The sequence below is a fragment of the Dendrobates tinctorius genome, unplaced genomic scaffold (genome assembly GCF_039654945.1).
Source record: "Dendrobates tinctorius isolate UK_male_01 unplaced genomic scaffold, ASM3965494v1 ptg000065l, whole genome shotgun sequence".
Lineage (NCBI taxonomy): Eukaryota > Metazoa > Chordata > Amphibia > Anura > Dendrobatidae > Dendrobates > Dendrobates tinctorius.
Window position 1 is genome coordinate 30,515,802 of NW_027361733.1, and position 144,179 is coordinate 30,659,980.

At 43.0% G+C, this 144,179-nt stretch overlaps 1 protein-coding gene across 3 annotated transcripts; it reads left to right on the forward strand.

Moving 5' to 3' along the window:
* Window positions 1-24,982: 24,982 nt before the first annotated feature.
* MYT1 (myelin transcription factor 1) lies at window positions 24,983-119,917 on the forward strand. Of its 3 annotated transcripts, XM_073580869.1 has the most exons (25): window positions 24,983-25,566; window positions 27,572-27,677; window positions 48,754-48,854; window positions 54,688-54,739; window positions 57,906-57,939; window positions 59,346-59,408; window positions 59,539-59,795; window positions 61,414-62,247; window positions 64,820-64,954; window positions 65,658-65,748; window positions 65,837-65,947; window positions 68,484-68,698; window positions 73,835-74,040; window positions 74,305-74,574; window positions 75,749-75,903; window positions 76,583-76,684; window positions 78,587-78,649; window positions 78,765-78,833; window positions 83,610-83,672; window positions 88,015-88,098; window positions 97,816-98,037; window positions 98,155-98,246; window positions 108,340-108,443; window positions 111,752-111,895; window positions 117,110-119,917. In XM_073580869.1, exons 4-25 carry the CDS (start codon window positions 54,688-54,690, stop codon window positions 117,248-117,250), a joined length of 3,507 nt encoding a protein of 1,168 aa, XP_073436970.1. In that variant the 5' UTR covers window positions 24,983-25,566; window positions 27,572-27,677; window positions 48,754-48,854; the 3' UTR covers window positions 117,251-119,917. The 3 variants fall into 3 exon arrangements, with proteins under 3 accessions (XP_073436970.1, XP_073436969.1, XP_073436971.1); XM_073580868.1 differs by lacking the exon at window positions 27,572-27,677 and having other exon boundaries at window positions 24,984-25,566; XM_073580870.1 differs by lacking the exons at window positions 27,572-27,677; window positions 78,765-78,833 and having other exon boundaries at window positions 24,990-25,566.
* Window positions 119,918-144,179: the final 24,262 nt, after the last annotated feature.

The following is a 144,179-nucleotide window of genomic DNA, read 5'->3' on the forward strand; positions in this document are numbered from 1 at the left end:
TAATTCTGCATGACCAGAAGTATGGGAAAAAGTAGTGGAAACATGATGGGAAATGTAGTTCTCTGCGGTTCTCTCTAGCAGTATCACGCAGGATTGGCTCCACTTTGGAAAGTGTCGCCGGACAGCAGAACACCCACAATGTAAGAAGCTGCGATGATGACTTGGCTGTGTTCTCAGCGTGCTCTGCCTTGTCAAGCCCATTTTTCATGGTGTGAGCTTTAAAACTCGCTTGCAGCAGATTGCATTAAAACCTTTAAAGTGGCTGAGATTCCTGTGATAGGCGAGGGAGTGACTTGATTCACAGACCACTACTCCACACACCATCTGCTGCAGTTATCACTTGCCCCATCCTCCATTCATAATGCCTGTATTTCCCCAGGGCCCAGATCAGTCATAGATTGTCCCTCTAATTTATATTGTTAGCAAGAGGCTCAGACCGGATCGCTTCATGTAAGCTCTGGTCTACAAGCCGTGGTGACCTCCGGACAGTGAAAAAAAACTCATGCAGGAATGAGGTCCAGAATGTTACAAATCTTAACGCAGAGTTATCCATCCTTCAGTCATCTTAGACTAATGACTCAGAACAGTTTTGTGCCTTAAAATATAAATAAGAATTTATTGGAAATCTTCTTTTTATGTCTCTGCTGCTTTATTAATTCAGTCATGTGCTCATCTAATCCGCACATGACTGTATCAATAAAGTTGTTAAAGCCAAACACCATAGAGTATAAAAAAAAAGCAACTTTGTTGAAAACATGACATAACCAAAAACAGTAGAGTCAAAAATTCATGTAAAAAACTACACTCAAAAACGCAATGAAAAAAAAAAAGTAACCTAATTTACTTAATAGATGCAGAAATTGTGCAGAAAATCTGCAATATCAAAACTTACCAAAAGCTCAACGTGAGAACATAGCCTTAAAGGAGTTGTCCAGGCTTGAGGTACAAGTCTGTAGTCACTGTATGTGACTGTAGACTTGTGGATCCTCACATCTACGGCACTGGGCGTGGGCAGTCATATGGCCGCAAGTATGCAGTTTGCATACTTTCGGTCACATTCCGACTAGACATGTCTGGCCTCGCACAATTTACTTGCATTGAGTGAGGCAGCGCACGTCTAGTCGGTATGTGACCGCGTGTATGCATATCACATATTTGTGGTCACACGAGCGCCGCTTATGGTGTGAATCCTCACAGCGTGCACTGCGTGCGACGTGAGGATTCACAAGTCTGTAGTCAGATAAAGTGACTGCAGACTTGTATCTAAACTATCTTAAACATTGCTCACTTGCCGTAATCCCTAAATAAGCCCAATTATTGACTCAAAATTTAAGCCATCAGTGTGCAGTCAAAGCCAGAAATAAATTCAGTGACGATTGTTATATGAAAGTTATCCCTCTCTCCGCACACTCACATTGGCTGGATAGCAAATGGAACAGAAATCAATCCTCTTACCGCTGTATACAGTTCCATACACCACGCTAGGTTGTGGATATCTTCCATTTGTCTACATAAGGACTAGCATGTAAGAAAAGGTACTAATTTCTGTGTCACATCTTATTAGTGGCCACATCACCCAGAACGTCCAAACCATTGATGCCAAGAACAAGAGGAATTAAGGGAGAGAGGGCTTATCAGACCTCCACCAACTTAGTATCCCACCCCAGACAGGCCCACTGCCCTATTATCTCCCGATCGTCTCTTCAACCCCATTCCTGCTGAGCCAAATGACTGTGTTCTCCATTCTTGCATTAATAGCTCAGCTTTGTTCCAATCAGCCATTACTTCAGCCACCTGTCTCCCCCTACAAAAACTTTCTTTTCTGCCTTTTTTTTTCCTCCCTATTTTACAAGAACAGGCGAGCAATCTGCAGAAATTGTTAGTTGCTCTCTTTACCGCGAACTGTAAGAGTGAACATTTACAAGAAAGCATTGAATGGCACACAAGTATTTAGAAAAAAACAAAACCGTTTTCTCTTAATTATATCACAGTCTGTGTTCTTGGTTTCACCAAATTCAGCAATTTCATGTAATTTTCTGTAATTCCCTAATTTTTTTTGCGATAAACCGATCACTAAAAGAGACACAAATAAATGGATAAAAGTAAAAATAATAATAAATATATACAGACGTCACAAAGGAGTGAACACTTTCAGCTTCATAGAGGAAAGTTTCCTTTGGATGAAACAATCTCACATTCAGTTACATGAAGCTTTTTCCACACTGTTACTATTCAGTTACCATACATATTTCTTATTAATCCAAATGAATAAAAAGTTGTAAAATAACAATAAAAATAAATAATGCATCAAACTTTTTCCTTTTTGGGGGGGATTTAATGCAGTAAAGAAAACAGAAGCAATTGGTTATTAAGGCGCTGATTTAACAACATCTGTTCAAGGAAGATATTGGCCTCTTAAATTAGTAATAAGCTCGATAAATGGGACAAGTTTTCTCCCTTTCAATGGTACCAAGTTGAAGTCTTTGTTCCATACATTCCACGGTAACCCAGCCCCCCATCTCACTCCATATGGGAGGCTGGTGAAAGTGGTTCTCACAGAATTTTAGCCAGTTCACCCCAGCTGTGATCGAGATTTGGCAATGCATCCATCTGCCCTCTCAATTCAAAGGCCAAGCCCGACTGCTGCTTTTGATTCTCACCCCATAGATATATTTTCATTTTGCTTTTTTTTTCTTTCTTTTTACCCCTTACTGCCATCCATTACTGCAGCGTGGGACTGCACTCACTATTCTGATCTTTGACATGTTTCTGTCAATAGTTCTACTGGTTATTGTGAATGTACAGTTCTTCTTTGAAAAGTTTTTGCCCTCTTAATGTCTTCTACAATTTTGGTTCTTTTTTCAACTTGATAAGCTCAGATAACATATCTTATTGTATCTTGCAAAATTCTTACCAATAGTCCCAAGATAGTGTTTTTGTTTCTTTATATATGTATATTTGCACCGAATCCTCATTATATAAATATTCACTTTTGGACACTTCATCACAGGATTAACCTGGGAGACACAATAGCAATTGGAAGAAATCCTCCTATGCATCCAATTATTGCTACCGCCATATATCATAGCAGAGTCGGACTGGGTTGGCAAAGGGCCACCTGTAACATTGATTCTTGGGGTCCACTGTTCAATAACTTGACCCTAGTACACAAATTTACTTTTGCTTCTATGTAATATTAATTTGACTAGCTTGTTTAATGAGTGATTTGATTATACCTTTTCCTGCAAATTGTGAACCAATTGTTATAGCATTGCTCATCAGCACTACTTTACAGCGGCCTACCGGAGGATTTTCCTGCTCCCCTGTGGGCCAGTCCGAGCCTGCATATACGGTCTCCTAGTTAAAGAGGCTTAGGTTTGCTCTAGTAAAAATAACCCATATAGAAGGAGTGCACAGGAAAAAGTGTAGAAATTTATCTTTGGGAGAAAAAGACCGAGAAGATACACCTACAAAAATCCTGGCAAATCCAAAAATTAAACGTCTAATATACAATCAAAGACAATTGAGCAATAAGGAAAAAAACTCATTAAAAACATTCAAAAAAATCTCCATTTTTGCATATGATAGAGCTAAAACCTGAACATGAATTCCCAATTTTAAGTCCAAAACAATGGACTTTTAAGTAAGTGAATCCCCATACTAATCTAAAACATCCAATGAATATAACATTAGATAATCATAGAATTTACATAAGTACCTATAAATTGGGTGGAGTACAGGTTAAGAACATATTAAGGAGGGGAAACAAAGGTCCTAATGGTGTATTTGGCTCCATCAATTGTCTAAAGGTAATGGGATTTGCTTTTGTAAACCTATCAATAACAATATCTGGATATTTGGTGCTGCCATTCAGCTCATGTCTTTCACAGGCAGGCTCAGATTTCTGATTTTTGGTGGTGTCCTGATGAGGTAGTAGGTGTCCCACCATTATTTCAGCTTTCATATGTATTATGAATGCATATGCACTTTACTGTGAATGATTAAAAATAGGGAAAAATACTAATACAGGGATATACATTTTTGTGTTTATTTCACCCCTACTATATTCAGCATTGCATGTAATCAAAGACTTTATCTCTTTGCATGTACAATACAGCAAAGCTCCATCAAAGACATGTTCATCCAAAAAAATCATGGTTGCCCAACAACTATGAGAAATCTCAAAGCTCGGGTTTAGTGGGTATTTTCTTATGATGTGGAGTTTTCTTTCTTTAAACATGGATATAAAAGTTTACATTTGCAGGAAATATTAGATCAGAGGAAGCATTGGAAATTGTTTAGAGGGGATGTGAGAAGATCAGCTAGCCTACGTCTCCATTCAATTCATGAGACAGAGAACCATTTCATAAGATATTGTTCTTCAGGTTGACGAATATCAAGGTGTGGAATAATGATGAAGGTCCTACACATGTTAATTCTCTTTCTCTCATCCTAGAAAAATATTGGCTTCAGCATCAAAGTCAAAAGAATATACAGGAACAGGCAGGTCAGCGCAATCAGTATGGTCACTTCAACCAGGTATGCCTTGATTACATGATTGGTAAAGAAGATCACTCTACTGTAAAATGATAGGATATACAAATGAAGCGGCAATAAGCGCAAACGCTCAGTTATTTAGATATAACTTGTATCAGGCAGCAACCCCATATTTAGAATCGTTAGGACCCAAACCAACATGACTTTTCACCTGGTTATCGATTCATAAGTCTTGTGTGTTTGAGGAAAAGCGGTGGTCAGACATCTCTGATACAGATTTTCTGATCAACACAGGATCAGGATCAGCATAGGTTAAATCAGCGCAGATGAGCTATTAACTTTATTCTGCAGGTCAGTGTGGTTACAGCAATACCAGATTATTAAAGTTATTATTTAATTAATTTGATAAATTTTAAACTTAAAAAACTAAAGCTATTTTGTAATATCCATAACTTTTCTTATTTTTCAATGAATGGAGCTTTGGAGTTCTTGTTTTATTGCATTGTGCCATTTTGCAAGTTCTTACAACTTTTTGATCAATTTTTATTTCTTATTTTTTAAACCAAAATAATAAAAAAAGGTAATTATGGAATTCACCGTATGGAATAAATAATGATATTTGGAGAGAATTGCCCTGTAATTAAACTTCCTTCAGCCTATTCCAGACTGTGGATAATCCAGGCGTTCATACACATGTCCTAACATTTCCTAATTGGAACATGTGCCTTCTGTAATCCAGGAAAGCAAACATTGATTAAATTCTCGTGACAGTCTACAAAAAAAGATTCAAACAATATATCTAATGTGAGATTCAGCTGAAACAGGACAGAGGTCCTCTGAGACTATTACCGTGCATCTGCTGAGTGTCTCCAGTAATGACATCTCTGGCCTGTGTCACGTCCCCGCACCCCTACAGCTGCCATTCAACTTTTCCTATTCATCTGTCAGAAGTTTCTGCTCACAAAACAGATTGTGTGATATGAGCAGCAAGACGGGACCGTGCGGATCTGTGTACAGAGGCGACGACAGGATATTTATATCTAATAATGGACCCTGGAGGACGGCATCTCACATCTGCTGGTGAAGGGAATCTACAAGACCTTCTCTGGAAACTGCCACCTCATGGAGCAGGTGTGGAGCCTCCTAATGTACAACAACCTGTTACTGCTCAGCATTTCCAGGCCCAGGCGTGTTGCTGCTACCAATGTGCCCTCTCCAGATGGAAAATGTTCACTGTTGCAGCAATAAAGCCAACTGTAGAAGCAAAGACTTAACCCCAGTCAGATTTTCATTCCCAAATTTATCCAATGGCTTGTTCATTATCCTTCAAAAAACTCCATCTGACCAGAATCAAACTAACTGGCAGATTTCCACAAGTCAGATATCAGCTTCCACCGCAGATATATCAAGAAGAGCATCAGGTTTTCAGACAGCTTAAGGCCTCATGTACACGTTGAGTATTTGGTCAGTTTTTTACCTCAGTATTTGTAAGCCAAAACCAGGAGAGTAACAATCGGAGGAAAAGTATAATAGAAACACGTCACCACTTCTGTATTTTTCACCTTACAAATACTGAGGTAAAATACTGACCAAATATTCAACGTGTGCATGTGACCTTACCCAAGTATCTCGTAAAAGCATAAGACAGACTTCTACCTAGAAAAATTCAGGTTTCATCCTTCACATCTCTCTCACACCACTGTATTTATCGGATGAGTGCTGTCTGATTTATTGTCGGATAGCACTTGGACCAATGTTATTCAATGGGACAGTGTTACCGATTTTTTGGGAAAAAACATCACAGCTGCGATTGCATTCCAAAATCGGAAGACACTCACCCATTAATGTCTGTGGGTGCATGAAAACCATCAGACTGCACACAGTCGACATCCAAGTGATTTCTGCTGACTCTCACAAAGGAGAAGATGGAGAAATTTAGTTCTCCTTCTTCTCACCTGTGCTACGATTCTCACATCTGAGAGAATTGGATCTCGCTATGCTAACACGTTCATCAAGCTAGGATCAGAGTTTGATCTGAGTGTCATTACCATAATCGACCCCAATCTCCTGGAGAGAATGTATACTGTTGTGACCCCAGCCTGAGTCTTTCACTTCCCTTAAAGTCATCCTCACAAAAGCTGATGAGGTTTACATCCATACTGCTGTATGCAGTGAACCGATGTAGTTGTATGGGCTGTGTGGTGTCTCAGTGGTTGGCGCTGTTGCTTTTACGGCACTCAGGCCCTTGGTTCAAATCTCCAGGATCAACTTCCCCATGGAGGTTGTATATTATCCTGGTGCTTCCTCTCACCCTCCAAAGTCATACTGATGGCAGAGCCCTGTAAGGGATAGTGATGACAATATCTGTGGTGTTCCACAGAGTCAATGTAATAAATAAGATGTCACAGTGATGGCAAGTAACATATAGCAGAAATAAATTAGTCACTGGCTCTATCTGGACTCATAAAATGGCCCTTTTAATTTAAAGGGAAACTGTCATGTGAAAAACCACTATTAATCTGCCGATATGGGATTAGCCTGCAATTTACTAGTGTTCAGAGGTCATGCAGCCGTCATACTAAAAGCACGCCTGCTGGGAGGAAACATATTCCTCCAGCTTTCAGTCACAGAGGCACGGCTTCAGTCACCTTTCAGTACATAGTGAGCAACAGCTGCAACTGTGCCCCAGGCACTGACTGACAGCCAGTACATCAGTACGAAGTCGGCTGTCAGTCAACGCCGAGGTGTGGCTACAGATGCTATTCACTATGTACTAAGTGTTGAATAACGCCTATGACTGAAAGCCAGAGGCAGGCGGGAGGAATAACGTTCATTTTTCTCCCAGTAGTTGGGCTTTTAGAACAGCAGCCACATGGCTTCAGAATGCTATTAGCCTGCAGATTAACCCCATATCTGTGGTTTAATTGCTTTTTTTTACATGACAGGTTCCCTTTAGGGATTATACAACCATTCTGACATGGATTTTCAAAGTCAGTACACCAGACTCATGACATGTAAGAGATCTATGTAATGATGTATGCAGTTTGTACTGTGAAATCTGGTGACAGATCTGCTTTAAGTTGTCAACAACAGATTTTTGTTGGTTTGAGTAAATTCCCTGCTGACTACTTCTTGTAAGTAAAATTACATTAAAGGAAAGCTTCAGTTTAAAAGGAATCTGTCACTCCTTTTTTCGAATATGAGCTGCCGGCACCGCCATCAGGGGCTTATCTACAGCATTCTGTAATGCAGAGCAGTGCGCCTGCGCAGGAGGCACGACAGGAAGGAAAGAAGAGGACGGCATCGTATGAAGATGGGAGGCGCCAGACCGGACAGCGACACCCATCGGACCCCCCCCCGATGAGTATAATATAACTCATTTTTCTTATCTTTCAGGTTACATCGGTGGCTTATCTACAGCACTGCAGAATGCTGTAGATAAGCCCCTGATGGCGGTGCCGGCAGCTCATATTCGAAAAAAGGGGTGACAGATTCCCTTTGAGAACCTTCAGAGCATCACTACAGATCTCAGGTTCTTCCATTAGTAAAGTGGTATTTGGTTTTATGGATTTCTCAGAGTTGAATGGCGAGGTTTGACCTGTAACCAATAATTTGAGTTATTGAGGCATAGCCACTGATAGCGCAGAGATGCAACCACCATATTTTTTACTTTTTGTAAATGTTGTAAATTCTGATTTTCAGATATAGATTTCTTCTAGTTGATGAAAGTTGTTCAGTGATTTGATCCTTTTGGACCAGCTATTTTTTCTGACTCCCCCAATAAATATACAAATCATGAAAGTGTTCAGAATAGACAAAAAGTAGAATTTCAAGTTGCCTGATTCACCTTTTTCCTGGTCTTATCTGAGTCGGGAGATGCAGACACATAAGGGTATGTGCACAGGACGCCTTTTAAATAGTGATGACGAACGTACTTGGATAAGGTGTTATTCGAGCATGCTTGGGTACTAACCGAGTGACTTCGCATGCTCGATAAATATGGTATGTTTGAGTCCATGCAGCTGCATGTATCGTGGCTGTTAGACACCATCAACACATGCAAGGATTTTTGTCTACAGATAACATGTTGTATTATGATAGCTTTAAATAATATCTAGAACGTTTTGTCTGATTGAGGAAACTTTTAACCAAATAGGATTGTGCAAAGTAGAAAACTCCCTAGCCAACATCGTAACATCTGGTGTGGGTGTATATATACAGTGGAGGAAAGTATTTGATACACTGCCGATTTTGCAAGTTTTCCCACCTACAAAGATTGGAGAGGTCTGTAATATTTATTGTAGGTACACTTCAAATGTGAGAGACAATCTAAAAATAAGAACTAGAAAATCACATTGTATGATTTTTTACATAATTAATTTGCATTTTATTGCATGAAGTAAGTATTTGATACAGTAAAAAACAGAACTTAATATTTGGTACAGAAACCTTTGTTTGCAGTTCCACAGGTCAGACGTTTCCTGTAATTCTTGAAGTTCTTGAAGTTTGCACGCACTGCAGCAGGGATTTTGGCCCATTCCTTGATGCAGATCTTCAGATTTTTCAGGTTTCTGGGCTGTCGCTGGGTGACATGGAGTTTCAGCGTCCTCCAAAGATTTTCTATTGGGTTCAGCTCTGGAGACTGGATAGGCCACTCCAGGACTTTGAAATGCTTCTCACGGAGCCACTCCTTAGCTGCACTGGCTGTGTATTTCATTTCCTTGTCATGCTGGAAGACCCAGCCACGGCCCATCTTTAATGGTTTTATTGAGGGAAGGAGGTTGTTGGCCAAAATCTCACGATACATGACCCTATCCATCCTCCCTTCAATATGGTGCAGTCATCCTGTTTCCTATGCAGAAAAGAACCCCCCAAAAGTATGATGCTCCACCACCATGCTTCACAGTTTTGACGATTTCCTTGGGGTTATACTCACCCTTCTTCCTTGAAACACGGCAAGTGGAGTTGATGCCAAAAAGTTCTATTTTGGTCTCATCTGACCACATGATCTTCTCCCATGCCTCTTCTAGATCATCCAGATGGTCATTCATGAACTTCAAATGGACCTGGACATGTGCTGGCGTGAGCAGAGGAACCATGTGTGCTCTGAAGGATTTTAATCCATGACAGCGTAGTGTGTCACTAACGGTAATGTTTGAGACTGTTATCCTAGCATACTTCAGGTCATTGACAAGGTCCTCCCATATACTTCTGGGCTGATTCCAGATCTTTCTCAGACTCATCCTTACCCCATGAGGCAAGATCTTGCATGGAGCCGCAGACCGAGAAATATTGATGGTCATGTGTTTCTTCCATTTTCTAATAATTGTGCCAAAAGTTGTTGCCTTGTCACCAATAGCTTGTCTATTGTCCTATAGCCCGTCACAGCCATGTGCAGGACTACAATTTTGTCCCTGGTGTCCTTAGACAGCTCTTTGGTCTTGGCAATGGTGTGATTGATTGAGTTCAGGGTCAGCTCGAGGTTTTCGTGGGCCCCGTGGCAAAAGAGTGGGCCCCTTTAACACATACCATGATTCATGATGCACAGATAAGAATTATAGGTATAGTACAATGCCAAAGATTTCACTTCTTACATTACATGAGTGATATCTATTGTAAATTTTACAATAGCTCAGAAGCGCCCAAATCCTCGCCATGCACAGTGCGTGCTCTGGAAGGATTTAAAAGTCTGCAGTCACACAGCATAACTGAAGACTTTTCATTTTAGATTAGACAGTGTAGTCCTCCATACAGTATTATGGGCACCACATAGTTCTCTATACAGTATTATGGGCACCACATAGTCCTCCATACAGTATTATGGGCACCACATAGTCCTCTGTACAGTATTATGGGCACCACATAGTCCTCCATACAGTATTATGGGCACCACATAGTCCTCCATGCAGTATTATGGGCTCCACGTAGTCCTCCATACAGTATTATGGGCCCCATATATTGCTTCATACAGTATAATGGGCACCACATAGTCCTCAGTTCAGTATTATGAACACCACATAATCCTTCATACAGTATAATATGCCCCATATATTGCTCTATACAGTATAACTGGCAACACATAGTGCTCCATACAGTATAATGGGCCCTTATATTGCACCATAGAGTATTATGTGTCTCATATATTGCTCCATACAGTATTATGGGCCACATATATTGCTCCACACAGTATAATGGGCCCATGTGTTGCTCCATACAGTATACTGAACCCCATATAATGCTCCATACAGAATAATGGACCCCATACATTGCTCCATGCAAAATAATGGGCTCCATATAATGCTGTATACAGCATAATGGACCCCATATAATTCTCCACAAAGTATAATGGGCCCCATATAATGCTCCATACAATATAATGGCCTCATATATTGTTCCACACAGTATATAATGGACCCATATAGTGTTCCATACAGTATATAATGACCCCATATATTGCTCCATACAGTATTATGGGCCCCATATATTGCTCCATGCGGTAGTATGGGCCCCATATAATGCAACATACAGAATAATGGGTCCCGTATATTGTTCCATACAGAATAATGGTCCCCATATATTTCTCCATACAGTATGAGCGCCATATATTTCTCCATACAGTATAATGGGTCACATATATTGCTCCATGCTGTATTATAGGCCCCAAATAATGCTCCATACAGAATAATGGGCCCTATATAATGCTCCATATAAAAAACTGGGCCCCATATAATGCTCCATACAGTACAATGGGTCATATATTGTAAGGCTGGCGGAATGCACCAAATAATAAAATAATAATGAGGTGCGTTCGCAGCCTGAGGTCCACCGTGCAGAGATGTTAAACTGCAGCTCGGTAATGGCAGACACAGGCTGGTGGTATAGCAAATCCACATGGGTTAACTTCAACCAGTGAACTAGAAGGTGAACCCTGTTACTTCAAAGGGCCGCATTACCGCAAAATGAACACTAGGGTTTGGTCACAGGAGCCTACCCCAAAGACACGGGGTTAGAGTCCGTCTAGACCCCCTAGTGTTCGGCACTGCAACAGCAGTGCCTAGGAGGCCCAACTAAAGATAAGCACTAGGTGTGCATATAGCGCGGTCCAGGCAGACGCCACCAACCACCCTAATCTTGGGGCAGGAAGGCGCACTATTTTGCACACGGCACCGCTCTGATGGACGTTGCTGTAGACACAGTACAAACGTGCCTTGTTCTGGATGGCACTATATGGCGCTAAGTGTGGTGCTATGACATGATAGCACAGTGGCTCTAGACTATGTCAATAGTAGGCGCTGACCCTAACTCTAAATCCCTAAAACATGCGTATCCAATGGAGGGGAGTTATAATACATCAGTCACCAGATACATGCATCCATCATCACACACACAACTAACCATAAGAGTCTATACTAGCGCATAGCCGAGCGGCCATGCAAACCTTTTATAGCAGAGTCCTTCCGGGACCTTCCTGATCGTCCAATCCGAGCTGGAGAAGGACCTGAGCATGTGACCTCCGATCTCCAATGAGAGATCGTCCCACGGGCATGCTCAGTGGACCAAAAGGAGGACTTAGTCCCTGGAGTAGCTCGCTGCTGACCAGCATGCGTTGCTATAGCTGAACCAGAGGTGGCAGCAGCAACCAAACCCACAGTGCTAGTCTGAGCAGAGCGCCGGGATCGACGAGTCTGCTGAGCAGCTTCCTCTGTGGCCTGAGAGGAATGGGAGACTGCTGAAGGCAATGCTCTGGATTTCTGCTGTGCAGCGACAGGAACCTGACGCCTAACATTTATAATGCTCTATACAGTATAATGTCCCCATATATTGTTCCATACAGTATAATGGGCTCCTTATAGTGCTCAATACAGTATATAATGGCCCCATATTATGTTCCATGCAGTTTAATTGGCACATATATTGCTCCATACAGTATAATGGGCCCCATATATTACTACATACAGAATAATAGGCCCCATATATTGCTCTATACAGAATACTGGGCCCCATATATTGTTCCATACATTATAGTGGGCCTCATATATTGCTCCATACAGTATAATGGGCCCCATATAATGCTCCATACATAAAAAAATAATCAAATACTTTGCAGCGTCTTCTGACCCCCTGCACTGATCGTCACAGAGGGCGTGCTGTAGTGATGTCATTGTGCCCTCTGCCCTGACACATCACAGAGAGTCAGAAAAAACCAGAGCAGCGTAGAACATGGAGAGGTGAGTATTTGAGTGGGGACCGATGCTAGCGTTGGAACCGGGCTCCCCAGACACACGGGCCCTATAGCGTGCAAGTGTCTACAATGATGAGTGGGCCACCCTCGTTTGTCCAGGGCCCTGACATTGCCTGGTTGCGCTGAGTGGTGATGCCAGCCCTGATTGAATGTGTCGCCAGGTGTCTTTTATACAGGTGACAAGTTCAAACAGGTGCAACTAATACAGGTAATGAGTGCAGAGTAGGAGGACTTCTTAAAGACACGTTAACAGGTCTGTGAGAGCCAGAATTCTCGCTGGTTGGTAGGTGATCAAATACTTATTTTGTGCAATAAAATGCAATGTCATTATTTAAAAATCATACAATGTGATTTTCTGTTTTGTATTTTTAAATTCTGTTTCTCACAGTTGATGTGTACCTATGATAAAAATTACAGACCTCTCCATTCTTTGCAGGTGGGAAAAATTGGAAAATCGACAGTGTATCAAATACTTATTTTTCCCACTGTGCATATGTATACAATATACACTGCTCAAAAAAATAAAGGGAACATTAAAATACCACATCCTAGATGTCACTGAATGAAATATTCCAGCTATAAATCTTTATTAATTATATAGTGGGAAGCATTGAGAATGATAAAACATAAAAATGATCAATGTAAATCAAAACTAATATTCCATGGAGGTCTGGATTTGGAATGATACTCAAAATCAAAGTGGAAAATCAAATTACAGGCTGATCCAACTTCAGTGGAAATGCCTCAAGACAAGGAAATGATGCTCAGTAGTGTGTGTGGCCTCCACATGCCTGTACGACCTCCTTTCAATGCCTGGGCATGGTCCTGATGAGGCAGCGGATGTTCTCCTGAGGGATCTCCTCCCAGACCTGGATTATGGCAACAGACAACTCCTGGACAGTCTGTGGTGCAATTTGGCGTTGGTGGATGGAACGAGTCATAATGTCCCAGATGTGCTTGATTGGATTCACGTCTGGGGAAAGGGCAGGCCAGTCCATAGCATCAATGCCTTCATCATGCAGGAACTGCTGACACACTTCAGCCACATGAGGTTTAGCATTGTCATGCATCAGAAGGAATCCAGAGCCCAGTGCACCTGCATGTGGTTTCAAAATGGGTCTGAGGATCTCATCCTGGTACCTAATGCAGCCCGGGTACCTCTGGCTAGCACATGGAGGGCTGTGGTGCCCTTCAAAGAAATGCCTCCTCACACCATTACTGACCCACTGCCAAACTAGTCATGCTGGAGGATGTTACAGGCAGCAAAACATTCTCTGCGGTGTCTCCAGACTCTGTCATCTCTATCACAAGTGCTCAGTGTGAACCTGCTCTCATCTGTGAAGAGCACAGGGTGTCAATGTCAAATCTACCACTGTGTTCTCTGACAAATGCCAATCGTCCTGCAATGTGAGCACAACCCCCACCTGTGGATGTTGGGCACTCAGACCATCCTCATGGAGTCAGTTTCTAACCGTTTGTGCAGACACGTGCACATTTGTGGTCTGCTGGATGTCATTGTGCAGGGTTCTGGCAGTGCTCCTTCTGTTCCTCCTTGCACAAAGGCTGAGGTAGCGGACCTGCTGCTGGGTTGTTGCCCTCCTATGGCCCCCTCCACGTCTTCTGGTGTACTGGCCTGTCTCCTGGTAGTGCCTCCAGCCACTGGACACTACGCTGACAGACACAGCAAACCTTCTTGCCACAGCTCACATTGATGTGCCATCCTGGATGAGCTGCACTACCTGAGCCACTTGAGTGGGTTGTAGAGTCTGTCTCATGCTACCACGAGTGTGTAAGCACAATCAACATTCAAAAGTGACCAAAACATCAGCCAGAAAGCATTGGTACTGAGATGTGGTCTGTGGTCCCCACCTGCAGAACCACTCCTTTATTGAGTGTGTCTTGATAATTGCCAATAATTTCCATCTGTTGTCTATTCCATTTGCACAACAGCATGTGAAATTGATTGTCAATCAGTGTTGCTTCCTAAGTGGACAGTTTGATTTCACAGAAGTTTGATTTACTTGGAGTTATATTCTGTTGTTTAAGTGTTCCCTTTATTTTTTTGAGCAGTGTATATATATATACATAATGTCAGGAAGAGCTGTCCATAAACCTGTGGACAAGTTCGGTCTGTGAAGTAATGGGCTTAGGAACTAAGTTGATGCCATCCGCAGCTGGGGTCTGGGTGTAATATACAGCCAGGTTCATACCGCAGTGGTCAGGATCAGAAATAAATCTGATCTCAGTCATTTAACTCGTAGATGCCGCAATGAATAGCAACCACAGGGGCTAATAGGTGTTTGGCCAAGAAAAAAATATTATGCAATCAATCAAGCAATTTAATGCTTTAATGGGACAAAAAATAATGAAAATGTAAATGTCATATGTACAGCAAAATGGTGTAATTAAAAAATATATCTCTGACCCCAAAAAGCAAGCTGTCTTATATGGGTACATTGACAAGATAAAAAAAAGAGAAGCTGAAAAACTGAAAAAAATGTAGTTTCATAGGGACCAAAAATGCCAGTGAGGAGTGTAAGACCGGGGGCAGCATCCCGCAGGTACAGGGGTCCAACTTCCCCATTGATCTTAGATTGTCTATCATCTTAGAACAATGTCTCGGTTACTGCAACACAAACCTGAAGGAACTCAGCTGGCCTAGCCATTATGATTTCTGACCTGACATTACTGATATCCGGCATAATAATATTTTTTTGATTATAATTTATAACATTTATCTGATGGATTTTTAGGATGTTAAAACTTTTTACTTGGTATTCTTCTCTATAAGTATTCTGTAATCGTCAAAATTTAAAGGGAATCTGTTGGCAGGTTTTTGCTTTGTTATCTGATGACAGTATGTATTAGGTGTTAAAACACAGATTTCAGTGATGGCTCTCTTATCAAGCTCCGTGTTTTGTTTGCTTGCAATCATTGTTTTAGCACCAGGAGCCTATCATCACTATGACTAGCTGGTCATGTTCCTCGTAACACGCCCCCTCTTGTGATAGGCAGCTCACTCCAGCCTGGTGTGGGCGGGATTACCTTCCTCAGCTCTGCTCCATTGCTAAATCTAAAAACTCTGATTATGTGAGAACGGCTGCACCCAGTAATCTAAGTGATATATTGTTGGATTCAGTTTCTCTTTGCCTACATCAGGCTGCTTTCAGATGAGGTAGCAAAAACCAGCTGACATATTCCCTTTAATGTGCATTTAGATGGGTCAAAATCAGTAAACTAAGGTTCGTGAAAAGAAACATGATTGGATTGTTTATGCCGACATAAAAATCATCGTGAGGGACTGTTCCCTTGACCAATTTCTTCACATCTGCTCCGATTATTCTGATCAGACTTTGATCAGAGTTTAATCAGAGTGGCATCAGTTTTTCCTGGATGTGGGGACAAAAAGAAACCTTCACCTTTTCCATTCTGTCAGTCTGTGAAAATAGGTCCCTACTTGGATGTCACCAGAGTGCGGTCTCATTTTTTCACAGATCCATAGACTTGCCTTGCCAGTTTTGATCCAACACTGATGTCTCCAATTTTTTTACTCGGATCACTCGGTTCGAGGAATAAATTGGACATGTGGACAACCCCATATCATAAGTATGAGTGCTATCAGTAAAAACCACAGATAGCACTCCTACGAGAAAACCATATTGCCGATAACCAATGCTGTATGGGGAACCAAACGATTGGGTTGATGATTGTTCTGTTGCCATTAGTACTTGTCAATCTGTGTAAGTAAGCCAGTAAACAAATGCCAATCAACTTCATTATGCTTATAGAGTACCATCATCACTGTCCCCATTGGGGCTCGCAATCTAAATTCCTCATCAGTATGTTTTTGGAGTGTGGGAGGAAACTGGATTACCCAAAGGAAACCCACCAAACATGTAAAGAACATACAAATGCTTTGAAGATGTTGTCCTTGGTGGGATTTGAACCCAGGACCACAGCAATGCAAAGCCACCGTGCTGCCCTTGTATGTAGTTGATTGCCAACCATTAACAGGCCAATCTGAACCAGTAAAAAAGCATCTTAATCAATGCATTTACAAAACATTAAATCAAAAAAATATTGAAAAGTCCTAACATTTACGACCAGCTTTAAAAAACAATAATAGCTGTCAATTGAAGGTTGATCATCACATATTGGAGTCACTTTTCTACAAACTTTCCTGCATGATATGGTGGTCTGGTCATGTTCTCCCAGGAAGGGGGGAGAATAGGGGGGCTTCTAACAAGCAGTTACTATTGAATAGTCCTTGGAAGGAGGGAGAGGGAGTAATAGAAACAGCAGCAGCTTGTCATTGTCCTCCTGGTCTACAGCAATTGTATGTGTATACATAGGTTGGATTGGCTGCCAGCACAGGCTATTGTTGTGTAATTATCCTGGGCCGGCTGTGATTGGAGCGGACAGGGCCTGGGCTAGGCTCCTGGGCACATAAGCTTTTGGTACTTGCTGCAACTTTTCAGGAATGAAGTAACTTCTGACTTGAGCTGTGGAGCCTGGGATAAAGAGAACAGTCAAGATGACGTTGTGTGAAACTTTTCTAGGTTAGTCAATTCTTTGCAAACTTTTGTGCGTCTACTTGTGAGAGCTTCAGGGACACGAGGCTTGACCTCATCAAGTTTGTACTTTGTGGCCGACCAGGTCTTGGTGTGGACCATGGGCTTTATCTGCAGGTATTGTCTGCTTTCTATAGCTCTAAATTGGTGTTTCATATAGGCATTGCCTAGGGTTACAGTGTTAATGTGTATCACAGGTATGCAGTATTCTAACCTGTATCTTAAGTACTGATAACAGTGTGCATCCTGGAAATGTATGCTATCCTTTATTCTTATATATATATATATATATATATATATATATATATATATATACACACACACATGTGTATCTGTTATTTGTGGAGTGAGACTATATAACGTATTTGTGCAGTAAGATGTCTTATATATTTATATGAGTGTGTGTATATATATATCCATATATATATATTTGATTTTTTTCATATTCTAGAGTTCGGTCATAAAAAGAACTTTGAATTTTACTTTTTGACTTATAAAAAGAAACTTTTAGTAACTTTTCTGAGCTGTTTTGTGTTGCTATGTGTAGGAGCAGGACACAAAGAACAGAACAGCCGGGCTGAATGGCAGCCAAGCGATACTACACAGCGTACTTACTTACGCAGCTTTACAATTTGCCTAGCGTTTAAAAAAAAAAAAAAGTTGAATGCAAATCTGTCGTCCCATTGAGAAAGAAAACTTTAGACTTGTACTTTCTTTCCAGACAAAGCAATTGTATGTCCTGAGGGGTGGGATATAGGGAGGGGGAGGGGTGTCATTATGACAATGTTAGCCTGAGGCCTTATTAAAACTTTTTTTTTTGTTTCCTCCATCTGCCAGGGGTCTCCCCTTGCTGGTATATTATCCAGCCCTTCAGCTGTTCTATATACAATATTAATGCAGACCCATTTGAATTCATCAAATACAACGGCATTAATTGTAGTCTGCGGTATTAAGGACGTCCATCTGCATAGGAGCATGGAATAAGGGGTAGGGAAATCTTCACCCAGCTGCTAACCGGGGAGACTGCTGCCAATTAGACAAAGTGTAGTCTGAAGTTGGCTGCATTTTAGGGTCTTTCTTTACGTTTTTTTCTACAATCTCAAGTCGTCGAGTCTATTCAGAAAATGCTGTCTCAGCTTTGCAATCAGTGGATCGCAATAATTTAGACTGATTGCATCCACTAGCGCAGTATTTGTATTTTTAGCAAAGTAACACTTTTAATACTTTAACATTTTATTTTTGATACCCAAGAAGAAGCCTATAACTAGACAGACGCATGAAAAGACAGAGAAAACATCTAAACGCCCAAATAGACGTGTATACTCAGAAATCTGCAGACTTACACATGTGTAACATAAAAACACATTTGTGTGTGTACACACAAACATCATGTATGCACACAAGCATCATGTACACACACAAACATGTACAAACACAAACATCATGTACACACACCTCGGTAAAAACACTAAATTGTATGTATGCAAACAACATCATATAGGTATCCACAAACATAAAAATATCTAAACACACATATATAGACTTCTTCACAAATATATGCATATTTACACAGGCATATTTACACAAAGCACATACATCTCCTCCCTCATTTCTGTCTATCGGCCTAGCCGATCGCTGCGCTCTGCAAACGACTTTCGACTAACCTCTGCACTAATCCGTACCTCCCACTCCCGACTCCAAGACTTCTCCCGTGCTGCTCCTATCCTCTGGAATGCTCTACCCCAAGAAATTAGAACTATCCACAATTTGCAGTTTTAGGCGCTCTCTCAAAACACATTTATTCAGAGCGGCCTATCACGTTCACTAAGCAGTCATTTTATGTGCAAGTGTGAGTATGTAGCCCATTCACTATCTCTGACCCCCGAGATGGCTGGACCTTCATTGTAAATACACAATTGTAAATACACACCTGTGCTTTGTATCTCCCCCACCTCATTGTAGATTATAAGCTCCCACGAGCAGGGTCGTCTTATTTCGCTTTAATTACTGTATTGTTAACGTTGTTACTTATGACTTGTGTTTTGAAACTGTTAAACTGTAAAGCGCTGCGGAATATGTTGGCGCTATATAAATAATATTATTATTATTACATATACAAACACATGAATGTACATGCACAGACACCCACAAGCATGCACACACACTATCTGATATGTACACAGTCATACACTTAGATAGCTACACACATACAAATACATCTGTACATCCAGGGAGAGACTTTGGCACACACATCTATGTATATGTAAAGTTTCCCTACCAGCAGCTCCCTCACACACAGACATGGATACACACCTCTGGGTCCCTGGAGGATAATAATGTGTACACAGCCCGATGGGACCGTCCGGACAGCAGGGCGGGGTGAGGAGCCGGGAGCTGTCCGGAGCCGGTGGTGCTGAACGCAGAGGCCTCCACCGCCCTGGAGTGACATGCTGGGATTAGTTGTACTTTATTTGTCCTGATCTTCCCAGTAACATGATTGTATTTATTATTGTTATTATTTCCATAATCTGTACAGCTCAGTCATACATCGGCTTGTGTGGAGGCTTTGATGGACGTGGCATAGAAGGCCGTCCTGTGGGTGCTGCAGGGTCACTGCTGTCTTACTGCCACTTCCACCATTGCAGCGTTTTCTGTGCGTCTTCTAGTCTTCTTGGCTGTAATGTCAGTCATTCATATAGTGACAGGTAGGGAAGTCACTCCGGACAGGTGACAATAGAGGGGCACTAGAATAAGGTCTGACCCTGAGGACCAGCAATGCTCAGCCGGAGATGGGGAGGAAAACTCCAGTAAGGTCCTCTGACTTGTAGTATTAATATATAATACTATTCTATTACTAATATAAAATACAGTGTGAGAGTCCTGTGTGTGAGTGTACTGTGTGTGAGTGTACTGTGTGTGAGTGTGATGTGTAATGTGTGAGTGTACTGTGTGTGAGTGTGATGTATAATGTGTGAGTGTACTGTGTGTGAGTGTGATGTATAATGTGTGAGTGTACTTTGTGTGTGAGTGTGATGTGTAATGTGTGAGTGTACTGTGTGTGAGTGTGATGTATAATGTGTGAGTGTACTGTGTGTGAGTGTGATGTATAATGTGTGAGTGTTCTGTGTGTGAGTGTACTGTGTGTGAGTGTGATGTGTAATGTGTGAGTGTACTGTGTGTGAGTGTGATGTATAATGTGTGAGTGTACTGTGTGTGAGTGTGATGTATAATGTGTGAGTGTACTTTGTGTGTGAGTGTGATGTGTAATGTGTGTGTAATGTGTGAGTGTGATGTATAATGTGTGAGTGTACTGTGTGTGAGTGTGATGTATAATGTGTGAGTGTACTGTGTGTGAGTGTGATGTATAATGTGTGAGTGTTCTGTGTGTGAGTGTGATGTATAATGTGTGAGTGTACTGTGTGTGAGTGTGATGTATAATGTGTGAGTGTACTGTGTGTGAGTGTGATGTGCAATGTGTGTGTAATGTGTGAGTGTGATGTATAATGTGTGAGTGTACTGTGTGTGAGTGTGATGTATAATGTGTGAGTGTACTGTGTGTGAGTGTGATGTATAATGTGTGAGTGTACTGTGTGTGAGTGTGATGTATAATGTGTGAGTGTACTGTGTGTGAGTGTGATGTGCAATGTGTGTGTAATGTGTGAGTGTGATGTGTAATGTGTGAGTGTACTGTGTGTGAGTGTGATGTATAATGTGTGAGTGTACTGTGTGTGAGTGTGATGTATAATGTGTGAGTGTACTGTGTGTGAGTGTGATGTATAATGTGTGAGTGTACTGTGTGTGAGTGTGATGTGCAATGTGTGTGTAATGTGTGAGTGTGATGTATAATGTGTGAGTGTACTGTGTGTGAGTGTGATGTATAATGTGTGAGTGTACTGTGTGTGAGTGTGATGTATAATGTGTGAGTGTACTGTGTGTGAGTGTGATGTATAATGTGTGAGTGTACTGTGTGTGAGTGTGATGTGCAATGTGTGTGTAATGTGTGAGTGTGATGTGTAATGTGTGAGTGTACTGTGTGTGAGTGTGATGTATAATGTGTGAGTGTACTGTGTGTGAGTGTGATGTATAATGTGTGAGTGTACTGTGTGTGAGTGTGATGTGCAATGTGTGTGTAATGTGTGAGTGTGATGTATAATGTGTGAGTGTACTGTGTGTGAGTGTGATGTATAATGTGTGAGTGTACTGTGTGTGAGTGTGATGTGTAATGTGTGTGTAATGTGTGAGTGTGATGTATAATGTGTGAGTGTACTGTGTGTGAGTGTGATGTATAATGTGTGAGTGTACTGTGTGTGAGTGTGATGTATAATGTGTGAGTGTACTGTGTGTGAGTGTGATGTATAATGTGTGAGTGTACTGTGTGTGAGTGTGATGTATAATGTGTGAGTGTACTGTGTGTGAGTGTGATGTGCAATGTGTGTGTAATGTGTGAGTGTGATGTATAATGTGTGAGTGTACTGTGTGTGAGTGTGATGTATAATGTGTGAGTGTACTGTGTGTGAGTGTGATGTATAATGTGTGAGTGTACTGTGTGTGAGTGTGATGTATAATGTGTGAGTGTACTGTGTGTGAGTGTGATGTATAATGTGTGAGTGTACTGTTTGTGAGTGTGATGTGCAATGTGTGTGTAATGTGTGAGTGTGATGTATAATGTGTGAGTGTACTGTGTGTGAGTGTGATGTATAATGTGTGAGTGTACTGTGTGTGAGTGTGATGTATAATGTGTGAGTGTACTGTGTGTGAGTGTGATGTATAATGTGTGAGTGTACCGTGTGTGAGTGTGATGTGCAATGTGTGTGTAATGTGTGAGTGTGATGTATAATGTGTGAGTGTACTGTGTGTGAGTGTGATGTATAATGTGTGAGTGTACTGTGTGTGAGTGTGATGTGCAATGTGTGTGTAATGTGTGAGTGTGATGTATAATGTGTGAGTGTACTGTGTGTGAGTGTGATGTATAATGTGTGAGTGTACTGTGTGTGAGTGTGATGTATAATGTGTGAGTGTACTGTGTGTGAGTGTGATGTATAATGTGTGAGTGTACTGTGTGTGAGTGTGATGTGCAATGTGTGTGTAATGTGTGAGTGTACTGTGTGTGAGTGTGATGTGTGAGTGTACTGTTTGTGAGTGTGATGTGCAATGTGTGTGTAATGTGTGAGTGTGATGTATAATGTGTGAGTGTACTGTGTGTGAGTGTGATGTATAATGTGTGAGTGTACTGTGTGTGAGTGTGATGTATAATGTGTGAGTGTACTGTGTGTGAGTGTGATGTATAATGTGTGAGTGTACTGTGTGTGAGTGTGATGTATAATGTGTGAGTGTACTGTGTGTGAGTGTGATGTGCAATGTGTGTGTAATGTGTGAGTGTGATGTATAATGTGTGAGTGTACTGTGTGTGAGTGTGATGTATAATGTGTGAGTGTACTGTGTGTGAGTGTGATGTATAATGTGTGAGTGTACTGTGTGTGAGTGTGATGTATAATGTGTGAGTGTACTGTGTGTGAGTGTGATGTGCAATGTGTGTGTAATGTGTGAGTGTACTGTGTGTGAGTGTGATGTGTGAGTGTACTGTGTGTGAGTGTAATGTGTGACTGTACTGTGTGTGAGTGTAATGTGTGAGTGTAATGTGTGTGAGTGTGATGTATAATGTGTGAGTGTGATGTATAATGTGTGAGTGTCCTTTGGGTGATGTGTGAGTGTAATGTGTGACTGTAATGTGTGTGTGAAGTGTAATGAGAGAGTGAGTTAACAGTGTGTGCTATGTGGAGTGTGAATGCACTGTCTGTTTACTGTGTGTGGGGGGGCGGGGTCTAGAAAACCACATAGAAGAGCTCCGTGTCACATCCGTATGCATACATGTGCGTGTTATGGGAGTACGTGCCCTCACTCGGATGAGCAGGTGAAGGCCACTGCCTCTGTGGTCACGTCCGTGGGCTGTGCGCTTTCTGAATGAATCTGCTTGTATTGCTCCATTCTGGCATCGGTTGCTGTGTGATATTTTGTGGTTTCCCCCCATGAGGGCAGAGTGGGCTGTCAGCTTCTGATCTGTGCAGGAATCCTGCTGCATTGGCTTTTTATTGCTTAGAAATGACTGAAGTGAAGTGCAGCAGACAGGACTGTGGTAGGGATGGTGGCAGGATGGGGGCAGGGTAGTGGCAGGATGGTGGCTGGGTAGTGGCAGGATGGTGGAAGGGTAGTGGCAGGGTAATGGCAGGATGGCGGCAGGGTAGTGGCAGGATGGTGGCATTGTAGTGGCAGGATGGTGGCTGGGTAGTGGCAGGATGGTGGCAGGGTAATGGCAGGATGGCGACAGGGTATTGGCAGGATGGCGGCAGGGTAGTGGCAGGATGGTGGCTGGGTAGTGGCAGGGTAATGGCAGGATGGCGGCAGGGTAATGGCAGGATGGTGGCTGGGTAGTGGCAGGATGGTGGCTGGGTAGTGGCAGGATGGTGGAAGGGTAGTGGCAGGATGGTGGCATTGTAGTGGCCGGATGGTGGCAGGGTAGTGGCAGGATGGTGGCAGGGTAGTGGCAGGATGGTGGCAGGGTAGTGGCAGGATAATGGCAGGATGGTGGAAGGGTAGTGGCAGGGTAGTGGCAGGATGGTGGCATTGTAGTGGCCGGATGGTGGCAGGGTAGTGGCAGGGTAGTGGCAGGATGGTGGCAGGGTAGTGGCAGGATAGTGGCAGGATCGTGGCAGGGTAGTGGCAGGATGGTGGCAGGGTAGTGGCAGGGTAGTGGCAGGATGGTGGCAGGGTAGTGGCAGGATGGTGGCAGGGTAGTGGCAGGATAGTGGCAGGATGGTGGCAGGGTAGTGGCAGGATGGTGGCAGGGTAGTGGCAGGATAATGGCAGGATGGTGGCTGGGTAGTGGCAGGATGGTGGCTGGGTAGTGGCAGGGTAATGGCAGGGTAGTGGCAGGATGGTGGCATTGTAGTGGCAGGATGGTGGCAGGGTAGTGGCAGGATAATGGCAGGATGGTGGAAGGGTAGTGGCAGGGTAGTGGCAGGATGATGGCATTGTAGTGGCCGGATCGTGGCAGGGTAGTGGCTGGGTAGTGGCAGGATGGTGGCTGGGTAGTGGCAGGATGGTGGAAGGGTAGTGGCAGGATGGTGGCAGGGTAGTGGCAGGATAATGGCAGGATGGTGGAAGGGTAGTGGCAGGGTAGTGGCAGGATGGTGGCATTGTAGTGGCAGGGTAGTGGCAGGATGGTGGCAGGGTAGTGGCAGGGTAGTGGCAGGATGGTGGCAGGGTAGTGGCAGGATAGTGGCAGGATGGTGGCAGGGTAGTGGCAGGATAATGGCAGGATGGTGGCTGGGTAGTGGCAGGATGGTGGCAGGGTAGTGGCAGGATAATGGCAGGATGGTGGCAGAGTTGGGGCAGGGTCGTGGCAGGATTTCTGTACCCAGTCCCTGGCAGTGATCGCAAAGACTTGGTTAAGGACCATTGTGTGATTGTGTGTTGGAAAGTCCTCAGCACAGGCTGCTCTCCATCCCTGGAGTAATGTTAGCTGCAGGGGTGTGGTCATCAAGGAGTTAAATGCTCCATTTTCTGGCCGCTGGTGACATGTGTAGTTGTTTACTGTGCTGCTCGGGCTGTAAGGAGCTGGGAGAGGAGGCTGTGGGGTCATCGAGGAGCATTGCAAAGTTGTACGTTGATGCCAAGGGGGGAGGTGACCTGTGCCCACCGGCGTGGACCCCCAGAACAACTTTGGCTTAGCTGTGTGCACACAAGGCATCTATCATCTGCTGGGTCTTTTCTATTAGAAATTATTGGACTGTACCAAAAGCTGTCATGGCATAGGGGTGGTGGCACTGACAGTTGTAATATGCACGCCCCCCCCCCTGTGCGCCCTCCCCAGTGAAGAAGCTCCAGGATCGTGCATATTAATTATTAATCAGCTCGGATGAGCCGGGCACCTTCTGCTGACTGGAGCCCCGGCAATCATAGGTTGCTGTGCAGAGCTGGGCCTGCCCACCGTCTCCCCGGAGGAAGTGAGCTGCTCCATCTTTATTTGATGCTGTACTGTAAATTTCCTTCACCTCGGAGAGTAAACAGATACATTGGCGAGGCTGGAGTTCTGGAGACCCCCACCCTGTGTGAGCCGGGGCCATAAAGGAATGAGCCCCCAGCCTGCAGAAGTGCTCAGGGCAAGGGAGCCACAAACAGCCTGAGATCCGAGTCCGGACTGCTCTCCATCACAGCCCAATAGCCATGACTGCTCCCCATGATGTCATTGTGATGAAGGTAAGTCCCATCGTGTTGTGTGCTGCGCCCGATCAGCTGCAGCCTGTCAGCACCATGGACAGCTCCTGGCTGCTGCTGCTGCTGCTGTCCACCTCCTCTGTGACCTAGGAGCCTGTTATTTCTGGAGGGGAGCCCCCTCCACACCCCTCTGGAAGGACTTCAGGAAACTCTGTGGATGAGTTGCTGAATGTTGTCTTGGGGCCCTGACTGTGTCCAATCCTGATGTAACTAATGACAAACAACACAAATGGAGAGAGACAAAGCCTCCACCCCATCCTTCCTCAGCTCTCAGATACATGGTCCATTATGTCCCCTCACCTCCCATCTGGTGGAGGTTACAGGACCCACAGTTAGGTAGTCTCCTGTGGAAAGTTTATGTAACATGTAGCCATCTCCTGCCTGAGAGCTGGGGATGTGGAAGTGACACATTGTTATAGTGGGGAACACGAAAGTTGTGAAATAATCGATGGTCCTGAGAGAAGTTGGGTGGTATTTCTATTTATTGTGCATTTTGGGTTGTGGCTCTTTTGTGCTGTGGATATGTCGTGGAGGCTAATATTTCTTACAAAATGAAGTGTTTCTGCCTCCAGCAGTTGTGGTGTTTAGCTACGAGAGCGCCTGCGTGTTGTCATTTGTGTGATCTCCCCCTAGTACAATATCTGACATCCATTGTCAAGACCACCCCCACCCCCAGCTCATAGTTAAATCTGCATAGAGCTACAAAATCCTTTTCAGACCAGTTTCCTGCTTCAAATTCATTTTTTCCTCTCCCTACTGGATCATCTGCTTCCATTATCAGCTTGCTCCATATGGTCACTTTAATTAATGGCAAACAAAGAACCTGGAATCCGGGAATCCGAGGTTTGCACTCTGAGCCTTCTATGCTGTCATAGAAACCAAAGCTGGGAGCTGCCTCCCTGCCCCATGATGCTTTGTATCCTGTGATTATTGTGGGATGAGAGGCAAGCACTACAAGCAACAAGGCCACCATTTCCCTGCGTGCCTGTGTGTGTGTGTGGAAAGGACACAATGGCTTGTCCCCTGCAGCACTACAGCCCATTAAGTTCCACAGACTATATAACAATGTGGCGGTCATCTACATGATTGTACGACGTGATGTCACACAGCAGGATTATAGGTTATGTCCTGTGGAACGAGAAGTTCTGCATTTACATCTGCAGTCGTTATAGTATACAAGTGCACCGTACCAAGGGATGATTCCAAGGAAACTCCTTATCAATGACTCCTTTGTGCTACTTTTATAGTTCATGTAACTTTTTACACAAAATGTCTTATGTGAATGTTTTTGTCTGCTTGTTGGAACAAAAATACTATTTATAAAGCTCTATGTACAAACATATATTACACACACACACACATTACACACACACAATATACATATACGCACACATTACACACACAGTAAACACAATATAAATACACGCACATATGCACACAATTACACACACACATTACACACACACAGTACACACAATATACATACTCGCACATATGCACACATTACACACACACATTACACACACACACACAGTACACACAATATACATACTCGCACATATGCACACATTACACACACACATTACAACTACACACATATACACAATATACATACACGCACATATGCATACAATACACACACATTACACACACATATGCACACTTTACACACACATTACAAGTACACACATTATATACACACATTTCCCAGATATACACACATTACACATACATATGTTACACACACACTACATACAGATATGAATATTACACACACATTACACAAACAAACACATATTGCATACTCACACTCATTCCACAAATACATATATTACACACACACATTACACACACACATTATACATAATTATCTGTGCTACTACTTTTTAATGCTTTTCTAGCTGATCACTCTCTGTCTTGTCATTTGGATCTTTGTTTTATTCTAAGATCATTGTATAAAACTAAAAGTCCACATCTTTATTGCCAGAACTAATAAGAAAGTTTCATCCCATGAAGGAGCGAGGAGATGTAACACAGAATTTGTGAGCTTCGGCAGCAGTGCTCAGTGTTCCATTGGCTTCGCATAGTATCAAGTCTGTAACATTTCTTCTTTATCTTTCATGTGGGGTATTCCATAAATGCTGCGTATGAATTATCCATGCCACACTGCCCAGGGCAAAAGAAGGGTCCTGTCACCCTCCCACCTACACATACAGAGCCCCAGGCTAAGCCTTTAACTTTGCCTGACCAATCAGAGCACCTCCCTTGGGAGCACTGGATCACAGCTTTATAGGGATTGCAAACCTCATTAAAATACTATAAACTATTTAGCCATATTGTCAGTGGATTCCCACATCACATACTAGGAGTCCTTAATACCTGGAATATTCTAACGTATTTATTGCCTTCCATTATCCTTTCTTTGTGTCAGAAGAAGCAAGGTACAAGGCTATTCCTCTAGTTCCCCATTGACATTGCTGAATGACTTGATTTTTTTTAAGTTCTAGCTTAATATCTCATAGACTTTTATGATTAGGGTTTTGATATACAATAAAAAATTATATTTCATGATCGTGTTAGCCAGAAAAATCTGTGTAAATACTTTTATGCCCCCAAAAATGACAAAAGTATTCTAGGAGTGATCCGTTTATTGGCTAACCTTAGCAATGATACTTGCAGGCTTTCAGGTCACAGAGGCTCCTTCGTCAGGCAGGTTTACAAATGAAAGACTGAGAAAGGAGAGCAACATATAGGAGACATTTGTGCATGAGGTGATTGTGCAAAGTTGTAAAATTATCACTCATTGCCATTAATTGGCTTTTTCGTCTCCATTCACATGAGTAGAAGTGATTCAGTTCTATTTTGCATTTATCTGATGTATCACACTTCATATCAATGATGATGACATCGAAGATTGGTCTAGGCCACAAAAATGCTCTTGTTCTTGTATGTGGGTAAAAACTCCACCCTGATTCTTTATTGAATGGTTTTCCATTAATCCTCTGGGATTCACTGCATTCTGCCATTCTTGAAGGAAATATAGATCTTATTCAAGAGCCTAGAGTGTAAAAACAGCAACTTTTCTCTTCTTTACTTTCAGAAGTCATCAATGTTTCTTTCTCTAACCTTTTTATCTTAAAGAGAGCTTGTCAGTACAATTTTGCTTGTTAAAGTAAAGGCATGGCCATAATGGAGCTGTTATATAGACCAAATAGATGCCTTTAGTGAAGAAATCTGCATAATGCCTTTGAAGTTTGGGTGCAATAAGCTTTCGGTGTATAGAGGTGGGACTATAGGTCCTGCCCCTGATGTCTATATGTGCCTTCTATCTGAACGTTTGCTCTGGTGCCATCCACTCCTCGGGCACTGCTTGCGCACAGATGTGTTTAGTAGAATGTTGCCAGTGATGGCGCATTCACAGGTTTAAATTTTAGCTGGTCATGGAACCAATCTGCCGATGCACCGCCACTGGCTCCATTTTACTGAAGACATCCAGAAGGTCAATCTGCGCATGCGCCGCCCGCGGAGAGGGCATCAAGAGCTTTCAAACAGGAGGCAGACAAAAAATCTAGAGACAGGCGGTGGGGCCGCAGCAGGATCCAAAGACCCTGCCCACAGTCCCACTCCTATGCATTGAAAGCTTATTACACCCAGACTTCATATGCTGATTAAAGAACAATCACCATGCAGTGTTCTTCACTAAAGGTATCTATTTAATCTGCATAACAGCGCCATTATGGCCATGCCTTTACTTTAATATGCAAAGTTGTGCCGACAAGTTCTCTTTAATAAGTTTTATGAGAAGATTCTTGCGAGATGTATTCCAGCTTCTTTCATGCCTGTAAGTTACGTCCTCTTGTCCCATTACTGACCCACAGGAACACTTGTTTGATGGGTTGATGTTTCATATATGTGGACATTTCTATTTTGCGGAAAACACAGCATGCGCCATATGTGACATGTTTATTTCTAGAAGCGACCTATTCTTAATAACTACTAAGCAGTGGAAACGGACGAAATATATGAGACTTCGAAGAATATGAGCTCAGTGTGAAGTAATCATTCTTTCAGCTTGTTCATATCGGTAATATATAACGGAGTACATGAAAACTCTAAAGCACCGCTGTGGGTTAAGTGTCTTTCTTTGGAGCTCTACTTGTGTCTTCATTATGTTGGCGTAAAGGACAAATGCCTGACAATCTCAATCTCCCTTTGTTGCTTGATACATTCATAAGCTTTTTATAGTTGTTCCAGGCTCTGCTTTCCATTGTTTTACAAATGAACTCGCCAGGAGCTGATTTTCACAGCTCATCACTCGAAGCGAGGTTACAGGGGGCTGGGAGGTGGCTTGTAGGACCAGGTGACTTTTCACCAGACGTTTCAGGCTAGCCATAATTACTGGGAATTAAACAGCTGAGACTTCATCAGAGACCAATAAACTGAAAGGAGCAAAAGAAGAAGAAGAAGAAGAAGAAGGCTGGAATTTTCAGAGAAGGAACAATCTTTTGATGGAGCCATGAGGCTTGAGCCTCCATGGAAAGGAGAAGCCATTGATATCAGTTCAATGAAAGCATTACTTCTAGAAGAAAAATAAAAAGGAGTCTTTCACGCTTAACCATTTCATGACATTGATCTGGAAAGAAATATTTCTAGTAGCTCCAAGAGTGACTCATTGAGATGTTGGCTCTAAGTTCTGGCCATGTTTTATTCTTCTGGGTATGATATTCTTAGAAGATATTAGCTATGTGTCTGACTTTCGATGATAAGTAATACATTCCAGGAACCTATCATTGGTCATACTCTAATATAGGAATGGGATTTAGAAGTATTATTCATCATTTATGCCTTTTTGGCCACTTACATTTGTGCCGTCAGTGAGTCAGCAGCAATGACCCCCACCGATGCATCATGTACTGTTCTGTAATGTAGGATGCGGATGTATCATCTATTATTCTGGCATTGACACAATTTTAGGAACATTAAATTGATACTGGCATTATAAAGAGATGACTGCAAACTGTATTGGAAACACTGAGCTAAAAAAATGGAATTAACTATCATTGTCATATTGTTAATATGGCAAATCTTATGATGTTCTGGCTTTGGCCGGTTTACCAAATATCAGTTGTGTCCGGCCTCTTGTTTCAGGCCTTTGCTAAAGTGATTTTAGAGAGCACTTCTTGTACCAGTCATGTCAAAAAATGGTGCATGTGTTTTGATCGAGCTCTTGGACCAAAACTGATGGCTAGATGCTTGGGTTTGATTGCATGGGAATGTGCAGGACCAGTTGTGGCATCAGTTTCTTCAGCAAACTACCACAAAATAGAGACAATAACAGAAGATGCACTATAATGGAGAAGTCACAGTACCTGAGGTGCGAATGCAGAAATTAAGAATCCTCAATGATACAAAATGAAGGTTTTTATTACACCAACATGTTTTGGCATCGGACAGGTCCATTTTTCAAGGTTAAAAAAACAATGTCACATTCACTACCAGCACAGTACCTAGGATGCACATGCGGAAATGAAGACTCCTCGACGATACAAAATTAAAATTTTTATTACACCAATGCGTTTCAGTACCGGACGGACGCCTGGTTTAAGGTTATTAAAAACAAATTTCACATTTATTTTCTACCATCGAGGATTCTTCATTCCCGCAAGAGCAGGTCAGGTACCGTGTCCTCTCCACGAAAGTGAATTGCTGTCTCATGCAATTTTTTTACCAGCCGTGGATTCTAAAGCTCATATAGGTGTTGTGCCCCTACACGATCCTCCCAGGTGAGCACCACATCGCTCTTACCCTCTCTCGTTTCTCTTGCGGTATCTCTTTTGCGCTCTCTCTATTGTGCGTTTCTGTCTCAACCAGACCTCAGCAAATACAGTGGATGGTCAAAACTATGTGAATGAGGCCTTTATAGAGGAAGGTCCATCTTTGTCCTACTATATACGGTAGCTATAAAGAGTTGTTGGGCAGAGTTAAACTTCAGCTCCCCGCATGCTAGGCCAACCGCAATAATCACATCTACGCCGTATATCCCATTATTATCATTGGTGACGGACAAGGACCTTTAGCGCTAAGAGCTTTATGGTGAAAACAGAGCTGAATCAGCTACATTGCATTTTCCGGATTGAGCACCGAAGAACTTTCCTTCCTGCTAGAAATTTCTGCCAAGCAACGGTTTGCTCGAAAAAAAAAATCAATTTTCCTTCTTCGTCATTTCAGTTCAGCCATTTAATGCTGGTTTGAAAAGGAAAAAAAAAAACCAAATGACTTCTGTGTTACTAGATAGGGGTGAATTAGTCCAAGATGCTTTTGAATTATTGCTGGAAGTCACGTGGTGATCAGAGGTAGCTGAGTCTGCAGAATCCCGCCCCTCGCTCAGCGCACACACTCTCCGCTTTACACATCTTCCATGATTAACCCCTTTTTTTCTTTTGATCCCTTCACTGTAATTTATTTAAAAGCCAGCATTTACGGGATCAACAGCCCCCTCTCCTGCCTCAATTGCCATTACATTTATAATCAGCTTGTCCAGATTGTGCAATGAACACAGCTGCTTCTCATTTCCTACTTGTTTTTTTGGCCTTCCGGACCCGTTGTAAGAAAGAATAAAACCTGTGCCCCTGAACGAAAGGCGCTTCTTATGTTTGGTACAACTGTGTATTTCAGCAGATCTTGGAGGAAACAGTGACTGATGTGAAGAACAGTTTGGAAGTTGGAAGAACAGGTTTTATCATCAAGGCTGAGTATTTCTGGAGAGGCTTGTGCCGATCTTGGTGATAATCATGTGATTGTTGGGACTACTTTTCAAAGATTTTTTTTGTGTTTTTAAATTGCAGACTGATTTTTTAAAAATGTTTCTCATCCTGATCAATCTCAAGCAGGTTGTATAATGCTCTTTCATAGTCCTGTCTGGTCATAAAATCCAAAAATGACAGGAAAAGGCCGCCAATCAGAGGGTGAGGTGGGTTGCCATAATGGCCCGTTATTCGTTGAGTGGACAATTCTTGCCACTTCTGGTGCGTGTAGACACGAGCAGGAAAAATAAACCAGTGGAGACCTACTACATCTCACAACAGGAGTTGCAGTGGGGGTGGAGGGTTCACAAATTTTTCTTTTTAAACCAGTATAATTTCTATTTAAAAAAAAACTATTCAATGGACAACCCCTTTAACTGCAGCTCAAATTGTTGGATCCCAATGTTTTTTGGTACATCTACTCACCTTGGATGAAATTGTACGGCCAAAAGGGCTGTCTGGCCTATGGGTTGACTGACAATTATCGTTTTCTTCCAGAGCTTCAGCTTTATAACTGATGTGTGTATATCAGATCTCTCTAGAAAAGCGCATACCGCATAAAAACAACGTAAATGAACCTGCCCCGTGCACCGTATCTCCTCCCATAAAATATTTAAACCACATTAATGTCTAGAGAGTCCCCACATTGAATATCATTTCCATATCATTCCCAATGTATATTTAATATATCAAGCATTCGCTCTGCCTATGGCTGTATACTCATCATTTTTCATATGCACACATGTCACGGCCGCCGTGTTGAAGTGATCAAATCTTAATGATATAATTTTAATGTTAGGGAGTGGGGGATACAGACATTGTCTTATTCAATAAAGACCCAACTATGGCTGAATTCCCTTTTAGTAAACTCAGACTCGTGAAAATTGTATCAAAAGAGACACAGAAACCCCCCCAAAAAACACAAACTCTTCTAAGTTACGTAATTGGAGAGGAAAAAGTACTGATGCCTCCAAACGTCTGAGAATACTATACCTGGGAAGGAATATAGATAAGTGTCCACTCGATCCCGACAAGTCATATTTTTGGCCGGAATGAAACTTCTTCTTATGTTGGGCACATTATAAGAAGACCCTGCTCATAGGACAAGAATAAGAAGAACTACAGAAATTTTAGGGGATCACAATATAAAACAGTAACTTAGAATTGTTGACATTAGTAAAGAGCACATTGTTGTATCCTTCACAGCTAGGCTGTATTTCCATACATATATGTCACGATGGTTGTATAAATTATCATAACTATGATATCTACTTACATGATGGCCTACCCTTTATGTGATACTCACGTAGCAGCTTAGAGGTTAAAATCATATAATATTAACATGATCCTCTTATGACTTGTACTTTATAAGGAAAACCTGTCACATGCATCCGATCTGTGGACAGCATGGTTTGGAGAAGGAGAAGCTGAGAACAATGGTTGGTCTAACTCTGTGACTGCTATATCTCTGCATTTTTAGTCATAGAGGGAAGACTGTCAATCACTACGTACGGCCGCCCACTAGACTTATGCATACAAACACCAAGGATTTCAATGATTAACATGAAAGTCTTACTGAAAGTTTTCCCACTAAAATGTCTATCAATCTGATCAGCTCCTCCTGCTCTAGAACATCCGGCCGGCAGATCAGAGACCATTTTCAATATGACTGATTCCCTTTAAAGGGTCACTACATTTTTTGCATGAAGTGCTATATACTGATATCATACACACCTAAGGATCTGAAGGTTCCCAAGGATGGAAATCCATGAAATGGTGATCACAGAAAGAGAAAGTTTCTGGACTTCCCTGACTGAGCACTGAAAATGTTAAGCAGAGACTTTGGTTTAGAGTCTCTTAGAACTGTACGACAAATATATATAGACAGTCTCCAGGAGAGAGAGATGACATTTTATCCAGAAAGTGACAGCAGAAAGGACAGACACATTATAATCTACTCTGGATAGACCTGCCTTATACATCTGTCATTTGTGGGATTAGCAAAACTCTGAAATTGTATGACAGGTCAGTGTCCTGGTTTATGGCCGCAGGGCATGGCACACAAATCATTTTCTATTTAATTTACCTTTTACTTGTTGTTACGCTAGAAGCAGCTAACATTCGAGGGCTGCGGACTGTGAGCGCATCTACAATTACACTGTGCTGGGGAACTGTCAATCTAGAATTAGAAATGAGGATCAAAGTATACATATATATAGTGTGTGTGTGTCCATAGTGAGCAAATGCAGTGTCAAAATAAAAAATGTACTGTAGTGTATAAAATATAAAAGAGGACTCATTGCCAAAGCGCCACCATCCCACCGTCTGCTGCGTTCATCATTCTTCATGTACTCACTGATATGTACAGAACTCAGGTGCAGCCCTAATCATGGATGTGACCATGCTGGGGATTGGGTTATTTTTGAGTCAGTTAATTAAGAACTAGTCTAACTATTAGGCCAGGGTAACATGAATATTCGGTCCCATTATGCTAATCACTCTGTGATCAGAGTTTATCAGAGGTTGATCAGAGTGGGATCCAATTTTTCTCCAAGGTGGAGAGCAAAAAAAACCCCAAAAAAGTGTCTCCACCTTCTCTATACTGTCAGTCCGTGAAAATTGGACCGCTCTCCGATTTCTTCCACTGAGCTATATAGTTATATGGGAGCAGGCGTGGACTGCCCCAGAGGAGAACAGGAGAATCCTCCGGTGGGCCCCTGTGCAAGAGTGGCATTATATACTTGAATCACTGTGTACAGACTAAGGCAGCATCTTATTCATTTAAGTTCATTGTTCTATAAATTTGTGATTGAGGATATTGTCACATTTGCATGTAGATGAAAAGTAGGGCTCTGGAGTTGGTTACTGGTGGGCCCTTGGCATCCTAGTCTACCATTAGATGAGAGAGTGCCATCTGAATCTCAGAGGCAAATCACGTCTGTTGCTATCTTTTCCTTGGACCAACTCGGTCCATGGAATAACATAGGGATGAGTGTTATCCGTCAAAACTATGGATGGCACTTGTCCAAGTTATACGGTGGTCTGCATGAGTCCTTAATGAAAGTTCTGGGTGTAAAAAGTAGATGTAAAGGAGTTCTGTACTTGTGGTGCTCTAACTTTCTACTGCCTTAGGGTATTTTACAGAAGTCTTATTAATGAAGAACTATGGGGCAATGACAATTACCAAATATCTTCCCAATGTGCCCACCGGAGGGCTAGAAAATATCCATCCACATGTGCTCCTTCTATTCAGCATAGACGAGCTTGGTTGAATGATGCTCTTCCTCTTCTTTTTACATAGGAAAGAAAGGAAGAAGAGCAGAAAGAACATGTCCACATTTCAACATCCCTTGTATCCATCTTGCCCTAAATCCGATTTATTAAAAAGTCAGTGCATCCTGGTTCATACACTCCCCTTTAAATACTGTAAGAGTTCTAGATATATGGCACACATATAATGAAACTTCTGATGACTGCAATAAAGCCTTCCTATTACTTACGTCTTCATGCGGCACCGCTGCCGTTTATGGAGCTGCACCAATGGTTATTAATAAAACCAACACAAATATTAAAAACACAGCTGGTCCATTACCTAGAAATAAAACCGGACGGACCGCTCTCCCCTCTACAGCAACCCCATAACTAACGCACAGAAGGCAATGCAGCCCAAAGCTTATTCCCATGGACGGTAGGATTCATAAAAAATAATTATTGCTGCCATCTACGCTTAGCCCTCCGTGCGCTCACTCAGAAGGAGGAAAAAAAAGGGATAAAACATTGGAGGAGGGTAAAATGACTGCACGCTTTTATTTGCATTTTTAGGAAAATTCTTCGTGCAGCCAGCTGGGGTGAAAGGTCAACATTTGCATATAAATGGAAAAGGATGGGGGCACGCAATGCCAGGGAGCGGAGTGTGTATGATTTTCACAGCAGTGCGCCTGTGTTTGGAAGATTAAAGTACACAGCTTGCATTTGGTTATTACTAAATGTGAAAAGGGTTCAGATGCTAAATCAGAGACAAAGTAATGAAGGAGAGTGCTAGGGGAGAAAAAATAACTAAACAGTGGCAGTAAAAGGTCTGATAATAACCCATGATGTGGTGGTGCTGCTGGTAAAGGGAGGGGGGTTATCCTTCCATCTGAAGAGTGGGCAGGTACGCCGCGATACAACTGCATCTGATAATCAAATGATTGCTTCTCTTGTATCTGTGTGCATGTCATTACCAATCTGGCCTGCACATAACTCTTCATAGGAAAAGCAGCTCGGCCCGATGGCTTAGGCTCATTTAACACCAAGCTATAAGAAGACAGAATATTTATAGGCAAGTTTAAGGACTTCACACCAATATGGAAGATTTTCATCTGTCAAAAACAATTGTTTAGTTGCAGGTTATCATCAGGAATTTGTTATTAGTCTCACTGGTCCCAATGGCCACTATCGGCCTGTCCACTACTTAACTAATTTCTCCACCTTATTGCAGCATTGGTGCATTAAATCTTTCGGTCCATAGTTCATTTTAACTAAGTGTTAAAAGTGTCCTTCAGTGTCTTGTTCGCTGTCTCCACTTCCTCTTCCTCTCGCTGTCGGGGTACCTCAGGGCTCAGTCCCTGGCCCCCTTCTCTTCTCTCTATGCGGCCCCAATTGGACAGACTATCAGCAGATTTGGCTTTCAGTACCATCTTTATGCTGATGACACACTGACGAAAAGTCTTTTGTACCGATCAAGAAAAGTGTGAGACTAATATTACCCAACATATTACCCAATATTACACAACTATACACGTCATCCCCCGACCTTACCCCCGCTGTACCACAGAACGCTAGTGACTGTCTGTCCGCAGTCTCCAACATCATGTCCGCTCTCTATCTGAAACTCAACCTCTCCAAAACTGAACTTCTGCTCCCGCTGTCTACTAACCTCCCTAAATCTGACATTTCCCTCTCCGTGGGTGGCACCATAATAACACCCCGGCAGCAGGCTCGCTGTCAGGGTATTATGTTTGACACCAATCTCTCATTCACCTCCCATATACAATCTCTTGCCGCTTACACCTAAAGAACATCTCTAGAATCCGCCCGTTTCTCACCATGGAAACAACAAAAACCCTCACTGTAGCATTGATCCACTCCCGCCTGGATTACTGCAACGCTCTATTAATTGGCCTCCCCGTTACTCGACTATCCCCTCTCCAGTCCATACTTAATGCAGCAGCCAGGGTCATCTATCTGGCTAATCGGTACTCGGACACGTCCGCTCTTCGCCAGCCCTTACATTGGCTGCCCATTCATTATTGGATCCAATTCAAAGTACTTGTTCTCACCCACAAAGCTCTACACAGTGCGGCACCCCCTTACATCTCCTCCCTTATTTCTGTCTATCGGCCTAACCGACTGCTGTGCTCTGCAAATGACTATCGACTAACCTCTGCACTAATCCGTACGTCCCACTCCCGACTCCAAGACTTCTCTCGCTCTGTGCCAATCCTCTGGAATGCTCTACCCCAAGAAATTAGGACTATCCACAATTTGCATAGTTTCAGGCGCTCCCTCAAAACACATTTGTTCAGAGCGGCCTATCACGTTCACTAATCAAAGTCATTCTATGTGTAAGTGTGCGTGTGTAACCCATTCACTATCTCCATCCAACCCTCACTCCCTCAAGATGGCTGGACCATTATTGTAAATACATCATTGTAAACACACACCTGTACTTTGTATCTCCCACACCTCATTGTAGATTATAAGCTCTCACAAGCAGGGTTGTTTTATTTTGCTTTAATTATTGTACTGTCAATGTTGTTACTTATGACTTGTGTTTTGAAACTGTTAAACTGTAAAGCGCTGCGGAATATGTTGGCTATATATAAATAAAGATTATTATTATTATTATTATTAATAGGTGCAGATACCATACGTACTAGTGAAGGGCCCTGCACAGGTTCGGACGGGCCCACCGAAGAGCACGTGAATCCTCCGGTGGGCCCCCCACTCTATAACAATAGTAGTTGGTACCATACATGGGATTCATTATGTACAGACATAGCATTGGCTTATTAAATCTTTCTGTCCATAGTTCATTTTAATAGGTGCAGATACCATACGTACTAGTGAAAGAGCCTGCACAGGTTCGGACTGGCCCACTGGAGAGCACGTGAATCCTCCGGTGGGCCCAAACTTCTCTATAAGGCCTGAGTCACACTAGCGAAAAAATCGGACGAATGCAATGCGATAAAAAATCACATTGCATTCGTCCCAATGTTATTCTATGGTGCTGCTCCCATCATCCGATTTTTTGTCGGAACGTTTCCTCGGACAGAGACAATCGCAGCATGCTGCGATTGTCACCGATTTTCGGATCGGACTCGCCAATACAAGTCTATGGGGGCGAGAAAAAATCGGATTACAAACAGACCACAAGTGTGACTTGCGATAAAATCACAAGACTTCTCCAGGTCAACAGGAAAGAGCATCAGGCATTGGCATTGGAAGTCAATTTGATGCTTAGATGCGAATAAAATCGGTTCATCGCCGGAAATTCGGATGACAGACGGATCCCTGGACAAGAAACCATTGTGCGATTTCGTACCGTAAAAATCGGACTGATTTTTTAATCGTTGTGTGTGACTCCAGCCTTAGAGTAGTAGTTGGTACCATATATTGGATTCACTATGTACAGACAAAGGCAGCATTTATTTAACAACTGGTCAGTTTATTATAAAGAAGCAGAGGTAAATTTGTGAACGGGGGCAATATAAGTCAGATATTACTATAACGTCAACGTTACTGGTGGGCCCTTGGCATCACCGTCCAATACCGGTCCGGTACATTGTATCATGATGTCTGTTGCTAATTGTATGAGTCGTATGTGAGAGGAGGAGGTAATTATTTTTTACCACCTGCTCCTGCTGAGTCACTACCGCCCCAAAGTAACTCCCTCTTCATAGAAAAAAAAAGTGACATTTTCTGCTCCGTGCGACGAATAAACATAAAACAGATGCAAACGTTGCCAATGAAGCAGCAAAAAGGATGTAGGTAGAAATGAGAATATTTCTTTAGGACGCTGTAGATGTACAGGTGATAGAAAAGGTTCCGCGCTCATCGTGTTTGCTCTTCATTAGTTCTATGAAAGTTGACCTTACCTAATGTTTCATCAGACTTGTTCGTTAGGCATCTTGTTTTTGTTTCCACCCTGTGTGGGGATGACAGATGGACAGGTGATTCTCCGGAGAACTGGGGCAAAGGCAGGTAAGGAAGGTGTGGTCACAGATTGGAAGTTTCTTTGTCATCACAGAAGTAAGTGCTTTCCCCTTGTCACCTTTACTTTGTCATCAGGGGACAGATGGATGGTTAATGCCTGTGGTCTGTTCCCTGGTAACAGAGGCATAAAGTGACAGGAGATAAAGACCACTTGACCCACCTGCCTGCTCCTCAATTCCCAACCTGCTGTCAGAGGCCGCTCTGCTCCTGCTGTCCCATCCTCCCTCCCCTCTGAGCAGATAACATATTTCTTGTGCCATGTATTCCCAGTGACAATAAAAGAGAGACATTTACAGGCTGAGTACACACCCGAAGGTGACCTGTTATTTATTTTCATTACAACATAAACTTCTTCTCCGTCACTTAAAAAAAAGGGAAAATCTTCTGAAATTCCTATCGTTTTAATAGATTCTGTCCACAAAACTTGGTTTCTTCAGATGACTCAATTAGATGTGGCTCTGGACTAATGCAGTGTGGTACCACGCTTTGTTTACATTTTATGTTTTTATAGAATTATTATTGTTTTCTTGTGTAAAGGTTGAGACAAAAAAAAGTACAAATAAATAATATATAAATATATATTTGAAAGAATATATTTTATTTTTGTTTTAACCTTTACACCAGAAAATAATATATATATATACATACATTTGAGTTATTTTTTGCAGTAGGGGGCTGATATCAGTATCCAACTTCAATCTAAATAAAATAAATGCATAAAAAATACAATAACAATAATAGATAAAATCAACTATATTTCCCAAAATGAGGAGGAAAATGTGGAAATAATAGGAAATAATACCTTTATCCCAATCTATCGGCCTACCATAGGCAGAGTAAGCTAATCGTCAGTCTATACATTTACTAGAGACTTGGGCCTTTGCTGACGCACAACTGGTGCATGGTTCCTTGGTCGCCTTCATAGGTGTGCACAGGGCGATAGCCTACAGAGCAGCGCAGGGTCACGATAAAGACCAAATTGCAGCTTAATGTTGTCTAAGAAAACTGGAGGCCATTAAAACGAGCCATCAATAATATCCTATTTTAATTAAATCTAACTGCTTTGTACGTTTCTTTTTACAACCCAACCACAACACACATCTGCTCGCTGGCCGCATGCGATGGTGACATAGATCAGGCCGTCAGTGATTTGTATATTTCTATTGCCCCCATTCTGCTGAGATCAGCAGCATTTAAAGGGAAATGTTCTTATTTCTCTGGATCAGATGCGAAGAGCGGCCTCTGGAAGGACATTTCTTCTTTTTTTTACATAATATGGAGAAAGCTCTTTTTTTCACTCTCTCCCCCCATCTGCATGCTAACAATGCATTTTCTACCTAATTTGCCTGCAGGCCACAAATATCAGCGAAGATGTGGGTAGAGGTATACGGAGTAATAATTTATTGTTACAATGCGCTAGATTGTAAAGCGCCCCCTCCTATTGGTGCTTTTACGCCTTCCTGCATCAATTTTTTCTCTTCTTTTTTTTTTACTGCATGCAGAATAATAATAGAACAAGCAAGTGTGGAAAATATATTCCAGGGGAAGGATGGATGTGCGCACACCAAGAGTGACTGAGAAAATCTATTTCTGCACTTTGATGATTAATATTATGGCCTCTCGAGGTTTGATTTGCTCCTGCATAAAGCACACATTGATGCATGACTTCAGCAGTTAGCTGAAAAGGCTAAATTGATACACTGTTCTTTTAGTACTGATCTGGGCCTATTGTATCTCATGAATGTCAGGGCACTAAAGAGCAACGCACAATAGTTGTACATTCAGGTGGTCCACCATCCCCCCAAAGCACAAAGTGAGAGCTGCTGTAAAGTTGTATCGGTCATGTCAAGGGATTATTGCTGTACATACAGTATGATGCCGGATACTATACAACATATATATGCAGTATATGCCTTCCATCTCAGTGCAACAGAAAAGCTAAGCGATTGCCCATAGTGTGCACACTGCCTTAATGTAAAAAAGCCTTTCAAAAATCAGAGTTGAGGTATAATTGGTTACTGTAAGCTAGAGCTCTATCTATCTATCTATCTATCTATCTATCTATCTATCTATCTATCTATCTATCTCTAAATCTATCTATCTAATATCTATCTATATCTATCTATCTATCTATCTATTATGTATCTCATATCTCTCATCTATCTATCTATCTATCTCTATATCTATGTAATATCTATCTATCTCTATATCTATCTATCTATGTAATATCTATCTATATCTATCTATCTATCTAATATGTATCTCATATCTCTCATCTATCTATCTATCTATCTATCTCTATATCTATCTATGTAATATCTATCTATCTCTATATCTATCTATCTATCTATGTAATATCTATCTATCTCTATATCTATTTATGTAATATCTATCTATATCTATCTATATCTATCTAATATGTATCTCATATCTCTCATCTATCTATCTATCTCTCTATTTAGCTATGATTTATCGACCATAACCTGTATACTGTATTTCTATTTTTTACATGCAATCTTTCGAAGGTCTTTTTACACTTGCACAGAGACTATTATTACGCATTGAGCTGAATGTAACGTCCTTTCTCTGCACCTAATTCCCGCAGGTCAAATGAAAGGAGATATGTTTTATGTAACTGAATATCTGCATCTTGCTTTACGTTGCCAGATGATTTCTGCCACTTTCTTTTAACTCTATATACGCCGTATATGTGAGGTGCTCTGCGTCTCTGTGCAGGGAGACCCAGACGATCCTATTATGACAAAAATGAACTGTGGATTTATGGCTAGCCGTCTTACTGAACTATGGACCGTCCATATAGTATTGGACTTTGAACATTTTAAATGGATATCTGGTCCTAGATATGATGTGAATATGATATAAACATTTGGGCCTTCAGCTGATTTGCTCTGTAAAGGCCCCCAAACACATAAGAAGGTGGGCCAATGAGCAGTCGTTCATTGGTGTTTAAAAAAAAGAAAGCTTCTCAGGCTGCATTGGCTGTGTGCGATGATACGGCCAGTGCTTATGAACGATAATGAACGTTTGGCTGTCCACCATTGGTTAGTATGGTCGTTGTTTTAGGCAACATTTCTCTGATGTACATGGTGGCCTTAAAGAGAATTTGAAAGCAGATTTTTGCCATGTCATCTGACAGTAGCCTAATGTAGTGGCAGGGAACCTGATTCCAGGGATGTATTACTGGGCTACTTGCTGTGGTTTTGATAAAATCTTTGCTTTATCTTTTGCAGATCTAGCAGTGCCCAGCTGTGTATAACCTCGCCCACACCACTGATTGGCAGATTCCTGTGTACACTGCATAATGTCATCAATCTGCCAATTAGTGGTGAGGGCAGGGTTACACAGATTAGCTGGACTGCCTGGCAGGTGTCACCTAGTTCCACAGTGATAATCTTCTGCTGATAAAACACTGGTTGTAGTGAAACTACAGCAAGCAGCTGAGCAAGTGATACGTCCCAGGAATCGGACTCTCTGCCCAGGCATAATGCTGCTCTCAGATTAAATAGCAAAAGCTGCTGACAGATTCCCTTTAAGAAGCAATGCCATGGGGTAATCAGTTTTAAATAAAATGTATCTGTGAAGATTTGGATAGCCTTCCAGTAGGAGAAGGCTGGCAGTGATGGTGCGGGTCTTCTATTTGCTAGGGCTGACTGTATTGCCTGGAATATTATAGAAAAAAGGTGGCCTGTCTACTCATACTTGGTGTATATATCACAGTATCATGGAAAACATTGCAGCGACCAGTCAAATAGCTGTCCTGTGCATTTCGGTGTCCAGGCTTAGGCAATAACTGAGCCAAGATATGTAGGACAGCTGTGTCTCTATTCTAGCGGCTGCATGCACATTGCAGAGTTTGAAATGTGAAGTTTTAAGCCGTGGAAAGATTCTTCTGCTGGACCACATTTCTACCGTGGCTCAGTGGTTAACACTGTTGTTTTGCAGCGCTGAGGTCCTGGGTTGAAATCCCACCAAGCACAACATCTGCAAGGAGTTTGTATGTTCTCCCCGTGTTTGTGTGGGTTTCCTCCGGGTTCTCCGGTTTCCTCCCACATTCCAAAGACATACTGATAGGGAATCTGGATTGTGAGCCCCACTGGGGACAGAGATGATGATGTCTGTAAAGCGCTGTGTAGAAAATGAAAGCAAATATATTTTCTCTTACCTGTATGACTGCTTTAGGGATAGCGTTTTAAGACAGACTAAATACTTTACATGCGATGACACTAACCTTGTTTGAGGCTGGAACGGGCGCTTGGCTACATCGGGAGTGGAATTATTTCTCAGGGAGTTCTTCATTGTGATTATCGTGTGGGATATAGTGGAATTAAATCTGGCATAGCCTTACATTTAAGATATATCAGTCAGTGAAAACCAACCCTGCTTATGAGCGATCGCACTTTTGTATTTCCTCTGATACATATATCAGTGACTGCAGCTAAATCCCACAGGAGATTGCCACACTCGGATGCACAGTATGAACAAGGGTATGTGCACACGTTGTGGATTCCTGTGCGGATTTTTCCGTGCGGAATCTGCAGAATCCACAGGTAAAATGACCTGCGTTTTACCTGCGGATTTCCCTTGGATTTCCCCTGCGTTTTTACACCTGTGGATTCCTAAAATGGAATAGGTGTAAAAACACTGCGGAATCCGCACAGAGAATTGACATGCTGTGGGAAAATAAACCGCTGCGTTTCCACGCGGAATTTTCCGCAGCATGTGCACAGCGGTTTTTTGCTTTCCATTGGATAACATGATACTGTACACCGCATGGAAAACTGCTGCAGATCCGCAGGGCCAAATCTGCTGCGATCCACAGCCAAATCCGCAATGTGTGTACATACCCTAAGGCTCCACAGCAGATGAAGGATGTAAACATTACTACTAATTTCTATGAGTAGGAACAAGTCATTGTAAATATTTCATTCACACTTCCTCCCACCCACCCGCAGGCTGATGAACAATACTGTTATCTGCAGGATTCAGTTTTATGATCAATTCATCTTCTCGCTCGGGAGAGATTTATCCCACAGTGTAATGTGGAGAAGGAAAGAGCAGTGAAGGCGACGTGGACGCCTTATTTTAGGATGCTGCTTGGAAAGTCACTGATTTTAGGGCTAGATTAAAAGCTTATTCCTAGCTCCATCCAGGCCCTGACCACAGGACATGTTGCGATGGAAGATGCACCACTTCTGTAAATTCCATAGACATGAATGGGAGATATAGAATCAGCGTAGCTCAGCTAATCTCCCGAGGTCAGGGTCCAGACAATGTTATCCCTGTCTCAGTCGTGAAAGGCTAAGATGGGAATAACCATTTAAGTGCACATTTAAAAAAATAAAATATGTATTTCTTGGTATTTCTTGTAGGCAGCTAAAAACCTTTTGTGGGATCACCAAAGATATTTTATTTCTTCCTACTTAAATGCATATATTTGTCGCTAAAAATCATTTTTTTTACTTGAACTTCATTATAATATTTGCCTTCACTAGCCTCTGTCTATTGCTGGCTGCAGAATGAGTTAACAGAGAATCTGCCAGTGAGTTAATTCTGAGGATTCAATGGGAATTATCTGAGCATGCTTGTGTGCTACCTGAGTGACTTCAACGTGCTCGAAAAATATATTCGAGTCCTCGCGGCTGCATGTCGCATGACTGTTTGACAGCCGCAACACATGCATGGATTGCCTGTTTGTTAGGCACTCCGTGCATGTGTTGCGGCTGTTGAATAGCCATGAGACATGCAGCCGCGGGGACACTTGGTTAGCACCCAAGCATGCTCGGATAACGGCTGATTCAAGCACGATCGCTCATCTCTAGAAACTGGCTATGTGCACACAACGTCTTTTTCAGGCTGATTCCATCCAAGGACCACCTGAAAAAGTGCTGCAAAAAAAAAAAATGGACATAACGCACGACAATGTGAAAGCGACCCTGCTGTGCACACATTTAGTATATTGTTACTTCTTTGTACCGTTTCAGGGTTCAGAAACCCAGGAGTGGTTCATCTGTATAAGAGAAGGTGCAGACAAAAGACACCAGTAGCAGTGTTGCCTTAAAAACAAGCACTAAAACGTCGGCAGAGTTGAAGCGACTTTGACATGAAAACTCTGGCCGCTCCACTGTCGAAGTACAGATGCCATGTGCACGTATCCACTGAGCAGAAACTGTCCAAACCCCCAAAACTCATCAAATACGTCTTGCTATGAAAGCTTCTGCTTTCTGCAGGTTCTGATCAGTTTCTGCTACAAAAACGCTAAAAAAAAAATTGTGCGTGCACTGCACATACCCATGGGCCAGGTTCATCCAGAAAGGCGCTGTTCCTGCTGGTCTCGAAGAAGGGGCGTGCTGGAGTCAGAGTACATTATTTCATTAAGAGGTTAATGAATCATGCACCACAAATCTTATTCCAGTCCTTAATCCGCAGCGCGTCATAAATTGGCAAAATTGCTGTGAAAACGCCAAAAGTTGCAAATTATTTGAGCAGCTCCACATTGTGCCCAAAATTCTGACTTTTCAAAATGATTTACAACGAATCACTTTGATGAATCAGGAATATAGTCTGTAAACATAGTGACATGTGAGGAGCGAATGTGCTCTCGAGTTTGCATCGGGTGCTCGGGTACACACCGAGTATTGTGGCGACTCGAGCGACATGTTCAAGTTCACGACGCGCATGTTTCGCGGCTGTTAGGAAGCCCCCAAAAAAAACCATACGGGGATTGCCTGCACACATGGGCAATCTTACATGTTTTTGGCTGTCTAACAGCCACAAAACATATGGGTCTGGGGACTCGAACATTTGGTTTGAACACCCGCGATACTCGGTGCTAACTCTGCATAGGAGCTGTATACACCAACTGTAGAACCACTTAGAACCACTATCTCGTGAGAGTCTCTCGCATGGAAACCTGGCACTGCTGCCGGAATTCGGACCGGAGCGTGCGGCGGCATAGAAATACATGTAGCAGCACGCTCCGGTCTGAGTGCTGGCGGCAGTGCCGGGTTTTCATGTGAGAGTCTCTCGCAAGTGAGTATGAGCCTTTAGGCAGTTTGTTTTAATATTTAGGAAGTATTGAAGTATTAACAACATCTGCTCAGAGTTTGTATGTTCTCCCCGTGTTTGCGTGGGTTTCCTCCGGGAACTCCGGTTTCCTCCCACATTCCAAAGACATACTGATAGGGAATTTAGATTGTGAGCCGCATCGGGGACAGTGATGATAATGTGTGCAAACTGTAAAGCGCTGCGGAATATGTTAGCGCTATATAAAAGTAAAGATTATTATTATTAAAGGTGTCATATGAATATCACCCTACACTGTGAGTCCAATCCTGTACCAATATATGTAAAATATTAGTCAGAATTTTCCTTACGACTGTGAGTATTTTTTACTACTCATCCAGCTCTATGTGAGTATCCCAGGCGCTGTATAACATACAGGCGAAGAAGAGTCGGAGACGAGTCAATGTTTGATACTGGGATAAGGATTTGTAGCCGCTGATACGTTTCCGACTGGCATTAGCTGAGAGTTGCCAGCGCCCGTCACGCGGAAGAGCTGTCAATCATGGGCACTTTCCGTTTGTCACATTTAGTATGTAAAACCTACAACATTCCCCGTCCTGGGTGACTGGCGTGTTGTGATATCTCATCACCCAACAAAACACTTGATGTTGGGAGAACAGTGAGAGGAGGAGAGCGGCTGGCAGGCACTCAGGGACCGGAGAGAAGAGAATACCATTTTTACTGCAGGCAAGATTCATTACAGCGAATGCAGAAGAGGGGGTGAAGAGCAGAATAATAGCGGAGCGCCCTCCCCGCCCCCAGCTGCACTATGATCCATCAGGTCTTTTAAATGCAGCTGGGGAAAGATTTGTGTGCAAGAAAATCACTGTGCATAACTCAGTATTCAGTATGAGCAACCCCCAACCACCGCGCTGATGTCACTTTACAGCATTATTCTGTCCTTTTAGCCTTTATAAATAACTCCCAGCGTATGAGGAGGGCTGATGTGTACAGCGCGCGCTCTCACACCTGACTCTGCTCCATTTTGTAATGGAAACATAGAAGATTGATGGCTGGAGGAGAGCACGTGCTCCTTGTCGTCCGCCATCACTCCTGCTATTGTGGGGATATTAGATTATGAGCATCCTAACCGCTTGCTATATGTGCCAGAAAATTAAAGAGTCACCGTCGTTTTAATAGTACATGTGAAAATAAGACACTTTGTAATATATCTTTTTGGAGAAATCTGCTTCTTTCTTTTCCGGGACTGATCATTCAATTCTCAAAATTCTCGATTCAAGGGTAAAATCTCTCTTCAATGAATACAGAGTTTCCGATTATTGAGATAGGAGGTGACAGTTGGTGCTCATGAAGTTCTATGGAGACCTGGAACAGTCGTAACAGGAGAACTAACAGTTTCTTTGTAACTTGCAGTAGAATGTCTGTAGCTCCCCCTTTCCATAGAAAAGCACCACCTGTCCTCTCCTATCTCGCCAATGGGGAAATCTGTCTTTACTGAATACAGATTTTACTCATGATTTGAGAGAGAAAGGTTAATCTAGGAGTAAAAAGAAGCCGATTATTCTGATGAGATATATTACAAAGTTGCTTATTTGTACGTATACTATTGATTTATTAAATAAAAAAGTTATATGATGGTTACTCAAACGGGTGTTCACATTTCAGGCAGTCATGGTATATAACCATGAGCTAGATGTAGGTCCTATCATTAGGACAGACACCTTGAGAAAATGGCTCTGTCAGGTGTTGTCAGGAATGGACAGGTGACTGCATAGACGTGGCTCTCTCTAATCACCTCTATGGGAGTTATGAAAATAGCCAAGTAAGCCAAGAAGTGAATAGAGGGAGCCATGTTAGCGCAGACACCTCTCCATTTCCGGCAGAGCAGGACCTGGCCCTTTTCTCAAGATACGTGCAGATCTAATATCGATCAGACATTTATGGCATATATTATGTCTGTACATTAAATGTCCAAAATGGGATTATACTTTTAACTTGCAATAAACACAGATAATAAAATGATAGTTCACCACATTCTAACTTTTCCATTCCTTGGTTTCTTCAGAAAATGAGTTCCGAGGCGAGCTGCTGAACCAAAGGTGGACCCGTGGCGAGAAGATTAACAGCTGTCACACAAAACAAAGATTAACCAGCAGAAACTCCAAGGTAAGAGCGACATATCGGCCCTAGCTTACTACTAGGGAAAGATTGGGATTAATGAAAGACAAGAGTTCCAGCGACATGTGGCATAAAATGTGACCTGGCATCTGCAGTGGCAAAACAATCCGAATGCTCCCGGATGGAAAATGCCCCAAACAAACTATCAGAGACCCTAACAGAAACAGACGGAGACATTGCCATGTGGGGGAATGCAGATATTACTTGTATTGATTGCTACCATGATCTCAACCATTATTAGCAAGGTTAGTCCTTTCAATATAGCTACCACTTCTCAATGCAAAACCTTTAGAACAACCTTACCAAGATGTGTATCATCCAGGTAAAAGAAGTACATAAATCAATTAAAAAATTAATTATTAAAATAGAAAGATGCTGAATGAAATAAAAGGGAACTTATGCCAAGATATGCATTGTTTCTAGTAGCAGTTCATAGCACTAGAATCACATGTCGTTCAGACAAGCTGGAGAGATTAAACCTTTATTACTGCTAATGCCTGCATGCTACCGTAGCATCCTCTCCCTTATGCTCAACACAAAAGGACCTGACAAGCAATGGAGGTCTGAGTAACAACGCTCACAATAAGGTGCCATCTGCCAATTATAAAGTGCACTTGCAATCTAATAGTAAACAAATTACCAAAGGGTTCAATGTCACATAACTGCTACCTGTCAGAGATGAATTGCTTTGCATATGATGGCGTCCCTCTGCCCCGACGCGCGTTTCGCTCTGCTTCTTCGGGAGGCATGTTAGAGCAGGTGGCGTCCAGGTTTAAATATCAAAACTGGCCAATAAGGAGCGGGAGTGTGCGGAAAAGTGTTTGTCAGCGCCACAGAACTAATCGGCGCATGCGCCCGCTCACCGGGCCCACTTCATGAATAATGTTCACAGCACTCTGATCACATGGAAGTCTGTGCGTCGCCACACCCCTTGGGTCATGATGAAGTCACATCCTCCTGTATCTTTTACCTGGATGATACACATCCTTGGTAAGGTTGTTCTCATTATCTCAACCAGCAAACTCTGTCCTGAGGCTGATATAATAAAGTGTACACAGTATGTGGGAAATATTTTGATTAAGTCAAGCAAGTGCAGTGGGTGTACCGGGGCTGTGCTGTATGTTCGGGGGCTGAGCAGTATATGTACAGGGGGGCTATGCAGTATGTCTACGGGGCTGTGCAGTATGTGTAAGGGGGCTGTGCAGTATGTGTATGAGGGCTATGGCTCAGATGTGCAGCAGTTACATGTTAATAAATGTGCACACATTCTCACACTTGGAGAGAGCAGCAATCCTTTGTGCTGGCTGATCAGGATGTAACTCCTGTTTATTTGTCTACTCAAGTCAGAGCTAACAATGGCCTAGCTGTCAGGGGTATTTAAATCAAGCAGCAGGGAGGACACCCCCAGAGGGAATACAGTCAAAACAAGCCAGGGTTACAGCTGTCAGATACGTGGTGCCACGAGATTTAAAACAAAAAAATCTACAAAATTGGTGAATAGAAATAAATCGCTGTAGAGGGAAAAATTAGGTATAACAACAGATGCTTGGATACATAAAACTAGCAGTATCTATCTATCCCATATCTATCCCATATCTATCTATCTATCTATCTATCTATCTATCTATCTATCCATATCTATCTATCTATCTGTCTATCCCATATCTATCTATCTATCTATCTGTCTATCTATCTATCTATCTATCCCATATCTATCTATCTATCTATCTATCCCATATCTATCCCATATCTATCTATCCCATATCTATCTATCTATCCCATATCTATCTAATATATATCTATCCCATATCTATCTATCTAATATCAATCTATTTATCTATCCAATATCTATCCCATATCTATCTATCTATCTATCTATCTATCTATCCCATGTCTATCTATCTATCTATCTATCTATCTATCTATCTATCTAATATGTATATATCCCATATCTATCTATCTAATATCTATCTATCCCATATCTATCTATCTAGCTATCTTGTCCTCAAGATGAAAGCAGCACACCAAAAGAAATCCAGCCAAAGTGCTATTTATTAGCCCATCTGACTAGTTGCCCATACAGCGACGTTTCGGTCCTAGCACTTTGACTGGATTTCTTTTGGTGTGCTGCTTTCATCTTGAGGACTATTTTTGAGGCTTGGTATATGTCTGGAAGGCTTGCACCCGCATTGTCTGTTCAATTTTTGTGCTGCTTTTTCCCTTTTTCCACATATCTATCTATCTATCTATCTATCTATCTATCTATCTATCTATCTATCTATCTATCTATCTAATATCTATCTAGTTATCCCATATTTATCTATCTATCTATCTAATATCTATCTATCCAATATCTATCTATCTGTCTATCCCATATCTATCCCATATCTATCTATCTCTCTACTATGAGTGTCGCCCATAATTTCTAAAGAGTCAAGCCTTTATAATATGGGAGAACTCCAGACCGGACATTGAGGAGTTTGGAGAGCTGGGTGACAACCCTTGTGGTAAGATAAAGGCTAGGGCTACATGGCGACTTTGGCCATGAGAGTTGTCACATGACTGGTTTGCTCAGTGCGTCCTCTACATCGCAAGTGAATGGGATTGCATTGCGGCACCTACATTACCGCAGCAAGCAAGTCCCATAGGTGTTACAATCCCATTCACTTCTGTAGTGCCGCGATGTAGCAGCAGAACTAAGCGAACGTCTGCCACACGACGGCTTTCGAGGCCAATGTCGCCATGCAGCCCTAGCCTAATGGCAGCTACACGGGTAGTCTCTCTCAACTTTCTCAGAAATGCGTATAACCATGATATGGATCAATAGAATTTTTATCAACTGTACGTAACAGGAAAACACAAGGGGATATATAAACCAGGAATTTCTGTTTATTTTAGAACGAAAATGTTCTTTAGCCATAACAGTTATTCATGTAATGAATGCCACAATCCCCTGTATTCAGATATGTCATAATTAGACCAGTTGTAGCCAAAGTAGGCAATTGCCCAAGGCCACAATCTCTGTGGTGACGGCAGAATGCGTCCTCCCAGGCTGAAATTAATGACTAATGAACTGAGCGGCTCAGGAATAATTAAATTAGATGGGGGGAGACTTACAGAGGTGACTGATCCTTGCCCATGGACCACCAAGCTATCATGGATCACATTCAGGTTATAATTGTCTGTAATGACCCAACGTCTCGTTAATCTATATCCTAGACACGGGGGATGTGAGCCTTTTACATCATCCCACCCAGTAAAATGTCTACTCATAGCAAGCGCCTAGGATGTAGAGCAGTGGATACGGCTATGCTACGCAGCGCATACACAATAATTAGAAAGCAGATTTCTCCAAAGGCTTTTTTTCTTGAGGAAATAGAAGAGCCTAGTGAGCATCCAAGTAGAATAAATTGGATGGAAAGTGTTCTGCTCTGCAAACACATACAAAGCAGAACTTCAGTGCCCGTGCCCCGGAGAGAGCAAAATGGAGACTACGCAACATGCATCCTCTCTCAGAGGGAATTTAGATATCATGCATTTGTCAGGGGGTTAGTCGGGAGGCTGTTTGATCCAATAAGAAAATGTCATGCTGTCACAGTGACGGGCTTGGCTAAAAGTCTTTCTAAGGCCACGGTCACACCTTCAGTGTTTGGTCAGTATTTTACCTCAGTATGTGTAAGCTAAAACCAGGAGTGGGTGATAAATCCAGAAGTGGTGACGTGTTTCTATTATACTTTTCCTCTGATTGTTCCTCTCCTGGTTTTGGCTTACAAATTCTGAGGTAAAATACTGCCAAATACTGAAGGTGTGAACAATCAGTCGTGTCACATATGGCTCCTCGTAGTCATTACAAGATGTCCATGAGTATATCCTGGGCCTGACCAAAAAACAGGAAAACCCAGAGCGAAAAACAAAATGGCGCTAACACTTCGGCTACCACTACACGCCACTATTCCTCAATAGGAGAGTCAAACAGTTTTCACCCCATCTTTTCTTACACTGAAGAATGGCATTGCAACAAAGAGGTATTCTGGACGACGTAAGATACTACTAATCCATGGATATTTGGTAACTATTAGATGGAACGCATCCCACTGCTGAGACTGAGTGTAAGAGATCGCTCACACTGCCGTCCGTATATTCTCTTAAACTCTATCAAGAGTTTGATCCGAGTATCACCTTAGTGTGATCCGATTCTCTCACATGAGAGAATTGCAGCACAGGTTCGGAGAAGATGGAGAACATAATTTCTCCGTCTTCTCCATTGTCTGCGTCCACATAAGTCGGACTGCACTCAGATGACATCCGATGTTTCACACGCACCCGTAAACTTGTATGGGTGCGCGTAATCCTATTATTGGATCCACTCGCAGCATGCTAAAATGGATTTCTCATGCTCAATTGGCATGAGAAAAAAATTGCAGATCTGCACTGACACCTTAGTATAACTTTAGGCAGAGTGTTATCCGCTAAAACTTCGGATTGCACTCGGCCGTGTTATATTATAAAAATGAGAGCCGTGTTCTTCCATTCACCACCGGCTCAAGACTGTGGACAGGAGGAGATGAATGGAGAGGCAGGTAACGCATGTGCTCGAATATCCTTGTCAGTGCCATGGACTTCTATAGAGCAGGCGGTCACAGGGGAGACTGCAGGGCACAAGTCCCACATTCTGGCAAAACGTGAGAGTCCCAGCGTCGATATCCACAACGATATAATAGTTATCGCCGAAGTAGTGGAAAGGTGAAAACATGCTAAGGGTATGTGCACACGTTGCGGATTCATGTGCGGATCTTTCTGCGCAGAATCTGCAGAATTTACCTGCGGATTTATAGTGGATTTTGTGTGGATTTCCCCTGCGTTTTTACACCTGCTGATTCCTATAATGGAATGGGTGTAAAAACGCTGAGGAATCCGCACAAAGAACTGACATGCTGCGGAAAATAAACCACTGTGTTTCTGCGCGGAATTTTCAGCAGCATGTGCACAGCGGTTTTTGTTTTCCATAGGATAACATGGTACTGCACACCACATTGAGAACTGCTGTGGATCCGCAGGGCCAAATCCGCTCCAGATCCGCACACGAATCCGCAACATGTGCACATACCCTTACACTGCAATACCCCTTTAAAGGGAATCTGTCAACAAGTTTTTGCTCCCCATTTGGGAGCAGCATAAGGTAGAGACAGAGAAACGGATTCCAGCGATGAGTCACTTATTGGGCAACTTGTGGCAGTTTTGATAAAATCATTGTTTTCTCTGCTGCAAATCTAGCAGATCTCTGAGTGCCAAGCTCTGCATAACCCTGCCCACTGATTGGCAGCTTTCTGCTTATGCACAGTGACAGCTGCCAATCAGTGGTGGGGGCAGGGTTATACAGAGCTCATGAATATGGAGGACTATATGGCAGCAGGTTTACTAGTCCTCTGATAGCACAACGATTTTATGAAAACTACAGCAAACAGCCCAGTAAGTGACACATCACTGGAACAAGGGTCTCTGTCTCTACATCATGCTGCTCTCGTATTAGATGGCAAAAACCTGATGACAGATTCCCTTTAACCCTGGCTGCTCACAATTGTGGTTGCTATGCCTATGGAAATTGAGATGTCCACACCACTTATGTGTGAGGAATAGTTAAACCCTGCACTCGTGCCTTAATACATTGGCAGCTGCATCCCATGTCGGCCGCGCAGCCCTTTGTATGTCATCATGATTCTCTGAGCGCTATCTCTGACAAATGACTGCAGAGCATAATAGATATTACCGTTCAGTATTACAAGGGTTCTTTACCATTGCCTTGAAATGTCTTTTCCTTCAGATGAATGTAGAAAATGATGACAAAAGGACCCGCACGCGATCCAAAATCCGAGGTAAGATCTTGCCCATTCCTTGTTCCATTATCTCCATGACATCACACACCAGCGGGTTCATTCACAAAATACGCCAACACTAATTTCTAATTAACATTATCTATGTGAACTTTAGAAAGCTCTTAATTACTTACAAATGTACAGAGTGGAGGCAGCTGAGAGAGCAGTGTAGGAGAGGGGTCTCTGGGGGCCGCCACTGACAGCGTAACTAGTGTGAGATACAGGGACACACACATGCTGCCGCTGTGAGAAGAACAGAGGAATCAGATCTGCTCGAATCTCATCAAGGAGGCAGGAAGGCATCTACATTGTTACCGGGGTATCAAAGCCTCAGGTAGTCTTCACATCTCATCAAGATGGAGGAAAATGGATGGGATTATTTCTTTCTTGGTAGAATTCTCTCACTGGAGAACATCTATTGGGGAAGCCTCTAGCCTTCTCATAAACTTTTGGGGCCACAATAGTTTTGACCTAATGTATATTACAAATTTAGTGTATACCTAACCACCTTTAAAGGAGTGTTCACATGACTGATCTTCCGCCTTCCGGATTCATGCTTACTGGAGGCCGGTGCCTTCATGAAGACTGATATTTCTCATGAAGATTGATATTTCAGACCAGCAGCGTGGTCGCTCCGAAGGCCGGAATTGTACGTCCTTCCACACTGCAAACAGCGGTAGCTTTGCCTCTGTACCATCGGAGGCACACAGAGTGAAAGATTCGGGCAGGATCCAGTTTTCCAGAAAGTTTTCACAGCACTGACTACAAACTTTGAAGCTAAGAACTTGCAAGTGCACTCTTCATGCCTAAGAGACCGGCCGCCTCTGATTTATACAAGTGTATCAGCTCAGTACAAATCATTGGTTCTCCTGTTGCATCTTGGAGGTGCCCCGGAAAAAAGCAAAACCTTAGTCTGGTATTAGGTAACATGAAACCTCACTAAAACAATGAAAAACTGGAAACCTGACTCGGCATCCTGACTCACCTACTTTTATTCCATCACTAGCTGAAGAGCCTGGCGTTGCCCGGTCATAGTAACTAGCTACGGTTAGTTATAACAAATTATAATGAATATATCTATATCTATAAAGCTGAGTGCATAGCCCCGCCCACTCCGCACAGCCACACTGATTATAATATCCCACATCATCCCGTCCGCCAGAGCCACCGGACTACTACCCCTAATATCCCACATCATCCCGTCAGCCAGAGCTACCAGACTACTACCCCTAATATTCCACATCATCCCATCAGCCAGAGGCACCGGACTACTACCCCTAATATCCCACACCATCCCGTCAGCCAGAGCCACCGGACTACTACCCCTAATATCCCACATCATCCCGTCCGCCAGAGCCACCAGACTACTACCCCTAATATTCCACATCATCCCATCAGCCAGAGGCACCGGACTACTACCCCTAATATCCCACACCATCCCGTCAGCCAGAGGCACCGGACTACTACCCCTAATATCCCACACCATCCCGTCAGCCTGGGATCAGAACCAGAGCGCTGAATGGAACGGTCCTAACTTCCATACTGGGGATCCCTTTAAGAGAGGCCTGGTTTCAGAATCAGAGCACTGAGTGGAATTGCCCTAACTTCCATACCAATGATCCCTTTAAGAGGGGCCTGGGGTCGGAACCAGAGCGCTGAGTGGAATTGCCTAACTTCCATACCATTGATCCCTTTAAAAGAGACTGGGTTCAGCACCAGAGCGCTGAGTGGAATTGCCCTGACTTCCATACCAATGATCCCTTTAATAGAATCCTGGGGTCAGAATCAGAGCGCTGAGGGATTTGCCCTAACTTCCATACAGGAGATCCCTTTAACAGAGCCTGGGGTCAGAACCAGAACGCTGAGTGGAACTGCCCTAACTTCTATACTGGGGATCCCTTTAAGAGAGGCCTGGGGTCGGAAACAAAGCGCTGGATGGATTTGCCCTGACTTCCATACAAATGATCCCTTTAATAGAAGCCTGGGATCAGAATCAGAGCGCTGAGGGATTTGCCCTGACTTCCATACCAGAGATCCTTTAAGAGGGAAGATGTGCCTATGGGATGGAGGATATGTGATGGGTATATGGGCACGGGAGGAGGGGTTTCATTTCTGTCATGTGCTCTCTGCTCCTTTCTGGGGGGCAGACAATGGCTGGGAGCTTATGTTCCCGGGGATGCTAGATTTCTCCCACGCGGTCAGCGTCTGCTGAGGTGTTGTGGAGTGGGAAAATTGTTGCTCATAGCAACCAATCACAGCTCAGCTTCTTTTAAACAGCTCTTGGGAAATGAAAGATGCTTAGTGACTGGTTGGTGATACACACATAGATTCAATTTTATATATATAGATATTAAAAAAATATTAAAGGAAGGAGCAAGTATATTTAAAAACAACGGGATATTCCGATGCGTTTTGAACCTATATTATATCCTAGGCTGGCAACCTGAGCAACAAGCAGCAAACTATAGAATTAAAAATTCCTCTCAATTTCCACTTAGAGATGCCATTATGTGCACAGTGTAGTTGGGTGGCTTAGTTTGGTGCATTGTGGTTACCGCTCCTGCTGAAACCCTGCATAGAGACCCTTGCAAGTGGTAGTACATGGGTGCTCCACAGTATGTTCTCACCTCAATAATGTCAAGTTAGAGCTGCGTCACCTTCTTTGATAAGACAAAACCCTTCAGCTCAATCATTCACTAGCACCAAAGTAAGGTAGGACACAAGTAAACGACATGCTCCGTATGTCACCAGCTGATGCCAAATCTATTGATGCAGAGACCAATATTGATTAAGTCAAGGACAGGAAAAAGTAATCCAAATAATAAATAACTTTTATTGCAAAAATGATTAAAAGTAAAAAAAAAAGGTTAATTGTCCCAACACAGAGGACACAATTGACACGCGTTTGTCGGTGAACCAAAGGAAAAAAACTGGAAGTAATAATCCAGGTATGTAGGAGAGATGAGATAAAACTTAAACAATTCACTATGGAAATAAGAATGGCATGCCAGGGGAAATTGTACTGAAGTAGAAAGTCAATCAATATAAGGAAATCATAGTCTGCATCCTTACAACCAAGGTGACAGCGGCTCACCCACTAAACACACCCGACGTCCTTTCATGAATGTAACCGCCTAACTCCTTTTTATCTTTGATCTGTGTTCAGGTATTCCAGTCGAGATTGTCGGACAGGAAGTGAGGTAAGTCCTCAAAACCCGAATGACATCCTCTTCCAAGTCCCGTTCTATTTCCTACAGCTTCACAACCCACGTGTAAGGTTTCCGGCTGTGACCGCCCATGCTCATCTTGCTTTGTAATGAATTGTCTTTGGGCTGTGAAGGTTTTGCAATCATAGTAACTTCATGGCAGCTTTAAAAGATAAAAAGTAGCGCAATGAAAAATTGCACAATTAGGCGACGTAATTATTATCAGGGTTTTCCGTTCTCATCTTCCTCTTCCATACAGCTACATTTAGACTTCACTGAATCTGTAGGCTCTGTTCTCATAAATAGGAGTTCAGACGGTAATTGGCAGCCTCCACCGTGTTGCCAACATGTGTACTTAAAGATAAAATTATATATTAGCAGAGAGAGGATATTTTTTCTGTGTTTTTTTTTTTATAGCCATAATGTCCCTGCTTCTCACACGTACTGCCCATACTCCCATCACAAGCAATTATCCCGCTCCCTTTACAGCCTATCATAATGAACTGCCCAGTGTGATTGATATCTGCGGTCTTGCAAATACTGATGCCATTTGATTATGTCGAGACGTTGAGGCTCTTAGCAACAATGACACCACCCCGCGGTTTTGCCATCATAGATCAGAACCACGGACAGCAAGGATGGCACTGTGCATTGTCACGTACATCATTTTGCTTCGATTTTTTTTAGAAAGAAAAAGTGGTTCCAGCTCCTGATAAAATGTGATAAAAACTAGATTCCATATTAATCCCAGAAAAAAAACGCTACGTGTTTCGAACGCACTCTGGCATCCTTTGTCTGATCCATGATGCCTATAAACCCAATACAGGTACAGATATGGATACCATAATATATTTGTACTCAACATGGATTTTATAGGCGTCATGGAATATGTCGTAATTCAGCTCAGACAAAAGATGTCGGAATGCGTTTCGAAACGCATAGTTTATTAGGAGCTGGAACCACTTTTTCTTTTGGATTTTTCTCGTTTGGTCAAAACAGAGTCCCGTGTCCCTGCACTTCATGAGCCGTATGTGGCGATCTGGCTACAACCTTCCATTTATGAGTTACATCATCTCCACGTCTTGGACCTCTGGGCTCCAGCTGTGATCCTCAAACCTGTGTCACCACCGTTCTATAAAGGTTTCCTTCCTCGAAGTCACAGAGTTAATGTAGAAAGTAAAGGTGCCTTACTTTGTGCCGTGCACATACAAATCTTTAATTAAGCATACGCTATAAAACTATAATGAAGCACTCAATTAATTAAGGGAGGTGAAGTGTTTCATTAGGTATGAAGCACTTGGAGGCCAGGTTATGTGGTTCATCATCCGAGTGAGATGAGGAGAAATTGAGACACAAGCAGCAGGCGATATAGTAATAGTGGTTTTCTCTCTCATTTCAAGCTGTCCCACCCCAGGCTGTATTGGCTCAGGACACATCAGTGGAAAGTATGCAAGACACAGAAGGTAATTTTGGTGAAATCCTTGAATGTTCCTCTAGCAGACATTAAGTCTCCATCACTGCTCTTCCATTAGGAGGAGTGATCGGTGAATATAAATTATGGAGAATTTTATATTTCCTGTTGTCTTTTTACAGTTTACAGAACTGCCCTTTGGCTCGAAAGCGCAAGGTGCAAGATACAGAGACCGAACACCCAGCATCGAAGAGGAAGTCACATCCTCTGAAACTGGCTCTGGATGAGGGCTACAATATGGACAGTGATGGTAGCGAGGACACAGAGATCATAGATGAGGAGTCTGGCTCTGAGGACTCTGATGGGACATTGGTGGAGACCGAAGAAGAATCTGAAAACCCTGAAATGAAAGAGTCTCCAAGCCCAGAACCTAGAGAAGGTATTTCATCCCCACCTAATAAGAATATGGAGACATTGAATCCAGTTCTGGATAATATTGAGCTGAGTGCTATATAAATTTTCACTCCATCCATTCCATTATGCCAGATACCCTATTATAAGCCCCTGGATCAGTGTTTGCAGCAAGCATTCTCTTTTAGTGAATTTATCCTGACCCAAAGTAAAACATATTTTAAAAGGTTAAAAATATTATTACAATGGGGAATTTTTTAGTGATTTATTGTTACATTTTCATGTAAAAATTTAAAGGTAACGTGTCACCATTTTTTCCCATATAAAGTAGGGCCAGCACCTGTAAGCTTTCACGTGCAATGCTGTTCCCTGACCCCTCTGCAGATCACAAAAAAAGACCTTTTACTATACTCACAGACAGCACGGTCCGATCCAATCGACGTCGCTGGTCTTGATCCAGTTCCATCTCTCTTCTTGCGATGCCGCCTTCCTTCTTGCTTCGGGTGGATGACGCGTCTTACGTTATCCATGGTGTCCTTCATTGAGCACATGTGCTGACGTAGTTATCTCTGCAACTCAAAAAAGATAGCCACCTCCATAACCATGTACAGAAAATAAATAAAATCATTTGCAATAAAAAAATATACAATAAATATAGAAAGTAAAAGAACAAAAACAGTCATAAAAAGAGGAATCTTAATATGTGACATTTATTGGTAAAAAAAAGTGATACATTTGGGATTTCATGCTACCTTGTTGTCACTAATCTTTGATATTGCTAATCAAGGTTTTATTTCAGTTAAAGATTAACTGAATGTTTAGCATTTTTTTTATATTTGAATGCCCTCTTAATAGCAAGCAAAATAGTGGGGATTTGGGTCCTGAGTTCTCACCGATCACTCAAAAAACTCTCTGAGGGGTGTGCAGCTCCTGCCTGAACGCACATACTGACCAGGGCACCAATTCAATACAAAGCATAAGCGATCTATCCATGCTTTATATTGAATCCGTACTCCTCTATACGTGTTTGCTCAGACAGGAGCTGTGCACCCCTATAACCTGAACTGTGCATCTCAGTGGGAGAATGGAGGGGGGTGGGAGGAATCGGAAGGGGTCTTAAGACTTAGACCTCCGCCAATCTGCTTACAATTAAAGGGCACTGAAATATCAAAAAAGTGATAAAGGCTTAGTTACTCTTTAAAGGAAAACTGACACTCATTTCAGGCTGCCCAAAACATGGGCAGCATGAAAAGCAGCCGGACTGCACAGTTGCAGCCAGGTATGTTTTTCTCTGAAGTGCTCCAGTGTTTCTGAGGAAGCACAGTTTGAAATTCCGCATCTCGCACTACTCCAGTTAATTGACAGGTTTCCTCTATATGTGTACATAAGGAGAGACCTGTCAATCACCAAAAAAGGGAGGTGAGAATCTGGCCAGGGATTGCATCGGACTTATCTCATCTCTCCTGATGGTCCCTTGTCGAGCATTCAAGCTATGTTTTTCTCTGAAACCTACCGCAGTTTGAGCAGCATGCTTTGAGTTTCCTTTAAGCTTTCTAGTAACATAATTATTTATATTTCACAGAATAATAACTCTAGGCAGAAAGAAGATAAACTTTTTTTTTCCACTTCTCTTTCTTTGGTCGCAGGTGAAACCTCTCCTGCTAAAACAACTTATGAAGAACGTCCAACGAGCGACGAGACCCCCACAAAAGCCACATACAGCAGCTATCAAGAAATCATTGCCAATTCTCTATTAAACTTGGGCCAAATAGCAAAACAAACATTGGTTTCAGAGGGACATTTACCAGAAAGTGAACTGGAGACCCCTAAATCAAGCTCTGGTTTAGTACAGATAGTTCAACCGGAAGTAGAGGAAGCAGCGGTGGAAGAGGAGTGCGACAAGGAGATCATCATACAGACAGAAGATGCTGAAGAAGTCATTGAAGTCACCAGTGAGCCCAGCAGCGAGTCTTGTCTTGAACCCCGAGATGACATACATTGTGATGAGACTTGCAAGAAGGATATGGATGATGAAGATGACGATGAAGAGGATGATGATGATGATGTTGATGAAGACGATGAAGACGATGATGACCTGGATGATGATGAAGAAGCAGAAGAACACTCTTCTGAAATGATGAGCCAAGATGCCCCTCACACTTCTCAGGACTCCCCCAAAATCCACTGTGAAGGACAATTTAGCCCAAAACCAGAATATTCAGTCATTGTGGAAGTCAGGTCAGATGATGATAAGGATGATGATAGCCATTCTCAAAAATCGGCTGTAACAGATGAATCAGAAATGTACGACATGATGACGCGGGGAAACCTTGGCCTTCTAGAACAAGCGATCGCCTTGAAGGCTGAACAAGTGAAAGTCGTCCGGGAACAGAGCAGGACCACACCAGACACCATCAAGAATTACCAAACTGAAGAGAAGCAGAATCGGTCGATAGACACAATGAGGAAAAGCTTTTATGGTAAATAACATTACTATAGCATTTTTTCTTACAAATATACTCTGTGCCATTCCTCTGTTATTCCTCGTGGAAACGTATAAATAACAACAGATTGTTACCATTCCTCTTGTCAAAAGGGTGTGTCCTTACACACCTCTGACACAGTCCAATCAGCGGTGACAATGCCAGACTGTGAAGGGTCACACCTATTGACAAGGGAAATGGGAAATGGTTGCACCCAGTTGTCAAGTTATATATAAATTTCCAGGAGAAATAACAGAGGAACTGCACGAAACACAATCCTAAAAATACATGCTTCAGCAGTGCCATAGAAAAGAGGACCTTTAACCAAATTTTTCATGTTGAACTGAACACACAATGTAATAATGGCTGTCAAGCGGAATAAAATGGTTTTCTTTTTTATTTCACCTCACCGTTATGGAGATATTAGCAGTCAAATGCATGGCACCCAATTAGTTAACTTTAATTAAGTCCAAGTGGGTGTTATTAGATAGTATTCAGTAGGGGCGTGTACTTTTTCCTCTTCTATGACGCTGACCAATCAAAAGCAGGCAGCAACATAGAAATGCAGAAGGACACATGACCTGAGTCCACAGGTCCTGCCAGGTGGAGTGCGCAGCCTAATGTTAACTGGAGTGCAATGGAGAGGTGAAATAAAAAAAACAAACAAATCTTTTTATTCCGTTCTGCAGCCACTATAATATCGCAAGGTTTCCTTCAGCTAGTTGTGACAACTTCTGAACTTTTTGATCATGAAAAAGACAGTAGTTGTCACTACATTAAGATTAATATGTGGTGGAAATCATGAAAAGTTTAGAAAAATGTAAAATTGCTGCAAGTATAAAGAAAGGAAGCTGAAGCAGAAACGATATTTTTTTGGCTTAAGAGACTTAAATCTAGCAATGAATATCAAATTCGGTCTAGAAAGTCTGTAAAATTATAATTGAACGCTTTACTCCAAGCGGAACAGCTTGGAAACAACACTGCAAAAAAAATATGTCCTAGAAAATCATATTTCCTATCTGTAGATGTTAACACATTTTTGCAAAAAAGGGAAAAAAAATGTACATTGCGTATTTCTGCAGATTGAAGTTCATTATGCCGTTGCCAAGGGTGATAAGCAAAATTTTCTGCTTCATAAGCAATTTACAAGCTAGTTCTCCCTCTCCACTTCCTCTCCTTTATCCAACTGAAAGCTTTAAGAATATGACTCTCCCAGCAGTGTTGCCACGGTGTAAAATAATCTCTTTGTGGCCGTCTGCTGGTTTACCGGAAACAGATTAGCCAAACGTGAAAGGGAAAACGATCTCACCCATTGATTCCCTGTGTCATTTTCAGCTTTGTCCTGAAATTTTTTCTATATCTCAGTGCAGCAAATTTAGTATTTGACTCCTTGTCGGAAGGTGGGAGGGGACAGTTTTGCTGAAGCGGAAGGAATATAACTTTTTTTAAATAAAAAAAGATCATAAGTTATTTTATTAGTAAGATCTCAGCCACGAAAGGGAAAAGTCATACAGAACTTTACCTTTTTCCTTCACCTTAACAATGTGGAGTTTGTGAAAAACAAAAAGGAAATGATTGATATTGTTACTTTTTTCATTAAAAGTAGTAAAATGTGTAATAGAAACACTTACCATCACTACATTAAAAGCAATCTGTCACCAGGTTTTGCTATGTAATCTGACAGCAGCAAGATGTAGGGGCAGAGACCCTGATTCCAGCGATGTATCACTTACTAGGCTATTTCAATAAAATCAGTGTTTTATCACCAGGAAATTTTCACTACATGACTAGGTGCCTTGTGCCTCCTGGTGCTTTCTGCACATAGACCGTATAAATAGAAAGCCGACAATCAGGAGTGTGGGCGGGATTACACAGGGCTCAGCATTCTGAGCAGTGCTAGATCTGCAGCAGAGAAAACTGTGATTTTTATCACTACTGCTGCGCCCAGTAAACTAAGTAACAAATTACAGGAATTGAGATCTCTGTCCCTACATCATAATGATGTCAGATTTCATATCAAAAACCCGTTGATAGATTCCCTTTAAATGGAGCAGTAACATACAGGCATTTAATTAAAAATGGAAAATGAGATGTGATTGTCCTAGCGATTATACTACAATATTATTAATAAAAAACAAGTAAAGACATAACAAAAAACCGTGTTACTAAAGCACGATTTAATGTACATGTGGATATTTAGAAGTCTGAAAAAACTGTAAACAGCTGCTTGGAGGATCCAGGACAAAAAAAAATGTTTTTATAAGGACTAATTACCCTGTCTCACTGGGAATAGGCAGTTTGTGCATTTATAGTCACAGGGCACACTGAGACTTTGCAGTGACAGATGGTTAATTCATATATAGATTCGGTTTATTTGCTGTTTTATATACAAGACCATATAATCTTTCATCCGTCAAGCTGTCTGATCCTGACCCAACAGTCAGGAGCAAGACCCAAAATGTATGTAGAAAGAGCATTCAAGTGGCAGAGCTGGGGGAAGGATTCTAACAGTAAAGAAAATAGCCAGAAAATAAGGTAATCATTTATTTATTGTAATTTCTATTATAAGATGCAGCAAGACCTGAAAAAAGAGAGATTAAATGTCCAACGCCTGGCTGTGATGGTACCGGACATGTAACGGGACTATACCCTCATCACAGAAGCCTCTCAGGATGCCCACACAAGGACAGGATCCCTCCGGAGAGTAAGACACATCCTTATTTTCCTAAATCCCATTGCTGTCTGTTATGTGGTCTACTTCATAGAATCATAGAATGTTAGAGTTGGAAAGGACCTCCAGGGTCATCGTGTCCAACCCCTTGCTCTATGTAGGAGTCACTAAACCATTGAAGGAGAACTCACCACACCACCTCTCGTGACAGCCTGTTCCACTTATTGATCAACCTCACTCTCACTATCAAAAAATTAATATTTAATATGTGTTTCCTCCCATTCAATTTCATTCCATTACTTCTTCTGTTTCCATGTGGAAATGAGAATAAGGATGATCCCTATACACTATGACATCCCTTCAGATATTTGTAGACAGCTATTGAGTCTCCTCTTAGCTTTCTTTTTTGTAAGCTAAACATTCCCAGATTCTTTAACCCTTCCTCGTAGGACATACTTTGCAGTCTGCTCACCATCCTGGTAGCTCTTCTCTGAACTTGTTTCAGTTCTACTTTCCCCCTTCTGCTCAATGTTTTTTGTATGGGTAGCTAAGATAGTGTAGAAAGGTAGTGACAACTCTATGGACACGTTTCTGACTTATGTGAACAATGGTTTTCACATTCAAAGCACAATTCACTTTATAAAGGATAGTGTATAAGAAATAATTAATGATTATTATTAATCACAATCAATTAATCTTGAATAGTTAATCTTATTATTTCATTTCATTTTTACAGTTCTGGCCATGCACGAGAATGTACTCAAGTGTCCAACGCCCGGCTGCACAGGACAGGGCCACGTGAACAGCAATAGAAACACACATAGGAGGTAGTGGACCATTTCTAGAGGCTCCGAAATGCATTCTCATTCTGAAACATATCATTTTAGTTTACTTTTTTTTTTCATTGGTTTGTAGTTTATCTGGGTGCCCCATTGCTGCAGCTGAAAAATTGGCCAGATCCCATGAGAAGCAGCAACAGCCTGGAGATCTCACCAAAAATAATACAAACTCAGACAGGATACTCAGGTAAGACCAGACATTGCACAAGCTTTAATAGGGCATCCCAAAGTGCATGTCAAGTAGCCACACCAAAGGTTTATTGGTTTTATCTTTAACTTTCCCTTTGAAAATTGAGTAGCTGAGTATGGAGATGTTACGTGTTACCAATCCTGAGAAGTAAAGCTGGGCATATACATTAAATGGCTGGTGGTCAAACAACGCTTTGGCTGATTGTTTGGCCCACATAAATATCAAAAAACTCTCCCATACAAAGGCGCACTGCGTTGCCCAAGCACTCCTGTGTTTTCAATGCGATTGGCAGATCGAAATCAGCTATGCGCAATTGACATCTCTCCCAACCAATGATCAGCTGGAGCCCCCATACACATTAGACTGTCAGGCAAACCCATCGATATTGGCAAGCTCAGTCGACATTAGTCTAATGTGTATGGCGGCCTTAAGACAGAAATCACAATCCCTGCTCTAGAGATATAGGAGGGTTACAAGAGGCTGATATACAGTGGCGATTAAAAGGATAACAATGTTTTAAACTTTTGACTTTCAGGCTTGTCTCACCATCCACTACTGCTTAGATCGTGTGACTACCATCATCTTGGCTATCTCATACATAAATTTGGCTTGCAACTATTTAGCATATTATTAGTTATGCAGATTCTTGTCATGTCATTGCATTGTTACTGCTTTGCTCCTGTTGGTGGACAAATCTTTTTCTTCCTGAGTACTTCAAATTACAACCTGTTCTCACATTCCTTAATAGCTCAGTGTGTTATTAGGTTGATTCCCAAGTGAAAGGTCACTGGTTAGAATCGAGGAGCAGCCATGAAGATTTCCCAAGAAAAGAGAAACAGCATCATCCAACTCAACAATAGTGGTCTCTTGGCCAAGAAAATTGCCAAACTGCATCATTGGAGTGCCATGACAGTTGGAAGAATAGAAAATTAGGTCCAGCCATCCATTCAGAAGCCAAAAGTTGGACGTCCAGGCAAAATATTGGAGTCAACAACTCGGCTCATCCCATGGTCTATCAGTTCTGGAGCGACAAACACATCAGTCGTGGTGGCTCGTATGCTTCATAATAGAGAGATCACAGATGTTGATGCATGCACCGTGCGGCGACATTACACAAGTCTGGAATGGTGGCCTGAAAATAGGTGAAGAAACCTCAACTTCAATATTATCATAAGAAGTGTCGGTTTTGCAAGCAAATAGGAAAAGTGGACATTTAAAGATTTGAGACGGGTGATTTGGAGTGATGAGACGAAAGTCAATAGGCTAGGGTCTGATGAGTGCAAATGTGTTTGAAAGAAACGAGAGTAAAAGGGGCTAACAGATTGAGAAATTGAAGGAACAATCAAAATCGGTGGAGGATGCCTGATGATATATGGTTGTTTCACAGTGAAAGGCATTGGCTACTTGATCAGTTTCATTGGTGGTCTCAATGCTGAGCTATATGTGAGTATCCTACATGATGAGTTACTTCATATACTCAAGTACTATGGGTATGAAAAAGACAACATAGTGTTCCAACAGGACAATATCACGAAACATATGTTGAGATTGGTGAAGAAATGGTTCAAAGACAATGAAGTAGCGGTGCTGGATTGGCTCCCACAGTCCTCAGACCTCAAACCAATCAAACACTTGTAGGTAGAGTTGAAGAAAAAACTGTATACATACCCAAATGAGTCAACCAGTATGCACCAACTTTGGGAATGTGTAGAAGAGACCCGAGATAACATTTCGGTTGACACATGTTTGAATCTGATCGAGAGCATGTCCAGAAGGATTCAGGCAGTGTTGAAAGTCAAAGGTGGATTTACAGGTGGATTTACAAAATACTATCAAAAGAGTAAAAAATAAAATTTAGATCATTAGGAGCAAAACAGTAACAATGCAGTGATATGACAAGAGTCTGCAGAACTAATATGCTAAATAGTTGCAAGTCAAATTTAGGTAATGAGATTAGCCAAGATGATTGTCTATAGAATTATAGCAGTGTCAAGTTCAAAGCAGAATTGGATGGTGAGATATGGAGCCTGACAGTCAAAAGTTCAAAACATTGTTACCCTTTTGCTCTTCACTTTTACCTGGCTTTTATGTCTAACGGGAGGGACTAATGTATTGTTGTATTTATGGGGGGACCCAACTTTCAAGGCACAACTGTACCTAAAATAAAAATTTAAAGGCCCTGATACATTTTAGACTGAAGATAGACGAGCACATAGCTGCAGGACCAGCCGAAAGTCTAATATGTATGAAGGCCTCACGACTTTGCGACAGATTATGTCGGGGGAGAGAAAGATCCAGCCAGTTGAAATTCAGCGGCTCAAAATTTTGCTCTCCCCAAGATATGCCGCTGCCAGAGTAGTCTGGCAGAGTCTCTCTCATGGAGGACACAGAAGCTCTCGGTCTGATCAGGCATTCCAGAGTATAGAAGAGAAACATTTATGTATTGTGTATGGAGGCATAAGCTAGCCATAGCTCTGCTATATTTATAATCCTCAAACCTGCTTGCCGTTGACTGATTATACTCTATTCCTAGGCCCATGTGCTTTGTGAAGCAGCTGGAGATTCCCCAGTATGGCAGCTATAGGCCTAACATGGTTCCTGCAACGCCAAGAGCCAATTTAGCCAAGGAACTGGAGAAATACTCCAAGGTTACCTTTGATTATGCAAGTTTTGATGCTCAGGTTTTCGGCAAACGCTTGCTTGCCCCAAAGATTCAGACAAGCGAAACCTCACCCAAAGCCTTTAAATGTAAGTATGAGTTATCATATTGCACATCGGCAACATGTTAGTATATCTTGTTACATTATACGGTGACATATAGGCAGAATGACTGTACACGGGGGGGTTCAGAAATTATATTTGTCAGCACAAACATATATAAATATATACAGTACAGACCTAAAGTTTGGACACACCTTCTCATTCGAAGAGTTTTCTTTATTTTCATGACTATGAAAATTGTAGATTCACTCTGAAGGCATCAAAACTATGAATTAACACATGTGGAATTATATAATTAACAAAAAAGTGTGAAACAACTGAAAATACTGTATGTATTATATTCTAGGTTCTTCAAAGTAGCCACCTTTTGCTTTGATTACTGCTTTGCACACTAAAGAAGACTCTTTGAATGAGAAGGTGTGTCCAAACTTTTGGTCTGTACTGTATATATATATATACACACACATATACCGTATATACTCGTGTATAAGCCGACCCCCCTAATTTTGCCACAAAAAACTGGGAAAACTTATTGACTCGTGTATAAGCCAAGGGTGGAATTCATAGACTATGCCCCCATATGCTTCTCCATAGACTATGCCCCCATATGCTTCTCCATAGATTATGCCCCCATATGCTTCTCCATAGATTATGCCCCCATATGCTTCTCCATAGATTATGCCCCCATATGCAGCTCCATAGACTATGCCCCCATATGCTTCTCCATAGACTATGCCCCCATATGCAGCTCCATAGATTATGCCACCATATGCTTCTCCATAGATTATGCCCCCATATGCAGCTCCATAGATTATGCCCCCATATGTTGCTCCATAGTTTATGCCCCCATATGCTGCCCCATAGACTATGCCCCCATATGCAGCTCCATAGATTATGCCCCCATATGTTGCTCCATAGTTTATGCCACCATATGCTGCCCCATAGACTATGCCCCCATATGCAGCTCCATAGATTATGCCCCCATATGCAGCTCCATAGATTATGCCCCCATATGCTTCTCCATAATTTATTCCCCCCATATGCTGCCCCTTAGAATATGCCCCATATGCTGCTCTGTTATGAATGAGTCACCGTGGAAGGCAAAAACAGAAATGCTAGCTAAGTCCAGAAAACCAGAGAAGTTGGCAGCTATCGGATTGCAGACCCCTGAACCTATCAACAACAACTAGCAGTAGCCGTGGGGGGTTCCTACAATGCCCTAGACCCCTCGATCACAGCCGGAGAACTGCCTAGCCTAAAGACAGAAAGGGAAATCTAAACTGCCCCAGAGCAGACCCCAAAGCAATAGGCAGCCCCCAACATATAATGACAGTGAAGCAAGAAGAAAAAACACTAACACAGCTAGAAAGATAGACTGAGCAAATGATGGGGCCCAAGCTAACTAGATAGGACAGGATAGGAAAGCTGCTGTCTGCAATCCGCGAAAAACCCTATCAAAATAAGAGCCAACAGACTGACAGGGAAAAAGGCCCTGAAGACGCTAGGCTTCAAAAAGACTATGTCAGTACTCAGGTATTTTCTGAAGACAGAGCTAAAAGACACAAAAGAATTCAGCTCACCCCAGCAGGGAATGGCAGAATCCAGAAAAGCAAGGCAAAATAAAACCAAAACACAAATGCAAAAAGCAAGGCAGAAAACTTAGCTTTTGAGGAGCAGGAATCAGACTGGTCTCCTAGAATTCCACAGAGAAATCACCAGCGAGGCAGAAGGGCGTCGGCTGCCTTATATCCAGTCAGAGATCCCCGTTGCCCAGTCATCCTCTCCCAGCTCAGGTGCTTGGTAATCAGCCTCACTACCTTCCTTCACCAGAAGAGGGAATTCATCAGACCTCAATGGTGAAGGGAAAATGAACTCATAACACTGCTCCATAGAATATGCCCCCATATGCTGCAAAAAAAAAAAAAAAGCCATACTCACCTCTCCTGGGTCCATTGCCGCTGTCTGCCGCTTCTTGTGTCAGTGACTGCTGTTCAGCCAGCAGAGGGACGGCGCGCACTAACAACATCACCACACCCTCTGCTGCCTAAATGTCACTGACACAGGATGCAGCAGAGACAGCGGTGAGCAGTGATGGACCGGGGGACAGGTGAATATCGCTATACTCACCCATCCTGCTGCGGTCTCTGCAGCCTTGCTTCTCCACGGTCTCCCTTCCTGTCTTCAGCGGTCATGTGGTACCACTCATTACACTCATGAATATGCGCATATTCATGAGTGGTAATGAGCGGTACCACGTGACCGCTGAAGACAGGAAGGGAGAGACCCTGGAGATGCGAGGCTGCAGAGACCGCGGCAGGACAGGTAAGTATGATCTCTGACACCCCCGCTCCCCCTCCCCCGCCGAACCCCAGGTATATGACCTGTGTATGAGCTGAGAGGGGGACTTTCAGCCCAAAGAAATGGGCTGAAAATCTCGGCTTATACACAAGTATATACGGTATATATATATATATTGTAGGAATCTGTACTCACTTGGCTGCGGTTGAGGTAGGCACAAGAAGCAGTATTGTTGACGGGCCAAGCAAGTTTATTAATACTGCATAAACCGCTCTGGATAGCCAAAATAAACGAACTGCCTTTTCCTGCACAAAGTGAAAAGCAAACAGAAAAATAAAGTCTATATAGCACTGCGGGTCCGCCCGCTCAGGTCAGTGTCTTTAGCACACACACTGGAGATTTCCACACCTCTAGCCACAGACACTGAATGAGAGATTCAGCCTCCATTTTATCCGCCAAGCGCCCTTAGGGTTGGGATATGTGAGCAGTCATTCCCACCCATCTCTTATGACCGCTTGTAAAACCCGACCTGCAGCTAATAGCCGCGATGCCACATATCTCCCCTCAAGGACTCGACCGGCGGCCATCTTATAATATGTACACATTGGAAACAATGGAGTAGCGTTTATGGCAACTAGAAAAAAGAAGATGACTCAAGGACTTATATTTGCTGGGAAAATGTAGTCTAGTAATAAGTTTATATCAAACAAAGATTAAAAAAGAAATGAAATGTTGGAAGCTCCATTTAGGGGGAACGAGGTAAAGCGGTGTAATCTGCAATCAGGATCTGTTGCTGGAGCTCAGCAAAGAATATGAGGAGGTTTAGGAAAACTGCGTGTAGATCTCAGGAGCCTCGAGAGGGCTTTCCCTCATAACTAATCCTACTTTCCAAGATCCTTGTGTAATCCTGACACAGCTGCTCAGTAAAAAAAAACGTTCATGCCTCAGAGACGACTCCGCTATAGCGGCACAATGGGACTTACTTCTTTATTGCTGAACCCACACGGCACACAGAATGATGACGTTGGCTACAGGCCAAATTGGAGAAGTGGCGCTGACAGCTTGGGTTAGGACTGACGGAAAAGTCATTTGTTTCACAGCAAAAATAATTCTCCCGCTGAATAAGATCGCCTCATTTGCAATATTTGCAGAGCATTTTTCTGGGTAATTGTACTGACAAAATAAATTCCTGCAAAGCAGCGAGGACGACGAACCGTCCCGGCACCGCTCTTCTCCTCTAATTCACCGACTGAAAATCCATCTGAGCGGGAAAGATTTATTAAATGTAAAACTTCATGGAGGAGGGGGAAGCAAATTGGAGATGAATCTTCCCACTGGTTAAATTTCCCAGAGGAGATTTAAAGTAGATGCGTAGCAGCCGTGGTAGCTCATAATGCAATTCATTAGGTATTTGTAGGAGTTTCTTAGTGGAGGATATATTATATTTAGTGAACTGGTTCATGGTGTGAAATTTAATGCCAAAAAAATAATATTGCACTTTTCTTAGCGAGGGGAAAGCAGCACAGGCGGGCCTGGGTCACATGGTCATTATATAATTCATATGTGTTCAAAGGGCAAATGATGCTATAAAACAAGATAAATACTTAAAGGATTTGTACGCTTTTGTGCAAAAAAAAAAAAAGATTTTTACATATGGTAGTAGTTACATTTAATTAGTTTCTTTTGCAATCTTCATTACTTCATTTCATACCTGTTGCTATGCCGTTTTCAGAATGTTGTATTATGGGAGCGTCTCTCCCAGTAAAATAGGCTGGAGGGCTGCTGACTTCATTAGCACAACTTAAATCTTATTTCCTCTTCATGTGATTTTCTCCTCATCTACAGTCTGTTTTCTACTTTCTCCCCTGCCCAGATACAGTAGTGATAATATATGTACAAGCCCCTTTACCTCCACGCTGCTATCTCTAACACCGAAAGAAGAGAGGGGGGGAGCAGAGGCATCAGTACCAGAAGCTCTGACCCATTAGTAACATTTACTCAGATTACTCAGTTAGATAAAGCATTTACAGACACCATACAGCAGCAGAATGGTAGCATTTTATTAATGGGATGAAACTGAATGGGAGGAGACACAGATTAGATATTAGAAAAAACTTTTTGACAGTTAGAGTGATCAATGAGTGGAACAAGCTGCCACGAGAAGTGGCGAGTTCTCCTTCAATAGAAGTCTTCAAACAGAGGCTGGACAGACATCTGACTGGGATGATTTAGTGAATCCTGCTTTGAGCAGGGGGTTGGACCAGATGGCCCAGGAGGTCCCTTCCAACTCTACGATTCTATGATTCTAATGAGGACTATTTAGAAAATTGAATAAATACATTGTTTGCTAACAAAAACTTTTCAACTATCCACAGGATAAATGTTAATTTATAGACCCATGATGGTCCAACTTCTGGGTCCCACAATAAACAGCAGAATGTGTCTTTTTATCCCCAACTGAATGGAGTGGCAGTGCTCACACCCGATCATCTCTTCATTCATTCCTTATGAGACTGTTTAGCACTGTGCTCAGCTTTTTCAGGTAGCCCCGTAAAAATTTATAGAGCTAGGGTCGGCCATGCTCATTGCTGTTCAATAAAAGTGTCCATGTCTGCTTATCACTGTGGGCCCCAGCAGTCGGACCCCAAAAGATCTATCCAGCAGACAGGTGATGACTTATTTCCACCTATCAATTATTCCTTGATGTGTGCATTTAAGAAGCAAATGGGATAAAAATCTGTGGAAAAGAGTATAAAGTTTTCAAAGAAGTTGGACTCCACTCTCTGCAAGTTAACTTGCCCTTGGCACTTTTTTTTGACTGTTTACTATGCTTTCTAATATGGTTACTTGTATATTCTTACACAGCTAAACCATTTCCAAAGGCCTCATCCCCAAGTCACAGTCCATCCAGCAGCTATGTTAAAAGCACTTCATCTTCATCCTCTGGCTTTGATTACACCCATGATGCCGAGGCGGCACACATGGCAGCAACAGCCATCTTGAATCTTTCCACTCGATGCTGGGAGATGCCGGAGAATCTCAGTACAAAGCAGCAGGACCTGCCATGTAAAGTGAGTACCGGCTTTATCAGTTGATTTACCTTTGACATTATATGAATTACTTAAACTGTTCAATCTGAAGCTCTGATTTACTTTTTGTCTTAGAAGATTTTGTGCATATCCAGCATTATTTCATAAGGTCCACAAAACTAGTTTCTGGGGATCTTACACTTTCAAAAGTTCATCCACTGAAATCGTTCTTCCATATTATCTTCATTAACAACTGTTGTGTGTGAAAACTAACACAATGTCTTCCGCCCTCGTCTCCTCTTGCAGTCTATGGACATTGAAGTAGATGAAAATGGCACTTTGGACTTGAGTATGAACAAACATCGGAAAAGGGAGAACACTTTCCCCAGCAGCAGCAGTTGCAGCAGTAGTCCAAGCATGAAATCTCCAGACCAGTCCCAACGCCAAAATTGCACCAGTGCCACAAGTAGCACTATGACTTCACCCCAGTCCAGCCAGACTTCTCGGCAAGATGATTGGGATGGACCCATTGACTATACCAAGCCAAATCGCCAACGTGAAGAGGAGCCTGAAGAAGTAAGTTGTTCTTGAACGAGGAGACAAATGAGTATTTTGCTGAAGGGTTACATGTTGATATTCTGTAACTTTCAGGAAGGAATAATAGTAAAGTAAACTGGTAACTTATATGTTCGTGCACCAAGAACAAAAGTATTTTTGCATTTTTGTCTGAAGGTGGCTGTACACCTCCAATAGCTTTCAGATGAACACTAATTTCACCGAAAGGTATTCCAACCAACTTCCTCATACTCATGCATGCACAGTTTGGCTGAGCATGCGTTTTCAGTAAGGACAGAGGACGGAGTCACCGGCACACACCTCTCATGGCAGGTTCTCTCTCTCTCAAGAGAAAATGGATTGAGTGTTGAAATTGAACAACCCCCATCCTTCTTTCTCTTTGACACAACCTGTCAGGGAAAGTCTGGAGGCCTCCATGTACATGGTCCAATAATTTGTATGGACACCTTTAGACTAATGATGCAGAGATAATCTTGGTTGTGGCTTTCTGAAGGTCCTGACAATCTTAAATGAGTTTTACTGGAAGGGAACAATATTATACAATTTGTGAATAGTATAAAAGCAAAATGTAATCCTCTCCATGTTGTCTTTTCCTATGCCATGTCTCACTTCATAGTGTGTCTCTCTCCACAGCATGTCTTTCTAAGCGTGTCTCTTCCTATAGCGCAGTGTTTCTCAACTCCAGTCCTCATGACCCACCAACAGCTCTAGTTTTCAGGATATCCTTAGTATCGCACAATTGATAATTTCATCATCTGCTCAACAATTAATTCCATCACATATGAAATACTAAGAAAATCCTCAGAACATGATGGTCTTGAGGACTGGAGTTGAGAAACACTGCTATAGCGTGTCTCATATCATAGCGTGTCTCACTCCATAGCATGTCACTCTCCAAATTGTCTATTTCCATAGCGTATCTCTCACCAGAGCTTGTCTCTCTCTATAGTGTCTCTAACTATAGGATGCCTGTCACCATAGTGTGTCTACCTCCATACTTTCTTATGCCTTACTCCATGACGTGTCTCTCTCCATATTGTCTCACTCCATACTGTGTGTCTCCATAGCATGTCTCTCTCCATAAATTCCATTCTAGGTTCCATAATATCTTTTATGCATTAATAGGTATTCTTTAAGAATTAAAATGAAAACTAAATTCTACTCTTCTTCATAGTCTGAACCTGCGGGAGCTTCTTTTGCTTCATCAGAAGCCGACGAGCAAGAGATGCAGGAGGAGAACTTTGAAGACCGTAAATACCCCGGAGACGTGACGCTCAGCAATTTCAAACTTAAGTTTCTCTCCAAGGACAGCAAGAAAGAGCTGCTGACGTAAGTAAAATGGAATATAACGTGAATTATTAAGTTAGGGCAGACACAATAGCTTAGTTTTAGCGCCAGACACATTTTAGAAGGTAGGGAAATCTGTACCATTTGTGAAAGGACCCAGTTATTACATGCCATACTCTTGTTGGGAGGGCAGGTACGTGGGTGTACAGGCAACACTGGCGTTTCACTCATCCTCTAAGGTGCGCTTGTGTAACAGTTGTGTACATTAGTAGATTAGGTGACATCTAGATGCCAACTAGTTCCTGCAGTTCACTGTACAGTTATATACAGTAATTGGGGCTACAGTGTGATGTTTTTGCTTTCTACGATTACCATGGCACGACACATGGGCTCCAGGCTGGAGAGCGGAGCAGAGAAAATATCCTTTCTCCAGCCTCGAACCTCAAAAAGGTAAGTCAGTGTCTTTGTTTCGCTAAGAGATGCATAAAGGGTCCCCATTTTGCCCAGATGTACCCCTGCATTAAAGTGTGCCCATTGCCTACGCACTGTGTTGGCAGTCATTTTGTGTACTGAATCAATATCTCATACTCTTTGCAATCCCACAAATGTTATTTCAGTCTACAAAGTCACTGCTTCCGCACTGTGCAGACAGTGGGCACATTTTAAGTCTGGCAGAACATGGCCCTCCCGTTGGACTTACTTGAAACCAATATTTTCTCAGATATTTTGCTGCACAACGGGATATTCGGCCAATACGTGATGGGGGGTGCGCAAGTCCAAAAGGGGGCGATGGAGGAAAAAAAGCAGGAACCCTCCTGAATGAGTAAGTTCTACATTAAGCCTTTGCTTAGCATACCAAAGAAAGTAGCAATGGTGGGAATGTATTTTCAGACCAAGAGAAATGCTGGTTTTTGATGGAAAGCTTGATGTGTATAATATTGCTCAGATAATTGTGGTCCAATCTAATAGCTGTTCCTAAAGGTGGCAGAAACTTTTGATTTGTTGATACGTTCCCTCGAAATGTATAAATTGTAGTACTCCTCGAAACAGGTTTCTTGTTTGTTAGCCCTTTTATAGTCCTGCTAGATTTAAGTGCCAGGAGATAGAGAAAAAGAAATCTGAAAAATGAATGAAACATGAATATAGAAAAGGAGGGTCATATTAATAAAATCATATTTCCAGCCCGAGCCCAATGGAGCTCAAAACTTTTTTGCATCTTTACTCCAAATTCTCAAGTGAAGGTGAAAAGCCCTAATATTAATCTTATAGGTTAGGTTATAGGAACACAATGCTTGGGGAAAAAAAAATCACAAGCTGTACTCTACAGTCTTGATGTAATGATGTAATTAAGCGATCACTTTTATCTTCATTTGGTACAATTTTATTAAAAAGGACACTTTCGGCATTTGTACTTCACATGTTCCCAGGTTTCTTTGTGGATTATTGCTGTTTCTGCCTGCAACTTCTTTTTTTCAAGAGAATATAAAAGCTGATAAAATTCTAGGACTTTAGTTATCCTGTAGGCATGTCACAGTTTCGGGCCTGTGTGCGCTCTCCTGAGCAGCTGCAGAAAGTAGAAGAACTGTTCCTAGGGACATCCTACTACTTGAATAGGTAGTCTGAGTTCTTATTCCTTGAACGCCGCCTGCCTTGCCCTCCCCCCATGAGTAGACTACAGACATCTTTAGGTGTTTGTCGGTCTCATCTTGCCCTCATGGGCTGGGTACCAGCGTTCATAGCCTTGTACTCTAGTGTTGTGTACGTCTTGTAATTTCGGTGTCACATTTTGGTTTGCTTGGAGAAGAGCGTGCAATGATCGAGTGGCTCTAAGTATGTAGCTCTGATCTACTTTTGCAGAGATTGTGTCTGCATCTTGATCGCTAGAAAAAAAATCTTTGTGGGAAATTTTGGGCAAAAGAAACAAAGTGGTAGAGTACAGTTTAGTGGAAAAATAATGAATGGCAATTGGCAATCAATGGTCCTTGTCGGCTGTGTGACCTAGATAGATGCGTAGGAAGGTTTCAGTTACAACCAAGGAAATGATTAGGTATTCCAGGCTGCTCGTATTACACTTCTCCTCTTCTGTCTTGATATTGTACCCCTGCCCACTAGAAAGCAGGGAAGACATGGAAGATATGACACTAACAACCATATCTTGCAATCTCGCACTTACATAAATAATATGCAGGTCTCGGGATCTTATTTTTTTGCCATTTGGAAAGGTATAATACATGTCCAGAATGCACTGAAATTGGCCCACAGTGGGATTAGCCAACCTATTGGAAATTTTTTTGCATGGATAGGACTTCCCATAAAACAAATGGATGACTTCTAGTGATGAGAGCAAGTGCTCATTACTCGAGTTTGCCTAGGGTGCTAGGGTATGCACCGAGTATCGCAGGTGTTCCAGTGACATGTTAAAGTCCCCATGCCCGCATGTTTTGTGGCTGTGTAATAGCTGCAAAACAGTGCCGCAGGGACTTGAACATGTCACTCCAGCACCAGCGATACTTGGTGCATACTCAAGAAACTCAAGTATCGAGCATTTGCGCTCATCACTAATCACTACCAATGGGGCTGATGAGACATTTGCATTGGCAATTAAATACACAAATGTAAAAGAAGCATCTCTGATATGCTGTATGCATACATGGCACAGAACATTACATTTGTTTGCTGTGACCTCCTGTGCTTTCTAGTAACATGACATTTTCTCTGCACGCAGCTGCCCTACGCCGGGATGTGATGGAAGTGGACATATTACTGGAAATTATGCCTCTCACCGCAGGTTAGACTTCTCTTGACTGCTCCTTTGTGCTTTGGCTTGCAGGCTGTTTAGTACTATCCCGCACACCTCTTTTTTTTATTTTGGCTTATCCAGTTATCTATCTGTTCTCTTTCAGTCTTTCTGGTTGCCCTCTTGCTGACAAGAGTCTCAGAAACCTCATGGCTGCACACTCTGCTGATCTCAAGTATGTTTGCGCTGAGCTAAACTGCTACTCCTGGCTTTTCTTCTCTCCCTTCTGCTTGTCAAAATCTGCTGAGGCTGATCAAAAGCTGTAGTCGGTCATTAGAACCAGGGTGGAAAAAAAATGTAACGAGAAGACGTTACATATTGATCACTACTAGTGTCTGTCATTTGAGCTCTAAGCAGATTTTGCTTCTTCAGGGCTAATTGCTGCACCCCTCGCCCACCCTGCTTTCCTTATTTGCTACAGAATGGATGTCAAGTGTATATTAAGCCATGTGTAAACTATTGCAAGCTAGTTCAGAGCATGTCACATCTTACTGCCCCCCGCTGGCTGCTTTTAGCACTGCACGCCTGACAATTGCATTAGAGAAGAGCTGTCGCAGAGATTCTTGTTCCTTGATCTTCTCATCATCCTTCATGTTATCATTTCATATCAAAGCAGAACTGCACATCACGTAAAATTTGGGGGGAATTAATGACTGACTCTGCACCTTCAATGTGTTCATTATTACCTCGATATAAAGCCCAATTGTTGAATAAGGCATCATTAAATTCATAGATCCTGTTCTCATGTACACAGAGAACAGCTCCCAAAAATGATGAGCATGCAAAAGGTGTCAACTTAAAACAGATACCCGGGTTCCCTGCCAGGCTTTGACACAGATATGTGACCACTGCAGCCAATCACTTGAGGCAGCAGACAACACATGTCCATGTTGAAATGTCATGAGTGAAGGCCAGGATACAGGAGATCCTTTTAAAGGGGTAATTCGGGACTTTTTTAAAAAATGTTCCCTAGGGAGGTGCACTTATGGGCAGGTAATTACTAACTACCTGTCTGTGCTGCCCTGCGACAATCTCTCCTGGGTCAGAGCGATCACAGACCGCTCCTGCCAGCGATTCTCCTGCTTCCTGTGAAGCCACGTCAACAGAGCAGTTCATCCTCTTCTGCTCTGTCGACGGGGCATCACTGCCGACGTCATGCTAATTGACAGCCGGCTCAGCCTAACGCAGAGGGGAGCCGGCTGTCAGTCAGCGTGACGTCGGCAGTGACGCCCAGTTGACAGAGCAGAGCAGGAGAGAAGGAACTGCTCTGTTGACGTGACGTCACAGGAAGCAGGAGAATTGACTCCATGAGCTGTCTATGACCGCTCTGAGCCAGGAGAGATCAACGTAGGGCAGAACAGGCAGGTCGTTAGTAACTACCTGCTGATAAGTGCTTAGTCCCATACCAAAAATAAAATCTGGATAACCCGTTTAACCATTGTACAATTTTACATTCTGCAGCTTTTTGGATTACTTTGTGTTTCAGTTTATCACCACTATCAAAATCCATGTTTGCTCAGAAGAAACATGTATGGTTAATTCCTGTACACAGCTTAGGCTATGTGCCCACAATCAGGAAATAGCAGCGTTTTGGACGCATCGTATTTTCGCTGCGTCCAAAACGCTGCGTTCTAATCACGCAAATAAATCCGCATGTGTTCAGTGAACCATGCGGATTTACCGCATCTAATGAATGGTTATGGGTGAGACTACGCAGCATCTCTACTGCAGATAATTAATATACTGTGGCTCGTAAACCCACACCGCGGGTGATTTTATGCAGCGGTAAATAGAAGCACAGTGGGCATGGGATTTTTATAAATTCCATCCACTCTGCTTGTAATGTAGAATGCAGCATTTTGGATGCAGCGAACGTGAGCTGCATCCAAAACGCTGCTCTTCATGATCGTGGGCATGTACCCTAATACATCTCACAGCTGGGGGTTTGTTACAAGTGAAACCTCTTCATGTGAACAGCAAGGTGGATTTCTCATAGCAATGAATAGGAAAAAAAATTCCTAACATTCTTAGGCTACGTTCCCACAAGGACTTTTGGGTGAGTTTTTTTACTTAGCATATGCTCAAAAAAATGCAAGTAACCTATTTTACTTAATGGGTGCAGAAATGGTGCAGAAAATCTGCAACATCAAAAACTCTCCAAAAACTCATTTTGGGAACGTAGCATTAGGATATGTGTACACAATGTCTTTTTCAGGCTGGTCCACACCGAAACCCGCCTTAAAAAGCGCTTTAAAAAATATTAAAAAGCATGACCATAAGCATTTCTATGTAAAAACAACTTGACGTTCATACTTTTTGAGTCTCTTTTAACTGATTCAAACCTGAAAGTCATAACATGGTTAAAAGAAGTGACTCGACCATTCTTCAGGTGTCTTCAAGCCGCTCACTAAGTTATACATAAAAGTAAAAAAACAACAACAAAAAAAAAACGCCATCAGCAAAAAGATATCAAAGGCGCCAAAAGCACCGCTGGTGTTTTCCTGAAGTGTCTTCTGCTTGAAAAACTCAGTGGGTATTCTGGCATCTAAAACATGTTGTATACACATGCCCTCAAGGCTGGTTTCACATGTCAGTGGCTCCGGTACATGTAGTGACAGTTTCCTCAATTACCGGAGACACTGACACACATATACACATTAACATGAATGGTTCTCTGTACATGTCAGCGTGTTTTCACGAACACACGCTCCGTGTGCAAAACATGGAGACATGTCAGTGTTTGTGGGAGTGTGTGGTCCGCAAAACGTGCTGAACACGGCACACGGGGAACAGTTCACACTGTCCTCCGTGTTCACGGACGGCCGCCGAGGAAGAAGCGCTACTGTAAGCCGCTGATCCCCGGCGGCTGGGCGGCTGGTGCTGAACGCGGCTGTCATTCTTCTCTCCTGCTTTGCCGGCAACAGTGAGCAGGAGAGAAAGAATGAATGAAAACCTGACGTGGGGTCCCCCTCTCTTTGTGAACCAACCTGGCAAAACTCACAGCTGGGGGCTGCTATTCCCAGGTTGGTAGGGGCCATTGATCTTGGCTCCCACAGCCTAAAAACACCATCCCCCAGCTGCCCAGAAAAGGCACATCAATTAGATGTGCCTATTCAGGAGCTTTGTGGGGTTCTTACCACTTGCCCTGTAGCTGTGGCAAGTGGGGTCATAAGGGTTAATGTCACCTTGCTATTGTAAGGTGACATTAAGCCCTGGCTTAGTAATGGAGAGGTGTCAATAAGAAACCTATCCATTACTAATCCTAGAGTTATTCAAGGGTTAAATAAACACACACACAATAAGAACAAAGTATTTTAATCAAAGAATACACTACACACAGTGTTTAAAGCTTTATTATACTCCTAATTCCATATTGATGCCATTGTTGTCCTGTAAAAAATTATAGAATAATAAACCAACAATATCCATACCTGTCCGGCGATCAGTCACGTCCCATGGCGTAATCCATCTCAGGGGTTAATCAGTTTACAGCCGGAGTGCTGCTAATAGAGCCGCACCGGCTGTAAACTACTGGGGAAGGAAGAGGAAGCAGCACGCCCAGGTTCTGTGACGTCACCGCTAGTCAATGAGCCTGGGCGCGCTGCTTCCATTCATTCCCCAGTAGTTTACAATCGGAGCGGTCACATTAGCAGCGCTCCGCCTGTAAACTGATTAACCCCCCGAGATGGACTTACAGTAGTGCTTCTTCCCTGGCGGCCGTCCGTGCGGTCCGGATGCGGCACACAGTTGCCACACGTGTGCCACACGGATGTACCACGTATCCACATGGACACACGGACACAGATAGCTCCTGTACCGTTTTTTCCGGTACCGGAATTATCTGGACATGTGAGACTGCCCTAAAGCGGTTTCTGGGGAGAATTTTGGAGCAGATACTCTCTAAAAACTCCTCCAAAGACTTGTTTGTGAACATAGCCTTTAGGGTATGTTCAATCTAAGTTATTTTTAAAGGAATTTTAAGCAGATTTGCACCAAAATCCAGATCTAATTCAGATTTAGACGTCTGTGAAACATGGTATGAGTGTGTACCACAATGCACAGATTGCCCGCAAGTCTCATGACCAAAACTCAGCTGCCTTATATAGGTCTATGAGGCTGCTGAGTTAAAGTAAGGAGACCAGCTCGTGTTCCGTGCACTGTAGGTCTGTACTCGGACCATGTTTCATGGATGTCTGAATTTGGGCTTCTGTATGATTGTTAAAAAAACATGCACTCATCGTTTAATAACCTGGACCTGATGAATTTTATCTGCTCTGATACATTGCAGTTAACTATCAGTACAGGAGAAATATTTGTGCTAACAATGTCTTTATAAAGCTCATAGGTGATTATCTAGCTGGATACAATAATGACAGAGCCTCAGCTGTGCGACTTGTAAGTTCTGCGCTTAAAAAGTTGCAGAACATTTCATCATACGATTAAACTCCTACTGGAAAATTCTGGTAAGGGTATATACACACAATGCCTTTTAGATGCTGGCATATCCGCTTAGCTTTGCGAACAGAAAATGACGGCAGTGGTGTTGCGATTTACAGTGGTTTTGTCTCCTGAATAATGGTCAAGTCACTTCTTTGTATCTTTGGACAAGTGAAGCTGTTAAAAGGAGCACAGAATCCTGAACATCTACACAGCATATGCAGTGCACATGTCCATTCTTTTTAATGTTTCCTTAGCGCTTTTTCAGGGGGTTATGGAGTGTTTCCACCTGAAAAAGACATTTTGTGCATATACCCTAAACGAAAGGGATCTGACACAAGATCCATAAAAATTATATAATGATATCATTACATGTGCCTAACAATTATTTCTTAATTTAATTGAACCCTTCTTTTCACTCATCTGTTTGGACGCTCATCCGGGACAGAAGTTAAACTGCGCATCACTATGATGTCTTTTCCAATTTTGATGTCTTCTCTCTTCTTCTGTACAGGTGCCCTACCCCAGGATGTGATGGCTCCGGACACATTACAGGGAATTATGCGTCTCATCGGAGGTAAGAGCTTATGGGAATTAATTATTAGGTTTTTTATAGCTTGTATTGCATTTCTAGGGCCCATCCTGACTTAAGCCCGAAAGTCACACAGGGCTACATCTTTCCATGAGTTGCATCACGGTCTTTGAATATGAAGTGTGTTTTAAAATGCTGCTAAAATACATAAAAGGGAATGCATTTATTACTTATTGGATATTTATAGGCAGGAAATATTAGACTAGAAGCTAAAAAATAATAAGTACCGTTCACATGCTACCTATTTTCCATACAGATTTTAATCTGCAGCAAAATCTTTGACGAATCTACATGTAAGTTTTCACGTATAAATCTAATTTAGAAACCAAGCTTAATTTAAAGAATTATATAAAACTAGATGGTGGCCTGATTCTAACGCATTCTAGAATATGTATGTAGTTTATTTAAAGGGAATCTGTCATCCCATTTTTGCCCCATAAGCTGGGGCCACAGCCATCAGGGGCTTATCTTCAGCATTCTGTAATGCTGTAGATAAGCCCTCGATGAAACCTGAAAAATAAGAAAAACAAGTTAGATTATACTCACCGGGGGGCTGGGGCGGTGGGTGTCTCGGTCCGGTCCGGCGCCACCTATCTTCATACGATGATGTCTTCCTCCTTGCTCCATTACAGAATGCTGTAGATAATCCCCTGATGGCGGTGGCTGCAGCTGATAGGCCAAAAATGGGGTGACAGATCCCCTTTAAATTCCGCGCCAATATTGCTGATTGCGGCAAATCCGTGCGGCAGGAGATGACCCGGGACAACCGTCGGGAGATCCCCGGCTAGCGCCGCAGATTTCCCGACGGTTTCGGTGGTGTGTGTTGTTCGAATTCCGCGTGAATTCGCCGCCGGACTGCGCCTGTCACTGATTGGTCGCGCCCGGCCAGGCGCAACCAATCAGCGATGCGGGATTTCCATTACAAACAGACAGACAGACAGAATTAGACAATTATATAGTAGATTAGTTGTTGAAAAACCTCTTTTTGGAAATCTTTCCAGTGAAATTGGTCCCTGCACTCTCCAAGGTGCAAAGCCATCATTCTGACCAGCAGCTTATTTGCAGCATCAATGGTAAATTGTATCAGACATGCTACAATTCCTTCTCACTTTTTCACCGTTAGGCTTGTTTCACAGTCTGAATAAGGACCAGTCACAAGTCTCCTGCCCTAACTGGACAGTCTTATATAAATAAGCCTATGAGGCAGTCAAGTTTGGGTTTGGAGTCCCAAGGCTGCTCTGCAGCTTGTACTTGGACCATGAAACACAGATGTGTGAAATCATCCATATTCAGTGAAAAATTACTTCCACATATTATAAATAAATCAGTGCAATTAAATATAAGTTAATTACGACCTTTTGATTTGTTGCACATTTACCAAATAAAAGAACAGATATCATTTGGTTTGGTCACTATAAGTGCACTGGTTAGAGCCGGCCCACAGCTATTCATTTATTCCTCTCATCGAATTTGAGAAGAACATACATGGAATAGGACCTTAAAATGGATGCAGTTTGTTTCAATGGTATTCCTTTTTATTTAGAAAAATATCGTTCATCGGCCTGGCTGGTCAGGAAACCAATACATGCAATATTCCTCTATTTGATCCTAACACCTATCATCATCCCATCTGTAACTTTCTGATGGGACAATGGACATGGTGGATTGAAACAATGGGTTACACGGCTGACATTTTTTATCCATCCATTGTACTTTGGATGACGATGTTGAACATGAAGGACAGAAATAATTGAATATGTCAGCTGATGGAAAAACTGTGAGTTTAGAGGCTGTTCACATACTGTATGTCTGACCCTATGGTTTCTGTTTCCTCTAACATAGTTGTAAAGTGGTTCTGTCTGTGATTGCCTGGCAGATTTAATTAGGGCTTTAATGGACTGACTTTTTACAAACTACTGGGACTATCAGGTCTGGCCTTTACCCTTTTACCCCTTTACAAGGATGTGGACTTACACAGGACCCCTAAGTTGAATCCTTCCTATGAGTAGCTGGTGGCTGGTAGAGAAGGCTGGCAGTAAAGGTCAGGTCCCCAGGTCAGAACCAGGAGGTACAAAATTGTCGGTCAGATGAATAATCGGTAAACGGGGTGAAATCAGAAATAGAAGAAACCCAAAAAGGACAAAAGTGGATTAAAGAAGAGTGGTCCAGATAAAGGAATACTTATCACTGACAGTCAGAGACTGACTTCTGGGGTTTAAATAGGGAGGAGCCCTATCAGAGAGCTAATTATATCTGATAACTAGTATCCTGCAAGAAGACAAGCGAACTGAATAGGGACAACCAGTCCCAACAATCCTAAAGTTTAGCATTCAGACGCTACCATCACCCAGCAGCATTTTCAGTATTAATGTCTAGCGACCAAGGCAGACATAGAAGTAGCATGTTCTGACACCAATGTGACAATAGTTAAAAAATTGTATTGATGACAAAACTGATTCAATAGCTTCCCATGGGGTCATTATGACCAGAGGCATAATATAGAAGGCTGAACATCTGAACTAGTTGAGTAAAGAAACTTTGCTGTAGACACCAGACAGGTGCGAAAACTGCACAAAGTTGCCATCTGAAGTAACACTGTGAAATAATGCTGGGAAAAATTATATATGTGAATGCACCCCTACTGGTGTTACTCAATGGTTGAAAATCTGTGTGTCCATGTTCTAAAATATGCAACAAACTTAGAGGACCTTTCACCAGTTTGAGCATGTTAAACTGGCCATACCCTGGATTAGTGCAGGGGTGGGGAACCTTGCGATGACTTTTTATCCAGCTCCCGGGCAGATTCCGAGTAACCACAGTGCGTGAGCCGTCAGCTATATTTTGATGTCTGCCAGCCCTTTAGTCTCTTCTTGCTCTGTGCACATGCAGGCAGCGTTCGCTACTGATAGCTGAGGCGCATTCAATGAAAGATTATGTCCTGACACACCAGTGCCAGCGTCAGGGCAATTTTTGGGTGGAGTTAGCGCACAATTTGTACGGCCCCGAAGGATGGTATAAATATCCAAATGGCACTTAGCAGAAAAAAGGTTCCCCACCCATTGAAAAGTGGTTGCAGAGCTGAATAAAATGTAGCTTTTATTTTTTTATTTCACCTCTTTGTTACGAAGATGTTAGCTTGTAAAGCTCAAGTTATAATTTATGTTATAGTTCAACTGAGTGTTTCCAGAGCTTTGTCTCTGGGGCATGTACTTTTTCACTTGTATGAGGTTGATCAATCATAAGTAGGCAGTATCATGCAGGGGGAAAAAACACACCCTCCTCTCCGTACTGATCTCTGCTGCCACTGTGTAACGATAAAACAGAGCTAAGTTATGTATCATTAGGCCGGGATCACACATGCGAGAAACTCAGACGAGTCTCGGATGTTAATACCCGGCACTGCCACCGGCACTCAGACAGGAGCGTGCGGCTGCATGTATTTCTATGCTCTATGCTCCCAAGTGCCGGCGGCAGTGCCAGGTATTAACATTCGAGACTCGTCCGAGTTTCTTGCATGTGTGATCCTGGCCTTAGAGACACTTCCAGATCTACTCTCACAGTGCTGTCAGTTTTCACCTTCCCCCCACACTGACTGCCATAAGTAACATCTGGAAGTGTTTGCAATGATACATAATTCAGCTTTGCTGTATCTCTACACATTAGTTGCTTAGATCAGCGAGGAAAGGAGGCCATGCTCTTTTTTTTCTCCTGCAAGATGCTTGCTGCACATGACTGGTCAACCAAATGCAGGGGAGAGAATACACGTCCCCAGTAACAAATCTCTGGTAACACCCAGTTGGATTCATCTTAAATTATAACCTAAGCTTTAAAAGCCAATATCTTTACAACGGAGAGGAGAAATTAAGAAAATAAAAACTATGTTTTACTCAGCTCTGCAGTCACTATTCCATGATGTGGCCAGTTTAAGATGCTCAAACTGGTGAAAGGTCCTCAGTAATCCAGAGAAAGTTTTTTGGTTATTTTTTATAAACATAATGATCATCATTTTCAACTTTATCTCTATATTCTCCTGTTTAGGTTACACATTTGTCATGTAGTATATGAAGAGATCAAATTTTCCCTGTAACGTCTCTATGAATTGATGTTCCTAGAAATATAATATTTCCCAGCGTAATTGTTTTCGGTAGAGCCATGTGTATAATTGCCTCAGGAGACGTGGCAGTGCCTCAATCTCTGGGTTTGTTTGCCATCACGCTATAATATAGCTTTGCAGAGGCCAATCAGGTGAACAATCTGGGAATAGGTTGTACTGTGTATTAGAGCTGAGCATATGGCAGTAATTACATCCTCTTCTATGAATTTATAGCTTGTCAGGCTGTCCTCGTGCCAAGAAAAGCGGAATGAAAGTTACACCCACTAAGGATGACAAGGACGACCCAGAGCTAATGAAGTGAGTAGAAGACAAGCACGTGATGAGATGAATATGAGAATCTGAAAAAAAACCACGTACAATGTTAGTAACTGGAAAGTGCATGTAATTGCTTTATGCACACGTTATTGAGAGGCCCCGGAGTCTGAGCTTGCATCTAACACATCACAACAAATCAGTTCCCTTAGAGGACAGCATAAAACGCAAAGTAACAAGCCAAAATGGTGCCTACTTACAAAACTTCACCAGCAGTGCTCATGTACCAGTAGTGACCCATTCTGGTTACCCTAGCAGGGCCATCATGTATACAGATAGCCACTACTTATTATTCTTTGGTTGACATCAGGCTCTGGTTACACTGTGTTTGAGTAAATGTAGCCATTTGCATAACAGTTTCCTTTTGGCTTCCATAGGGCCGGTATACTTTGCTGCACTTTTTTTTCTTCTTAGAAAAGAGTAATTGATTATACTCTTTATACGGAGCCATTTGGTGGTATACATTTGTTTTACAGTTGGAGTTGTGCGCTTATACAGAGGTATACATTGGAGCCTATTATGGGAGGTATATGTCAGGCAACACTTCCAACATAGACAAGTGATGGAAGGGTCAGACTTAGTGTGAACTTTCCCTGAGACTGACAACTGCAAATCAGCCTGACAACTTTGGGCTTGATTCTAAATTCATTATTACCGTTTGACAAATGAAAAAAAAAAAGTTCTTTTTGCATAGGAGACATCAGATGATCAATTATCAGCAAATGGAATGGAAGTTTACTGGTACCTACTCTTTTTACTAGCAAGATTATTTTCCCACATACAGAGCATATCAGCCAAAAGCAAAAATAATTGGTGATGCACACTTTAGTGGGTAATCAATGTCATTCAAGTAGAAAACTAGAAAAATGGCACTCACCAAATTCTTGCAAAATACATTTCTTTAATTGATTAAACCAACATTATACCAACATGCCAGCAGGCAGGACAACGACCGTTTCACGATGTCAACCGGTAGACCCGTAAAAGCACTTTGACAGCATGAAAATTGTTGTTGTCCTGCATAAACTCCCTGCTCGTTCCCTGCCTGCTGGCATGTTTGTATCCCCCCCTTCACAACCTTTGATGCCACATAGGCGTCATGAAAAGTCGTGCCAGAAAGACCCATGACGCCTATGCGGCGTCATGAAAAGATCTCCCTCCTGCGGGTCGGGTGAGCGGGTTCAATGAAAGTTCACACGACCCGCCGGTACAGGGGGACCTAGACTTGACCCCAGGGTGGGTGGCTTCACCCCCTCGGGGATACGATCACTCCCAGTGACCTTTTTGTCACCCCCCTCGCATCTGATTGGAGCTAGCGTCCATGTGACACTAGCCCTCCAATCAGATGTGGAGGGGCGGAGTAAAATCATGGCTGCCTCGTTCCTCAACTTCATCCCATCCGTGGAAGCTGAGGAACGAGGTGCCAGACTGCCGCCCTGACCTGTGATCACCGCCGCGGCCACCGTTTTCACCGCCGCCGCCGCTGTCATCGCCGCTGCCGCTGCCACCACTGCCCTCCGGTAGTATATCTCCTTCGCCGCCTAATTCCAGCCCCTCCCACCTCCGCTCACTCACCCCTGCCCCCTGATCATCTCCTGCTCCCCTGATCCTCCCCCAGCACCCCCGATCTCCCCCAGCACCCCCGATCATCCACCTGCTGTTTCCACATCTGCCAGCTCCTCATCCGCCTACTGCCTCCTGTGCCTGAGAGCCCCCTCCTGTGCCCCAGTGATCACCCTCATTAAGCCCTGCCCCCCTGATTAACCCCTGCCCCCCTGATTAACCCCTGCCCCCCTGATTAACCCCTGCTGCTGCAGGTTTTTATTTCATTAACTCCTCAGCCACCTCCTGCCCCCCCTGTGCCTGACAGCCCCCCTCTGCCCCTGGTGATCCCCCAGCACCCCTGATCATCCCCCAGCACCCCTGATCATCCCCCAGCACCCCGATCCTCCCCCAGCACCCACGATCATCCACCTGCTGTTTCCAGCTCTGCCAGCTCCTCACCCGCCTACTGCCTCCTGTGCCTGAGAGCCCCCTCCTGTGCCCCAGTGATCACCCTCATTAACCCCTGCCCCCCTGATTAACCCCTGCCCCCCTGATTAACCCCTGCCCAGTGATTAACCCATGCTGCTGCAGGTTATTATTTCCTTATCTCCTCAGCCACCTCCTGCCCCCCCGTGCCTGACAGCCCCCCTCTGCCCCTGGTGATCCCCCAGCACCCCTGGTGATCCCCCAGCACCCCTGATCATCCCCCAGCACCCATGATCATCCCCCAGTACCGCTGATCATTTCCCCTGCTGCTGTAGGCTCCTCAGCCGCCTCCTGTGCCTAACAGCCCCCTCCTGCCCCCCGTGATCATCCCTCAGCCCTAGTGATCACCCCCATCAACCCCTGATCAACCCCTACCCCCTTATTAAACTCTGCTGCTGCTACTGTTTTTTATATCCACCTCCATCTCCTCAGCCACCTCCTGCCCGCCCCGCGCCTGACAGCCTCCTTCTGCCCCTGGTGATCATCCCCCTGCACCCCTGATTATCCCCTTGCACCCCTGATCATCCCCCTGCACCCCTGATCATCCCCCTGCACCCCTGATCACACCCACTGTTGCTGCCGTTGCTGGTTCCATCTCCACCTAATTCTCCTCAGCGCCCTCCTGCGCCTGACAGCCCCTTTCTGCCCCCAGTGACCATCCCCCAGCGCCATTGATCACCCCTGATCACCCCCTGCCCCCCTGATCACCCCCTAATAACCCCTCCTGCTGCTGCCGCTGATTCCTTCTACAATTCCATCTCCTCAGTCCCCTCCTGCCCCCCGCGCGCCTGATAGTCCCGTCCTGCCCCCCGCGCGCCTGACAGTCCCCTTCTGCCTCCCCACGCGCCTGACAGTTCCGTCCTGCCCCCCACAAGCCTGACAGTCCCCTCCTGCCCCGTGCGCCTGACAGTCCACTCCTGCCCCCCGCATGCCTGACAGTCCCCTCCTGACAGCGCATTCCTCCAGTAAAAAGTTTCACCAAACACTCGCACATACACACTCATACTATAATAAAGGTTTTTTACACACGCACACACACCACACGCACAATGTCCCGCTCATCCCAGTCCCAAAGGGTCTACTCAGTTGAGGAGGCATATGAAATTATTGCCTCTGATACTGAAAGTGAGAGAGAGGACCCCACCTTTCTCTATTCCTCCCACTCTTCCTCTTCCAGCGACACAGACTTGCCACCACCGAGATGTCGCAGGACGAGAACTCGTCCGGAGCCCAGGGAGGAAGAGTTGGAGGCCTTAGAGGAAGATTTGGAGACCTTGGAGGAAGTCTCACAGCCAAGTGTGAGTTTCCCCCAACCTAGTGCTAGTCACGCCCAACCTAGCACTAGGTCTCCCTCCTGGACCCCCGTCCCTGAAAATTTTGCTCCACGGATTCCTGATTTTGTTCCCCAATCAGGAATGCAGTTTGAGACTGCCAACTTCAGGGAAATAGACTTTTTCAAAGTCTTTTTCTCGGAGTCAATCGTCAGTCTCATGGTGGAGAAAACTAACTTGTACGCCCAGCAATTTTTGGCGGAACACCCAATTTCTTCATTCTCTACTTGGAGTCCCGTTAACTCTGTAGAAATGATTAAATATTGGGGACTGGTCCTTCACATGGGGATTGTGAAGAAACCAGAAATTCGCCAATACTGGAGTACTGATATTTTATATCAAACTCCAGTATTTGGCATGATTATGACTCAGAAACTTTTTGAGGCTATTCATAAATTTCTTCATTTAAGGGACAACACTGAAAGCCTTCCCCGCGATGACCAGAATTTTGATAGACTGTTCAAAATTCAGCCAGTCGTCGAACACTTCAACAACAAGTTTGCTGAAGTGTACTGTACATTCCTGAAAGGGAAATTTGTGTGGATGAATCCCTCATCGACTTCAAAGGGAGGCTTCAGTTCCGTCAGTACCTGCCCAGCAAAAGGGCAAGGTACGGGATGAAACTCTACAAGCTTTGTGAGAGTACCTCAGGGTACACTCTCAGCTTTAGAGTTTACCAAGGAAAGGACAGTAGGATCCAGCCCCCAGAATGTCCACTTGCTCTGGGGGTGAGTGGGAAAATAGTGTGGGATTTGGTCCACCCTCTGCTTGATAAAGGTTACCATCTGTATGTTGATAACTTTTATACAAGCATCACACTATTTCAGTCCCTCTCTGCCAGAGCTACCGTCGCTTGCGGTACCGTGCGCAGAAACCAGAGGGGTCTCCCTTTGCCGCTAATTGAGCAGCCTCTCCGAAAGGGTGAGACCCGAGCCCAATGGTAGCAGCAACATGCTTGTGGTCAAGTTCAAAGACAAAAGAGACGTCTTTGTCTTGACCACAATCCATGGTCCCGGCACCACGGCCACCACCGTTCGAGGTACCCCAGCACCGGTCCACAAACCGGACTGTGTCCTGGAGTACAACCATCACATGGGGGGAGTTGATCTTTCTGATCAAGTCCTTCAGCTCTATAGTGCCATGCGGAAGGCGAAGGTGTGGTACATAAAACTGGCTGTGCACCTCGTACAAATGGCACTGTATAACGCATGCGTGCTATCACGATGTGCAGGCCAGAACCACGCCTTCCTTGACTTCCAGGAGGCAGTGATAAAGGCCATGATTTTTGGAGAGGAGGACGGAGCGCGCCCCAGCACCCCTGGAACTCAAGTTTCCCGTATGGTATCAGGGCAACATTTTCCCCGTGAGGAGAGAAAAAAAAAAGGTGCCGGGTATGCTATAAAAGGGTGACAAGAAGGGAAACTCGTTTCCAATGTGAAACGTGTCCCGAAAAACCTGGACTGTGTGTGAATGAATGCTTCAGAATTCATCACACGTCCATGGACTAAACACATCTTGACACTCCCCTACAGAACTCACCCACACCAGCCTGACATACACAACACCACACATACCAAACTGACGTATATTACACCACACACCAACCTGACATACACTATGCCACACACACCAACCCGATGTAGTATCAAGTTGGTATGTGTGGCGTAGTGTACGTCAGGTTGGTGTGTGTGTGTGGCGTAGTGTACGTCAGGTTGGTGTGTGTGTGGTGTATACAATACCACACACACCAACCTGACGTACACTACACCACACACCAACCTGACGTACACTACACCACACACACCAACCTGATGTAGTGTCAGGTTGGTATGTGTGGCGTAGTGTACGTCAGGTTGGTGTGAGTGTGGCGTAGTGTACGTCAGGTTGGTGTGTGTGTGTGGTGTATGCTACACCACACACACCTACCTGACGTACACTACAGCACACACCAACCTGACATACACTACGCCACACACACTAACCTAATGTAGTGTGGCAGGTTGGTGTGTGTGGCGTAGTGTACGTCAGATTGGTGTGGGTGTGTGGTGCATACCCTACCACACACACCAACCTGACATACACTACATACTTTCCATAAGCGACCTGGTGTCCGCTAATGATTGGAGCTAACTTTCCATTCAAAAAGTCAAACGGCTGCCGTGCGCCCAAACAGTGGTTTATGACCACATATGAGGTATTGGTGTACTCAGGAGAAATTGCCCAACAAATTTTAGGATCCATTTTATCCTGTTGCCCATGTAAAAATGAAAAAATGTAGGTGAAAAGAAATTTTTTGTGAAAAAAAAGTACTTTTTCCTATTTACAGATCAATTTGTGAAGTACCTGGGTGTTCAAAGTGCTCATTATGCATCTAGATAAGTTCCTTGGGGTGTCTAGTTTCCAAACTGGGGTCACTTGTGGGGGTACTCCAATGTTTAGGCACACAGGGATAGTCCAAACACGACATGGTGTCCACTAACTATTGGAGCTAATTTTCCATTCCAAAAGACAAATGGCGCTCCTTCCCTTCAGGGCCCTGTCGTGCACCCAAACAGTGGTTTATGACCACATATGAGGTATTGGTGTACTAAAGAGAAATTGCTCAACAAATTTTAGGATCCATTTTATCCTGTTGCCCATGTAAAAATGAAAAAATGTAGGCAAAAAGAATTTTTTGTGAAAAAAAGTTATTTTTCATTTTTACAGAACAATTTGTGAAGTACCTGAGGGTTCAAAGTGCTCCCTATGCATCTAGATAAGTTCCTTGGGGTGTCTAGTTTCCAAAATGGGGTCACTTGTGGGGGTACTCCAATGTTTAGGCACACAGGGGCTCTCCAAACACGACATGGTGTCCGCAAATGATTGGAAATAATTTTCCATTCAAAAGTCAAATGGCGCTCCTTCCCTGCCGTGCGCCCAAACAGTGGTTTATGGCCACATATGAGGTATCAGTGTACTCAGGAGAAATTGCCCAGCAAATTTTATTATCCATTTTATCCTGTTGCCCATGTGAAAATGAAAAAATTGATGCTAAAAAAAAATTTTGTTGGAAAAATTGAAATGTCCATTTTTTCCTTCCATGTTGCTTTAGTTCCTGTGAAGCACCTGAAGGGTTAATAATCTTCTTGAATGTAGTTTTGAGTAGCTTGGGAGTGCAGTTTTTAGAATGGTGTCACTTTTGGGTATTTTCTTCCATATAGACCCCTCAAAGTGACTTCAAATGTGAGGTGGTCCCTAAAAAAAATGGTTTTGTAAATTTTGTTGTAAAAATGAGAAATTGCTGGTCAACTTTTAACCCTTATAACGTCCTAATAAAAAAAATGTTGTTTCCAAAATTGTGCTGATGTAAAGTAGACATGTGGGAAATGTTATTTATTAACTAGTTTGCGTCACATAACTCTCTGGTTTAACAGAATAAAAATTCAAAATTTGAAATTTTCAAAATTTTAGCCAAATTTCCATTTTTTTCACGAATAAACGCAAAAATTTTCGACCTAAATTTACCACTAACATGAAGCCCAATATGTCACGAAAAAACAGTCTCAGAATCGCTAGGATGTGTTGAAGCGTTCCTGAGTTATTACCTCATAAAGGGACACTGGTCAGAAATGCAAAAAATGGCCTGGTCATTAAGGTCAAAATAGGCTGGGTCGTGAAGGGGTTAAAGAAACATATTTTTGCAAGAATTTGGTCAGTGCTATTTTTCTACTTTTATGCTTAAAAGATATGATCAATTATGATGGCTCTGTCATCTGTGTTTGTAGGTGCTAAGTGGACTGTAGAAGAAAGAGATGTCCAAAGCTAAAGAGATATGGGATAGATAGATAGATAGATAGATAGATAGATAGATAGATAGATAGGAGATAGAGAGATAAATAGATAGACATTAGATAGATAGACATGAGATAGATAGATAATTAGATAGGAGATAGATAGGAGATAGATATGAGATAGATAGAAAGATAGATAGATATGAGAGAGATAGATATTAGTTAGCTAGATATGAGATAGATAGATAGATAGACATGAGAGATAGATAGATAGATAGATAGATAGATAGATAGATAGATAGATAGATAGATAGATAGATAGATAGATATTAGTTAGCTAGATATGAGATAGATATGTAGGTAGATAGATAGATATTAGATAGATATGAGAGATAGACAGATAGATAGATGTGAGTTAGATAGATATATAGATATTAGATAGATAAAAAGATAGATAGATAGATATATAATAGATAGATAGATAGATATTAGCAGGGCGAGACTGGCCATCTGGCAATTCTGGCAAATGCCAGAAGGGCCTGTCTCGTCGTGGGCTGCCTTGTTTGCAACGTTATTAGCAGAATCTCTGTTCTCAAGACACGCATACTGTTAAGAGTTGTGACGGAGCAGGCCACAGGTATCATTACAAATACTGGTCTAGTAGTAAATCTTGCTTTCCTTCATCCAGGGTAATATTAGTAATATATCCCCATATGGTGCTTGGGAACGGGAACAACATGGGCCTGTGTGATTTCAAATGCCAGGGCTAAATTTCAGCCCCAGTCCGTACCTGGATATTAGATAGATAGATATTAGATAGATAGATATTAGATAGATAGATATAACTAAATACTTATGTTTTATCCTATATGCTTTGGCTTTTTATAAACCTGCCGTAGTTTACTGTAGAATGTCCTACCTAACAATCAGTTTACACATGACACATTCTCCGATCCTTCATGGGGGTGTCACCTTGAAAAACATTTACATCTTACAAGAATCGTGTACACCATGGGTGATCAGAGAGGGAAATGAAAAATGAAATACATTTAAATCGCGGTTCCCATCGTCAGCGAGCTGCAGTCACTATGCTAAAATTGTTGCGCAACAGAGACATATTTATAATCCCCCGTGGCTGCAAAGTGCATATTGTCCCTGGGTGGTTGGCAACCGGTCTTCTATCAATAGTTACCCCCAGCGGTTGTGCTAAGCATTCTGGAATGGAAGCTATTCTGTCGCTCTGTCAGGGTATTACAGGCTCCTTGGTGCAAGGCTGAGCTCTGCTGCCCCCCATTGAGAGAAGAGCAATTCAGGATCCATCACTGTGTTAATCATTCTTCAAATAAACAACGGCAGATGTTAAACCAAATCCCACTCTTTACAATTATCGCAAATGGGAAGAGCCGACAACAAGCAGACTTTCTGCTTTCATTTGCGCTCTTATCCGCTAAGGGGTTAACCTAAAGCAGACAGATGTTTGACACTGTCTAATGCTATGGTAGAGATGCAATGAGATGCAATGAAAGGTATATTAGACACATAAGGCAGGTAGCATAAGTACCCTAAAGGTGTGATAGAGAAGCGGACTCTCTCTCTCCAGAGGATTCACTAATTTGCTCCTCGACTTCGGATCGCAGTTTTCTTATGAATTTTCGGAGGTTCCTGCTGGCGAGGATATTAAGAAAAAAATTGTAGTTTCTACAGACAATTAACATTAGCTGGAGATGAAATCAGACCTTTTCTCTTGCTTCAGATGACAACTTTCATAAATAATATAATCCCGAGCAAGAATTAAAGTGAGAAGTAGAAGGGAGTCACCTCTTACAGGGCTCCTCTGGTTTAGACAAACCTTTGACATGCCAAAAGCTATTGGTACAGTTCTGTGAGCTCGGACCTCCACTGATTGCTATCAGGGTGGGGTCATACAACTTTTTTCTCTACATCCAAGAAAAGCAGTCCAATTACTTTGATCAGATTTTAATAAGACTTCAGTTTTTCACAGATATGGAGAAAAAAAAAAGTTTCTCCACCTTCTTCACTCTGTCAGTCCTTGAAAATCATACCACACACGTCATCCGAGTGCGGTCTGATGTTTGTTTCACAGACCCATAGACTTGCACTGCCGATTTTGATCTGACACTCGGATAAAAATTGGATATGTTTCAGGTTTTTTTCTGTGAATAACTGGGTCTGAATAAAAAAAATCGGACATGTCCACAGCTCCATAGAATATCATAGGTACGTGTGCTATCCGTGAAAAATCACGGATGGCACTTGTCGGAGAAAATCGGTCTTGTGCACGGGTCCTTAATGTCCCATTTGAGACTGTGGTGAGGCTTTCAACATTTGCTCAGATATCTCTGGAAAGGCCAACATTGTATGACATTCAAAAGAATACTGACTGATTTTAGGTGTCAAGGGGCCTAGTATTTTGGTTGAGCTTTGGCTGTGTTCCCATCTGCAATCAAAGGCAACAAAAAATTTTTGCGACTTCATCTACAGATTAGTTTTAAGTGTGAACAATATATTTTCAGAAATAAATCTAAACATTTACTTCACCGTTTGTTCAGGTGCCCAGTTCCAGGCTGTGATGGACTTGGACACATAAGTGGTAAATACGCTTCTCACCGCAGTGCATCCGGCTGTCCTCTGGCTGCTCGGAGACAGAAGGAAGGCACTCTGAATGGATCTGCCTTCTCCTGGAAATCTCTGAAAAATGAAGGTCCAACGTGCCCAACCCCAGGTTGTGATGGATCAGGTCACGCCAACGGGAGCTTCTTAACTCACAGGAGGTAAAAACATTGTTTTGTATAATGGTCCACCTTTATCTATAGAATCTGAATCCTGGCTTTCTATAGTCTGATGAATATCGCCTGTCTATTGAATAACTCGGATCATCTTTTCTTTAGTCTGTCAGGTTGTCCGCGAGCCTCTTTTGCTGGGAAAAAGGGAAAACTCTCAGGGGATGAGCTTCTTGGAACAAAATTCAAGACTAGCGATGGTAAGGGAAGGCACGCAATATTCTGCCACCTGTAGGATTAGTTTTCTTATACCGATTTAGTACAAATCGCTTTTAAGGAGGTCCCAGATCTTTTCTAAAAATATGGTTATTGATCATAACATTTTGTTAAAGAGACCCTGCCAACTCCCTAAATGTGCATTTAGACAGGCCAATATCAGATATGCAACAAGTGCCAATCAACTATCTACAAGTATCGGAAGAAGGGAGATGCTACTGTGAAAACTATCAGACTATTGTGTTCATACCTCATGCCAGCAAAATACTATTGAAGATCCAACAAAGACGGCTATAGCGGCTATAGCCTTACTTTGACAAGGAGCTGCCAAAAGAACATGAAGGATTCAGAAAAGTCAGAGGAACAAGATATGCAATTGCTGACATTAGATGGATAATGGAAAAGGCCAAAGAATACAACAAGGAGATCTATTTTTTGCTTCATTGACGACAGCAAAATTTTCAAATGTGTTGATCGCCAGAAACTTTGAATTACCATGCAGGATATAGGTGTGCCGAACCACCTGATCAGTCTCATTAGGAACCTTTACATCAACTATGAAGCAACAGTCTGGCATGATTCAAAGTAGTGCGAGGCGTCAGACAAGGCTGCATCCTGTCACCATTTCTCTTCAATTTATTTGCACAAGCTATTTTCAGGAAGGCTGGACTTGCTGAAAAAGAAGAAGGAATCAAAATGGCTGTGCAAATCATCAACAATCTTAAATGCGCAGATGATACAACATTGATAGCAACAAACGTAGATGGAATGACAGAGTTATTACTGAGTGTCAAGATGGAAAGCTTGAACATGGGACTCCTACTCAATACAAAGAAGACAAAGATATTGACTACTGCCAGGTACTACCGAGACACATTTGAGATGGATGATGATGAACTGGAAGTTGTAAAGAACTTTAACCAACTTGGATCAATGCTCACTCAGATGCAGCAACGACACCGGAAGTCAATAGGAGAATAGCTATGGGCAAATCAGCAATTAAGTCACTGGACAAGGCACGGCTCGTACGTAGTCTGTTTTTGTCCGTAGTAACATATGGATGCAAAACCTGGACAATAAAGAAATAAGACAGAAGAGTCGACGCCTTTGAAATGTTGTGCTGAAGAAGGATGTTATCAATACTATGGATGGCAAGAAGAACAAAGAAATCAATCTTGGAACAAATCAAGCCAGACTTGGCACTCGAAGCAAGGATCACCACGCTATGATTTGCCTAGTTTGGACACATCATACAAAAAGAGCAATCAATGTTGAAGGACATCACAGTCGGAAGAATAGAAGGAACAAGGCACAGAGGAAGACCAGCAATGTGTCACTTGCTGACCTGTTTGCTCTCATCTTGATGCAATCATAGTTTTCTCTGCTGCAGATCTACCAGCTCTCTTAATGCTGAGCTCTGTATAACCACTTCCACACCACTGACTAGCAGTTTTCTGTGTACACTGTGCATAGGCAGAAAGCTGCTAAACAGTGGTGGGGGCAGAGTTTCTAGTTGACTAGGAGGCACAAGACAAATAGACAGGTAGTTATAAAACACTGATTTTATTGAAATGGCAACATACAGCCCAGTAAGTGACATGTACTTAGAATCAAAGTCTCTACCTCTGTATTATGCTGTTCTCAGATTACATAGCAAAAACTTGCTGATATATTCCCTTTAAAGTATATTTTCTCTGAAACGCCAGAGCATTTCAGAGAAAAACATATTTGGTTGCAATTCTGCAGCCAGGTTTTGATTAATGCTGACCGTGGTTTGGGCAGCATGTGTCAAGTGACGGGTTTTCTTTAACTACTTCTAGACTGTCAATAGACTTTAAAAGTTCAGGTGGTCCACACATGTCTCTGCACTGACGTTCAAAAATGTTAATGCTGTCCAAGCACTAGATTTTGTAGCTGTTGGGGAGGGAATCTGTTGTCACACACAGCAAGACTACCCAGAAAGAAGATAAGCATGGTTTATTACCAAATTTAACTTCTCGATCTCTGTATACACATAGTTATTAAGGTTGAAGGAAGACTTTAACCCCTTCACGACCTTTGACGCCACATAGGCGTCATGAAAAGTCGTGCCAAAATGACCCATGACGCCTATGCGGCGTCATGAAAAGATCTCCCTCCTGTGGGTCGGGTGAGTGGGTTCAATGAAAGTTCACCCGACCCGCAGTTACAGGGGGACCTAGACTTGACCCCAGGGGAGGTGGCTTCGCCCCCCCGGGGATACGATGACTCCCATTGACCTTTTTGTCACTCCCCTCGCATCTGATTGGAGCTACCGTCCATGTGACACTAGCCCTCCAATCAGATGTGGAGGGGCGGAGTAAAATCATGGCTGCCTCGTTCCTCAACTTCATCCTGTCCGTGGAAGCTCAGGAACAAGGTGCTTGACTGCCGCCGTGACCTGCGATCACCGCCGCCGCTTTCACAGCCGCCGCCGCTGTCATCGCCGCTGCCGCTGCCACCACTGCTCTCCGGTAATATATTTTACTGCCCTGCCGCCTGATTCCATCCCCTGCCCCCTGAGCATCTCCTGCTCCCCTGATCCTCCCCCAGCACCCCCGATCATCCACCTGCTGTCTCCGGCTCTGCCAGCTCCTCAGCCGCCTACTGCCTCCTGTGCCTGAGAGCCCCCTCCTGTGCCCCCGTGATCACCACTCAGCCCCAGTGATCACCCTCCTTAACCCCTGCCCCCATCAACCCCTGCCCCCCTGATTAACCCCTGCCCCCCTGATTAACCCCTGCTGCTGCAGGTTTTTATTTGCTTATCTCCTCAGCCACCTCCTGCCCCCCCCGTGCCTGACAGCCCCCCTCTGCCCCTGGTGATCCCCCAGCACCCCTGATCATCCCCTAGCACCCCTGATCATCCCCCAGCACTGCTGATCATTTCCCCTGCTGCTGCAGGCTCCTCAGCTGCCTCCTGTGCCTAACAGCCCCCTCCTGCCCCCTGTGATCACCCCTCAGCCCTAGTGATCACCCCCATCAACCCCTGCCCCCCTGATTAACCCCAGCCCCCCTGATTAACCCCTGCCCCCCTGATTAACCCCTGCTGCTGCAGGTTTTTATTTCCTTATCTCCTCAGCCACCTCCTGCCCCCCCGTGCCTGACAGCCCCCCTCTGCCCCTGGTGATCCCCCAGCACCCCTGATCATCCCCCAGCACCGCTGATCATTTCCCCTGCTGCAGGCTCCTCAGCCACCTCCTGTGCCTAACAGCCCCCTCCTGCCCCCCGTGATCACCCTTCAGCCCTAATGATCACCCCCATCAACCCCTGCCCCCCTTATTAACCCTTGCTGCTGCTGCTTTTTATGTCCACCTCCATCTCCTCAGCCACCTCCTGCCGCCCTACGCTTGACAGCCTCCTTCTGCCCCTGGTGATCATCCCCCTGCACCCCTGATCATCCCCCTGCACCTCTGATCATCCCCCTGCACCCCTGATCACCCCCACTGTTGCTGCCGCCGCTGGTTCCATCCCCACCTAATTCTCCTCAGCGCCCTCCTGCGCCTGACAGCTCCTTTCTGCCCCCGGTGACCATTCCCCAGCCCCAGTGATCACCCCCTGCCCCCCTGATCACCCCCCCTGCTGCTGCCGCTGGTTCCATCTCCAATTCCATCTCCTCAGTCCCCTCCTGCCCTCCGCGCGCCCTACAGTCCCCTCCTGCCCTCCGCGCACCTGACAGTCCCCTCCTGCGCCCCGCGCGCTTGACATTCCTCTTCTGCCCCCGCACGCCTGACAGTTCCCTCCTGCCCCCCGCACGCCTGACAGTCCCCTCCTGACAGCCCATTCCTCCAGTAAAAAGTTTCACCAAACACTCGCACATACACACGCACACTATAATAAAGGTTTTTTACACACGCACACACACCACACACACAATGTCCCGCTCATCCCAGTCATCCCAGTCCCAAAGGGTCTACTCAGTTGAGGAGGCATATGAAATTATTGCCTCTGATACTGATAGTGAGAGAGAGGACCCCACTTTTCTCTATTCCTCCCACTCTTCCTCTTCCAACGACACAGACTTGCCACCACCGAGTTGTCGCAGGACGAGAAATCGTCCGGAGCCCAGGGAGGAAGAGTCGGAGGCCTTGGAGGAAGTCTCAAAGGCAAGTGTGAGTTTCCCCCAACCTAGTGCTAGTCACGCCCAACCTAGCACTAGGTCTCCCTCCTGGACCCCCGTCCCTGAAAATTTTGCTCCACGGATTCCTGATTTTGTTCCCCAATCAGGAATCCAGTTTGAGACTGCCAACTTCAGGGAAATAGACTTTTTCAAAGTCTTTTTCTCGGAGTCAATCGTCAGTCTCATGGTGGAGTAAACTAACTTGTGCGCCCAGCAATTTTTGGCGGAACACCCAATTTCTTCATTCTCTACTTGGAGTCCCGTGGAAGAAATAGAAGAAAATGTAGAAATGATTAAATATTGGGGACTGGTCCTTCACATGGGGATTGTGAAGAAACCAGAAATTCGCCAATACTGGAGTACTGATATTTTATATCAAACTCCAGTATTTGGCATGGTGATGACTCGGAAACGTTTTGAGGCTATTCATAAATTTCTTCATTTCAGGGACAACACTGAAAGCCTTCCCGCGATGACCCGGTTTGCTGAAGTGTACATTCCCGAAAGGGAAATTTGTGTGGATGAATCCCTCATCCACTTCAAAGGGAGGCTTCAGTTCCGTCAGTACCTGCCCAGCAAAAGGGCAAGGTACGGGATGAAACTGTACAAGCTGTGTGAGAGTACCTCAGGGTAAACTCTCAGCTTTAGAGTTTACCAACCTGACGTACACTACACCACACACACCAACCTGATGTAGTATCAGGTTGGTATGTGTGGCGTAGTGTACGTCAGGTTGGTGTGTGTGTGTGGCATAGTGTACATCAGGTTGGTGTGTGTGGTGTATACTATACCACACACACCAACCTGACCTACACTACGCCACACCACACACCAACCTGATGTACACTACGCCACACACACCAACCTGATGTAGTGTCAGGTTGGTATGTGTGGCGTAGTGTACGTCAGGTTGGTGTGTGTGTGTGGCGTAGTGTACGTCAGGTTGGTGTGTGTGTGTGTGTGTGTGTGTGTGTAGTGTGCACTACACCACACACAGCAACCTGACGTACACTACACCACACACCAACCTGACATACACTATGCCACACACCAACCTGATGTAGTGTCAGGTTGGTATGTGTGGCGTAGTGTACGTCAGGTTGGTGTGTGTGTGTGGCATAGTGTACATCAGGTTGGTGTGTGTGGTGTATACTATACCACACACACCAACCTGACTTACACTACGCCACACCACACACCAACCTGACGTACACTACGCCACACACACCAACCTGATGTAGTGTCAGGTTGGTATGTGTGGCGTAGTGTACGTCAGGTTGGTGTGTGTGTGTGGCGTAGTGTACGTCAGGTTGGTGTGTGTGTGTGTGTGTGTGTGTGTGTAGTGTGCACTACACCACACACAGCAACCTGACGTACACTACACCACACACCAACCTGACATACACTATGCCACACACCAACCTGATGTAGTGTCAGGTTGGTATGTGTGGCGTAGTGTACGTCAGGTTGGTGTGTGTGTGGCGTAGTGTACGTCAGGTTGGTGTGTGTGTGGTGTGTACTACACCACACACACCAACCTGACGTACACTACACCACACACCAACCTGACATACACTACGCCACACACACCAACCTGATGTAGTGTCAGGTTGGTATGTGTGGCGTAGTGTACGTCAGGTTGGTGTGTGTGTGGCGTAGTGTACGTCAGGTTGGTGTGTGTGTGGTGTGTACTACACCACACACACCAACCTGATGTACACTACACCACACACCAACCTAACATACACTACGCCGCACACACCAACCTGACGTACACTACACCACACACCAACCTGACATACACTACGACACACACACCAACCTGATGTAGTGTCAGGTTGGTATGTGTGGCGTAGTGTACGTCAGGTTGGTGTGTGTGTGTGGCGTAGTGTTCCTCAGGTTGTTGTGTGTGTGGGTGTGTGGTGCACACTATACCACATACACCAACCTGACATACACTACATACTTTCCATAAGCGACCTGGTATCCGCTAATGATTGGAGCTAACTTTCCATTCCAAAAGTCAAACGGCGCTTCTTCCCTTCAGGGCCCTGCCGTGCGCCCAAACAGTGGTTTATGACCACATATGAGGTATCGGTGTACTCAGGAGAAATTGCCCACCAAATTTTAGGATCAATTATATCCTGTTGCCCATGTAAAAATGAAAAAATGTAGGCGAAAAGAAATTTTTTGTAAAAAAAAAATTACTTTTTCATTTTTACAGATCAATTTGTGAAGTACCTGGGTGTTCAAAGTGCTCACTATGCATCTAGATCAGTTCCTTTGGGTGTCTAGTTTCCAAAATGGGGTCACTTGTGGGGGTACTCCAATTTTTCCCTTTTGGTCCCTGCCGTGTGCCCAAACAATGGTTTATGGCCATATATGAGGTATTGGTGTACTCAGGAGAAATTGCCCAACAAATTTTATTATCCATTTTATCCTGTTGCCCAGGTGAAAATGAAAAAATTGATGCTAAAAAAAAAATTTTGTTGGAAAAATTAAAATGTCCATTTTTTCCTTCCACGTTGCTTTGGTTCCTGTGAAGCACCTGAAGGGTTAATAGTCTTCTTGAATGTAGTTTTGAGTAGCTTGAGGGGTGCAGTTTTTAGAATGGTGTCACTTCTGGGTATTTCTGCCAAATAGACCCCTCAAAATGACTTTAAATACGATGTGGTCCCTAAAAAAATGGTTTTGTAAATTTTGTTGTAAAAATGAGAAATCACTGGTCAACTTTTAACCGATATAACTTCCTAGCAAAAAAATATTTTGTTTCCAAAATTGTGCTGATGTAAAGTAGACATGTGGGAAATGTTATTTATTAACTAGTTTGTGTCAGATAACTCTCTGGTTTAACAGAATAAAAATTCAAAATTTGAAAATTGCGAAATTTTCGCCAAATTTCTGTTTTTTTCACAAATAAGCGCAAAAATTATCGACCTAAATTTACCACTAACATGAAGCCCAATATGTCATGAAAAAACAAAATAGGCTGGGTCATGAAGGGGTTAAGTCCATCTAGTTCAACCCATATCCTATCCTAACTTGCCCTAACATGTTGATCTAGAGTAAGGCAAAAAAAAAACCATGTGGCAAACAGTAAGCTTCACATTGGGGAAAAAAATTCCTTCCCGACTCCACATACGGCAATCAGACTAGCTCCCTGGATCAACACAATATTAAGGAAACTAGTGTATATACCCTGTAATATTATACTTTTCAAGAAAGGCATCCAGTCCCTTCTTAAATTTTAGTAGGGAATCACTCATTACAACATCATATGGCAGAGAGTTCCATATTCTCACTGCTCTTACAGTAAAGAATCCACGTCTGAGTATGTTTAAACCTTCTTTCCTCCAGACGTAGAGAATGCCCCCTTGTCCGCGTCACAGGTCTAAGAGTAAAAAGATCATTAGAAAGGTCTTTGTATTGTCCCCGGATATATTTATACATTGTAATAAGATCACCCCGAAGCCTTCGATTTTCCAAACTAAATAACCCACGTGTAATAACCTATCTTGGTATTGTAGACCCCCCAGTTCTCTAATAACCTTGGTCGCTCTTCTCTGCACCCGCTCCAGTTCAGCTATGCCTTTCTTACACACCGGAAACCAGAACTGTAAATCCAGCACTGTGTATATAAATTAGGAAACACTGACAGTGCTTCCTCCTCTGGACCTAGTGAACATGTGATCACTGAGTGCAGGGCGGGTACATGAGCTGCTGGGTCCTAGGAAACCCAGACAGCTCTGCTATGCAGCCAGGAGACTGAGATCCCCATGCTAAAATACCAAAAAATGTATCAATATATTAAAATGGCCCAAAAAGGTCTTTTAAGACCTTATGGGGGACACAGCATGTAAAATAAATTAAAAAAAAAACATCAATAAATAAAACAAAACTAAAAAAAAGAGACACCGCCTGTCTGAATTGCTGTTTCTAGTGCTACCATTATTGAAAAAAATATTTCCAATATATACAGTGGCATGCAAAAGTTTAGGCACCCCTGGTCAAAATGACTGTTATTGTGAACAGTTAAGCAAGTTGAAGATAAAATGATCTCTAAAAGGCCTAAAGTTAAACATGACACATTTGTTTTGTATTTTAGGCTAAAAAGTAATACACATTGACATTTTTTCACATTTTAAAAATTACAAAAAGAAAAATGGTCCGAAGCTAAAGTTTGGGCACCTTTGGAGATTTGTGTGCTCAGATAACTTTGACCAAGGTTTCAGACCTTAATTAGCCTGTAAGGGATATGGCTTGTTCACCCTCAATGTTAGGAAAGGCCAGCTGATGCAGATTCCACAGGTTTAGAAACACATAGCCTCCTCTAACCTTGTGCAAAAAAACAGCCACCACGGGTTCTTTTAAGCAGCTGCCTAGCACTCTGAAAATGAAAAAGGTGGAGGCCCACAAAGCAGAAGAAGGCTATAAGAAGATAGCAAAGCATTTTCAAGTTGTCCTTTCCTCAGTTCAATATGTAATTCAGAAATAGCAGTTTACAGGAACAGTGGAGGTCAAGATAAGGTCTGGAAGGCCAAGCAAAATTTCAGAGAGAGCTGCTTGTAGGATTGCTAGAAAGGCATATCAGAACCCCCACTTGACTGCAAAAGACCTTCAGAAAGATTTAGCAGATTCTGGAGTTGTGGTAATTGTTCTACTGTTCAGAGACACCTTATCAAATATGGCCTTCATGGAAGAGTCATCAGAAGAAAGCCTCTCCTGCACCCTCACCATAAAATTCAGCATCAGAGGTATGCAAAAGAACATCTAAACAAGCCCAATGCATTTTAGAAACAAGTCCCGTGAATCGTTGAAGTTAAAATTAAACTCTTTGGTCGCAATGATCAAAGGTATGTGCAGAGAAAAAATTGCATAGAATTTCAGGAAAAGAACATCTCTCCAACCATTAAGCATGGGGATGGATCAATCATGCTTTGTTGTGTTCCAGACAATGGCACAGGGAACATTTCACAGGTAGAGGGAAGAATGGAGTCAATGAAATGTCAACAAATTCTTGATGCAAACATTACACCATGTGTAAAAAAGCTGAAATTGAAAACAGGATGGCTTCTACAAATGGATAATGATCACACACATCAAAATCCACAATAGACTACCTCAAAAGGCGATAGCTAGAGGTTTTTCAATGGCCCTCACAGTCCCCCGATTTGATCATCATTGAAAATCTGTGGCTAGTCCTCAAAATGCAGTGCATGCAAGACGACCCAGGAATCTCACAGAAATGGAAGAATTTTCCAAGGAAGAATGGATGAAAATCCATCAAACAAGAATTGAAAGACTCTTGGCTGGCTACTAAAAGCGTTTACAAGCTGTGATATTTTTAAAAGGGAGGGCTACTAGGTACTAACTATGCAGGGTGCCCAAACATTTGCATTGGCCTATTTTCCTTATTGTAATTTTTAAAATGTAAAAAATGACAATATATAATTTTTTTGGCCTAAAATACAGAGAAAATGTGTCATCTTTAACTTTAGCCCTTTTAGAGATCATTCCATCTTCAACTTGCTTAACTGGTCACAATAACAGTAATTTTGACCAGGGGTGCCCAAACTTTTACATGCTACTGTAAAAATCAATGTTTTTTAGTGATCCTTTGCGATCTTTAAAGTGAAAAGTTGACACGTATTTCTTATTTTACGTTTTCCACTGATATCAGAAAAAAGGAATATAAAAATTACATAAAAATTTAAACCTATTTAACGCGAAAAAATGGGTAAAATTATTTGAATATCCGAACGAGAAATTTTTTTACTATCACTAAAGGAGCATGTACGATAAAACCCAAAAATAGCCTGGTCAGGAAGGGGGAGAAATGTCCCAGTCATGACTTGGTTAAAGAGCAGTCTAATCCATTTCACTGCAGAAAGTTTATCTACTAGTATTTGCTACGTAGATCTGATATCCATCTGTTTTTACAGTCTTAGAAAATGATGAAGAAATCAAACAGCTGAACAAGGAAATAAATGAACTTACAGAATCGAACTCAGAGATGGAAGCGGACATGGTGAACCTCCAATCTCAGGTCAGCTCTTTGTCTTATTTTTCGACTTGTCAGCAAACATTGATTCGTTCTGCACTAATGTACAAAGTAATATAATGAGATATTTTATGCTGAGAAGGATCACAACATCCTATAGCATTTACTTGTCAATCCTAGTTTAGAAGGTCTCATAATCTCTCAAAACATGCCGTTAAAAAAATGCAAAACCGCCCACAAGGAGACTTAACTACTGTGTACATCAGTAAGTAATTGTTTTTTCTCTCCAGTATTTTAATACCAGTGCCCATCACCTGCTGCTCTAGACAAGTCTTTGGGCTGGATAAAATAAAAATTGCATGTAGCATTTTTCTGTTCAGCTATGGCAATGACCAGTGCAAAGGCAAAAAAAAGACAGCGTGGACACAGCGGATAGGATATACTGTATATGAGTAGATTAAAGGCCAACATAATTTTATTTTTATATCACTGACGTGTTCCCCAGCACTTTACAATTCACGGGGGACATATACCGGCTCTAACAAACATTAAAGACTAACATATATTTCAGCACCTACTAAGAAAGACCACATAAGTTTACAATCTACAAGGAATACACATATGATGAAAAATTGTCCAAAAATCACCACCGCCTAATGTGTATTGGGGCTGTCCCCAATATCTCCAGAATTTTCTACTTCTAATGAATATTCTTTTCATGGGAGATAAGTCTTTGACAGAGGAGTCTAGCAGCATCTTCCTCCCCCCAGCCATAGCCATCACAAACTACTATCTAGGAGTAATATGGTCAGCACTCTTACTTTGCAGTGCTTGGGTCCTGGGTTCAAATCCCACCAAGGACATCTGCAAGAAGTTTTGTATGTTCTCCCCGTGTTTGTGTGGGTTTCCTCTGGGTTCTCCAGCTTCCTCCCACACTACAAAGACATACTGATAGGGAATTTAGATTGTGAGCCCCAATAGGGACTGTTATGATGATGTCTGTAAAGCGCTGCGGAATTAATGGCGCTATATAAGTGTTGTAGCTGTTCTCGTTCAGACCCAGAGTCAGATATGCCGGATCACCAGTGAGGCTAAATTAGGAGGTTACACCCTATATTGACAAGCGCGCTTGGAGAAAAGGAAATGCACACACATTGTGAGCAAATCACTTTATCTCATATAATGAAACACGAGGCAGTATTTTATACCATTTACAGCAATGTAACTCAATGTAGCTCATGTAGCCTCCCCGTTACCCAGGGTCAAGCTTTATTTACCATGTACCCAGAACATGTTGCTGACTGTTGAAGACATATAAGATAAAAAGTACAAAATCCTTGAATTGGAGACTACAAGACTACGGCGTCATAAGAACAAATTCTAGCAATTAAAGGCAAAACATTAAAATCTCCCTTTACCCAGGTCACACCAGCATCTATGCACTTTCCTATGCTTGGCGACCTACTGTAGGCCATGGATAAGGTCTGCTTCAGAAATGATGCAACTACTCTATGACTGCTTGTCATCAGACCCCTATGATCTCACTCAAGAAGCTATTGATTCCTTCCATTCTCTCAAACTGCTCATTGTGTCAACCCCAGCCCTAGGCATTCCAGACTATGATCAGCCATTTTTCTTGTTCTGCACAGAACAAGGAGGACATGCTACAGCAGTACTGACACAACAAAATGGAGGAAAACAGAGACCAATAGCTTACTACTCAGCACAATTAGACCCAGTGATCAGAGGGTCACCTACGTGTGTCCATGCTGTAGAGGCTGCTCCACTACTGCTAGGAAAGGCATGTGAGATCACACTGACTATTCCTTTGACAATTTACTCCCCACATGACATCCATGCCATACTCGTGCAAGTTCAACCAAAATACCTGTCTATGGCCTGACAGCTCAGACTTGAATGTGCTCTATTAATTCCTGAATACGTCACCCTCAAGAGATGTAATGTTCTGAATCCAGCCACCTGGAGATTTTGAATTGCCTGTTTTCTGTCTTCAATCAGGTGTCTTGTACTTTCAGCAATACAGTGGCCTAAAAATGTTACCTTTTGTTTGCAATACTGTAGTTTGTCACGTGAGACTTTGTAACCCTTTTCTGCTAAAAAGCATAGCAAGGAAATTGTAGCTTCCTTGCAGGACATCTGGTTCGGGCAGCAGAGCAAGAGGTCATCCACATACTGTAATAGTACAATCTGTGGATGAGGTGGTTGCCACTGCTCAAGGATCTCTGCCATTGCCGTTGAATAGATGGTAGGGGTGTTCTTTCCTCCCTGTGGGTGGACTGTCCAACAGTATTGTTTACCTTCGTGAGTGAAAGAAAAAAGATACTGACAGTCAGGGTGCAGGGGTACAGAGAAGAATGCATTTGCCAAATCAATGACTGTGAAACATTTTGATGTCGCTGGGATCTGTGACAGTAAGGTGTGTGGGTTAGGGACAATTGAGGTCATACTTTCTGTAACATCATTAATAGCCCTTAAGTCATGAACCATTCTGTAAGTGTCAGGGGAACCCTTGGGTCCTTCTTTGTTAATGGGATACAAAAGGGGTGATGCAGGGTGAAGGCTCCTTTTCACGTGTCTGCGTATGACCACTAATCACCTGGATTCAGCTGATTCACGTCTGCACTGGCAATAGGATCTGGAATGGATGAAACACATGTTTATGCACCACATTAAGTCTTTTCTGCAAGGCCTGGACATAGACAGACATAGAACTGTGTTGCATTTGTAGTACCTGTGGGAAGTACAGACCCGTTTTTGGCGCACTACCAAACAGGACTTCAAAAGGAGACAAACCTGTCTTTCTATTTGGAGTGTGTCTGACTGAAAAGAGCGCAAGAGACAAGCACTCTACCCAGTTCTTTCATGTTTTTGTCATGGCCTTTTGAAAATTTTAAGTTTAAGTGTCGTTTTAGCGTTAGTACATTTTACCAGTTAGGCTTCCGGCCAACCAGAGAAGAGATCTAGACATACTAGCATAATAGGACATATTCATACACTCCTACCTTGGGTAGTTGCATGTAGTCAGTCTGCAGTCTCTGAAATGGGTAGAGAGGCCTGGGTGTCGCTTTCTTAGGGACTTTTACTGTTTTACCTGGGTTGTGCTGTGCACAGATGAGGCATGACTGCACGAGTTTTGCGGCTGCGTAACTGAAACCAGGAGCGATCCAGAAAGCATCTACCATGGCACACATGTGACTTTTTGAGGTGTGAGTGGGGCCATGTGCTGCTTGCGCCATCACTGGGAACAGGGATCTTCTATATCATAAATGATTAAAATAAACATTTCCGTATCTGGTCCTTGACGATTTTTAATATGTTCTCATTAAAAACAGATAACAACAATGGAGAAGAACCTGAAGAACATTGAAGAGGAGAACAAGGTCATAGAGGAGCAGAACGATGCTCTGTTTGTAGAACTTTCCGGGCTAAGCCAAGCTCTTATACGAAGTCTTACCAATATCCGCCTTCCACACATGGTAAGCGACTGTCTCCTTTGTCTGCACGGCTGCTCATAACCCTCATCATTTCAGTTTAGATATTGAGTTTTGCTTTTCAGCAATGAAGCCTTCTGCTAGTTTGTGTTTTTTTTTTACTTGCTTTAAGGTATTTTTTTTTTATAGTAGCAGTTTAACAATTTTTTAATGGATCAACAGATACTATTGTTTTTATGAGATTTCCAATATTTAGCTTGTTATCCTTAACTTATATTGTGTAATTTCTTTAAACAATATACATTTACAGTTTAAAAAATGTAAAACACTTCTAGAGTGAAAAGAAAAAAGACTGAGAACTAAACATTTTACCCTTCCTGATGTGTGATGAACATGTCCAGCATACACTTCTAACAGCAGCAACCGGACCTAGCTTTGATCGCTGCTGTTTAACTCCTTTAATTTCTGCCATGAATTTCTAACAGTGGCTTTTAAGATGCTCAATCCAAATGGGGCACAGTTTTGCCTCACTCAGTAATGACATAACCACAGGGTGCTAATGGTTTACCCTTGTAACTGATAGCTTACTGAAGGCCCATCTCACTGCCATCTTGGTATGTCTGTGAAGCCCTGTGAAGGCTGGGGTTCATAGGAAAACATATTGTTTTCTATGTATTGTAGGGTATAAAATAAGTGATCATACATCACAAGTTCAAGTCCTCTAACGTGACCAAAAAATAAGCTAAAAAAATATATAAAAGTTTAAATCACCCTTCTTTTCCCAGTTTAAAAATAAAGAAACAAAAATAAACATATTTGGAACGGGATAAATACAATTTTTCAGTTGCCACAACGCTGACAAAAATGCAATAAAAAGCAATTAAAGCACTGTATATACCCCAAAATGGTACCAATAAAAATTCTCACACAGCTCCATCAACAGAAAAATAATAAAGTTACAAGTCTCAGAAAATGGGGAAAAAGAAGGCTAATTTTATTTTTACAAATTTCAGATTTTTTTCACTATTACCATAAATTTAAAAAAATGTAAAAATTTACCTTTGCAAGTTTGGTATTGCTATGATTGTATGTTACCAGGTCACGTCTAACTTTGACTCCCTTTCTTTGATGTGGGCTAAGGTGCTGATCCTGCCTCATATCCGGCATATGCTGGCTGTCTTACACAGTCAGCATCTACCTCTAAGGCTAAGGGTATGTGCACACGTTGCAGATTCTGCTACGGATCCTCAGCGGATTTGGCCTTGTGGATCCGCAGCTGTTTCTGCTGCGTTGTACAGTACCTTTATATTCAATGGAAATTGAAAAACGCAGTGCACATGCTGTGGATTTTTGCTCCATGACCAGGTGTCAAAACGCAGGGGAAAACCACAGGCTAATCCGCAGGTAAAACGCAGGTCTTTTGACTTGTGGATTTACCTGCGGATTTAGCCAGATCCGCACGGAAAAATCCTCAGCACAATCCGCAACGTGGGCACTTACCCTAAGTGCCCATGTTGCAGAAATGCTGCAGAAATGTCCACAGCATTTTCGCAACTCCCTGCCGCTGGTAAAATGCATGCAGAATTCGCATGCGTTTTCCTGCAAAACACAAGTGTTTTGCAAGCGTTTTTATGCAGCATCAATAGTAAAAGGTATAATGTTAAAAATAATAAAAAAAATTTAAAAAATATGGTATTCTCAGCGGCGCTCCCGGTACGTTCCATTCCCAGGGATGCTTTGCATGAAGGACCTTTGTGACGTCACGGTCACGTGACTGCTACGTCATCTCAGGTGATTCGCGCAATGCATCCCTGGGAACGGAAAATGCCGGCAGCGTGGCTGAGAGGCGGGAAGGCTCCGGGGGCCATCAGAGGTTAAGTTTATCACTATTTTTTATTTTAATTCTATTTTTTACAGGGATATGGTACCCAGGGCATGGAGGAGAGTCTCCTCTCCTCCAGACCTTGGGTACCATCCGCACATGAAGCACTCACTTTACGCATGGTGAGCATAGCCACATGCGTAAAGAGAGCATTTCAATGCAGTCCTATGGCAATGGAATCGCCGTGATTCCGCAGAAATAATGGACATGCTGCGGATTTTACTGCTACGCGATTCCGCAGCGGTAAAATCCGCAGAATTGGCACAGCAACTGTGGAATCCCATAGGATTGCATGGGAATGCGTTTTTAAATCGTTTTTTAAGCGTTTCCGCTGCGGCAAAAGCTCGGCGGAAACGCATGAAAAATGCAACGTGGGCACACAGCCTAACAGCAGCAAATAGAGCTGTGCACTGCTTGCTGCTGTTAATCTCTGATCTATCAAGATATAAATGTAACTAGCCTGTATAGTAAGAGCAGCAAAAAGGAAAAATAACAAAATACAACAATTGCGTTTTTTCTATTTCAGTTGGCAATACTCAAAACAAATGCAAAATTCATTAATAAGCAATCAAAAGTTGTAACTATCCCACAACAGTAATAGAAACATCTGCTTGCCACGCAAGACTAATGCCCTCGTACATGTGTATTGATGTAAAAATGAAAGCATTATGGGTCTCAAAAAATACGGCAAACTTTTTTTTATTTAATTTTTTTTTTACCAATTTCATTACTTAAATAAAAAAATATAGATACAAATTTGGTATTGCTGTAATCAAACTGAATCCTGTTGTAGGTCACTTTTACCACTCAATGAAAGCCATAAAAAATAAAACCCAAAAACCTATGTCTGAATGGCATTTTTTTGCCATATCACAGCAATTGGAATTTTTTATGGTAAAATGCATGGTGTCATTCACAACTACAACTCATCCCACAAAAAACAAGGCCTCATATGGCCATATTGATGGAAAAATAAAGCTTTTGGAAAAAGTGGTGGTAAAAACAAAAAGCACAAAAATGAAAATTGGCTGCTTCATTAAGGAGTATTCCCATCTCCAACATCCTATCTCAATATGTAGTATTTATAATAATAATAATATTAGGAAATACCTGCAATTAGAAATTTAGTATAATTCTTCTGATTTACTATGTTGCTTACCCCTATGTGCAGAGCATTGCAGTAACTTGGGTATCTATAGTTGCGACCACTCATATGGTGAGTAGTGACAGTTAGTTGTTAGTGGTCGCAACCATGGATACTTAAGATACTGCAATGCCTGAACATGAGGTAAACGACATAGGGAATCAGAAGAACTATACTATATTTCTAATTGGAGGTATTTTCTAATATAATTATTATTACTACACCTACTACATATTTGGATAGGATCTTGGAGATGAGAATACCCCTTTAACCGCTTAACCCTCAGAGCTTTTTTCGGTTTTGTGTTTTCATTTTTTGTTCCCCTTCTTTCCAGAGAAATAACTTTTTTTATTTTTCCATCAATATGGCCATTTGAGGGCTTGTGTTTTTTTGCGGGACGAGTTTGAACGACACCATTGGTTTTACCATGTCGTGTACTAGAAAACTGGAAAAAAATTCCAACCATGGTGAAATTGCAAAAAAAAAGTGCAACCCCACACTTGTTTTTTGTTTGGCTTTTTTTACTAAGTTCACTAAGGCTATGTGCACACGTAGCGATTTTTAAGCGTTTTTGCCGTGATTTTCGGCGCGAAAACGCTTAAAAATCGTGTACAGAACGCACCCCATGCATTCCTATGGTATTCCACACATGCTGTGCTAATGCTGCGCTTTTTTCCACGGCGGAATCGCATCGCGGAAAAAATCGCAGCATGCTCATTCTTTTGTGCGGAGTTTTATTTTTTTTTTAGCATTTTAACATCCTATCTTTTACTATTGATGCCGCATAGGCGGCCTCAATAGTAAAAACCTGGTCACACTTGTCAAACACTATGTTTGACGAGTGTGACCAACCTGTCAATCACTTTCCAAGCGATGCTTCAAATCGCTTGGAAAGTGCTTGAATAACGCACGCGAAAATCGCGGCAAAATCGCGATCATAATAAACGCGCGATTTCTGGGAAGGAGTCCGGTTTTTAGTGAGCGTTTTAAAACGCTACGTGTGCACATAGCCTAAATGCTCAAACTGACCTGCCATTATGATTCTCCAGGTCATTACGAGTTCATAGACACCAAACATGTCTAGGTTCTCTTTTATCTAATTGGTGAAAAAAAGAATTGCACCATTTTCCAATACCCATAGCGTCTCCATTTTTTGTGCTCTCGGGTTGGGTTAGGGCTTATTTTTTGCGTGCCGAGCTGACGTTTTTAATGATACCATTTTGGTGCCGATATGATCTTTTGATCGCCCATTATTGCATTTTAATGCAATGTCGCGGCGACCAAAAAAAACGTAATTCTGTTGTTTTGACTTTTTTTCTCACTTTCTCTGTTTAGCGATAAGGTTAATCCTTTTGTTATTGATGGATCGGGCTATTCTGAACACGGCAATATTAAATATGTGTATGTTTGATTTTTTTTAATTGTTTTATTTTGAAAGGGGCAAAAGGGGGGTGATTTGAACTGTTATTTTTTTTATTTTTATTTTTTTACTTTTGGCATGCTTCAATAGTCTCCATGGGAGACTAGAAGCTGCCACTACCCGTTCGGCTCTGCTACATAGAGGCCATGATCAGTTCGCCTCTATGGCCAGGATCACACATTAAAGAAACACGGCCGAGTCTCGCATGTTATTACCCGGCACTGCCGCCGGCACTCAGATCGGTGTGTGCCGGCAGCAGTGCCAGGTATTAATATGCGAGACTCGGCTGTGTTTCTCACATGTGTGATCCCGGCTTATGTAGTAGAATTACTCACTTGCTATGAGCGCCGATCACTGAGAGGCGCTCACAGCAGGCCGGCACTGACGACCATAGTTGTCTCCAGGAGACCTCCGGTTGTCATGCCAACACACCCGTGACCCGCAATCAGGTGACGTGGGTCACCGGTGGGCTTGTTAAATGCCGTTGTCAGCGTTTGACAGCGGCATTTAACGGGTTAATAGCCGCGGATGGATCGCGATTCCACCCGCAGCTATTGCGGGCACTTGTCAGCTGTTTAAAATAGCTGACATGTGCTGGGAAAAATGTGGGCCCAGCACTGGAGACCACATCAAAGGGAGGGAGTCCAACATCGGTATACTATTAAGCCCGGTGTCTGAAAGGGGTTAAGAAATGTAAAAAGTTGTAGTTCAATAATTACTGTAATTTTGGCTTAAGCTTTCAATTTATTACTTTGCAGGAAATTTTAATGAAGAATATTTTTTTTATTATTAATTTTTGTATTTTACTTACAGGAACCAATCAGCGAACAGAACTTTGATGCCTATGTGACTACCCTGACTGATATGTACAGTAACCAAGAGTGTTACCAAAACCCAGAGAACAAAGCATTGCTTGAGAGTATCAAACAAGCAGTCAAAGGTATCCAGGTGTAATGAGGGGATATCAGGACACTCCCGTCTAGTATTCAGGTTCACAAGCCTTGTGCTCTGTGCATTGAATCACAAAACCTAATGGACCAAAATGAATTAAAGAAAAAAAAAATCCCAAAAAAACTGGACAAAGACTGAACTTATTACTGTATATGGAAGCCAGATAGGAAGTTCAGACACATCCAAAAAAAAGAGGTGTATCTACCTGTATTTGGCAGCAGCCATTGAAAGTGAATGGGCTTCAGTTGTCCACTTACAGTGTATAAAGAAAGACACAAAGGAATCAGCTCTCTGCAGCAAATCCCTGAGGTCTGTACATGGACCAAACTCATCCAGAAGCCAAAATGGAAGCTTTATCTCTGCTGACTCTGACTGGGCCATTTCACTCCTTGTGTCTTTTGGAAAATTACCTGGCAAGGGAAAAGAATGACAAGTATTATGAGAAGAGCCGTAACTATTTTTTTTTCACAAGAAACATTTGAAGAGCAGTTCTTTAATTCCAACAGAAGCGCAAAGGATTAAAGGTTCTCAGGGAAAGCTTTTGGAGTTACCAACTGCATAGTCCAATTCTTTTGTTTTTCTTCCTTTTTTTGTGTCTTAACCTTATTGTAAGCAGTTGGAGGTCAGCAACTGGCTGTAAAACGCATGAGAACTAGCTATAAAACGCGTAGTTCGCGGATCACTCTGGTGGGATGGCCAGCTTGCGTCATGTTACAGTGTCTAGAATTTTTGGGAATTGTGTTTATGTCTTCGTCCCTAGTGTGCTGCAGTGCAAGAAGTGTAAAGCAGAGAGCTATATACACCCCTTCAGGAATGGTGGTGTGCCTTTTGGGGTTAGCGCTTGGCTGATCCTATCCAAAATTTGGCATGACCATGATTCACGACCCACCTTGAAGATGCGGTTTGTATAATTCTTCGCTGCCGTTTGACATGCTGAAGTCTCATGTGCTGAAATATAGAAAAAATTATTTTTTGGGAACGTTTTTATTGTGAACACAGGGAATATTTTAACGTGTTTTTTTTTTTTAATTTACCAGTTTTAGAAAAAATAAATAAAATGACAGATTATTTTTTAAAAAATCCCATAGTAGAGCTATAAAATCAGCGGATGCTATTAAGTTATTATGAGATCAAAGTTCTTCTTTTACTCAAAAAAAAAAACTTTCTTAACTATTGGACCCAAGCATTTTTAAAAGGCAGATTTTTTTTTTATTATTTTCATTATTTGATCAATTCAGAAAACAGTAAAGAAAACAATAGGAAACAGGAGAGAAAACATATTTTTTTCCTTATTTTTTAATAAATTATTTTATTGAGATGCAATAGTCCACACCACTAAGCTTAAAGAATCATTTTTGTTTTATTATTTTTTTTTTTTTTCTCCATTTTTCTGGGAGTAACCATTTGCATGATATATAGCACTAAAAGGGTTCATATTACTGTTCAACCTCTCATTGTGCACTTTAAGACCTTTTGCTGATTGCAAGTAGTAGCCAGTAAAATAAATCAATTGGTGCACTGAGGCTGTCCGTGGAAATTCTGTGCGTAATTGCTTTCCATAGTGCAGAATTTTAGCAGGGAATACTTTAACTACATACCACCGGTTTCTAGATTCTGTGGTGTTGGAAGATTAGATGTATTTTGCAAAATTCACGTCACAGCCCTGCTTTTGTAAATAAGCCCTACCCTGTTTGTGAATGCATACCCAGTTTAGTATCTTACCCGTAGAACAGCTGCACTTCCACGGAAACACTATAGCTATAGGTTTAATTAATGTGTAAATTATTTAATTTTGGAAATATTCTGTTGTAATTTATTCATTCGAACCATATGTCAACATTTGATATTTATTTAAAATTTATGTTAATTTATTTTTTTTTTAACTGGACACCACATGGTAATAAGGGAAAAGAGCAAAAAAAAAAAAAAGAAAAAAAAAAAAAAAAAGAAAAATGTGAAAATAAATAAAAAAAACTTTTGACAAATTATATTCCATGGGAAAAAGATAAGAAAATAAAAACGCTATCTACAGCTAATAGTTTTGATGAAACTTAGTTATTTTTTATATATTTTGTTATTTATTCTTTTAAACAATGGGAATTTTTTAAAAAATATTTTATAAAACAGGAGTTTTGATATTTTTGTTTATTTTAATTTTATCGGGCAAAGGGAAAGCATAGAAATGTTTTTGTTTTTTGTTTTGTTTTTTTCTGTTTTGTTGTAATTGTTTTCAGTTCATTTATGTAATCCTTTTCTTGCTGGGGAAGACTGCATCGTTGCTTGACGTCTTCTCTACCACGAAAAGGCAACAATATTGCAGGCACTGATGACAGTATATGAAATGCTGTATTTATTTATTATTTAAGTAAAAAAAGTAAAAAAAGAAAATGAACATGTGAACTTGTTGTATATTTATTTTGTCATGTTTGTGAGTCTGTTATGTGATTGTTTATGTGAAGAAATTCCTGTTAATATTTAAAGTAAAATAACAAAAAAGAATAATAATATTATTAATAATAATAATAATAATAATAAAAGGTTGCATTGAAGGCTGATGCAGACTAGCTGTTGTTCTGTGATAATCTTTCAAATACTGTGAATCCGGCCTCAGGGAACTTTCAAAAACCAACCTGATTTCACTTCACAAATAAAACTCACGTTCTACTTGTGGATATTTGTCTTTTTTATTGTTATTTTTGTTACACAAAATATATTTATATATCACTTTTACCTGTCAAAACAATACAAGTAGTAAGTGTATCTGCACATTGGGCCCGATGCATCAAAGCTTTCACTCCAGAATTCTGCTGTAAAAACTTTGAAAAGTATCAAAGTTTAGGCGCAATTCGAAATTGCGCCTGCATTTTGTGACTTCTGGCCTCTTCATGCCAGGTTCTCCCATCTCTGCCAAAATATGCGGAGCTGGGATGGGACAGGTGAGCGGCGACAACTGCTCATCCCACACTCTTGATTCATGATGAAGCTTTGCATGAAATAGGACTGTCTGACGCCATCACACCCCCGCATCAAGAGCGGCGTGAACAATACCGTTCTTGATGCATCGGGGCCTTTGAGTTTCTTTTTTTGAGCAGGTTTTTAGACTTCAAATTAATTTTGACTGTGTAAAATATTTGTACTGTTGACAGTCATACCTTTGCTTTATAAGTCAGTTTCTTTTAGTCTGGTACCTACAATTTCCCTCCCACAGCCCGGCATCTACAATTTCCGTTCTGCAACCAGTCTACTGTCAGTAACTGACAAGTTTCTCCTCTTTGTGACTTGCTTCCCTGCCCAAGATATTGTCCAAGCGCCTTCATTCCTGGGGGTGGCGCATACGCAGTAAGGTCTTGATGTTGCGAGATCTGCACAAGCACCACCCACAGAAATGAAAATGCTTGCACGACATCTCAGGCAGGAAAGCAGGTCAGAGGGAAGCGTAACCTTTGTTAAGCCCCCGTCACACACAGCGATCTCGCTAGTGAGATCGCTGCTGAGTCACAAGTTTTGTGACGCAACAGCGATCTCACCAGCGAGATCGCTGTGTGTGACACTTACCAACAATCGGCCCCCCTGTCGGGTATCGCTGATCATCCTGGAATGGCCAGGACATTTGTTTGATCGCTGGTCTCCCGCTGGCCAGCACGTATCGCTGCGTGTGGCAGGCGGGAGACCAGCGATCAGCGAGCTGGCGCTGGTAACTAAGGTACACATCAGGTTTCTAAGTGCGCAGCGCTTAGAAACCCGATGTGTACCTTAGTTACCAGGGCGCTGGTGCAGGGAGCTGGTAACCAAGGTATACATCGGGTTTCTAAGTACAGCGCACCGCTTAGAAACCCGATGTGTACCTTGGTTACCGGCTCCCTGCACCAGCGCGCTGGTAACTAAGGTACACAGTGGGTAACTAAGCGACGTGCGTCGCTTGTTACCCGCGTGTCACTGGTGCTGATCGCTGGTGAAGCTGCCTGTTTGGCAGCCCACCAGCGATCATGTAGCGACACACCAGCGATCCTGACAAGGTCATATCGTTGGCGGGATCGCTGGTGAGTCGCTATGTGTGACGGGGCCCTTAGTCACTGACAGAGGGCTGGGGGAGGACAATTAAAGAGGGAGAGAGGCCAGGGAGTTGTAAGTGCAGGGTTTAAAGACACTGACATGTAAAACAAAGGTATGGAAATCATTAAGATCACAGGGACTTTACCTAGAGCTGATGTTAGTTTGAAGTCTATTACAATACAGCCACATTTTCGCATTAGTATAATTGCTACAACATTTACTGAATCCCATCTAGATCACCAGAGAATTCTATGGTGAGAAAAGCTACGTTGCCTGGAGCAAGTCAGGAGTCAGGTCTTGTGTCTGTAATCCAAAAACCAAAATGAAGCTGCATTAGTGACATCAAATTGCAAAATGCTGCATGAATGTTATTACATACTATGCTTGTATGGCTGGAATCACAAGTTTTTGGTTCATTTTTTTTTTCTAGTTAAATGAAGTAAAGGCAAATGAAACATCCTATTACCGGAACATTCCTTTAGTGTCATATCTGTGGGCATCTGACTCCTGGCACCTACATTGATTGTCTGATTTAAGGGGGCATTAAACCCAAGAAATGATAAAGCTGCATACATTGAGGCAGAGTTATTAATACAATCTAATTATCAGATAATGCAAACTTAAAGTAGACAATCTAAAAGGGAACCTGACTGCAGATCCATGCTGCCCAAACCACATGCAGAATGTATCAGTCCCTGGCTGCATTATTTCAGTCATATATTTGTTAGGGCTTGCTCACATGAGCATATACGGTAACTCTGCCAAGTGCTATGACCATAATGGAAGTCAATTAGAAACTCGAGCATTTTTCCGGTCACCCCCCCCCCATCCTGCAGGTCTGGAGGGGGTCTAAAAATTGCTGAAAATGAAGCAAACAGTACTGAAATGGCATGGGAACAGCATGGGGCAGACCCCTGGAAGCATCTCTGAATCCCAGATCGGTGCTGAGAACAAGGTCAGATTATTTCAGCACTTTTAAGGACTGACAATGAAATATACAAAACTGAAGACAATATTTTTTACAGTAAAATCCATTTTAAGAAATATTCTTTCCAGGATAATGATTTGAATATAAGGCAAAATAAATAAGAGATAAAAAAAGCTCCTCCACACCTTGGGCTATGCTCACACGCAGTGCTTTTGCTGCATTTTTTTCACATTTACATTGCTTTCAATGGTGAAAAAAACATTCAACAGGAAATGTACTTTTGCATCGTAGTAGATCATGAATTTTCCAGCAGGAGAATGACCCCAAACATACTTCAAGAAGTACCAAGAGATAGATGTAAACAAAGCACTGGAGAGTTTAAGGCTATGTGCCCACATAGCGATTCTGAAGCAGAATATTCCTGAGCAGAATCGCACACCCTGCTCCCGGGAAAACGCATGTGTTTTTTGACGCGCTTTTGTAAGCATTTGTCAAGCGTTTTTGCATGCGTTTTCCTAAGCGTTTTTGCCCATATAATTGATGGTATGCGGAATCGCGTGTGATTCCGCAAAATTAATGAACATGCTGCGTTTTTAATCGCTAAGCGTTTCTGCAGCGGTTAAAAACGCACCATTGGCACAACATGTGCGTTTTTCATTAAAAATCAATTGGATGCTTTTCTTAAGTGCGGCTGCAGCAGAATCGCTTGTCTAAAAGCGCTGCAGAAAAGCTTAAAAAACGCTACGTGGGCACACAGCCTAAGGCTATGTGCCCACGTTAGCGTTTTTAAACGCTCAGGAAACAGATCCCCCTCCCAGAAAATGCGGGTTTTATTTCCGCCCGTTTCTTGCAAAAAAGACGCGCATTTTTGATGCGTTTTTTTCCGCGCGTTTTCTGGGAACATTGGAAAAGGCTAAAAACGCTCAGCAATGCGGAAATTAATGAGCATGCTGCGTTTTTAGCTGCTAAGCGATTCCTGAGCGTTTAAAAACGCATGCATTGGCACAAAAAGCCAAAAACGCATGCAATTTAATGTGAAGCTTCTTTTAAGCGTCTCTGCAGCGTCTGAACTGGCACAAACACTGCAGAAACGCTTAAAAAAACGCACACAGCATAAAAGTAGAGATGAGCGAACCTTTCAAGGTTCAGTCCGTTTTGACGAATGTCCCGATGTTCGACGAACAAGTTCATTGAACTGTCTGTCGTACATATCCGAACTCCATTGAATTCAATGGGAGTCAAAACCAAATGCATGGACAACACCTTAAGGCTATGAGCACACGGTGCGGATTCTGCTGCGGATCCGCAGCGTTTCTGGCCCTGCGGGTCCGCAGCAGTTTCTGCTGCGTTGTACAGTACCATTCTTTGCAATGGTAAAACCAAAAACGCTGTGCACATGCTGCGGATTTTTCCACACTGATTTGCTGCAGGTTACAATCCGCAGCATGTCAATTCTTTGTGCGGATTCCGCTGCGGTTTCACTCCTTCACCACTGTGAAGTGTGAAACCGCAGAGCTAAACTGCAGGCTAATCCGCAGGTAAACCACAGGTATTTTGACCTGCGGATTTTTCAAAATCCGCAGCACTTCCAACTTCGTGTGCACATAGCCTAAAGGGGGGCAAAAAGCTTCCCAAACAGCTCAAATTAGGGTGAGACACCAGGAAAAGTGGCATCAATTGACACACAGTAGAAATTTTATAATGGAACTGCAGCTGTCAGCCATGGGCCGTGCATGAGGTATCAGGGTCTGGGCCAGCATTTACAGCTTGGAATTGAAGTTTCAATTAAGACGAGGTGGGTGAGAGAGCAGTGTAGCCTGCTTTGGTGGAAGCCCTGATACCTCATGCAACAGCTCAAACTGAATTTTTGCTCAGCCACACTCAAGTGGCAAAAATATCAGCTTGGTAGGCCATAAATGTTAGAAAAATGTAAGCATAGTAACACAGGCAGTTGACTTTAAATTCACCCACAGTAGAAATTTTACAATAGCACAGCAGCATTAAGGCAAGGGCCATGTATGTGGCATGAGGGTCTGGACCAACATTTAGAGCTTTGAATTGAAGTTTCAGTTAAGACGAGATGGGTGAGAGAACAGTGTTAGTGTTTTGCTGGGAACGCTGATACCTCATGCAACAGCTCAAACTGGATATTTTCTCAGCCACAATTAGGTGGCATAAATATTAGCTTGACAGACCACAAATGTTAGAAAAATGTAAGTATAGTAACACAGGTAGTTGACTGAAAGTAAGTACAGGACTGCTGGTCTGGGAGCCCTACCGCTACAGGCAACACAACATGAAGAAAACCCAACTTGGCATACAAATATTTAAAAAAATTATTGCCACACACCACTAAAGTGGCATCAATTTCCCCAGAAAAGAAATTGTATAATGGCTTCTGACAACCCTTCCACTACAGGAAACCCAACTTGGAGTCTCCACATTTCAAAATATTGTCACCCACCACTAAAGTGGAATGAATTTCCCCAAAAGGGAAGTAGCATAATAGGCCTCTGACACACCTTCCATTATATGCAACACACCAGATGGAGACCCAACTTGGAGTCTCCACATTTCAAAAAATTGTTTGTAACATCAGCAGCAGTATCAATAGCAGGCATAGAAGCCACAAGAAAGGTGTCACAGACTATAATAACGTGACATCAATGCATGACACTAAAAACAACACTATCGCCTAGTCTCAGTCTGCGACTAGGGTACAAAAGTCATTGAAGATCCATGATTTGTTCATTTTGATGAAAGGTAGGCAGTTTACACTTACAGGGGACAGTTAACTGGTAGGTCAAAAGACCTCTATAGAGATGTAAGTCAATGACATAGGCAGTGCGATCGGCAAAAGTGAGCACACAGCGACCGTGTTTTCTACAGCATGGTATCCACACAGGGATACTGGCAGAGAAATTGCTGTACCACGAGGTTGAGGATGTGAACCATGCAAGGCATGTGTGCAAGGTTGCCCCGGCATAGGGCTGCCACCAGGTTTGTACACGGCTTCCCTGAATCTAGGTTCAGTGGAGACATCCATTGTCCAAACTCAGCCTGATTAGCTGTCCATAGCTCTTAAACTGTGTGACTGTGATCTTCAAGGCATATTAATTTAAACAATTCCTAATTGCGCTGAGCCCTGGCTGCACAGTACGGAAGTGGGGAGGACTCTCTCTCACTGTTGAAACGCGTTTCTGATTAAGGGAGTTGTTGAGGGCACAGTTGGAGGCTCTAGAGGAGGTGAATGTGCTAAAAGCAGTGGAGGAAGTATTAGATACAGAGGTTTCTCCCAAACCCTTGGCCACCTGTCCCCACAGCTACCAGAGTCACCCAGTGCCCAGTCAGCTAGATGTAACGCATCTGCCCAAGTTTGCTCGTCCAGGTGTCAGTGGTGAAATGCACCCTGGAAGATACAGTTGGGAAAAAACACAGCAACAGGCCCAAAACATCACTGCTCTAGAGGAGATCTGCATGGAGGAATGGGCCAACATACCACCAACAGTGTGTGCCAATCTTGTGAAGACTTACAGAAAAAGTTTGACCACTGTCATTGCCAACAAAGGATACATAACAAAATATTGAGATGAACTTTTGTTAATAACTAAATACTTATTTTCCACTATAATTTGCAAAATAAATCTTGCCAAATCAGACAAGGTGATTTTCTGGATTTATTTTCTCATTTTGACTCTCATAGTTGTGGTCTACCGATGATGTCAATTGCAGGCCTCTGTCATCTTTTTAAGTGGGAGAACTTGCACAATTGGTGGCTGACTACTTTTTTCCCCATTGTATAGATTTTTTTCCAGGAATGTGTGATGTCATCTGTGACGTCATCTGTGACATGCTGCTGTAGCGCATTCACAACTTTCTTAGAGAAGTAATGATGACTGGGCAACTGGTACTGGTGGACTGCAACGTCCATCAGCTTTTGGAAACTGTCTGTATCCACCAAGTGGAAAGGTAGCATTTCTGTGGCCAATAGATTGGAGATGGTGGATGGAGTTCAAGCTCTTTCTTTACGTGACCACAACTGTGGGACCGAGAGCTGGCTGCAGAGCGGGTAGAGTGAACATGACAAGCTGCTGGACTGTGAGTGAGGAGCAGGTGGAGAAGTTATGGTGTATTGAGAAAGATGTGATGTGTTGAGTGAAATAAAAATAACCGGCATCTCCCCTTCCATAACAGCTGATGGGTTCCCACGCAACCCGACTGTAGGGGGTAAAGAGGTGGAGGTTCTGGGGCCGGAGACCTGTGTGAGAACACTTTCCACAGTGACAGAAGAGGAAGAAGCAGCAGATGCGGTTGACGGGATGGCTGGTGGTTGGCCTGCAAGTCCGCATTTTAGCGTAGTGAGATTCCCAGACTAAGGCATGTTGATCGCGCATGTGCCAGTTCATGCATGTAGTAGTCAAATTATTTCAATTTTTGCCTCTTCTGAGTCGTTTTTTGCAAAGTTGGCAGAAAGCGTGAGTTGGGTCATCCTTTGCAGTCTCAAAAAAGGCCCAGGCTAGACAACCCTTGCCTCCCTCGTGAACTGCAGACTCGTGACTGCTGGTAACCACAGCCAGAGTTGTGACTGAGGATGCAGTGCATGTCGTGGTTGCAACACTCCATGTCTGTGCGGCAAACCACAACAAAACCTCCTCCTCCATCTCCTCTACTGAGCTACTCAGCTGAATTCCTCTAGATTCACACCAAGTGGGATCTACAATCTCAGCATTATTCTCTCCGTTCTCCCACTCCTCACTCTAAGAGTTATCCTCCTCCTCTTCCTGTCCTGACAGCACAGTACAGTCAGTGTGCAGAACGGCTAATTCCTTCCCTTTTGTCTTCCACTGGGCTTCTCTGTCCACCTATGGTAGAGTATAAAATAATACCTCACCTTAATTCGATTGCCATTTCATAATACTTCAATAACATATACATTGTTATTTATTGCCTTTTCTCTCCATCTGTGGTAGAGTATTTAATAATACCTCACATTAATCCAATTGCCACTCCATAATATTCTAATACCATATGCATGGTTATTTACTGCCCCTCCTTTTACACTGGCCGGACCTTATGAATGTTTGTATAACAATAAATAGCTTTAATAAATAGCTTTTATCTTTTAGCCATTACAAGAAAACCTCACTGAGGCTTAAATTCTTTCCTATATTTCACTGGAGGATTTATCTGATTCCTCCATATACTGGTGAGATGCCGGGGTCTTTATTTTACATGCCCATTGCCTCTACAGCCCATTGCGCTTGCGCACCCGGGCCACACACACCCACATGACCGTGATGACGCATCGTGATCACGTGACACGGTCCCCACCGGAACTTAACCTGGAAGCACTAGCCGGGCATACAGCATACATCCATAGCAACGATAGTCAGCATCACAGACACGCTGTTCGGGCCTATAACAGCAACCAGGTAATATAACCGTGGATGTTTTCTATTGATACTACTACAGGGGCATAATTAGATAATAATTAATACATTGCTTTATATATCCAGTGCATATCCATAGCGACGGTGCAAGTTACAGATGCACTGTGACCACACATCGTGAACCACGGCATCCAGGTAGCAAATAGAGCCTTAAGTCACCATTATATTTTCATACCTCCCAACCATCCAGATTCTCGCGGGACAGTCCCGTTTTTGACTCCCCCACCAGCGTCCCGCCCACACTGCACTGAGCCGCCTCACCCCCTCCATGCACCGACCCCATCTTCGCCCTCCCAGAGAGACCCACCGCAGCCTGCAATGATGTTGCTAGGCTGTTCTGTGACTGTGCGCACAGGACCTGTGATGAGGGCACAGGAGGGGAGGAGTCAGGGGTAACATGATCAGGGGCCTCCATGTATGCACTATGCAAGACTCTGCTGTACTGGTTGTCATGGTGCTGGATGAGGTGAAGCTTCTGTGTGGAGTAAGGAGGGGTTTACAGGGTGTATGTAGCAGAGCTGTGTGTGTACAAGGTGTACAGAGTGGGGCCGTGTGTGTAAGAGGTGTGCAGAGCCGTCTGTGTACAAGGTGTGCGGAGTCGCATGTGTACGAGGTGTACGGAGTGGAGCCGCATGTGTATGGGGTGTACAGAGAGGAGCCATGTGTGTACAGGGTGTGGGGAGCGGAGCCGTGTGTGTACAGGGTGTGGGGAGCGGAGCTGTATGTGTACGAGGTGTACGGAGCGGAGCTGTGTGTGTACGAGGTGTACGGAGCAGAGCCGTGTGTGTGAGGTGTACGGAGTGGAGCTGCATGTGTACGGAGTGTGCGGAGTGGAGCCATGTGTGTATGAGGTTACGGAGCAGAGCCGTGTGTGTACGAGGTGTATGGAGTGGAGCCATGTGTGTACGAGGTGTGTGGAGCAATGTGTGTATGAGGTGTATAGAGTGGAGCTGTGTGTGTACAAGGTGTGCGGAGCAGAGCTGTGTGTGTACAAGGTGTATGGAGCGGAGTGTGTGTGTACAAGGTGTATGGAGCGGAGCCGCGTGTGTATGGGGTATGCGGAGCGGAGCCATGTGTGTATGGAGTGTGTTGAGCAGAGCCGTGTGTGTACGGAGTGTACAGAGCAGAGCCATGTGTGTACGGGATGTACGTAGCGGAGCCAAGTGTGTACGAGGCATACAAAGCGGAACCGTGTGTGTATGAGGTGTGCGGAGCCGTGCATGTACAAGGTGTATGGTGGGGAGCATTCATACCTCCCAACCGTCCTGGATCCAGCGGGACAGTCCCGATTTTGAGAGTCTGCCCCGCTGTCCCGGCCGGGAGCTTACTTTTCCCGCAAACACAGGAGTACACGGCGGAGCCCCGAGGAGCACTTTAAAACTCGCACATGACATTCCACCATAAGTGATGTGCTGGAAGCTGACCGGAAATGAGATAATTTCATGAGGAGATTGTGACGGAACCATGGAGGCACTTCAGGGAAAGCTTCAGATCCATTCCCATGTCCTCCTCCGACAGGGCAGACAGCAGGATTGCCTTAGAATCGGGGATGCCAGCCATGTGAGCAGATCATGATATGTCCTGCATCGGGAGGCTCAGGTGGGCATTACAATGGGAGCCGGGCTGCTATAGTAAGCTCCTCGCTTCCGCTCGGCCTACAACCTGCAACAGTGACCCCATTCCATCACAGCTCCTGCAGTCTCTCTCACCAGTGGTCACCACTCACCTGACCAAAATATTTAACCTCTCTCTTTCTTCAGGTATATTTCCCTCGTCATTTAAACATGCCATCATAACCCCTTTACTTAAAAAGCCATCCCTGGACCAGAACTGCACTGCTAACTACAGACCTGTCTCTAACCTTTCCTTCATCTCTAAACTCCTGGAACGCTTGGCCCACTCCCGTCTAATCCGCTATCTCTCGGATAACTCTCTTCTCGACCCCTTACAATCTGGTTTCCGCTCTTTACACTCTACTGAAACTGCCCTCACTAAAGTCTCTAATGATCTAATAGCAGCTAAATCGAAAGGTCATTGCTCCCTGCTGATTCTCCTGGATCTCTCTGCCGCATTTGACACTGTGGATCACCAATTCCTCCTCACTATGCTCCGCTCTATAGGCCTCAAGGACACAGCCCTCTCCAGGTTCTCCTCCTACCTCTCTGACCGCTCCTTCACTGTATCTTTTGCCGGCTCCTCTTCCTCTCCTCGTCCCCTTACTTTCGGGGTCCCACAGGGCTCAGTCCTAGGCCCCCTCCTCTTCTCTCTATACACTGCCCCTATTGGACAAACAATCAGCAGATTTGGGTTCCAGTATCATCTCTATGCTGATGACACCCAATTATACACTTCTTCCCCTGACATCGCCCCTACCCTAATTCAAAATACCAAGGATTGTCTGTCTGCTGTCTCTAACATCATGTCCTCCCTCTATCTGAAACTAAATCTCTCCAAAACTGAACTTCTTGTGTTTCTCCCCTCTACTAACCTCTCTCTACCTAACATCGAAATAACCCTGGAGGGTTCAACCATAACTCCCAAGCAGCATGCCCGCTGTCTAGGGGTCATATTCGACACTGAACTTTCCTTTACTCCCTATATCCGATCACTCACTCACTCTTGTCACCTGCATCTTAAAAACATCTCCAGAATCCGACCTTTTCTCACCTTTGAAACTGCTAAGACTCTTACTGTCACTCTTATTCATTCTCGTCTGGACTACTGCAACTCTCTTCTGATCGGTCTCCCTCTCACCAAACTTTCTCGTCTCTAATCCATCTTGAATGCGGCAGCCAGGGTCATATTTCTGTCCAGCCGCTTCACCGATGCCTCCATCTTGTGCCAGTCATTACATTGGCTACTTATTCGCTACAGGGTCCAGTATAAACTCATCTCTCTCACCCACAAAGCTCTCCACTGTTCTGCACCGTCTTATATCTCCTCTCTCATCTCTGTCTATCGCCCTACATGTGCCCTCCGTTCTATAAATGACCTAAGACTAACATCCCCCGTAATCCAAACCTCACACCTCCGTCTCCAAGACTTCTCTTGTGCTGCTCCAGCTCTCTGGAATGCACTTCCCCAGACGATTAGACGGAAACCTAGCCCCGACCTATTCAAGCGCGCTTTGAAAACCCATCTCTTCAAACAAGCCTACCACATCAATTACTCAGTAAACTAACTTTGCCCTGTTCCCTCCTTCCAAATATTATTCTGAATCTGCACCCTACTATTCATCTGTCTCCACACCCTCCATGCACACGATAACTGCACTTGATACTTGACTATTGCACTTAAACACACGGGCTGATGACCGCATCATGCAGCTTTATATGAAAATCCCTATTATAATTGCCAGACCTGAATTAACAAGCACTTTTCACCTACTGTGTCCCCCCCATTTCCTTGTAGATTGTAAGCTTGCGAGCAGGGACCTCACTCCTAATGTCACTGTTTAAATTGTATTGAATTTACTGTCTGTACATGTCCCCGCTTAATTGTAAAGTGCTGCGGAATATGTTGGCGCTATATAAATAAAAATTATTATTATTAGAATTATTATTATTATTTATAGAATCTTTCTCTCGCTCTTTCTTTCTCTGTTCTTTCTTTCTCTCTCTGTTTCTTTCTCTCTCTCTCTCTCTGTTGTTTCTTTCCCTCTCTTTATTTCTCTCTTTGCTCTTTCTTTCTCATGCTAATCTTTCTTTTTTCTTTCTCTCTCTCTCTGTTCTTTCTTTCTCTGTTCTTTCTTTATCTCTCTCTGTTCTTTCTTTCTTTCTCTGTTATTTGTTTCCCCTCTTTCTTTCTCTTTGTTTCCCCTCTTTCTGTCTGTCTTTCTTTCTTTCTGTTCTTTCTTTACTTCTTTCTTTCTTTCTATCTCTCTGTTCTTTCTTTCTTTCCCCTCTTTCTTTCTCTCTCTGTTCTTTCTTTCTTTCTTTTTTCTCTTTCTCGTTCTTTCTCTCTCTCTGTTTTTTTCTTTCTTTCTCTGCTTTCTTTTTCTCTGTGTTCTTTCTTTCTTTCCCCACTTTCTTTTGCTCTCCCTCTGTTCTTTTTTTCTGTCCCCTCTTTCTTTCTCTGTTCTTTCTTTCTCTCTGTTCTCTCTTTCTTTCTCTCTCTGTTTTTTCTTTCTCTCTCTGTTCTTTCTCTGTCTCTCTCTGTTCTTTCTTTCCACTTTTTCTTTCTCTTTGTTTCCCTTCTTTCCTTCTCTCTGTTTTCTTTCTTTCTTTACTTCTTTCTTTCTTTCTCTCTCTCTCTGTTCTTTCTCTGTCTCTCTGTTCTTTCTTTCTTCCCTCTTTCTTTCTCTTTCTTTCTTTCTCTTTCTCTCTCTGTTCTTTCTTTCCCCGCTTTCTTTCTCTCTCTGCTCTTTCTTTCTTTTCCCTCTTTCTTTCTCTCTCACTCTGATCTTTCTTTCTGTCCCCTCTTTCTTTCTCTCTCTGTTCTTTCCCCTCTTTCTCTCTGTTCTTTCTTTCCCCTTTCTTTCTCTCTCTCTGTTCTTTCTATCTGTTCTCTCTGTTCTTTCTTTCCCCTTTTTCTTTCTCTTTCCCTGTTCTTTCTTTCTCTCCCCTCTTTCTTTCTCTCTCTGTTCTTTCTTTCTATTTTTTTCTCTGTTCTTTATTTCTTTCCCCTCTTTCTTTCGCTCTCTGTTCTTTCTTTCTTTCCCCTCTTTCTCTCTCTCTGTTCTTTCTTTCCCCTTTCTTTCTAACTCTCTGTTCTTTCTTCTTTCTCTCTTTGTTCTTTCTTTCTCTCTGTTCTTTCATTCTCTCTCGCTCTCCTTTCTATCTTTCTCTCTCTGTTTCCTTTTTGCTCTTTCTGTTTTCTTTCTTTTTTTTCCTCAGTACCAGTCAGTGTGCCCACAGTAACATCCACTGTACCCATAATGCCAGCCACTGTGCCCTCAGTACCAATCAGCGTGATCAGCAGTGCTAAATGGGTGCGGTTGGGCGTGGACATGGGTGTGACTAGTTGTGAAATGGGTGTGCTCAGGGCGTGGTGTTGTGAATTCACTTTCTGGCCTCCCTCTAGTTATTACTGAAGGTAGTGGAGCTGGTCAGATTGACAGAGGGGTTACGAGTTCTCTTTCTGGGCTCCCTCTGGTGGTTACTGGAGGTAATGGAGCTGATCTGATTAACAGAGGCCTGCCGATTGGAGATCTGGGGTTTCAGATTGGGATTTAAGACCGCCGACTCCCTCTATCCCTGCTGGTGATTTTCTTCTTTCCTACTGAGGTCTGATGTTTCCAGCTCAGTCCCTGCATGTTCATCTAAGTGTTCATTTGCTATTCTGTTTGCATTTGATCTGGTTTTGTCTATCTCAGTTTTGTGTGGGTTAGCCAGCTCCAGCTGGGGCTGTGCTGAATCACCGTCCATATGTTACTGCTTGTGCCAGTTTGTTTTTGTCTCTTATTAGATTGGCCCCTTTTTGCTCTGCTTTCAGAATATACCAGCGTGCTGATATAGTGGGCGAAGTCGTGCGACTTCTTTGTTTTTTGCATCAGACGTGTTGGACTTTTTGCAGGGTTTTTTGCGTGATTGCAGACAGTGTCCTTCCTTTCCTGTCCTGTCTAGTCAGTGTGGGCCCCATCATTTGCTCAGTCTATTTTCCTGCCTGCGTTTGTGTTTTCATCTTTTCTCACCGACAATATATGTTTGGGGGCTATGTATTCCTTTGGGGTCTGCTCTGGGGCAGTTTAGATTTCCCCTTTCTTGCTTTAGGCTTAGTTAGCTCTCCGGCTGTGCCGAGGTGTCTAGGATCATCAAAGGTACGCTCCACGGCTACTGCTAGTTGTGTGGATCAGGTTTTCTGTGGCTTAGCTTGGGCTTGTTCCCTCCTCGGTGACCCAATCATAACAGAATCACCAGCCTAACTGTAAACTCTAGGGTACTCTAAAGTAGGAAAGAATTTTAAAAAAATAGAAAAAAAAGTGTCAGAATTTTTTTTTTTCTCGTATATTTTTTCCTCTTTTTTTCTGGGGCTGCAGGAGGAGACTTTTTTTTCTTTTTCTAAATGGAGACTAAGCGATTGTCTGATCGTGTTGAGCAGCTCGCTGTTGAAGTGCGGGGAATTTCTGCCTATCTCGCTCAGTCATCTGCTGTTGAACCAAAAATCCCTACTCCTGATGTGTTTTCTGGGGATCGGTCTAAATTTTTGAAATTTAAGAATAATTGTAAACTATTTTTTGCTTTGAAACCTAACTCATCGGGGAGCTCTGTGCAACAGGTTAAAATTGTCATCTCCCTGCTGTGCGGCGATCCCCAGGATTGGGCCTTTTCTTTGACACCCAGAGATCCTATTCTGGCTAATGTGGATGCATTTTTTCAAGCCTTGGGGTTGTTGTATGATGAACCTAATGCTATTGATCAAGCTAAGAAAACCTTAATGGCATTGAACCAGGGTCAGGATTCTGCAGAGTTATATTGTCAAAAATTCCGAAAGTGGGCGGTCCTTACTAAATGGAATGATGATGCCCTAGTAGCTCTCTTTCGGAAGGGTTTGGCAGAAACCGTAAAAGATGTCATGGTGGGATTTCCTGTTCCCTCTGGTCTAGACGCCTCTATGTCATTGGCCATTCAAGTTGATCGGCGTTTACGTGAACGTAAAACTACACGAGAGGCATTGCCGCCTTTCGAACGAACCTCTGAACCCATGCAATGTGATAGGGTTTTGTCTAGGGCGCAACGTCAGGAGTTTAGAAGGCGTAATAAGCTGTGTTTTTTCTGTGGGGACGCCTCTCATACAATTTCTGTCTGCCCTAAACGAGAAAAGCGTTTTGCTCACACATTTGCTGTGGGCAGTGTACAGCCTAAGTTCCTTTTGGCAATTACCCTGATCTGCTCCTTGTCTACATTTTCCGCTAAGGCTTTTGTAGATTCAGGAGCAGCTTTGAATCTGATGGATTTAGACTTTGCTATACATTGCGGTTTTCCTGATACCCCTGCGGACTCCTATCCCTTTGAGGGGTATTGATGCTACTCCTTTGGCAGATAATAAACCCCAGTTTTGGACCCAGGTGATAATGCGGGTGGCCCCGGACCACCAAGAAAATTGTAAATTTTTGGTGTTGCACAATTTGCATTATACTATTGTTCTGGGTTTTCCTTGGTTGCAGACTCATAATCCTGTTTTGGATTGGAAATCTGTGTCTGTGGTGAGTTGTGGTTGTCAATGGGTTCTTAGTGACACTCCTGTTTTCTCCATCTCTCCCCAGTCTCATGATATTCCTGACTATTTGGCTGATTTTTCTGATGTATTTAGTGACAGTAAGTCTGTGTCTTTGCCTCCTCATAGGAGTTATGACTAGAGTTGAGCGACTTTGGTCGGATCAGGTTTCATGAAACAAAATTTGTTTCAGATGAAACTGATGAAACTGGTCCGACTAGGGCAAAAAAAAGTCGAAGTTTCGTCCGAAACCTGACCCCAATGCAAGTCAATGGGAAATAAAAGTCGGCATTGAGTGTATGAATGTCATCCGCTCAATGTCGACTTTTATTTCCCATTGACTTGCATTGGGGTCGGGTTTCGGACGAAACTCCGACTTTTTTGCCCTAGTCGGACCAGTTTCATCTGAAACAAATTTTGTTTCATGAAACCCAATCCGACCAAAGTCGCTCAACTCTAGTTATGGCAATTGAGTTAATGCCTGGGTGTAAATTTCCCAAGGGTTGGCTTTTCAACTTATCAGTACCCGAACATGATGCTATGTGATCTTATATCAAGGAGTCGTTGGAGAAGGGTCATATTAGACCATCCTCTTCACCTTTAGGTGCTGGGTTTTTTTGTGGCCAAGAAAGATGGCTAATTAAGGCCATGTATTGACTATCGTTCCTTTAACAAAATCACTGTTAAATATCAGTATCCATTACCCCTGATTTCGGATTTATTTTCCAGAGTTAAAAGTGCCTGTCGGTTTACCAAGCTTGACCTCAGCGGGCGTATAATCTTATTCGCATCAAGCACGGGGATAAATGGAAGACGGTGTTTAATACTCAGGAGGGACATTTTGAGTACCTGGTGATGCCTTTTGGGCTCACGAATGCCCCTTCTGTCTTCCAATATTTTATGAACGATATTTTCCGGGACTTTGTGGATAAGTTTTTGATCATTTATCTGGATGATATTTTGATGTTTTCCAGTGATTGGGATTCTCATGTGGAACACGTCCGGACTGTGTTCCGGATTTTGAGGGAAAATTCTCTGTATGTTAAGGGATTGAAGTGCCTCTTTGGTGTACAGAGGATTTCATTTTTGGGATTCATTTTGTCCCTGTCTGCTATTGAAATGAACCCGGCCAAGATACAGGCCATATATGATTGGGTCCAGACCACTTCTTTGAGGGCTCTCCAGAAGTTTTTGGGTTTTGCTAATTTCTACCGTAAATTTATAAGTAATTTTTCTGGTGTTGTTAAACCACTGATTGATCTGACCAAAAAGGGCGCTGATGTGGTGAATTTGTCTCCAGAGGCAGTCTCGGCATTTCAGGAGCTTAAGAAGAGATTCACTTCTGCTCCGGTTCTATGGCAACCTGATGTCTCACTCCCATTTCAGGTGGAGGTAGATGCTTCTGAGATTGGTGCAGGAGCCGTTTTGTCACAAAAGGATCCGGTGACTTCTAAAATGAATCCCTGTGCCTACTTTTCTCGAAAATTCTCCCCATGTGAACGTAACTATGATGTGGGGAATCGAGAATTGTTGGCGATGAAATGGGCATTTGAAGAGTGCAGACATTGGTTGGAGGAAGCTAGACATCAAGTTGTCCTCACCGACCACAAGAATTTGATTTATCTTGAATCAGCCAAACGCTTGAATCCTAGACAGGCTAGGTGGGCCTTGTATTTCACGCATTTTAATTTTGAGGTCTCTTTTCTTCTGGGCACTAAGAATATTAAGGCGGACGCCCTTTCTAGGAGTTTCTTTGTGGATTCTCTTAATGGGACCGAGCCTACTACCATTCTAAATGAGGGTGTAGTTCTTTCCGCCATCTCACCCGATTTGAGACGTGCCCTGGACGAATTTCAGGAGGACAAACCTGAACGTTGCCCTATGGGAAAATTGTATGTCCCTGACCAGTGGAGGAAGAGAGTAATGTCTGAAATTCATTGCTCTGCGTTGGCTGATCATCCAGATATTTTTGGTACCAGAGATTTGGTGAGTCAGTCCTTTTGGTGGCCTCCCTTATCTCGTGATGTCAGGAATTTTGTGCAGTAATGTGGGACTTGTTCTCGGTCCAAGTCCTGTTCCCGTTCTAGTGGGTTGTTGATGCCCCTGCCGATGCCCAGGAGGCCATGGACCCATAACTCAATGGATTTTATTTCCGATCTTCCTGTCCCTCAGAGAATGACTGTTATCTGGGTGATTTGTGATAGATTTTCTAAGATGATCCATCTTGTACCACTCCCAAAGTTGCCATCTTCTTCTGAGTTGGTGCCCTTGTTTTTACAACAGGTGGTTTGGTTGCACGGGATTCCTGAGAACATTGTGTCGGACAGAGGAGTTCAGTTTGTTTCCAGATTTTGGAGAGCTTTTTGTTCCAAACTGGGAATTCAGTTATCTTTCTCCTCTGCATTTCATTCTCAGACCAATGGGCAGCCTGAGAGAACAAACCAGACTTTGGAGTCCTATTTGAGATGTTTCATATCTGCTGATCAGGATGACTAGGTCTCATTTTTGCCCTTGGCCGAATTCGCAACAATAGAGCTAATTCTGCCACTTTGATGTCGCCCTTTTTCTGTAACTTTGGGTTTCATCCTTGATTTTCTTCAGGGCAGGTGGAGTCATCGACCTTCCCAAGTGTGGACACTGTGGTAGAGAGAATGCAGCAGATTTGGGACCAAGTGGTGGATAAGTTGTCTCTCAGGAAAAAGCCCAACGGTTTTCCAACTGGCATAGGACCTTTGGTCCCCGGTTTAAAGTGGGTGATATGGTTTGGTTGTCTTCAAAGAATATTCCTATGAAGGTTGCGTCTCCAAAATTCAAGCCAAGATTCATTGGACCTTATAAGATTTTGGAGATCCTTAATCCCGTTTCTTTCCGATTGGCTCTTCTAGTTACGTTTAAGATCCATAACGTGTTTCATAAATCTTTGTTGAAGAGGTTTGTGGAGCCAGTAGTTCCTATGGCGGCGCTTCCTGACCCTGTATTGGTTAAAGGAAATTTGGAATATGAGGTAGAGAAAATATTGGATTCTCGTTTGGCTAGACGGAGACTCCAGTACTTAGTCAAATGGAAGGGTTATGGCCAGGAGGATAATACTTGGGTCTCTGCTTCTGACATTCATGCCGAAAGATTGGTTTGTGCTTTTCACCGGGCCCATCCTGATCAGCCTGGTGGCGTGGATGAGGGTTCAGTGACCCCTCCTCAAGGGGGGGGTACTGTTGTGAATTCGCTTTCTGACCTCCCTCTGGTTATTACTGAAGGTAGTGGAGCTGGTCAGATTGACAGAGGGGTTGCGAGTTCTCTTTCTGGGCTCCCTCTGGTGGTTACTGGAGGTAATGAAGCTGATCTGATTAACAGAGGCTTGCCACCTGATAATGAGGACGACAATTGGAGATCTGGGGTTTCAGATTGGGATTTAAGACAGCCGACTCCCTCTATCCCTGCTGGTGATTTTCTTCCTGCCTCCTGAGGTCTGATGTTTCCAGCTCAGTCCCTGCATGTTCAGCTAAGTGTTCATTTGCTGTTCTGTTTGCATTTGATCTGGTTTTGTCTATCTCAGTTTTGTGTCAGCCAGCTCCGGCTGGGGCTGTGCTGAATCACTGTCCATATGTTACTGCTTGTGCCAGTTTATTTTTGTCCCTTATTAGATTGGCCTCTTTTTGTTCTGCTTTCAGAATATACCAGAGTGCTGATATAGTGGGCGAAGTCGTGCGACTTCAGTGTTTTTTGCATCAGATGTGTTGGACTTTTTGCAGGGCTTTTTGCGTGATTGCAGAGTGTCTTTCCTGTCCTGTCTTGTCTAGTCAGTGTGGGCCCCATCATTTGCTCAGTCTATTTTCCTGCCTGCTTTTGTGTTTTCATCTTGTCTCATCGACAATATATGTTTGTGGGCTATCTATTCCTTTGGGGTCTGCTCTGGGGCAGTTTAGATTTCCCCTTTCTTGCTTTAGGCTTAGTTAGCTCTCCGGCTGTGCCGAGGCATCTAGAGTCATCGTAGGTATGCTCTACGGCTACTGCTAGTTGTGTGGATAGGATCAGGGGTCTGCAATCCGCTTAGTTACCAACCTCTCTGGTTTTCTGTGGCTTAGCTTGGGCTTGTTCTCCTCCTCAGTGACCCAATCATAACAGCGTGGCTTAAAATGTGCCACACGTGCAGAGCATGCCGCAGCCTTTGTCCCTCTTTCCCATCTTAAAAAGTTGGGAGGTATAAACCTCAGATATACTATCAATTCCGTGTGTCCATAAGGGCTCATACTCACTTGCGGGAGACTCGCATGATTCTTGTGCGAGTCTCTCGCATGAAAACCTGGCACTGCCGCCGACACTCGGACCGGATCATTCAGCTGCATAGAAATACATACAGCTGAACGCTCTGATCCAAGTGCCAGCGGCAGTGCCGGGTATCGACGTGCGAGACTCGTCAGAGTTTCTCGCAGGTGAGTATGAGCCCTAAAACATACACTAAGTTACTATGCCTTGTGTCAGCATTTTTAGGTTACGGCAGGTACGGACTGGGGCTGAAATTAAGCCCTGGCATTTGCAATCACACAGGCCCATGTTGTCCTAGTCTTCAAGCACCAGATGGGGATATATTACTAATATTACCCTGGATGGAGGAAAGCAAGATTTACTACAAGACCAATATTTCTAATGATACCTGTGGCCTGCTGGGTTAAGTGATGGAGTCAGCGACTTTGTGCTCCGTCACAACTCTTTAACAGTATGGGTGTCTTGAGAGCACCGATTCTATTAACAATGTTTGCAGACAAGGCGGCCCACGACCAGACAGGCCCTTCTGGCATTTGCCAGAATTGCCAGATGGCTAGTCCGGCCCTGGGTTAAGGGATTTGCACTGACATTATTTGGCTCCTGATAAATACATTCCAAGCCTCATATTATATCATTTTCATAGTGTGGTGCATGAGGAATATTTCTGCAAAAGTATTACTTCAACATAATGGTACTTTAATATGATTACATATAAAAATTAATTAATAATCCTAACTTATATTTCCCTGGACAAGGTTGCTTATCTCTTTATACCTAATTCATATATAGTTTTCTTTCTCAGGCACTAATTCGATAGCTATTTTTGAAGCATCTCCCATTACTTCCATACTTCTGAAATCACCACTAAAGAGCACTTATATCCTTTATATTAGCTATAGATACCTGATTTCACGCTTTTCAGCTCTGTTTCAACTTTTCCTTATTGCTTCAGCATACAACTTAATCTCTTATGTAGATTTTTGGCGCTGGGATATGTTTTCCTTGGTTATTGCCATATACTGAATATTTACTTGTGAAATATGACAATTATCAAAATTTATTTGACCTTTATACTACTGCATTGTTTGACATATATTTTTTTTATATTTTTTTCTTTGTGTTTCTTCCATATTCTGTATGTATGCTTTTAAACTGGAAAAAGACTATTCTGATGAAGGTCACTTGGTGGCTGAAAACATTCAATAACGACATATTATCTGGATGCAAAATAAATAGAACTTACTTTCTTCACTATTTGAGATCAAAGTTCTTTGATATTGCATTTGCATGTGATTCGGATCTCAATCGGATGCTAGATGACAAAAATCGGATAGTACTGACATGAAAATTGCATGCCACTTGCATGCCACTTGTCTGGCTTTTCAGGAACAATATTGGACCGTTTTATTTTTTTTACGGTGATGGGTATGAGCCCTAAAATTGAGGATCTGTTAACAGATACTTTGTGATGGATTCCAGTTGGCAATAGGATCGTTCGCCATACTGAACATGGACAAGCAAATAAATAAATCTATTTATATAATTGCCTTGTAATGTTTTAATTTCCTATTCTGTCCAGATGTCACCATATCCAAGAATTCCAAGCGGAGGAAGTTCACCAACCACTGGCGTAACTACCGGGGTAGCAGCCGAAGTGGTTGCTTTGGGGCCCGGCCCATATACCAGGCGCAAGAAGGAGAGGAGCCAGCCCTGACCCTGAGGTGAGATGATATCGGCGTCAGTCACGCTGTGCTGCACTGCTGCTGTGGGGGAGGAGAGGAGGAGACAGACTGTCTCACTCACTGTACCTGTGGCGCCAGCCGGACGGTGGCTGCAGCCGCAGGTCAGTCAGTCACTTGTGTGTATGTGTGTATGTATGTGTGTATGATGTATGTGTGTATGTATGTGTGTATGTCTGTGTGTGTATGTGTGCATGTCTGTGTGTGTATGTGTGCATGTCTGTGTGTGTGTATGTATGTGTGTATGTCTGTGTGTGTATGTTTGTGTATGTGTGTATGTTTGTATGTGTGTGTATGTCTGTGTGTGTATGTATGTGTGTCTGTATGTATGTATGTATGTGTGTCTGTGTGTATGTATGTATGTGTGTATGGCTGTGTGTGTATGTATGTGTATGTCTGTGTGTATGTCTGTGTCTGTGTGTATGTATGTGTGTATGTCTGTGTGTGTATGTGTGTATGTATGTCTGTGTATGTGTGTATGTATGTGTGTATGTCTGTGTGTGTTTGTCTGTGTGTATGTATGTGTGTCTCTGTGTGTGTATGTATGTGTGTATGTCTGTGTATGTATGTGTGTGTATGTCTGTGTGTATGTATGTGTGTGTATGTGTGTGTGTATGTATGTGTGTATGTATGTATATGTGTGTATGTCTGTGTGTATGTGTGTGTGTCTGTATGTATGTATGTATGTATGTGTGTCTGTGTGTATGTCTGTGTGTGTATGTCTGTGTGTATGTATGTATATATGTGTATGTGTGTCTATGTATGTGTGTATGTATGTCTGTGTATGTGTGTGTGTATGTATGTGTGTATGTCTGTGTGTATGTATGTGTGTGTGTGTGTATGTATGTCTGTGTGTGTATGTGTATATGTATATGTGTATGTCTGTCTGTGTGTATGTCTGTGTGTGTGTCTGTGTATGTCTGTATGTATGTCTGTGTGTATGTATGTGTGTATGTGTGTGTGTGTCTGTGTGTGTGTAGGTTAGCCTGGCCCTGGAGAAGATGCGGACATGAGAAGACTATGATGAGCAGAGAAGGCCATGATGCCCGGGGTGATGGGAGAAGGCCATGAGGGGTAATGGGAGAAGGCCATGGGGGTGATGGAAAAAAGGCATTGATGAGAAGGCAATGATGGGAGTGATGGAGAGAAGGGAGTGATGGGGAGAAGGCAATGATGGGAGTGATGGAGAGAAGGGAGTGATGGGGAGAAGGCAATGATGGGAGTGATGGGGTGATGGAGTAGGCAATGATGGGGAGAAGGCAATGATGGGAGTGATGGGGTGATGGAGCAGGCAATGATGGGGGAGGTGGAGCAGGCAATGATGGAAGTGATGGGGAGAAGGCAATGATAGGAGTGATGGGGTGATGGAGCAGGCAACGATGGGAGTAGGCAATGATGGGAGTGATGGGGAGAAGGCAGTGATGGGGTGATGGAGAAGGCAATTATGGGAGTGATGGGGAGAAGGCAATGATGGGAGTGATGGGGTGATGGAGCAGGCAATGATGGGAGTGATGGGGAGAAGGCAAGGATGGAAGTGATGGAGAGAAGTCAGTGATGGGATGACGGAGAAGGCAATGATGGGAGAGATGGGGAGAAGGCAATGGTGGGGGTGATGGAGAGAAGGCAATGATGGGGTGATGGAGAGAAGGCAATGATGGGGGTGATGGACAGGGCAATGATGGGGTGGTGGGTTAAAAAGAAATGATGATGGGGTGGTGGGGGAGAATGCACTGGTGGTGGTGGAAAGGGCAATAATGGGGGTGGTGGTGGAGGAGGAAATGATGGAGGTGGTGAGATGGGCAATGATGGGAGTGGTGGGGGAGAAAGCAAAGATAGTGGTGGGGAGAAGAAAATGATGGAAGTGTGGTGAAGAGGGCAATGATGGGGTGGGGGAGATGACAATAATGGGATGCGAGGGGAGGAGGACAATGAGGAGTGTGGGGGATTGGGATGTTAGGAAGGGGGACTTATAATGGCCTTAGGAACAGGGGGAGGTGGAGGAAGATGTTATCGCTTATTATGTCTAACACAGTCCCTTAGTATATAGTGTACTCACTATGTCTAACACAGTCCCTTAGTATATAGTGGACTCACTAATTCTGTATAACATCACCCTTAGTTACATAGTTATCTCTTTTATTATGTATAACACGTCCCTTATTACGTACCATCCTCTCTAGTTATATATGGTGCCGTCCCTTATTATATAGCTTCCTCTGCTGTTATGTATAGTGCTATCTCTTACATAGTGTATTCTTGTTATTTTTGTTATTTACAGTGCCATCTTTTATTACATAGTCCCCTCTCTTGTTAGATATAAAATGACTGCTGATGGAGCAGCCGGTGACCAAACTACCAGTCCATCAGCTCCTCCATTAGAAAGGAAGCTTTCCCATGCTCCATCAGCCATCTTTGCATTATATAGCTAACAAGACAGTACGGTATGTAATAAAAAACAGGGCTCTATATAATTCAATATGTAAGGGACGGTACTGTACATAAGAGAGGGCACTGTGTAAGGGACAGCAATATACATAATAAAGGAGACTATGTAATATATATACACATGTATGTGTGTGTGGCTATATAATATCTATCTATCTATCTATATATATATATATATATATATGTATATAGCTTTGACACCATTTCTTGCACTGGGGACCCAAGCTGTCAGTGTCCGCCCCTGCGCTACCCGGTAGTGCAATTTAATTAAGTACATTACTGCGGCTCCCCGGCGGGTGCTGTGGGTGGCCAACGCTGTCTTGGGGGCCTGCTGGCCCGGTACGTGTAGTGTAGGGGATCCGGGGCCCCGGCGGAAAAAAATGTACACTATGATTTTGCAGCCTACGCTGCATTTCTGTGCCTGCTGTGCGGAGCGAAGCACATATTGGGCCCGCCTCCCTGCCTGCAGCCAGTCACAGAGTGTATTGCTTCAGACTAGTTCAGTCCTGCCCCTTCCCTGAGCCCTCGCTGTCTATTAGCTCTCTGCAGAGCTGCCTGCCGCATGGACCTCTGGGAATGTATTGAAGGGGGTGTGTCTTTGAGGGGGGGTGTCTTTGAGGGGGCCCCGTTTAAAAGTTTGATATGGGGCCTAATCAGCTCTAGTTACGCCCCTGTCACCAACCGCTATATTGGGACACCCAACTGATGGGTGTCTCAATATGGAAACTGCTGCTGGTACCAACCTATTGTGCAGTACCACCAGCAGAACACCATCGCACCACACACACTCAATACGCTGTACGCACCACACACTCACGCAGCCTCTTGTGCGGTACCACCAGCGGAACACCGTCGCACTGCGCCTGTGCGAATTTTGCGCAGGTGCAGTTATTCATTCA

Excerpts from the sequence above, each read along its gene's own strand:
- MYT1 (XM_073580869.1), top strand. The coding sequence starts at position 54,688 with ATGAATGTAGAAAATGATGACAAAAGGACCCGCACGCGATCCAAAATC. Across the intron at positions 65,948-68,483 it reads AACTCAGACAGGATACTCAG|GCCCATGTGCTTTGTGAAGC; the intron begins GTAAGACCAGAC and ends CTCTATTCCTAG. Across the intron at positions 98,247-108,339 it reads AAAATTCAAGACTAGCGATG|TCTTAGAAAATGATGAAGAA; the intron begins GTAAGGGAAGGC and ends CTGTTTTTACAG.